The sequence below is a fragment of the Cebidichthys violaceus genome, unplaced genomic scaffold (assembly GCF_023349555.1).
Source record: "Cebidichthys violaceus isolate CVI_PGR_0920_01 unplaced genomic scaffold, fCebVio1.0.p SCAF_8, whole genome shotgun sequence".
NCBI lineage: Eukaryota > Metazoa > Chordata > Actinopteri > Perciformes > Stichaeidae > Cebidichthys > Cebidichthys violaceus.
The window spans coordinates 11,997,928-12,141,576 of NW_027176964.1; the positions used below are offsets into that span (position 1 = coordinate 11,997,928).

The 143,649-nt window shown below is 39.6% G+C and overlaps 7 protein-coding genes across 12 annotated transcripts; 3 read left to right on the forward strand and 4 right to left on the reverse strand.

Moving 5' to 3' along the window:
* Positions 1-527: 527 nt before the first annotated feature.
* Positions 528-22,562, forward strand: LOC137892453 (macrophage mannose receptor 1-like). Its single transcript, XM_068737578.1, has 32 exons — positions 528-930; positions 1,065-1,421; positions 1,650-1,820; positions 2,402-2,557; positions 2,822-2,932; positions 3,188-3,325; positions 3,440-3,619; positions 6,041-6,195; positions 6,521-6,634; positions 7,406-7,521; positions 7,648-7,796; positions 7,872-8,071; positions 8,758-8,879; positions 9,037-9,109; positions 9,517-9,670; positions 9,804-9,842; positions 10,450-10,613; positions 10,733-10,794; positions 12,160-12,260; positions 12,406-12,548; positions 12,710-12,815; positions 14,356-14,483; positions 14,612-14,656; positions 15,749-15,832; positions 18,254-18,365; positions 18,678-18,910; positions 19,247-19,412; positions 19,624-19,791; positions 19,894-20,010; positions 21,695-21,853; positions 21,998-22,024; positions 22,113-22,562. Exons 1-32 carry the CDS (start codon positions 858-860, stop codon positions 22,358-22,360), a joined length of 4,371 nt encoding a protein of 1,456 aa, XP_068593679.1. The 5' UTR covers positions 528-857; the 3' UTR covers positions 22,361-22,562.
* Positions 22,563-25,426: 2,864 nt separating this feature from the next.
* cacnb2b (calcium channel, voltage-dependent, beta 2b) lies at positions 25,427-59,461 on the reverse strand. Of its 2 annotated transcripts, none has more exons than XM_068701550.1 (13): positions 59,384-59,461; positions 38,976-39,041; positions 36,299-36,421; positions 35,977-36,116; positions 34,619-34,680; positions 34,476-34,501; positions 34,175-34,255; positions 33,942-34,000; positions 33,734-33,843; positions 31,446-31,597; positions 31,196-31,291; positions 30,179-30,352; positions 25,427-27,815 (listed from the first exon to the last, which is right to left on the reverse strand). In XM_068701550.1, the coding sequence occupies exons 1-13, from the start codon at positions 59,429-59,431 to the stop codon at positions 27,051-27,053; spliced, it is 1,902 nt and encodes a 633-aa protein (XP_068557651.1). In that variant the 5' UTR covers positions 59,432-59,461; the 3' UTR covers positions 25,427-27,050. The 2 variants fall into 2 exon arrangements, with proteins under 2 accessions (XP_068557651.1, XP_068557652.1); XM_068701551.1 differs by lacking the exon at positions 59,384-59,461 and adding an exon at positions 50,280-50,784.
* A 5,249-nt stretch (positions 59,462-64,710) lies between these two features.
* Positions 64,711-69,959, reverse strand: tmem236 (transmembrane protein 236). Its single transcript, XM_068701648.1, has 4 exons — positions 69,691-69,959; positions 68,823-68,895; positions 67,112-67,235; positions 64,711-65,461 (listed from the first exon to the last, which is right to left on the reverse strand). Exons 1-4 carry the CDS (start codon positions 69,942-69,944, stop codon positions 64,821-64,823), a joined length of 1,092 nt encoding a protein of 363 aa, XP_068557749.1. The 5' UTR covers positions 69,945-69,959; the 3' UTR covers positions 64,711-64,820.
* A 1,200-nt stretch (positions 69,960-71,159) lies between these two features.
* On the reverse strand, positions 71,160-106,674 carry LOC137892529 (dynein axonemal heavy chain 8-like). Its single transcript, XM_068737738.1, has 92 exons — positions 106,636-106,674; positions 106,360-106,494; positions 105,456-105,540; positions 105,169-105,320; positions 104,046-104,232; positions 103,637-103,800; positions 103,185-103,361; positions 102,720-102,833; positions 100,562-100,669; positions 100,380-100,481; positions 100,152-100,298; positions 99,868-100,062; positions 99,667-99,743; positions 99,456-99,555; positions 99,215-99,334; positions 98,984-99,119; positions 98,687-98,874; positions 98,529-98,609; positions 98,019-98,135; positions 97,777-97,896; positions 97,051-97,189; positions 96,810-96,916; positions 96,618-96,724; positions 96,439-96,544; positions 96,177-96,300; positions 94,960-95,132; positions 94,711-94,837; positions 93,878-94,113; positions 93,008-93,112; positions 92,804-92,917; positions 92,652-92,714; positions 91,914-92,014; positions 91,653-91,790; positions 91,143-91,383; positions 90,832-91,031; positions 90,431-90,584; positions 90,172-90,335; positions 89,638-89,740; positions 89,383-89,487; positions 88,965-89,126; positions 88,426-88,650; positions 88,145-88,317; positions 87,869-88,047; positions 87,612-87,799; positions 87,420-87,506; positions 87,229-87,336; positions 87,012-87,146; positions 86,743-86,904; positions 86,039-86,285; positions 85,469-85,710; positions 85,224-85,364; positions 84,892-85,123; positions 84,628-84,770; positions 84,387-84,521; positions 84,179-84,301; positions 83,870-84,083; positions 83,674-83,783; positions 83,427-83,590; positions 83,148-83,340; positions 82,928-83,050; positions 82,702-82,832; positions 81,767-81,920; positions 81,205-81,369; positions 80,803-81,029; positions 80,556-80,674; positions 80,350-80,453; positions 79,874-80,050; positions 79,620-79,787; positions 79,177-79,392; positions 78,902-79,039; positions 78,682-78,809; positions 78,342-78,513; positions 78,093-78,248; positions 77,854-78,009; positions 77,588-77,770; positions 77,183-77,288; positions 76,825-77,077; positions 76,391-76,581; positions 76,180-76,301; positions 75,983-76,098; positions 75,699-75,901; positions 75,497-75,570; positions 75,240-75,392; positions 74,936-75,091; positions 73,688-73,804; positions 73,504-73,605; positions 73,247-73,407; positions 72,950-73,106; positions 72,713-72,865; positions 72,284-72,473; positions 71,951-72,072; positions 71,160-71,719 (listed from the first exon to the last, which is right to left on the reverse strand). Exons 1-92 carry the CDS (start codon positions 106,672-106,674, stop codon positions 71,426-71,428), a joined length of 13,701 nt encoding a protein of 4,566 aa, XP_068593839.1. The 3' UTR covers positions 71,160-71,425.
* A 1,677-nt stretch (positions 106,675-108,351) lies between these two features.
* Positions 108,352-112,111, forward strand: LOC137865875 (calreticulin-like). The gene is made up of 9 exons (XM_068701421.1): positions 108,352-108,516; positions 108,982-109,083; positions 109,399-109,602; positions 109,697-109,791; positions 109,906-110,115; positions 110,355-110,468; positions 110,590-110,733; positions 110,839-110,931; positions 111,049-112,111. The coding sequence occupies exons 1-9, from the start codon at positions 108,420-108,422 to the stop codon at positions 111,262-111,264; spliced, it is 1,275 nt and encodes a 424-aa protein (XP_068557522.1). The 5' UTR covers positions 108,352-108,419; the 3' UTR covers positions 111,265-112,111.
* A 1,318-nt stretch (positions 112,112-113,429) lies between these two features.
* LOC137892582 (epidermal growth factor receptor substrate 15-like 1) lies at positions 113,430-129,111 on the forward strand. 5 transcript variants are annotated; one of them, XM_068737845.1, is made up of 25 exons: positions 113,454-113,492; positions 113,996-114,037; positions 114,182-114,271; positions 114,357-114,404; positions 114,500-114,595; positions 114,822-114,887; positions 114,968-115,093; positions 115,222-115,281; positions 115,410-115,676; positions 117,162-117,319; positions 117,663-117,828; positions 118,069-118,131; positions 119,303-119,388; positions 119,873-119,945; positions 120,334-120,495; positions 120,865-121,062; positions 121,567-121,731; positions 122,071-122,179; positions 122,462-122,601; positions 122,920-122,971; positions 124,317-124,402; positions 124,651-124,714; positions 126,109-126,245; positions 127,001-127,017; positions 127,367-129,111. In XM_068737845.1, exons 1-25 carry the CDS (start codon positions 113,466-113,468, stop codon positions 127,611-127,613), a joined length of 2,745 nt encoding a protein of 914 aa, XP_068593946.1. In that variant the 5' UTR covers positions 113,454-113,465; the 3' UTR covers positions 127,614-129,111. The 5 variants fall into 5 exon arrangements, with proteins under 5 accessions (XP_068593950.1, XP_068593946.1, XP_068593947.1 ...); XM_068737849.1 differs by lacking the exon at positions 126,109-126,245 and having other exon boundaries at positions 113,430-113,492; positions 127,367-127,608; XM_068737846.1 differs by lacking the exon at positions 118,069-118,131.
* A 1,188-nt stretch (positions 129,112-130,299) lies between these two features.
* On the reverse strand, positions 130,300-132,781 carry LOC137866061 (Krueppel-like factor 2). Its single transcript, XM_068701715.1, has 3 exons — positions 132,459-132,781; positions 131,264-132,173; positions 130,300-131,136 (listed from the first exon to the last, which is right to left on the reverse strand). The coding sequence occupies exons 1-3, from the start codon at positions 132,528-132,530 to the stop codon at positions 130,961-130,963; spliced, it is 1,158 nt and encodes a 385-aa protein (XP_068557816.1). The 5' UTR covers positions 132,531-132,781; the 3' UTR covers positions 130,300-130,960.
* Between the last annotated feature and the right edge of the window lie 10,868 nt (positions 132,782-143,649).

Here is a 143,649-nt window from a genome sequence, read left to right on the forward strand (position 1 = left end):
TTCTCATTTTCATCATTCTTGGAACAAGCCATTCCACGAAACATACTAAAGAGTAACGGATTAATTCTTGAGAATGTCCGGCATTTCACATAAAAAAGACAAAGTCAGCATTATGAAAACTTCTTTATCGTATATATTACACAATTCTTCCTGCAGTTAAGTTGAAACAAAACGGCAACTGCAATGTTCTCTACAATCTGTGTGAATCATGCTTATCTGCTCCAACCGCAATTTGTATCACATCTGCTTCCTCTCTTTACATATGGTGTCAAACATCATAGCAGTCACATTCATTGTATTCAGGAATGTAAAATAAATTAAGGAATACTACTGTAGATGATAAATAAGTGGAGTAACTGGTGGTTACTTTAATAGCTTGTAATGTATGTAAAGATAAATGACAACCATCGGCAGCACAAATCGAAAAGAAATGTTTTGCTCTGGTCTACGTGTTTGATATGTGCGTAGAATGGCCATCACTGAAGAGGTCAGTTACTGGAGCATGATACCCGCACTTCTTGTTTTTCACATTGTCTGTTGTTTATTAAGCAATGGCAAATGACACATCCACGCACATCCACAGAACGTCTTCTGGAAATGTGTATGACAATGAAACAGCCAAATGTGCAAGTATCAGCTTTTGGGTTCCGGTTTTAAATAACGGTTATAAGTGAGAAGTACAAAGAAAAAAAGTCTAACACTAGACCAAAAAAAAAAAAAAAAAAGTCATGACGACATGACGAGACGGGATGTGTCAGTTCTATCAAGGTTGACTTTCGACAATCATTCACACAACTCTCACATCCCTTGTGAGAAATGCATGGATAAAGTCTTCAGCTGTGAGACATCTCAGACTAATGCAGACAATGAAGATAACTTGCACAGCCTTTGTGCTCCTCATCCAAGCATTACAATGTTTGGCTTCAGATGGTACAGTATTCCAACTTTTAATTTTGAGAGATTGTGGTTTTACTTTTTGTATTAATATTTTGCAGATACGGGATGTCAAAATACTATTTTTTTTTCTGCAATAAATATACAAAGTGGGCAATTCTTTCTTTCAGATTCACCATTTCAACTAACTAACAAGGACACTGGTTTTTGTTTGGTTAAAACAAACAACGACTGCAATGACATGCGCTGGACAACTGGTGATCGACTTCTGATTGTACAAAGGAAGAAGTGCCTGGGAGCCCAGGGGAAAAGTGTGGGAAGTGAAATACACCTCTACGATTGTGACGAAAAGAGTGACCTCCAGAAGTGGGAATGCAAGAATGGAACAGTGCTCACCCTCAAAGACCAAGAGCTTTACATTGAGCTCACTGCAGATACCACAGCAGTTCTCTCCAAAACAATAGGGCCCAATAACCACCTCACAATTTCAGGGACATCCAACGGTGCTTGTGCAAGAACATACAGAGGTACAGTACAAAACAGTGTTGTTTTGAAGGACTTGCACTGTTCATACTAAATCATAAACATTATCATTGAATTTCAAGCACAAAAATAGAATAACGACGATGACAAATCTAGAGATTATGTTTTAAGGGAGATGATGAGGTTGTGTTGGGTTAAAAAAAAGGTACATCACTCACTGCAGGTACAAATGTTCTGAAACTAATCTTTGCTTTGTCCTCATCACCTCTTAGAACTCTATGCAATTGGTGGAAATGCTGCAGGACAGCCATGCATGTTTCCCTTCCAGTACAAAGACCAGTGGTACTCAGACTGCACTACGGTTGACTCTGCGGAAAAGACTCTTTGGTGTTCGGTTGAAACAAAATATCAAAGTGAACGCTGGGGTTACTGTCCAAGTACTTGTGAGTACTGCCTGTAAAAATGTATGTTCTTTTAACACTGCAGTGGGATCGGGCCATATTTACAATGCTAGTGTATACCTGTTGAAAATAAGTGAGTCATGAAAGCTTTTAGGAGCCAGTGTGGCAAACGTCACTATTTACATACACAAGATTTTCTTTTAAAATGAATGTTAAAAAAAAAAAATCAAAAGACTAGCTAAACTCAACCGACTCCAACAAGCCTTACTGGAAATTGACTTTTATTATTTTTCAAGCTGCACATTCACTGAGACATATTACTCTTCATGGGAGAGGAGTTAAGGTCTGCCCTAATAGTTGCTGTATTTGAAAGCAAAAATGATAGCTGCTAAAAAGGTCTTACAAGTTGCAAAATCTAGCGAGAAGATGACCAAGTTGGCAACACCGTCACAAGGTGTATGGCGTAATTAATTCTCACAGCACCTACAATATAGTGGGCCTACCACCGCTGTAAAGTTAAGTTGACCCCCATCATTTAATGAAGACAAAACATATACAGCCTTAGCAATAAAGTGTTGTACTTTGAAGCAAACATTACATTTCCATGTGTTGTATGTTCACAGCCAAAGAAGGCTGGACTATTCACCCAGTAACAGGAGCGTATTACCAGCTCAACACACAGTCAGCTCTGACGTGGTCCCAGGCTGAAGGAAGCTGCAAACAGCAGGGTGCCTCCCTGCTCAGCATCACCGATCCTCACCAGCAGGCTTACGTCACCGGTAAGGATAAAGACAGTGTTTGGGCACATACAATAACTATGTGCTATTTGTTTTTCCATTAATGGATTTGATTTATAATAGCACTCTTAATTAAGATTTTTTTTTTTTGACATTCTTAGCATCACTTGCACCGATATATCTGAATGTTGGCAAGAAAACTATTGTGTTGTCAAAATAATTAGGAACTTTGAGCCTTACTATCAATTAATGACATAGGGACAGACTCATTATTTTGTCATTTTTGTTTACCATTATCCCAAACAGCACTACTAGGTACAGGGGGCAACACGCTTTGGACTGGGCTGATCCTGGATCCAGAACATGGCTGGATATGGTCAAATGGGAGGCCTTACCGCTACCTGAAATGGGACTCAGGTAGTTTTTTCCTTTTTTCCAATTCTGTTATATTAAAGTGGTGATATATTAAAACATATTAGCAGAAAAAGATTTATTTTAAAAAGTAGAATCCAGTGTAGTGTTCAATCTGTACAAAAACTGGAAAAGTAAAGATGACACTTTGTGGTTTTACGGGGTGTTACGTGCAAGAATATAACGCAGACAAATCTGAGAGCTGATATGAGGCTGTTTGCAAAACCAACAATTACAAGTATAACCATTATCTTGTTTAAGGACATCCACTTCCTAATCCGGGACACAACTGTGCAATTGTTGATCCTGCTGTACAGTACTCCTGGCAAAGTTCACCTTGCAGCAAGAAATTTGGGTACATCTGCTACAGTGAAGTGGCCGGAATACTGCCTGCACAAGGTAAAGAAAAAGGTGTATTCTATTCGACTGTACACATCCCCTCAGAACAGTAAAGCTACACTGTATACTGTATCTGTCACTCAGTCCGTATTTCTTTGCTCCTTTCATGATCAGCTGGTGTGACAGGATTTTGTTCAAGACCCTGGATTCCCTACAATGGACACTGCTTCCACCTTAATCATACTCAGAAAACATGGTCTGATGCTCAGAGAGACTGTCGTAATGAAGGAGGGGACCTGGTCAGCATCAGAAATGTGGAGGACCAAAGCTTTGTCATCTCTCAACTTGGATACGGTACGTCAAAATAAAATAATAATAAAACAACACCTAAGAGAATGTACAATCAATAATCATTCATTGTCATGTGCTGAGATGAAGGTGACAGATCCTCACACATTTTTTTTGTCATGATCAGTTCAGTTATAGAATATGGTCTAAACAGCTGCCTTCCCCAGACGTCCGGACGCTGTTAAATCAGAACAAGAGGAAAACATTTTTGTAGCTGTAGGTGGGCACCCAGAGCTCTACAATACCTCATATTTGTACAGAGGACTAAACTATGTGTACAAACCATAGACGTATTTACACGTTTATGACACTAGTTTGAGTGTCGATGAAACAGCTACAATGTTTGCATAGCCTAGCACCGAATGATCCAGGCTCTATTCAGAAAAGAAGCATTTTGAAAATTGTTTGCTTGTCGTCTGGCCGATAGACTTAACGAAGCATAAATTCAGATTTTTCTGCATCATTGTGTAGTTATTTTTGGCATCCTTTCTATGCGTTTACTGCAATTAAATCACAGCAAAATTGTTTAGGACAGACAGGGCTGTACACTAATGCATCCCTTTTTTCTTATGAATTACAATTAACCACTACTGCCTAAACACCAATAACACAAACAGTAGTCTACAATTTTGCCTTCTGACAAATCTCGACTGAACTTTACATAGCCTATTTAAATGTGCGATTCAAAGTAACAGTTGAGTTTGCTAGGATTATTAACTGCCACTGACGCTTGATAATTAAGTCCCTTTACTATTAATAATGGCCAATTTAACATAGCAATATCACACCCACAATGGGCTACCGCTACAAAAAGTAACAAAAGTTAAACATTTCAACATAACAGAAAGCAGCCTATTCAGACAACTCTTGTCCATGATTGCCATTTAAACGTTTATATCAGGGGTCTTCAACGTTTTTCAGGCCAAGGGCCCCCAAACTGATAGAGAGATGGAGCAGGGACCCCCCACTATATACAGTATATTGTATAAAATTGTGTTTTATATTAAACTGGGCCTAGTGCCATGTATAAACATACCTTGCTATTGTGCATTCAATACTAAGCTATTCAAATAATACACAGGCTCATATATTCATGTTTTTATTACATGTGCAAGGTACAGTGAGTAGGGTGGCTGTGTCACTGCCATTTAGAAACATACCTTGTATGTAGGGCTGCAACTAACGATTATTTTAATAATCGATTAATCTGTCGATTATTTTTCCGATTAATCGATGAATCGACGGGGAAAAGGCGAGTGAATAAAAACGTGTCTTTAGTCTTGCAAACTATAGCACCCCTGCTTTACAACTGTTATTATCGAGCTAACGCTAACTTGTCATGCTTGTCAAGCTGGATCACGAGTAAACAGCAGCACCAGGAGAGCTACTGGAGGGACGTTACGTTCCTCACTTCAAAACGTAACAACAGTAGGATTCTGTAGTGACTAACCTGCTGTTGAACTCCCTTCCTCCTCCTCAAGGACTCCAACATGTTTACGTTTTAGGTGCTGAATCATCACCGTGGTGCTCCCGTGCCGTGCCATGTCGCTTTTGCATATCTTGCAATTAACACACCTTTTCGATTTATTTAGTGTGAAATGCTCCCACACCTTGGATGACTTAGGTCGTACTGATTTCTCTGCCTCCGCCGTGTGTTTCAGAACAACGTTACGGGTCTCTCCGATGGTCTTTCCTCTACGTCCGCTCTGCTCCGCGCTCAACTCAACTTCTTTTTTTTAATACTCAAACATCTCCGCGACTTATCGAGTGGCGTAATAATCGCGCGACACAACGAATCGATAATGAAATTTGTTGCCAACGCTTTTAATAATCGATTTTAATCGATTCGTTGTTGCAGCCCTACTTGTATGATAATCATGCATAGAAGCTATTCAAATTGACGTTTTTATTTTAAACATAAATGTGGAAACAAAAATGAGTGATGGCCTATTAGTAGCACTGCCATGCATAAACATACCTGTTATCTTGCATACAATACTGAACTATTAAAATAATGGACAGATTCATGTTTGGAAAAATTAATTTAAAAAAATTGTCTAATCAACCAAAACTTTTGCGGACCCCTGTAGTACCTCCGCGGACCCCCTAGAGGTCGCGGACCCCCTGTTGAAGACCTCTGGTTTATATGATCTGAAGATAACCTGAATCTCCCTTTCAGATAGCAATGTTTACCATTTTGGAAAACTCTGATAGATAGCCCCGTAGTTTATTCTCGCCTAAAGGAAAATAGGAGAATGTTGAAATAATTTTCCAGGACATTTAACTTTTTCTCTCATTTTCAATGTGTTTTCATTGACTGGAAAACGTGTCAGCTGTTTTACAGGATTTACAGGATTCATGGGTGCCCTGATTAAGTTAATTGCAAATAGTTTACGGAAAGATAATTTCTATTATCGATTTCTGCAGGATCCACTGATGAGCTTTGGATTGGACTTAATGACAGAAAGACAGAGGGACTGTTTGAATGGATTGACCACTCTACTGTCAGTTTCACTAGCTGGGAATTCGGGAATCCTGGTGCCTCCATTGATATAAAGGACTGTGTTCTCATTAGGGGAGAGGTAAGAAACAGCCTGTGGGTGTGGTGCGCATATCACCTTTGTGTTTATCCACATAACATACACTTGAGAAAGCGGTATCTTAATAATGCATTTTAATGCAATTTATCAGGCAGCGAAAAAGCTAATTTTGCAGCTAGATGTCACAGTTAACTTAATTGTACATGTGTTGGATTACATTGTCACTGTATGTATCTGTATCTACAGTATTATGTGAAATTTGTATAGTTTTAAGACTTTGGCGAGTTTATTGACATTTGACTTACCTGTGCACTGACAGTATCATTCAGCAGTCTCCACATAAACATTTAATGGTACTTTGTTGCAGAATGGGAACTGGGCTGACCGTGTGTGTGAGGAGAAACATGGCTCCATTTGTGTGAAGATGAGTTCCTCTAAACCCACTGGAGATGAAGTGCAGCAGGATGCAGGCTGCAAAACGGTGTGTTAAGTTTGTTATTTTTTTTAATCTATTTAAAAACTGTTTACCTTGTTTTCATGAAACGATCACTAAAGTTGAACTTTGGTGTAGTGCCTGAACTTCAACTTAACTCTGTAATCTCCCAAAGCTCAACAGATCTTTTTACACCTTTTACTTGGCCTTTTTTTTGCGTTTTCGTTGTCTCCAGCACAGCAAAGATCAGATAAATTCCCAATACTCTACCTGCATAGCTCCACAAAACGAGCAATATGACAAGATAGAAAAATAAAGTGCTTTTTCAACCAAGACCAAAACAAACAGCTAAAATGCAACTGAATATTACGCCTACATTTACAGGAGGACAGAAACCCAGCTTCAAATGAATGCTAATGTTTCTACTTACTATGTTATATATATATATATATATATATATATATATATATATATATATATATATATATATATATATATATATATATATATAATATGTAAGGGCTGTGTGTGTTTTAGCATTTTGTAGAGTTGCCCAAGTGGTCGAAAAGGTCTCTTTTAAAATCCATAACTCTATAGTACTTTATATTGATTTTGTGCCAAGTTTAAATGTATAATGTTTGTGATTGTAGTGATTATAGAATAGATTATAGGTTTGAACATGTATTGAAAAATTAGACAGCCATGGTAAAAGTTGGCGAGGTGTGTTGCTCTTTGCTTTTTCGCCCTCTAAAAACATAAATTATGAAAAATCATATGGTCAATCAATAATCTTTCTTCACTTTTTTTCCAACAATCCAGGGGTGGATAAGACATGGCTCTTACTGCTACTTCATAGGGATACAGACCAAAACTTTTGATGAAGCCAAAGATGACTGCAAGAGCTCAGATTCTTACTTAGCTGATGTTTCAAATGGGTAAGAACATATATTTTTGTGTTTTGAGCAACACTACATTCCATGAGCCCAAATACATTGACATTTACGGACAGAATTCAAACGGAAAAAGAGATCCCACGCTCCTAATTGTGTAAATATTTCCAGGGTGGACAATGCCTTCCTTATCAGCTTGGTGGGGTTGAGATCAGAGAAACACTTCTGGTTAGGCCTCTCGAATCAGAAGAACATTGATCAATTTGCGTGGACCAACAGAGATTCAGTGAGGTTTACTCACTGGAACGCTGAAATGCCAGGTATGGAGAAAAGTTAATTTGTCCAAAAGTGGCATCACAATTGACTTTTCACTATTTCTCCCTCGACAATGCAAGGTCACCGACAGGGCTGTGTTGCCATGAAAACTGGGGTTTTTGCTGGCCTCTGGGATGTGCTGCCCTGCACCAACAAGGAGAAATACATCTGCAAACACTTTGCAGAGGGGGGCGTTTTAACTCCTGCACCGCCCAGTCTTCCCCCTACCATGTGTGCAGACGGCTGGAATCAAATTGGATTGAGACACTATTGCTTTAAGGTGAGCCATGTCTGTAAAAAAAAGTTTTTAGTTTTGAGTTAGGGTTCAGTCTTGGGCAATATAACAAGATTATCATTTAAATGATTGGTTGGCCACGATAATTGTCTTCACTTATCCACAATAAGAAAAAGATATTCTTATGTTTTTTAATTTTTAAATGCAGCCCTTATTGTAATTGAAATGAGAGAAGACCACTTATTTATTATTAGAGTATTTATTATTTATTATTCATCCAGTTAAATTTGAAAACTGACGATAAATATTGTTGAGATATTATTCAATTGAGCTTTCTGTATTTTATTTGACAGTCAGTTGTTGACTACATGCAGACGTTAATACAACTGCTAGGATACTTGAATAATGATGGCACAAACTCATAGCGCAAGTTAGACATTACTGTGATGTTCCGGACCTTTGCGTGAGGATTTTTTTTCTAAATGGACCTTATTGATCGTTAATTGTTCAACAATACCCCTGGTGTAGAGGGCGTGTGTGTGTGTGTGTGTGTGTGTGTGTGTGTGTGTGTGTGTGTGTGTGTGTGTGTGTGTGTGTGTGTGTAAGAGCAGCGCTGTGTGCTGTGACTTATAAAGGCACACATTCAAAGAATGCAAAGACATTAAAATACAGTTTGCTTGTTGAAAGTCACACTACCAAATCATGTTGAACCTCTTTGTCTTCTGGTCAAGGTGTTTACACAATCATCCTTATCAAAGAGGACCTGGTTTGAGGCCAGAAATTACTGCAAGGCCATTGGAGGAGACCTGGCCAGCATCCACAGTGCTGAAGAGCTACGAATGCTACCAGTCCGGTACAGTATGACTGGTCACATAACAAAATTAAGAAAATACAAAACTGGTTGCGGCAGACGATGAAGGTTGGCCAGCAGAGCATGAGACAGGGCTTCAACAGGTTTTACATATATCATCAATACAACAATCATATATTGTAATCATTGTCCATCATAGCTCCGGAAGTGTCTGGATTGGGCTAAGTGCCCCTGACTCAGTCACCGGTTATGTATGGAGCGATGGATCCCCAGTAAGTTAACAGTTTTTTTACAAAAAAAAAACTGGAAATGAGTTAGCATTTTTGCACTTCCTGTTCCCTCGTCTCAAAGTCAATGTGTTTTTTTTAAAAATGAGATTTGGTTAGATGGCTGAAATAAGTTCTGTGTAGTAAGCTTAAGATATTTAACATTTTGTCCTACGATATAAATACGTCAAAACCTGAAGCTCTTACTTCTATTAAAAAAGGCATGTGCTAACAAAAACGTCTAAGTATCATATACCTGTGTTTGCTACAGAGCAACAATTTTTAAATCCAATGCAAAAATCCCATTGACTTTTTGTCGAGGGAATCAGTGCAATGCTAACTACGAAAATACAACATCCCTACAGCTCTTTATAGAATTACAAATAAAAATGTTTGTTTACTTTTGTTTACAGCTGCAGTTCCAACACTGGGAAGATGGAGAGCCAAACAATAAAAACAATGTGGAATCTTGCACCGAATTCAAGATGTCTGCGCGGGAGAGAAGTGGGTCTTGGAACGATGTGCACTGTGAAACATACAACAATTGGCTGTGCCAGATTCGTGCAGGTAAAATGAGGGAATGAAAATTCTTCATTCTCTGTTAAGTTTTTTAAGAGCACGTCACTCTTTTGTAACCTTTGTTGAAGGTTAATCATGCAAGCTTGACCTTCATAATTTCATATTATTTATTTCCTTACAGGAGTGACTCCAAATCCGCCTTCAGATACTGTCACTCCTGGTAAGTGGGCCATTTTTTCAATGCAACCACATAGAAAACATAACAAATACTCTTTTAGCCCAAACCTTATTTGCTATTGTATGCTTTAAATTTGCTGCTGCTGTTACTTCTCTGTGAGATAATCCTCCCTTAATATTTGTGGCTACACATTTTAACATCAAACTTCATACTCCAAGAACAAGCACACAGCCATGCTAGCGGCTGTGAGGCTGTGCTAAATACTAACATTAGAATGCAAACATGTCATGAGAACATGAAGATCTGCAGCTAATTTCATGGTAAGCCTAATAGTTGCTGAGATATTTTACTCAAAGCCACAATGGTGAGCCTCATGGTGGTACAAATGTCTGGAGGTCCCCAAAGTCAATAGGATACATCAACTGGAAGGTTTGTTACGATCCTCAAAGTAGAAACACAGATATTTCACTGGACAAGTGAAAACTTTGACCTGCCGGTGGCATTGGATGATCAAAGTCAATTCAAACTTTGGGAACCATGAAAGCCTTTTCAATCCATAGAGCCATGCTGCTTGCATGGCCGGAAAGCAACAGAAATGTGAACCTGCACATGTACTGTAATACATTAAATATTTCTGACATGTTTTCAGACTACAATAGGACCTCAGACGGGTGGCTAATATGGAATGGGGCTCAGTATTATTTTAACAGAAACTCCATGGCCATGGAAGAAGCTCGTAGCTTCTGCCGACGGAGGCATAGTGACATGGTAGTTATCAACAGTGAAGCTGAAAGTGTCTTTTTATGGAAACAGGTGAGGAGTGACATTTATTTTTCATTACTGACATTTCTCATTGGCCATGGCATTTAAACTCAGAACATACTACAATGTAGGTACTGCTCCACTGTGTGCCTCTGTCTGTTTGTGTGCAGATGTCCAGAAGTTATGGGTCTTACTGGATAGGCTTGAACGTAGATCTGGATAAAACTTATAGGTGAGTATGACTTAATTAGTGATTAATGGATTAAATAAAATTAGAAAAGAAGTTCAAGAAAAGTATAAAGCTATGGGACATGTAGATGATGTTACCCATTGAATAATGGGTTGTGCTGTATGTAATTTCATAGGAACATTTTTAAATAGGAATAGTTAAGGGGAGGGGTTAAACAGAACACAATTCACGGTTCGGTATACGTTGGTTTTTGGGTCACTGTTCGGAAAGTTTTTGGTACAATAGGGAAAACAAAGAACATAAGCAAAAAAAACTTTTTATTTAATATATTTTGAAAATTATGAACGTTCAACAGTTGCTCATTGGCCATAATAATTACTTTAACAGTTAAGGAACTCACTGGCATATTGTCAATAAAAAATAAATAAATAATAATGTCATGTAAATGTCACTCAATGTCCCCCGGTAATAAATAAAGTATTTCTGATTCTGATTCTGTAATAATCCATCATAAGATTCAGACCTGTTGATAATTCATTTACTGGGCTGTAGCTTATGCTCGTTCATCCAGAATAGACACAACAGACCGACTAAAATGCACCTATAACATATACCATATGCTTTAATTCTGTATTGTCTACAATCGAGTGTGGTAGCGTATACGCAGTGATAAACACTCTATAGCATTGGTTACATAGGCACAAGATGAATCTGCAGTAGGAGGCTGCCTGGAGAGAAGGACTCGACGTTTTGTTTTGTTTTGATAATTGACACATTCAGGTGTAAATTAAATGTTTTAAGTGTAATCCTGCAGTCCCCCAGATAGTCCTGTGGGTTTGCCATTATCTGCCAACCTCTTTCACATTACACATACTCAAAATAAGAATCAACATAAGATGATAAGAGTTAACATCAAAGTAGCTATTAATGCAGCTTCACTTATAAAGCAGCTAAATTATTTCTTTAAACAAAATCTGGTGGATTTTACTGCCTGGATTTAAAAAAACAGAGCTTGTTCTAGATTTTTCAATGTAAGAATGTATAATATAAAAACAAATACAATGCTAGATTGACAAAATGCTTAATATATTTGTTGGAATAACGATTGTTCCATGTTCCATGGTTTGCCCCACTCTTCCTTACTGCTTCAAGTGTAATTTACCTTTCTTTTAGTGTCTGCTTTAACAATCATGGAAAACGAGATGCAAATTATGAAGTGCTGACTCAAGAGCGCCTACCCGTAATCCATAACATAGAATGTCTGACACCTGGATATTGTAAATGTCATAATGCTCGACAATAATATTGCTGATCTTTAACATTGTTTTTGATGAAAAAACAATATGGAAAAAAAAGTAAGTGTGCCATGGATGTGTCTTTTAACTGATTTTATTGTGTTCCAAAAAGTTGGATGGATGGTTCTTCCGTGGTGTTTCAAAGGTGGGATGAAGATCAACCTTTATTCCAACGCAATGATGAGAATTGTGCTGTCATGACTTCAAGTATGGGTGAGTAACTTAAAACTGACTAATCTTCACTAGCATACTTTCATAGAATGAATTTAATAAAGAACTAATCTGAGATTTGATTTTAAATGAAAAAGTGTTTTTTTCCCCCTAATCTATTTTTTTAATATTTTGGATTGATTTACAGGGTTCTGGCATGTCTATAATTGTGGTCATGAGCACAGGTCCATTTGTAAACGCAGTGACTCACCACATGCCAACAGCACTGTAGCACCAACAGTTCTTCCAAAAGGAGGCTGTCCACAAAACTGGAAAAAATTTGACTCAAAGGTCAGAGGTCACTTTTATTTTTTATACTTGGCAGACTGGGGATACAACTGATGTTGCATGAAATAGGCCCTTAATCTGACAAAGCATTGATCTATTTGTGGATAAAACAATAAGCTGCTCTTTTGAGATATCACACAAAGCTGTTGATTTTTCCAATATAGTGTTACAGCATAATCAATAACCAGAACGAGACGTGGCATGGAGCAAAGGCACAATGCAAAGCAATGGGAGGAAATCTGGCTTCTATTCTGTCGAGAGAAGTGCAAGGTTGGTTTTATTTAACTTTTTTTTATATTTTCCAGAAAATGATGAATCCTGAAAGTGAATTAAAAAACAGGCATGACAGCAGGCAAATGAGTATGAACATTTTTCAATTCAGAATTGAAGCGTCATCTGATCGCTCTTCTGATCATCCTTTATAGAGACCACAGATCCTGAACAAGACAAGGTCAAAGAGGACCTAGAGGAAGTGCAATGATCACACTTCTATATTAATTCTGTTAAGAACGAATATTGATCAGAGCACCCTTAGATTTAACCTGTTTTGGTTATATCGTTGCAGCTGGGCGGCTTGTTATTCACTTCAGGCACAGCACCGCTGCATGCAAGGCACTCAGTGTAGAAAGTATTAAAACGATGAAGTGACATACGTTATGTCCATGTCAAAGAAGTGTGACCCTGACACACAAAACAAACTTCATAGTGGTCGCCATCTTGGATTACGGCCGTCGCAATCTTGGCTATTTGCAACCAGTGACCGATTGTGACCATATTTGAACTGCGGATGAGTGACTGGTAGCGGTAGCGATCTGTGAATCACAAGGTAGCCCACCCTAAAGCATACTCTGCTTTATGGTCTAAATTCAATCTAAATGGGACCATAATTTACAAAATGGCCATCATGCTGTATTAAGGAAGACTTGAAACTAGCAATTAAGAACATAACCTAATGTTTACAATGTTTACTAAGGTAATAAATATAGACTCCCATACAATCTGACTTGTATTTGCAACCAGAGGAGTCACCCCCGGAGACACTTCTGCATTTGCTTCACTCTTCAGAAATGCAAAGTCTACATCTAATATCCAACTAAACAAATACTGTACATCAACATTATGTTTTGCACCTATGTGACAAGAATTAACTAGTCAGTAAGAAACAATACAAGCTACGCTGTCATTTCTATTTAAATAGTCTTGGTAAATGCTCAAAATACAAATTGACAAAGTTGCAAATGGCACCGTTAAACTAAGTGGAAATATCATGAGTCTAATTCACTGGGTTGAACACGCTCAATGTGTGTGGACTAATGCCTCAGTGGCTGACATACCACAGAAACATCAGCGGCCCACCAGCCCTGCTACCAGACTAATGCTGCATCAAACAGTGGACAAACCAACTTTTTTGTCCATTATTAGAGCTCGGCACTGTCAAAGTCAGAGAGCAGGCAGCATAACTAACCAACATAACTGAAAAAACAACTAACTGAGGGGTTAACATCAAAATAAAATGGAGAAAATTCTCCAGAAAAGAAATATGCAACAAAGTCTGGTCTAAACAAAAAGTCAGAGGGCATGAGCAAGACTGTGATACACACTCACAACAACGGGTGCTACTAAGTATTATGTAAACCAGTGGCCATTCATGGGAGGTTTTCTGCTTTCTTTTGTTGTGGTTAAAGTAGACCAACACACTGATCAAGAGCTTTGTAGAAATATTTTGTTAATTTATAATTAGTTAGTTATTTATTTTAATGGGGAACAAAAAATGGTTAAATGATATGATCAATATGTGTTACATTTTCAGTGTTTTTGACTGCTAAATTGGCTGAGGCACCTGCCACAGCCCTTTGGATTGGTTTGTATAATCTACAAGGCCGTCAATTTCTCTGGACTGATGGCCGACCAATGCGATACAACAATTGGGGAAATAATGTAAGTGGATACTTTCATTTTATTTATTTTTTTAAATCATAATAATACAAGAGGGAAAATAAAATCGTTTTATTTATTTATTTTTTAAATCTTTTTTTTTTTCTGAAAATGTGACTCTTTCTCTATAGTTGCCGCTTCGCATTCATCCAATGAGACCTATGGGCCCTTCTGGGGTAAAGTATGCTACGTAGTAATGTCAAGCAATGAGCAAGCTAGAGTGTGAATGAAGAGAGGGAGCGGCGTTGGCAAAAACAAAGCAGTGAATCAGAAAAATGTAATGTTATTTTCTGACTGTTTCATGGTGATTATGTTCTAAAGCACAAATACATTAAAAAAAAAAAATTCACACCTCCTCACAACTGCACTCCACATTGAAAAACATTGAAAAACATAAAATCACAATGTAACAACCCGCTGCTTTGTATCCTACCATTGACTATATATAAGAAGTGGATGTTGTCGCTGTGACGTTACTCATTGGTTTATGGACTATGGTTTTGAAGCCTCGAGCGCGGCATTTTGGCCATCGACATCTTTTTTTTTTTTTTTTTGCAACCCCGAAGTACAACTGAACGCTGAATAAGACATTTTTAGATGACCAAAATGTGACAAAAAAACTTTCATGAACTGAAGACTTATTGAGAAAGGGTTACAGTTGAAATGGTATGTTCACACTGCGAGCGTCAAAGGCAACAAAGTGGCCAGTGTGGCCAGCTACATTATCATCGAGTCACCGTTGAAGTGTTGCTCAAGTGCCCGTTGATTATAGTTATGTCATTTAATAAGACTGGGAACTGGCTAACGGCATTTCTTAAATGGAACGGAACAGGGTGAAACAAAAATTATGATCGGCTGACGCTTCAGGTGGCCATTGTAACGGTGAAAAAAAATTTAGACCAGCTCAACTTAGATTTTCTAGTGCATCAGCCCCATCATGTAGCGTCGGGTGTCAGTTTGTAGCTTATCCAGTTTGTAGCTTCATGTCACAGGGTTCCATTGAAAATGACTTGTAGTCTGTTGCCGTGTCGCTCATAGTGTGGACGCAGCATTAGACGAAAACCCCGGACAACGCTGTGGTAGTGGCTTGTCAATCACAAAGTAGCCACGCCCCAAAGCATGCCCTGCTTTATCTTCTGTAAACTGAGGTTATGCCTCAAGTACACACAACCTTTATTTAGTGTTGTGATCAATGATATGCATCTGCATTGTTTGTAATTTTTGGGTGTATTGCTAACATTTTTTGAAACCTTGATTTTCCATTCCAGTGGCACTATAGGAGGTGGCAGTCTTTACATGACATAGATTTTGACATGGATTATGGTATGTATCATTCGATACGGCATGAAGAGGTAATACAACTTCAATTATCTACACTTTGATTATTGGTTATTTTATAAAAAAATATGTATGCATGTCTGTTTAAATAAAATGAATATTTAAATCAAGAATGTAAAGGGAATCCTTTTAGAAGTACAGTATACTGTATAGAAAGTATTGGGTGCCCTGCCATCTCATTGGTTTCGCTCATGGTGGTGATTAACAGTTACATTAGGGTTGCTTCACCATATTTTGCAAATGAGTAATTCTTTTTAACCATAGATTACTCTTTACCCCATCAACGCTGTGTTTTGTGATAGAAAATTCCATTGTGCTACATACTTGTCTACTGTGACTTCTCTTACAGTTGTGGTCAAAAGTTTACATACACTTGTAAAGAACATAATGTCATGGCTCTCTTGAGTTTCCAGTTATTTCTACAACTCTGATTTTTCTCTGATAGAGTGATTGGAACAGATACTTCTTTGTCACAAAAAACATTCATGAAGTTTGGTTCTTTCATGACTTTATGGGTTAACAGAAAAAGTGACAAAATCTGCTGGGTCAAAAATATACATACAGCAGTGCTAATATTTGGTTACATGTCCCTTGGCCATTTTCACTTCAATTAGGTGCTTTTGGTAGCCATCCACAAGCTTCTGGCAAGCTTCTCGTTGAATCTTTGACCACTTCTCTTGACAGAATTGGTGCAGTTCAGTTAAACTTGATGGCTTTCTGACATGGACTTGTTTCTTCAGCATTGTCCACATGTTCTCAATGGGATTTAAGTCAGGACTTTGGGAAGGCCATTCTAAAACCCTAATTCTAGCCTGATTTAGCCATTCCATTACCACTTTTGATGTGTGTTTGGGGTCATTGTCCTGTTGGAACACCCAACTGCACCCAAGACCCAACCTTCGGGCTGATGATTTTAGGTTATCTTGAAGAATTTGAAGGTAATCCTCCTTCTTCATTATCCCATTTACTCTCTGTAAAGCACCAGTTCCATTGGCAGCAAAACAGCCCCACAGCATAATACTACCACCACCGTGCTTGACGGTAGGCATGGTGTTCTTGGGGTTAAAGGCCTCACCTTTTCTCCTCCAAACATATTGCTGGACATTGTGGCCAAACAGCTCGATTTTTGTTTCGTCTGACCACAGAACTTTCCTCCAGAAGGTCTTATCTTTGTCCATGTGATCAGCAGCAAACTTCAGTCGAGCCTTAAGGTGCCGCTTTTAGAGCAAGGGCTTCCTTCTTGCACGGCAGCCTCTCAGTCCATGGAGATGCAAAACACGCTTGACTGTGGACACTGACACCTGTGTTCCAGCAGCTTCTAATTCTTGGCAGATCTGCTTTTTGGTGGTTCTCGGTTGACTCTTCACCCTCCTGACCAATTTTCTCTCAGCAGCAGGTGATAGCTTGCGTTTTCTTCCTGATCGTGGCAGTGACAAAACAGTGCCATGCACTTTATACTTACAAACAATTGTTTGCACTGTTGCTCTTGGGACCTGCAGCTGCTTTGAAATGGCTCCAAGTGACTTTCCTGACTTGTTCAAGTCAATGATTCGCTTTTTCAGATCCATGCTGAGCTCCTTTGACTTTCCCATTGTAGCGTTTGTGGGCGTTTGTATCCAATGAGCCCTATTTAAATGGCCTCAGAGAAGTCACCAGCTGTAGTCACTCATAATCACTCACAAGAAGTTAAGAGGCCATGCTATGAAGCTCATTTCATTGACACAACTTTCTTAGTCACCAAAATTGCTAATTCATGTTGCTGTATGTATATTTTTGACCCAGCAGATTTTGTCACTTTTTCTGTTAACCCATAATAAAGTCATGAAAGAACCAAACTTCATGAATGTTTTTTGTGACAAAGAAGTATCTGTTCCAATCACTCTATCAGAGAAAAATCAGAGTTGTAGAAATAACTGGAAACTCAAGAGAGCCATAACATTATGTTCTTTACAAGTGTATGTAAACTTTTGACCACAACTGTATGTGCTTTGTTCAATGTTAGACAAGACAATATGGGATCTCTGATATAGCTTTCTTCAAAGGAAGTAACCAAATGGGAGTGCAGATAGTAATCACAGAATGTTTAACTTAGAGGTAGTAAACCACAGGATGTGGAGATTAGGATCAGTCGTAAAATGTTTAGTGCAGTAACTATTGTAGATGTTTAGGTTAGAAGCAAAACAGATGTCTAAGTGAGAAACACACCTCCCCCCTCCCCTTCCCCTGTGGACTGACCCTTTAAAAGATGTACTCAGACTGCCACGCAGGGCTCTCTCCATCCCACAGACAACACAGGCACTCTGTGTGATGATTGAGCCTTCTCTGGCCAGAGAATAAATATTCCAAAAACAAACTTCTTTTCTCAATGTTTCTTATTTCAGTATTCAGTATTATAGGACTCACTCGGTACTATTAAATTGTTTTTTCCACCACAGTTTCTCCAGAACACATGTGCTTTGATGACTCCCAATCCCACCATTGGCATTGGGAAATGGATAAAAAGGTCCTGCAATGACACCAATGGATTCATCTGTCTTCAAAATGTTGGTGAGCCTATCCTCCGACGTTTCTCTTGAATGCATTTCCTATGGCCTAGAATGATTAATATCATATTATTACTTTTATCAGAATGATCAAAATTAGGATTTCATCAATAAAAACTTTAAAGCTTTAAAACTGTTCTGTACTGTAAGTAATTTCATTCTTTTTTTTTAAAAAATGGAAAATAATAACTGTACAGTACAGCATCTATGTAGAACATCTATAGAGATGTATGTAGATCTACATCTACATCTGTTGTAGAACAGAGCCACTGAGTTTAAAGAAAAATAAATTTGTCTAACTTTTCACCCTAAACAGATCCGTCTCTCCCAGAATCCCCTGAACCAACAATGACCGGCTATGTCACAATATTTAATGACTCAATCAAGCTTGTTTCTCAACAAATGAACTGGGATGCAGCCAAAAAGCACTGCGAAAGTGATGGTGCCAAACTGGCTAGCCTGCGAAACCAGTGGACACAGACCTATGTTGAGCTGCTGGCTTTGAATGTCGTCAAAGGTCCTGTGTGGATTGGAATGAACAAAATGGAGGTACAGGACAGAAAGCCCCTCAAACTGAAGATCCTCAAAATGATCTTGTGTATTTCTTTCTTTCAAATATAAATATTTCTAACAAATAGTCAACTCTATTTATTTTATTGATGGGTTTTATGGAGCTAAATGTGTTCGACGCTTTTGTCCATGATGTAGCATACAATCCTGATAAAGCAGCATTGATGTACTTGAGTTTTCAGACTAGAAAACAATTAACAGACAGGGGAAGAATTTCCCAATTTACTTTAAAAATAACAAAGATTACAGATTTTGCTGAAGAAAAAAAAAGAAGTATATTATGCTGAATGCAGTTTGATAAATCTTTGCTTTCAGACTGGCGGATATTTCAGATATATTGATGGCTGGCGCCTCACCACAACCTATTGGGGAAGACGGGAACCAAGCACAACCCTACCTTGCGTGTTCGTGAATGTAGACGGAAAATGGAAGACTGCTGACTGCAATCAGAACATGACCAGTATTTGCATGAAGTCTACAGGTAAGGAACATGTATATTTTAATAAATTGTTATTGGGACGCATTCCTGATTTTACTCTGTAATGTCGACATACATCCTGCCTTTACCTGTTTGGTACATGGTTACAATCATTATCATTGTATTTGATTTGATGTATTGATTGGTGTTTGAAAGCTTGCACTAAACAGTAGTTAGTTGGTTTAACTGGCGTGAATGTATCTCTCATTCACAGATGTGCCACCAACAGAGTCAAGCGCTTTTGCAGGATTTTGCCCCGACGACCCAGAAACATCAAGATACTCACGCAGAAACAGCTGGCAACCATTTAGGGGTTATTGTTACCTCTTTCTCACAGAAAGGGCAAGGTGGGCAGATGCATCTACTAACTGTGTAAGACATGGTAAGTATTTTCTATGGATGGACCGATACGGATTCTTAATAATTCAGCTGTGTTTAGCTTCAACTAAACACCTACTGTTTTTTTGTTTGGTTGTTTGTGAAGGTGGAAATCTTGTCAGCATTGAAGATCCTTCTGAGCAAATGTTCATTGAAAGCAGTATTGTAATATTTCAAGACAACCAAGCCTCATTCTGGATCGGCTTGTATAAAACTCACAAAGGTACAGTCACACTGTCTTATCTTTCATAAAAACAAACATTAAACTACATTTTGACATTAAGATAGCTAGATAGATAGATACTCTATTCATCCCGGGAAATTTGTTTGTTACAGCAGCAAAAAATAAACTTAAGCAATTAGAAAATACAGTAAAGTAATAGAGTAAAAAATTAAAATATTAAGTATAAAGTATAAAAATGCACAGTATATACAATAAAAATAACAGAGTAAAAATATTAAATATTACAAATGAATTTAAAATTAAGAAGGAAAATTATCTATATCTGAAACAAAGAAGTTACAAAATTACAGTAGCTTAATCATTTATGCCTGCTAAAAAGAACTGAAACTATGATTGGTCAACAATAAGTGAAGAAAGAATATATACATCAATATCTTTATTTCAAATATGGATGTGTAATGTTAAAGGCATCGCTCATAGTGCCACACTCGTGAGAACTTTTCACCAAGCTCTGCAGAGGCCCTCAGCTCAACAGAGTTTTAGCATCTTTCGGCGTCTTTTGATTTTATGGCCCCATTGCATCTTTAATTGACCTCAATTCCGTCAGTTTTCAGCAAAAAGTTGTTGATAAACCTGGTTGTGAACATAGTTGAGCATAAAAGGAATACTTCACCCTTGAAATGACAGTTGTATATCAATTACTCACTGCGTTTACCTTGAATTCTTAAAGAAAATGTTTTCTTGCATACCTCCACAGTGAGAATCTGAAAATGGAGTGAATCCTTGATGAATTAAAGTAAACGGAGGCCAGGTTTAACAACAGCAAAACTATATCAAAACATCTGTTAAAAAACTCTCCTTTACCCAGTCGTATGATCAGTCAACCCGTTCTCTTTCCCAACTTGTCACATACTGGTACTTTATCAGGACTTCCTGGCATCACTTTCTATGGTAAACATTGTGAATTTAAACAGAAAGACTTAAATAGATTCAGGAAAAGATCATGATTTGGGTTTAATAAAAACGTGAAACAACATATTGGTTTCACAGGGTGAAAGTCCTGTGTTGGCATAATGCATGTGTTTGGGAAGTACGGAGCATACAACTGGATAAATGAGACTTGTATTATACTACACGAGTTGTGTGAGAGTTTGTAAACTCTGATATAGTTTTACTGCTGTTAAACCTGACCTTCAGTTACTTAAATTCATCAAGGATTTACTCCGTTTTCGTGCGTTTTTGGATTCTTTGTTCACTGTGGAAGCATATGAGAAAAACAACTTTTTCTTCAATACTTGAAGGTAGTAACATGTGAGTGATTGATACACAAATGGAAATTTTAAGCTTGACGTATTCCTTCAAGCAGCTAAAAAGTAATGTTTCCCTGAGTCAAAACAGGGCTAAAAGGAGACTGAACGTTTTGTTTGGCATTCTTCAGGTAGCCAGAAACACATCTACAGATGCTAATGTTGCTCTGCGTCTGCTGTTAGACAACTGTCTGCTAAAGTGTTCACTCAAAACAACTTTATTGTGGCTTTGGGGTCAGTACACAATCAACATAATATGGGAAATGTTAGCTTATACAAGCACATTTGTAAAACTTAAATGTTGCAAAATCTTGTTTCCATTCACATTGAAACAACAGATATTAAGCAGTAAATTCAAGAAATGCTTTATCTGGTAAAAAAATAAATAAAAATACTGGATTTCTATTTGTCCCCAGGCCTTTGGCAGTGGTTGGATAAAACTGCCATGGACTACACTAACTGGAATGAAGATGAACCATCTGACAGCAGTTATGGATCAATTAAAACTGCAGATGGGAAATGGTCGACGGGGAATGGGCGGTATGACAGAGGATACATTTGCAAAACACCTAAAAGTGAGATCATCATGCTGTTTGAACTAAAGTAACAGGAATGTGGAACATATGGTGATAAATCAAAAATACATTCATAAATTGATTTTGATATTTAGAGTATAATGTAGTGATACATGATTTTGTTGATGTTTGTTATCTTTCTAGCATTACGAAAAGCACCACAGACAATTGGTAAGTTACATCTCTTTATTCTTTGTATTTCTCTAATAACAATTATAAAGTTGTTCTTCTGGCTCATCTACGTGTTGAATCTGTACAGTAAATCCTACGGTGGTTCCTCAAACCCGTGGCCACAACATTTTGGCAGCTGTGCTGGTCATTACAGCGATTGCCATAGGAACGGTCATCGCCTTGTTTCTCTTCAAGAAGTCTGGACGCCGCTTATCAATCCCTAAAAAGTTATCTACCTTTGACAACCCACTCTTCTTCAACAATGAGCGGTTCGACACCAATAACCTGGTAGCAAATGCAGAGGAGGAGAATCCTGGGCCTGTTATAACCATGTGATGTAAATACCAGCAGAATCTACTTGATTGAATTCAGTGAAGCTTTACTTAGCTTAAACAATTCATGTTTTGTATTAGTATTTTAGCCCACCACTTCTCTGACATAAATATTGTACTTTTATATCCTTTACATTTATCTGCTGGTTGTGGTTACTGATCCTTCTTCAAGGTTTTACATGTAAAATAAACAAACCGTGATTAAATCTGTTGAATCCGTGATATATAACTTTTAAGCTATGTTTACTGAGAGCAAATAAGATAACCAGGAGGAACAGCATGAGGACAACACTATTAGAGTCAGTGGACACATCTAAACCTACCAAGAGGCTGTTGGGTAAATGGCGATGTTATTGTGTAGTCACAGTTAAAACAGTTATTCAGTTTTGTTCACCGACATAGTATCATCACCACATAAAGTTCCCATGGAGAGTGTGTTTTAGTAATTCTTTGAAGTCGTGTTTTTGGTCATCCAGCAAGTCCAATATTCACTCTCCTTCTGGCTCTTTACTGTCCTGCTAAATACTCCGACAAAGCCAAGATAGTATAGTGTAAATCGTTAAGATAGTGCGGATGTTTATAAATTAAGACCATGAGTATACTTTTTGTGTTTCATTTGAGAAATTCTCTCAACACCCTCACCAGTCAATTTTACACATAAGGCCTTTTTTCTTTATGAGCAATCGTTGTGTTTGCTGGAAACACATCTCAGTGGCAAGTAGGGCTGCCACTAACGACATATTCTATCGATTAATGTGTAATTTAAACGATTAACTGTCCTGCGAAAAAATCAAATTGAACATTTCATATACATTTTGTTTATTTGACAAACTAAAGGCTATGTGTTTTATAATGCTGTACAAAACAAAATGCGCTGTCCCGGTAATCTTAACCAAAGGTTTTGTAATAAAGTATTAAAATATGCTCCCCATATTCTTACAGTCCACTTTCCCCTGTTTGCAATCAAAATTGATAGACTAGTGTGCTAGTTAGCCAGACTAGTGTACTAGACTAGCTCCGTGTGCTGCAGCATGGAAATTTGCCGTTTTCACTTTAAACACTTAGTCAATGGTATTTTTAAAAGGTAGCAGGCAGACAATATTTTGGCTGTACGTGTAAATTAAGCAGCTCTAAGGAGAAAAGTCAGCATCAACGCCATCGATACCCCTAAATCACGGCATCCCTAGTGACAAGTATAATATTTGCAGCAAAAAGCGCAGCAAGTTAAAAACTAAATGCCAAGGAATCATGGACCCAAACTCAACATCCATGTATCAATAAAAGGAATATTATAAAAGGAACCAATGCAACATTTTCTTGTTTAAGGCCTTTTTCACTGCAGGCCCCTTTCAGACATGCATCTCTTTGCATACAGGCTTAATCTGATGGCAATTGAACATGTCGCCTGTCTAAATAAAAACCCTGATCCATTCTAAGTAAATGTCACGACAGCTATCAAACTAGCTCAGACTTAATATTCCCATATCACTTTCAAGAAGGGCACAAGTCTAAATTAAATTCCATCAGATTAACATGAATTGCTGAATATCAGACAGAATTGTCAACTTGTGTTACTGTTTCCAGCAGCAACAGGTTAAACATGCACAGAGACAGAAATTAAATGTAAAATTATGTAAAACTATACATGGATGGTATTGAAATAATGAAGAGACCAAAAACATTCACAGAAGTTTATGTTCACATCCCATGCATGACTTGCACACTCTTACCCATGTGTTTGGCATATCAAAAGAGAGCCTGCACGCCCTAAAAGCATGCTGGTCACTGGTTAAAGCTATTTACTCTCAACACCGCTTAAAGACAAAATACAAAGTAGGCAACTATCGTCACTCCTCACAAGCAACCAACAGACCTTCTGCACATGCTCGTGCACATTTCACGCAGTCAACCGGTGGCTGGAGCAACCAATTAATGCAAAAGAGTGAGAAATTCTCAAACTATCCAAAACACTACAGACACTACAGACTCTGTCCCTGCGACAGTGTCTGCATAGAGGGGCAGGTAAAACACAACCGCAACTTGGCCAAAGCTGCACAGCACGTGACATCACATCAGCAAAAACACTGCAGTTAACGTTCGGAAGTTCATTCAGTCAGCAACGGAGACATTTAAGAAAGAAACCAGCGAGCAAGAAGCATTGAAATACCAGTGACAGTCAGACAGGCAGATGTTTTAACTGACTCACGTTAATTGACGTTAAAGTCCATCCCTGTTTAGTTTAGCATTAACTACGTTGTTCACTTTCTATCGTTTGTTATGCGGCAAACTGTATGACTGTCTTCACGATTCACCTCAGAGTTTCTTTTTCCAGAGACCTAGCGTTATCCGTTTTCGCAGTGGCGTGACTGCATATTAATGTTTGTCACAAATATTATTAATTATCAAAGGAGACATTGCGAACCTCACCTGTGATCACTTCAGTGGCAGACTTTGCTAAGAGTTCATTCCCATCTTGGTCCACACTCACTGGGTTACATTTACCAGCCGTGACATCCGGGGGGCGCTGTTTCAAACAACCCAGTGAGTGAGTGTTTAATACGCACTCAAGCTCTGTTGGGCTACTCAAGTACAATTGTAAGGTACTTGAACTTTATGTGAGTATTTCCATTTTCTGCTACTTTTATACTTCAACTCTACCACATTTAAGAGGGAACGGTTATAGCCTACTTTTTATACATTACATTTACTTGATCTTACTTTAATTTACTACTTTCCAGATTCAGATTATTAATATAAAACTCATCATCAATACAATTAATTATGTATCATTATAGATTAAGACTGTATATATCTACATGGGAAAATTCCCAAGCTAATCAGCAGTAGCTTATATCAAGTAACACAAATTAGCCACACTTTAACCAGCTGCGACATTAAAGTGGTGTATGCTACACATTAATTCATCAAGCAACTTTCATGTCAAGGACAAATTCATGGATCTGGAGAGTAATAAGTGAGGAAGTGGCTGGAGTGAATCTCCAAAATAAAATGTCAATAAACACATTCTTTGTTGTACATTTTAATGATTTTAGAATGCATATTTGTCAAAATGAACTCCTGAAAGCTGTACAAAACAAAAATAACCAAAACAATTTGGTTTTAAAGGACCAGAGTCATCTCAGTCTCGTCAACTCAAAGCAAACACGTATACAGTAGGTCAAGTTCTACCAACCAGTGCAACAGGCTCTCTGGTTCTCCTTACATTTAGCCAACCTAACAAGGCAATTATGAAGTATGTACAAATGCATAGAGATTGTATTCAAGCAATATATTTCATCACAAGAAGATGCATAGAGTATCCAGCATATAGCACAGGTCAGTGTCACCAAAAGATTTTCCATGCTTCCAGACAGAGCAAATACAAGTCAATAGATACGCTTGAACACCATTTAGAAAAGTAGGAAGCAAAGTATGACTTCCCTTTAGGTTTGTGTAGAAAAATAGTTTGACTTTCCTTACCAATGTTTAAAATAAATTGTTGGCTTTTTTAGATACACCGATTTGTGTAACTTTGTAAAAACAAAGTAATATAATAATCATAATATGCATTAATTGTACAGAAGCTGAGAACAGCTGTTTTATTTTATCCCTTTATCTCGAGATCACATGTTCATTATTTCATTGTGTCGGGAATACAGAGATACTGTTTTCAAACGAATGATTATTTTTATTATCAATAAATCTACCGATTACTTTGTTGCTTAATCAATTCACCATTTAGTGTCAAAAACAATTTCTCAGGTTACAAGGTTACATCTTCAAATGCTTGTTTTCAAATCTTACATTTCATATTACCAATAATGTTTGGTAATTTTTGCTAAGAAAAGTTCAGATTGAATGAAGAATAAGTTATTTAGATAATCAGTCAACTGATCAATATATTGACTAATTGTTTAAACTTTACACAGGATAAGTTTTTGGGAGATATCACGAGAAAAAGACCTTTTGATTTTCTCAAAATGCAAACTAATGCAATCTAATTAATACAACAGTCCAATAAATCCTACTGTTATGAAGGTTATAATGTTTTTAGAGAGGGGTTGATTCATCTGCATGACCATTCTGGAGGATGTAGTTTGTAAGGCTGTTAAACTGAATTATGTCCATCCCATTTTTATCAATGAGGGTAGAGTAAATAACAGTAAAACCTGTCAGTATGAAATACAATTCAACAGCTTCACAAACTACATCCTCCAAAATTACCATGAAGTTGAATCAACACAATAAAAGCTGAACACTGTAACCTTCACGAAGGTGGAATTTATTGCAAGACTGTTATATAAGACTGCATTAGTTTTAACTCGGTGTACCCAATAAACCAGCAACTTTGTGATCTTGAGATAATGGATGAAATGAAATCATCAGAACCTCAACTGTTCTTGGCTTCCGAACATTTTGCGCGACCAATGGAAAATATAAAAAACCTTCGAAGACATTGGGCATAAGCACAACGTTGCATTTATCTTGACTAATGTCAAGTAGGTGAAAATAAAATGGACAGTGATAATATTAATTCTGGTAAAGAACAAGAAAGAATGACAAAGTGTGTGAGTGGCATAGGGTAAAAATAAACAGATCCAGTCCACAAAGATGACACATCTTGCCCCATCCATTAATGCATTATAACTTGAGCAGCATAAAACAATGCACCAACCCACAAGAAACAACAGTCACTAGTGTATATAGGAATCTCTGTGCCATTGTCGTGCATCTCTACCTCGATCCCTGTGTCTATCTCTATCTCTGTCTCTATCTCTTTCTCGATCTCTGTCTCTTTCCCTGTCCTTGTGTCTTTCTCTGTCTCTGTCTCTGTCTCGGTCTCTGTCTCTGTCCCTGTCTCTGCCGTGGTAGTTGTGATGATTGTGTGCAGGATAGTGATCTGTGTGGTGTGTCCGTGGTGGAATATGCTGGTGATGCCTGTGCTGACGGTTGCGTTCATTGTGCTCCTGCTCATAGTTTTCCCCGACGTGTGAATGGCTGTTCCCACGGTGGTGATGTTGTTGCTGTTGCTGTTGTTGTTGGTGGTGATGGTGGTGGTTGCTGTTATGATGGTGGTGGTTATGGCCTCGGTGGTTATAGCGCGTCTCCTCTTCGTCCTCCCCCACCGCATCCTCCACCTCTTCCTCCCTCTCCTCAGGCAGGGGCTTGCGGGGAAGCCTCTGTCTGTAATCTCTGCTTGACCGCACTTCCACGCCGCCGGATGTTTGGTTGTGCTGGGCGTGGCTGTGATGCTCCATCCGGCGGTGGTGGTGGTGATGATGGTGGTGGGTGTGCTGGGGTTTCTTTGGTTCAGTCTTCAGGAGCTGCTCTTCCTCCTCTCTTTGGCCCGCCTCAGCCCTCTGCTCCTGTGCCGGGGCTGGCGGTTGCTCCTGGTCTAGATGGTTCTCCCGGGAACCCTTCCTCTTAGGGGCAGTGGACTTCTTGTTTTTCTGCCCATCCTGTGACAAGAAAATGCGATGTAATGTCACATACATGTACATGACGAAGACATGATATGAAGAACATTTGCTCTAACACAAAAACATACAGTGCCCAAGGCTATGGCTGTGTTTGAAATCACAAACCAAAGTACTGCATACTACACACAAAATCTGCACCACATACTACCATTAAGGATTAAGACTGTTCCCACTCAAGTATACTCAAGCAATACATCTTCTCTGCGTCACATGTCTGCATTGATTGCAACGTCACCACTCCGAGCTCCCGCTGAATAAATACTGTTCATCTCAACTGTAAATCAACATTACCTCATCTACTCAAGTTCATATTTTACAGTATTATTTCAAGGCAAATCATATCATTAAATCTTATAGTATTAAATCCACAGTTATTATATACAGTAATGTGAGCTCCCACGCTTTTCCTAATAGATGTACCTTAAAGCCGCTCGCCATTATTCGGAATTATTTTATTCAACCGGTTAATCCATGCAGTTGAAACGCACTACATACTTAATTTTACGTCATACTTAGTTGAAATAGTTAGACTGCGATTTTAAACTGTCTTCACCTGTACACTTGTTCTGTATTTGAAAGTCCATATGCATAAACTCAGACACACTCAGCTACTGTTAGCGAGCCAGCTGGCTCTCAAGTTCTTAAACTGGCAATCACGCCACAGGCAATTTTAATATTTTTGGATGATAATTTTCTCATGGGAGCTTGGGACACTCTTTCATGGAGACAGACACACTTGCTGCCTCAGGCTTCTCTACAGCTGCTGCTGCAACTACTGTTTGTTCACTGTTAAGTGAATTGATCCGGTTTTAACTTTTCTTGATTACTTGATGAATGATTTTATGTATAGAATGTCAAAATATTTATGATAGTTGCAAGTTAGTTACCCAACAGTTAACCCCAAGCTAAAATTTACAAAAACTTGTGATCAGGTTTTCTTATTCAATTCCATTTTTTTGTATTTGACTATAATTTCAAGGTTTCTAAGAAGCATCATTGGGAGATGTGCATGCAAGCTGGAGGCAGTAAACAAACTAGAGTGACTGAGAGCTGGTGTGGAGGTAAACACAAGTTATTTTTATGCCATAAACTAGAAATTGAGGTTGACTTGAAACTTAGGAGGGGAGGAGGCAACCCCAGTTTTAAAGTGAGACAGCTCACACCTTACTGTCTGTGTGTTCATGACTGTTGCATCAATAGTGCAACAGTCAGGCTCTGTGATCATTGCTTTACTGATTGACATGCATTTAGAGATTCTGGCGGAAAAACAATACTTGTACTTGTACCATTATATTCTAGCATTGAATTTTTCTGCCTCTTGAATTGTTTTTTTTTTAGACAATATACACTAGTGTTGTAGCACTCAAGATTGGTCTCCAGACCACTTTTTGAAGGTCTCGTCTCGGAATCAATCGTATTTTGACTTTGTTTTGTCTTGGTCTCAGACAAAGAAGACACATTTCAAGACCACAACTGCAGGTTATCACTAGATTTCCTGAACGTTTGTCTGATTTATTTGCTATCACCATTACTGTGATTGCTCATAGAAAACAAAGGAAAATCTACACACATAAAAGTCACCTCAGCAATGCCTTTTGATCATTATACCAAGACATTTATCGTGGTATACTTACATACACACATAAACAGTTTATATGGCAATAAAAGGAATCTTCATTTGTATTCTGTGATTGTTTTTATGGAAGTGTGGATCTTTCAGATCAATTTGATAAGTGGCTCTGGTTTGCATGTTCCACATTTTATCGTAAGTGTGTCATGCAGGGTGGGACCACCACTGGTCCTGGTCTTGAGTGTAGTCTCCATCCCTCATAGTCTTGGTCTTGGTCTCGATACACTCTGGATGTTGGTCATCACTTGGTTTCGGTTTGTCTGGTCTTGATTAATATACTCATAATTTCTAGCAAGTTTCTATAGAAGATGCTACTGTAACTCATCTCTATTACTGCGGTGAAAACTCAGCTACAGCATTTCATTTGAAGGTATCTCACTCACCAGAGGCAGACCTATTTCATTTCTTCAACTTCCCAGTGGAGTAGGATGAGGAAAAATGAAATGAAAATGTTAGATGAATGAATGGAAACAAGTGCAGACGAAGCACACCGTGCATTTCCTCTATCTAGAAAAATCTACATTCCTGCTGAGCTAATAATTTACTATGCAAACCGTTTTTTCCACATTCAGCAGACTGCCTGTACAGATGAGATGAATGGGATGAGATGTTTGCGAATGATATTAAATCCTGTACCTTTACTGTTTATGTAGTTGCTGTCCCATATATATATATGCATACATACATACATATATGCCTGTGTTTCATGTACCGGTATTGCTGTAGGACTGGTGGGCAGTGTATTCCCAGCCAGCTGGGCCACTAGTGAGTTGGCAGGCTCCATCTCTGGTGGATGAGTGGCTCTCCAGTAAGACTCCAGATAATCAGCAACGTGCTCACAGGCGTCCGTTAGCTGGTTCTCATCTAAGATCACGTCAAACATTTCCTACAGGAAAATGAGAATATGGACAGGAATAAATAAAAGACCAACAGCAGGAAACAAACAAAAGACTACTGTATAACTGAGACAGTTTAAAGTGTAATCTGCTGATAATGTGGCATGAGTGTGGGTGGCTTTAAAAATAACAATCTTCTGATAATCACTTAGATCTTGCAATGACATTCAAATAAATAGGTTTAGAGAATAGGGTAGTCTTAAAAAAAAAAAAGGACAACTGTGTAAACACTGACATGAGCATCCAGCGAAAATTGATTCTGATATCTGTAGAATGCATAAAAGCAAAGCCTTGGCAAGGATTTCAAAACACTGAGGTCATGGGCACCAAACCCTTTTTCATATTGTATTCACTCTGTTAGCTGTTAAGTTATTTTTTCTGTGAGTTTTATTTCCCAAAATGAATGTCTAAATGTTGTTTCAGCACTTTATTTTTTATTTTCTGTAAAATTCTAACACTGGATTCAGTCTGAAAAATACCCATCACATGTGATTTTTTAAATTGTGAATCTACAGAAAAACACACTGAGGACATGATGTCGCTGTCATCAATGGTGGTCACGGCCTTGCATAAAAGTCAAGGGGCCACCAGTGTATTTTCAGTTTGCACCAAACTCAGTACTGTTTTCTTCCAATTCCTGGATAGTTATTACCAGTGTACTAGAGTACAACTTCAACTAGCTAAGCCAAATGTATAATTCTGTGCAACAATTGAAGTATCTAATATAACAGGCATGATAACAATCCACCTTTTCATTCATCTATTCAATATAAAATGCAGTTTTACTGAACAGTAGCACCACTTTCACACGTTGGCCACTAGATGGCACTCACCGGAGGGCACTGGGCGAGCTTGTCTGCTGCCACCATCTGAACGTTAAGATGCTTGGTCTGTGACTTCCCCCTAGTCTTGATCAGTCTCGTCAACACCTACAGGGGGGAGGAGGGAGAAACAAAAGGTGATGGTGGCTGTTGGCATTTTACAGGGTCGTGTTTGTTTAGTTTACACATGCAGTATACAAAATATTGAGAGAACTGAGGAACAGTCAGTCCAAAGAAGGTGCAGGTCTCTGGCGAAGCTTACCTTCGGTGAGGAGATCTTGACGTAGACGAGGATCGGTGCCAGGGAGGTCTTGGACACCTGGATGGGGTGGTTAATTGTGTCTGCATCTAGAACCACCAGCTGCAGGCTGCGGGCGAGCTCAAAGATGCGCTCCACCTCCCCCTGGATCTGGGCTGCAAGAGCAGAGAGAAAAAGCATGACTTTGACACCTGAGATCCAGGAAACAAAATCAGCTGTGCATATTTAATTTCATTGTTAACATTTAACTCATGAACTTACAGATATACATTTTCTTATCACTGAGCCACAGCTTTGAGAGTAATTTCACACACGTACAGTATGATCATTTATTTGAATTGCCATTGTGTGGAATTTTGAATGAGTTCATATGTATTTGCATTACCAGAGTTGCTATGTGAAGTTTTGTTTTTTATTAATCTGTATATTTTATAAAATCAAGATGCAAAATAGAATCTGAAATATCTTATTTTGAAGATTAGATTTGCCTAACCCAAGGTGAATAAATTAAAAGTCAATTAAACAAAATCTACCTCAGCGGAGGATACAAGCGTGGATGAGAAGTCCTTAAAAGTGCTCAGAAAAATAGACTTTTGACTCTAACCTACAATTCCATGATACATGGGAAACTCCATCTACTGAGAAAGGTCATGTGATACAATCAACGTTTTTGGAACAACCACTAACAGGACCTTGTGGAGATCTTGTTCTGTCAACGAAGTATATTTGTATTTGTATATGGATTTGTAACTAAACAAACCTTTTTCTGCATCTCAATTCAACTCAAAAAACTAAATATTATATTTGTAAAAACATACTTGTGAGCAGCTCACATGACCCCTCGCACAACCCTTCAACAGATTCAAAACTGTAAATGCGACCAATGACGAAACACTGCCTACTCAGTGAGACTACTTTAATACAGTGAGTGATGCATTTTTATTTTTCTTGGTAACCAATCCACGAAGACAAACTGGATGTGTTGCACTCATGGGAGGGGTATTTTAAAGAATGGCCACTAGAGGGAGCAAAAGGAAGCAGAGCATGGAAGAGGCACTGGCTGTTTTCAGTCCTTTAAGAAGTTAAAGTACTGACAAATATCAAGAACATAACAGTGAATTACATCCGAACAAATGTAAGCCCACTAAAACAATGAACAGATAAAACGCCGGCTTGCTGTGAACAGTGTGAGAACAGTGGCTAATGGTGCTGATGAGGTAATGAAAGGAAGGTGATTTAAACAGACAGATACGGACTACCAGTGCTTTCAGTCATACATACCGGCAGCATCTGGGATGAGAGAGCAATGAGAAAGAAAAGAGTAGAGAAAACCAAGTAAATCTTATCCTCCAAACCTAGCCTACTGTACAATGACACTGGGGTAAAGAAAGTAAATGTCCAGTAAAGTTATTACAACACAATCTTTACTGACGGTTCGAAAACCTGCGTATGTCTCAGATGTCAACATGTTTTCTATCTTATGTTTAAAGGAACATTTTAACTTTCATTTCTTGTCAGAACTACATTAAACGGTTGATGCCACCCTCATATCTGTACAAAATTATGCCAGCACTTGTTTAACTTAGCTTAGCATAAAGACTGGGAACAGGGGAAAACAGCTAGCCTGGATTAAACAAATATATATATATATATATATATATATATATATATATATATATATATATATATATATATATATATATATATATATATATTTTTACCTTTTTACATGATCAGGCTAGTTTCACCCGTTTTCAGTCTTTGTGCTAAGCTAAGCTAACTGGCTGCAAGATTTGCACACAAACATAAAGGTGGTACGAATTTGCTCATCTCACTCTCTGCAAGAAAACAAACAAGCATATTTCCCAAAATATGATCTTGATTAGGGTGCACACAGTGATCTCTGACAGTATCATCTCTTTGAATAAAAGATCAGCAATGCAGTGTACATCACATCGCTGCACAGTGTTTTAATCAGACAAAGAGAAAGGGAAAGTCTGACACATTCATTTCAGACCTGGGTGAGATAGAATCAGTTGCTTGTTTGAACCTAATTAGGGTTGCAAGTGGGTGAGGTTTGCCACCAGGGACAACACGACGAGTGCAAGAGAGCTAAGACAATTAGAAAGAGGTTATTTTAGAAGTTAATTTAGTGTACTCTGAGGCCGATGCTATCTGAATTGTCTTGATGAGGTAAACCCCAACTGCCTGGATTTCCAACCAGATAAAAGTGGTGCCAAAGATAATTTGCTACGACTGAGGCTCCAGGTCGGGATGATGAAGCCATGTACCTAAATTGGAGCGAGTGTTCGACCGATCCATTAAGGCCTTTTTCCCAGGGTTGTTGAGGATGGAGCGTTTAGCCAGAGAGATGTCTGCTGTGACCCGTGTAATAGTAATTCTGGAGAGGAGACAGAGGAACAGGGTTTGTTACACAGTTTCATTGTGTTTTATCTCCACATGACAGGTGTGACACTGGAGAATTAAATCGGAACTTACCTGCCTTCAAATCGATGTTTTAAAAAGTCAAAGAGTGCTTTCTGCATCATATCTGTAACCTGGAAGCACACATGGAACATGGAATTTAAATAAAATTCTCCTCTATGCAAGTTCAACACAAATACCAATATTTATTTGAAATAGATTAGGTGTCTCAGGTTTACAGCATCTTAGACCTGTCACAAGTCAAAAGCAATTTACTGTAGATTACAGAGTGTGTGAGGCTGACTTACATCTAAGCCCTTCAGTGATGGTCCCATTAGAACCACAGGACGCATTGTAGGCACTACATCATACATAGACACCTGCTCCCCCTGCAGCCACAAAGAAGCACAAGTTTAATTCACAATATGAGATACTGCTGATGCAACATGTCGCTTGCGGTGCAAACAGAGTGAACATAGAAGAAATCTGATTTTTGTTTTATTAAGCTCTTTCTAATAAAAAAGGGTCTATTAAAAGTGTTTGGGATTATCTATATAAGTAACAATGAGTTGAAAGAGATGTCAACAGAACAAACATTGGGTTGCTTACCGGTTTCTTTTTCACTTGCTGATTGGCTGTTCATGCAGAAGGACAAGAGAGGTGTCTAATGTTAACTCACCAATTATCACAAATAGACAACAACAAAAAATTATTAAATTTGTTTTAATATGGCGTAGCACACACACACTGACCTTGGGATGGAGGGGTATATTTCTTTGAGTTCATATCTTGAGCTACTTGAGTGGATGCTTTGCTGAAATGAGAGAGCAATCCTGAATGAACTCATGTCTTCCCCAGCTTATCCTGTGTAATTTCTCTATCAATGCTACACACCATAGAAACAAGTACCATATCCAAAAATAATAATAACATTTGAATTTCCCCAGCAAGGGATCAATAAAGTTGTTATTTATCTATCTGTATCTTATCTATGGTGAAAATAGAGCACTAGTATGTAAGCTATGAAATAATGTGTGCTTACAGACTGTATATCTACTTATATAAGACACAGCTATATAAAGCTCGGAGGGTAAATCCCTTGAAGTGATTCCGCACACAGTTGCCACCAAAGCCAAATTTCCAAGATCCTCTAGATGATTTTCTTTCAGCCTAACTGGGTCAAGTCAAAATCCTTCAGTCTGTAGTGGATCCTCCTGCCTGCCAGACTGATTACAGTAAAACAACCTACTGACTCAACAAAAGGAAAACATTCCTACTTCTCAAAGTAGTTCCATATCTTTGAAACGTCTTTGTTAACTGTCTCATGTGGGAAGATTTTCTGTCCTTGACCTCCCTTTTAATGTTCCGCTCTTATATTTTCCTTTTCATCTTTCAAGACTGTATTACCAGCTGGGCCCTGCAGCTCCTCCCCCAAAAATCAGCAGGATCCCTGTTTAATGTGTCCTCACATAATGGTTAATATGATATCTTACCAAAAGTTATTTGTTTTCCTACAAATGTCCAGCAACACAAGTTATCAGTGAGAGTGTTTCGGGGGAAAAAAACTACTTGGTTAGGTTAGGTTCAAGGAAAGGATGTGATTTGGGTTGAAATGACTACGGAAGTGGTGTCACAGTACGGACGTTACGTGACGAATAAGTCAGCTTCAACGTGTGTAAAGCATCTTGAGGAAAGAAAAATGACTTGACTTGACCCACAACTCATCCCTAACTGTGTGCATTACATTTGTTGGATACTTTGGAGACTAATGCATAGAGAGTGGGAGAAAAAGGGGTCAGTTGAGGCCCTCAGCTCATTTTTGCCACAGTGCAGTCTTGCGGTTTGATCCTGCCAGGCTTGCTTCGCTTCTTTCAACAAAACAATTCCTGGTGTGACCCTTTCCCACTGATTACACCTCTCTGGTCAAAATGTAGTTTTCCTAATCTGTGGATGTTTTGAAAGCGCATCAGATGAATGCTGAAAATGTGGACCAATAAAGATTATTATTAGGATTACAAGATAAGTCAGCACAACGCAGCATGGGCTCGTGTGCTCGTTTGTTACCCCGTTGTGTTGAAGCTAGTGGAAAAGAGAAACGTGCTGTACATACTTGGCTAAGGCCTTGGCAGCTTTCCTCGCCTGCACTTCTCTTCTGATGAGAATAGTTTCCAGATTGACTGGACTGGGGACGAAGCCCACCACCCCATCCTCCTTCACCGGCCGGCCGATCCACCACTCATTGTTAAACTTCTGGTTATCAAGAAGAAAAAAAGTGTGAGTTTTAACCCTGGCTCACATTAATTTACACTGATGATGTTAATGACTCTAATCTACCTCTGCATTATTGCATTTATTGATGTCAATGGGACCTTCCACTTGTATTTGACTCAGTAATATGTGTGTGTGTGTGTGTGCGTGTGTGTGTTTCCAACCTCTTTGACATGGAGGAAGTCTCTGGCCTCAAAGGTGACGGCCTGGCCCGGCACGGGAACGTTGTCGTCATCTGCTGGCGTGTAGGAGAAGTTGCAACGTACTGCAAATGCCACAGGCTTGTACTGGGGACACAGGACACGTGTTTGTGACTAAATGTTATTCCTAATGGATGTCACAGCCATCTTTAATCCCTGCATTTCACCCACTTACACAGTTTTCACGCAAACAAATTTAGTTTTTCACTCAATTTCAATGATCGATTTTAGACGTTATAATTAACCTACACATATTATTAGGTTATCGCATGCATTATTGTGCACATATACAACCGTGCTGCCTAATGCAGGGTAAAATGAATATTGTGACGGTTGACAGAGCAGAGCAAATCTATGCTAAATGAGCCGGAGATATCCTTGGAAAAGAACAATATAGTGTGATCTTTGAATCCCTTCAACATATGTTAAACATACAACTTGTATTACATTATGCTCTATTTTTCTTGAATTTGTTATATGAATTTGAATATTTGTTTTAAATTTCACTTTAAAGTACTTTGATATTAGCATATTTCACTTTAGCTGCTCCAGTTTCAGAGTCCTGGTATTGTTCATGCTGTCACACTGTCACGGCTTACTGGGAGCCTTCCTTAATGTCATTAGTGACACAACTTCAATTTAAATTTAAATTCAAAACGTCTGCTGTGAAAAACACCTATTGCATCCACTTCTTTGCTTCACAATATCAGTATGCTTCCTCCTGACCTGGCCCTGTTGGTGGTGTAATCCTATCAGAGTCAAATGTCAGCGGCACGCAGATCTGGCTGCTAATTACTTCACTTTGTAACGATGAGGCTGTGTGAGAGGTCATGGGGTCAGCAGCGGAGGGGCCGCGTGTGTTTGCCGCTTTAATTACAGAGCACAAGTGGCAGCGCATTAAATCCATGGGGGGGGGGATTTAATTCAATATTCAAGTTGACGTCTATCAGCAGGCGCTGCTTAGAAGGAAAAGAGAGGGGAAGAGTTTCAGCTGTGATGTTTTTATATATTTGTGTAATGACCTTCACGGCCATTATGTCGCCGGAGAAAAGCGTACTTCACCCTCATCTCTCTAAAACGCACTCCACAGATAGTTTCTCAGACACAGTGTGTGCTTTGTATTGCACATGACATAACAGTATTACATAAGGAGGCTTAGAGAACACAACGTTTTGGTACTTAACAACACAAGCAAATACACTTTCCCGAAATCGGCGATCTAACATTCACATCCACTTCACGCAGTGTGCAGAGGTTAGAAAGGAACCAGAGTTTAAGCTCCTCTCTCTGGCTCTCTTTTTTTTATCTCCCCATATTTAAATAAAATTGCGTTTTCAGTATTTGCAGAACTTTTGGTTTCTTTGCTGCACATACATGGTCAAATTTGCAAATGTATTGCTAATTTGGCATTTTTTTAATTCATGTACAATGTGTTTTATTCCTAAATGCTGCCTACTTGTTGTCACAGTAGTGAATATCTTTTGTTTGTCGTCGTTTATTGTAACTTTGGAATCTGCACCTTTTAGCAGGCAAATTCTAGATGCACTTGGTGTTAAAGAATAAATAAATTTAATTTAAGTCACAGCCAAAGTGGTTTCATTCCAATTCAGTTTGTTGATTTACTTAAATTCATTCTTATGTTCCAAATAATAACAGCAGTTGCTGTTTGAGGCATACAAATGTATTTCTGGAATTATTATGTTTCCTGTTTGTACAACTGAAAGAGCTCAAGGAGCCATGCACTATAGGTGTATGAGGCGTGTGTATAATGGATCAGAAACGATAAAATAAATGTCTGAAGGATCACTCCCTCTCCTTTCAAACTGCACTGGTTCCTAACCTGCTGGCCCAAACCCTCCAATGGGGTTGCAATACAAATCTGATGCGTAAAGAGAAAAGAAGAGAGAGGAAACATTTCTGCTGCAAAAAATAATTCTTCATTCATGTTCATTTTAAGATATTTCTCAAATCTCAGGGCTCTTCAGGACACTAAAAAACTTTAAAATTAAGCAATCTTGTACTAATAAATAAGTAAAGAATGTATTCAAAATAATACTTTAAGAAGTCTACTAATACAACCTTGAATTGTAAGTGAACAAAAGTTGATGTTAGTAAATTTGTGCTGGAATACACAATAGTAAAATGAGATGAAGTGCTTTCCCTCACCTCACATGGATTACAGATTATTGTCCTTGTATATCATTATTGCTGTTAAAGCAAAAAGATTTATCACATTTGAACTTCATTAATTGTCCTGTTGAATTGTTGTTTTTAGACTCTGGTTTCTCTCAGTGTAAATGTATTTTATTGCTGTATTGCTACAAAGCAGTCGGCTGAAGAAAGTCTCAGAATTAAATTAAAGTGAATCAGCCGTAATCAATATCCTTCATTAACATCCTTCACCAGACATCAAGCGGGAAGACAAGGATGAAGACTGCAGACTCATTTTAATAGCAGAATATTGCTCGGCTAATCCGATGTCCTGATGTCTGTGTTCCCTGTCTGTGATGTAATCGTGTCCTTGAGAGCTGCCGCTCTGTGAGTGTCGTGTTGGGTCGCGTTGGGTCGCGTTGGGTCGCGTTGGGTCGCGTTGGGTCGCGTTGGGTCGTAATGTTACCATGATGCAACAGTGAGAAAGTACCTTGGCCTTCTCCAGCTGCACCTGGGCGTTTCTTTCCTCAACAACGTCCGAGTCCTGACGCTCTCCCTGCAGGAGAGACAGAGAGTAACGACAACTAGTTTTACAATTTCTCTGCAACGATGTGACCTTTGTGCATTGAACTGTATTCAAGACTTTTGTGGAAAATCATTTTTTGATTGGAAAAAAAAAGTGAGAATAGAACAAGAGTACACAAAGAAGCAGAAATGATATGCTTTGAAGTCAAATCAGTATAAGTCACTTAAGCACATCATTCTTATAAATGTTGGGATTGAAAATCTATTTTTCAAGTGTCCTGTCCAAGAGAGGCAATGATACACTGAGTTACATAAAACAGACCCTAACACACAATACGTCACAAGGTTAGATACAAACAATATATCTGTGGCAAAAGATCACATTTTTTAAACAACTAATGTTGGCCTCCTCAAGACAAGTGTAATTGAAAATAGCAATAAATACAAATACTAATCTTTTCTATAATATTAAAACTCTAATTTCAAGAGACATTTAATGATCCAAATTCATTATCAAAACATCCAAAGCTAGACGAGAAAATATACGAACTCCAGAAATGTATTATTGCACTTCCATAAAGTTTGGGGGTCTACAAGAGACAAAACAAATTCCCAAATCAATGCAAGAGAGACTGGACATGTTGACTTTTAGTCACCAGTATGGGTCACGCTCCAAAAACACGAGAGCTAAGCTTTTTCAACTATACAACAATCTATCCATCCCTATAAATTGCTATAAGAGATTAAGAGATTACCGCTTTGTTACTCCACTCATATTAAACAAATTTGATTCACAGATACTAAATCATTTTCTATATTTCTGTACTCTTTGAAGCATATATACAAAGTCTTTTTTAAATCACATTTTACATTTAGTTTTAGGACATTATTATTATTGTACTGCAACTGCTTGTTAATTAATAGAGCATCATGCTGCTGCAGGCATTGGTGTTCTCTCTCTCCATATTTTGTATTGCATCTAATTATCCTCAGTAGGTTTTCCACAGTTCTGTTTTGGATTGATTCCAACATTTTGGACCTGTGAAGACCTCAACCTCTTATGCAAATGACACTGCAGAAATCAAACCCTGATTGAATGCTTCACTGTTCACATGCCTCTCATTTACTTTTTATTCCCCTAGAAGCCTCCTCCCTTTAATTGTCACGACGTGTTGCAGCATGATCCCTCCTGTGACGCTTAGGTTTATGTGCCATGTGTCCCAACGATTAGATTGTCCCCTCAAAGACATGATAATTAATGCCCTCTGTGTCATAGCCAAGAGGTGGCACAGCCCTCTGCGTCAATCTGGCATTCAAGATACACACTTACATCCCAAAGTCACAAATCAGCTTTGTGGTTGCAGACAGTCTGCTCAGTCTGGTGCATTTTAACAACAAAGTGATCTTGATCTTGTCGAAGACGATAATAGAGGTATTCTGTGAATGTTAATGACATGACACTTTAGTAAAGGCCACGAAATTTTACACTATATGTCATTTATTTCATGTTTACACCGTTATATGTACCCTACTGTCATAATTAATAACCTGCCTGATGCTGAACACAATACATGTCAGATACTTTTGTCAAAAACTCTATTTTTAGAATTATTATTATTTATACAAATTGGGGTTCAGAGTTTTGGACACTTGAACATTTGTTTTTTTGGAGTCACATTGTTTAACTTTTGCAACTAGCAGAATCTTGTCAGTGAGGTTGCCTGGATTGGTACCATCGTGCCTCTAAAAGTTCCACCATATAACTACCTCTAAAAACATGCTGTAGTCTATTTACATTTCGGTTTTTCTGCAGCTTAAAAAAACAACATGTTCATTATTGAGCTGTAGAGATGTTGGTTTGTTTATTTTTGACCTTGGAAAGAGCCTGGCTTGCATCTCGTCTTTATGCAATCTGAGAACTCAAATAAAAATTGTATGGACAGAGTTTCCTCAACGTTACCAATAGGTTACTTAAGAGCTGTTGTGAAGCTCAAAGAGAGTGGCTCCGGCTGTCGCCATCTTGGCAGTGACGACAATGCCTAACTCTAAAAATGGTGAAAGAGGTGGATTGTCGGTGGAGCCGAGGCCGGCCCAGATGGTGCAGCAGAGCAGACATCTAGCAGCAGTGACCTCAGACCTGAGACGGCACCCACCTGTCACTTAAAGCTGCCATGCCCTCAATTACGCTTAACTTGAAAACTTAATATAATTTAAACGGGTGAGATGTATAAATATTTATCCCACCTTAAGTTGTCATGAACGGAAAAATGTGTTATTGCGACCAAAATTTGTTGTTTTATACCAGGTTTATTTCTGCTGTAAAGTTGGGCATTTTAAGATGAAGGTTTATGGGGATTGCCTTGTTTTTGGAGCAAGCCTCAAGTGGCCATTTGAGGAACTGCAGCTTTTGGCTTAATTTTTCAGCACCATACATTGCACTTGATTTTAATAACCTAAACCTACTGACATAATGACAAACTTCTCCCTGTGACGTCTGTGTAGACGAGATGTTACACTTCCTGGACTGCAACAAAAGTTGCCAGCAAACGTCATCCAGGCAGCAATTATTTTTCCTACAAAACTTCTCTGGCAATGCAACTTATTAGAACATAAATGATATAGAACATAGTTTATTTTACAGAGAGTCATGAGTCTGTGTTCACTCTTCAACCTCAACCAGCAAAGAGCAACTTCCCTCTGGCTCTCTATTACCCCGTCACACGGTCTCTACGTTATTCCAAGTGAGTGCACACCGCACTGCCTGACACTAGTGACTTTGACGACGACAGATTACACAGCATGTCATTACTTTCGGCCAATAGTTATGATGAACCTATCTTCAACTCAAAAATACTCTTTTTATTATGAAATTACTTTAAGTGGAAAGACAGAGGGGATAGACGCAGGAAGGGAGGTGAGAGGTGAAAAGAGACTGTACCAGTAAAGAGTCGAAGGACACATGAATTTCTTTTTAGGAATTATCATCTGGGGAACATGACTGTTTATGGCAATCCACCGTAAGGGACAGAATAGAGCTGCTACTGTGGTTTTCTTATAGATTTGAGCTCAAATAAAGAAAATCCAGTGTCAAAATTCATCTCAATTACCTAGATAAATAAGAGGTCAGATCAGTCCAAAATAGCTAAATATATCAAGTATAACACAAGCAAGGAAAAAGGTGCTATTGGGAGAGAAAAAGCACAGCAAACCAATACCTTATTTAAAAAAAAAAAAAGCAGCACATTGGACAAAACAATTTAAAAATGCATGGCTCAATTACAAATTGAACTAAAAGTATCACTAAATTATCAAAAGTGTCAAAAAAAAAAAAAGTAAACCAGAAATGGTCAATAGCTCAGAAAGCTCATCTGAAAATAAATAGTCTCTGACATGAGAGAGAACAAAAAATTAAAAGTAAAATAACCTTGGAGGCAAATAAGGCCTCAAATAATGTGACACAAGAAGGATGAAGACATGACGTACGTATTAATAAGGTGGTGGGATAGTGTTTGTAATTAGCAGAGAGAATTAGTTACAGAAGCAGGAGGATGTAGAGAGACTTCAACATGATGAGGAGGGAATAAGAGGGGAGGAGGAAGGAAATCTCCCCCCGGGGTAGAATTATGCGCAGGCATGGCTTTCTGTTTACCCATGGCTGGTGTAGACATCTGCTCGCACAGCACCTGCCTCTCCGGCGAGCCAATGTCACCCAGCCAATAGTACAAAACTCCCCCGCTGAATTATTGAACAATGTTTAGCTCTACTGCAGGTGATTTAGAAATGTGTAGTGAAGAGCTGCAAAACATTTTGTGAATTATCAACTGGCTTTTATTGTTCTGCATTAGTGTGAATTTGAATCCGTACCCAAAGAAAAAGTCACCGATTATAATGTATCCACACCATTCAGGTATAAGTAATTATTGCTTAAATCTTAGCTATTGTGATGGCTCGGCTGTCTCAAGCAGGTTTCAGTTATAGAAAATGTGACTCTAGACTGTATTTTACAACCAAACAAGTTTTAAAAGCAAAGGTAATTATAATACTTTCAAATAAATAATTTTTTACATCAATGTTTTTTATGTAGCATCTGGCTGGAGCAATGTACTGTATATCTCTAAATAGAGCTTAATCGATTAATTGATTAGTCACTCAACAAAAGAATCATCTATAACTGTCAATTGTTTCAATAATTTTTCAAGGAAAAAATGCCAAATAATTCTCGGATTCCACCTTCTCAAACGTTTTTCTTTGTGATACATTAACACTTTTTTATTTTTTTGACTGATTGTTGGCAAAAACTAGCAAATTCATCACCAGTTAGATGGGTATTTTGTGACACTGTACAGATAAACTGGCGTATTATCTGATGCTGAAAATAATAATTAATTGCAACCGTATTATTTTTGACAAAGCACCTTATGTGAGAAAAAAAATCAAGGGATTCAGTTCAGTATACCCTGTCTTTTAAAAAAATGTCCAATACGGCTCCATTCTAATTCAGTCTTTTGAACTCTTCTTCATTCATCCCTCCACCTCCATCTCTTCTCCAACCCCCCTTACTTCCTTCATTCCTCTCCCCTTCTGTCCCCCGTGTCCCTCCCAGTTGGAGAGCCACCCCAGCCCATTAGCCTGATTATGTGGCATAGGTGGGCAAAGGAAGGTGGAGGACAGGGATGATGGGAGGGTGCATGAACAACTAAAGCCACTTTCTCTCATGTGCTACCTGAAGGTGACTTCTTTCCCGCTCAAAAAACGTTTACACAGCTCTTTCTGCACTCGCCAGGGGAGTACATTATGAAAGCAGCGTCTGATTGGGGAGATGGACTCCATCCCTAAACTGAAATAATCAGAACCATCGAGACACCGGGAGCCAGCTGGCTGGCCATGAGCCCTGCGATTCCCCAGAGGACAAACTGAACAGGTCTGAAAGAAATGCTGAGATGCAGCTTATGTTGACATGAGAGATACTGCAAGCAGTTCATCCAAATGTATCATATTTAGCTTTTTATTGTTTGATTAGTTTGAGCTGCTGAAGAAATGTCAAGAAATGTGTCTAAGTTAAACTCACACAGACTGATCTTACTGAATTTACTTTGATCACTAAACAAAATCTCTAATGTTGTTACTTGGTCTAATAAAATAAGAAACAACTGTCTCAAAGCCCTGCGCCGCTTGTATCGTGCTTAATGGGCCAAAAACAAAAGAGGACATTGTTAGGTGCAAAAATAAAACAAAGTAAAATTCCCACATAAGCTTCAGACCAACAGAAACATACTGCAGCAGAAAATACTGATGCAAAGGAACAAACAAAAGCCCATGTTCAAATGAATTAGGAGCCCTTAATGTAAACATTTGAGAAACTTTCACGTTACTTCACAATACTAATTCAGTTCAGTGCTATAATGCTGATGATTGAAAAGCTCAGGGAAGCTGCTGTGCACTGCTCTTCATCCAAACTGGGAAAGTTAAACTGACATTTAGCCCAACCAAACCAGTTAGTCCTCATCCTGGAAGTTTTCTCTTCTAAAACTAGAACACACTGTTTTTGCAAACACTTACAATGACGCATGCATCTCAGCTTTGTGTGTCTTGTACACGTTTTGGTCTTAAGTCTTTCCACAGAAGTCAATACGACACACTTTATTGGAGGTGTGTTCAAACAGCATGATACCATTCTACAAAAAAAAAGGCTTTAAGGATGAGAAACAAATAGTTGGTTTGGCAAATGTATGTGAGGTTAACACAAAGTTATACTCTGCTTTACAGTCAAGGGAAAGCAACACTGCAAACATAATCCATATTTCAGCCATTTAATTCATACAGTTAATGGATGATTAAAACAAACTTTACATTTTCACAATTGCTGTGAAAAAGAGGTTCAGTAAATATGATTAAACTGTGCTTTTTGTCTGGTTAAGTGACAGCTGGTTGTGCTTCCTCCATGGTCTCCATTGTAAGGCAAAGCCCCTAAATATCTTTGATGGAACCAACCAACCAACCAGGCTTCGTTGAAATTGAGTGTCTTAATTTCAGACTCCATCACCAACAATATCCCAAGCACACGTAGCAATCATCCATTGCAGCAGATAGTATACACTTGTGTCACTGAAGATACTGTTCTTTCTGCACATTCCCTCAACAAACGGGGAGACGTTTCCATGGCAACCATTGAGAAAAACATGCCATGTAGGCATAAATGACTCTGACTGAGGAAAATACTTCTCCCGTTGCAACTTGAATGCTGTAACGCGTCCATACCGCCATTAACAGTAATTGTGCAGTACATTCAAATCAATTACAGATCGATAGAGGAGCTATTGAAGTGACATTTAGATCTCCCGTAGACAATGTCAGTATAATTAGTCAAGTTGACAATGTTTAACATCACTGCTGCTGTACTTCCCACACTGGAAGACGTCAAACATCTAACGGCAAAGTGTCATTCAAGCTGGCAGCATGAAGAGTCCACATGAACCAAGTGAAAATGTAACTTTACAGGGACCGAGAGATCATGTCTGGATGAAGGGCAGGTGGCAGACAGAAAAGTTTGTGTGTGTCTTTGAGTCTGCCTGGTGAGGTGGGCACTGTTTGTTTGTATTTAGAGATGAAGTGTGTGTGTGTGTGTGTGTGTGTGTGTGTGTGTGTGTGTGTGTGTGTGTGTGTGTGTGTGTGTGTGTGTGTGTGTGTGTGTGTGTGTGTGTGTGTGTGTGTACTCTTGCCACTCGCTATGCCACTGAGGCTTCCTGCTCCTTGCTGGCTACTCTCCAGGTGCTCCTGTTATCTATTTCTCATTTGGTAGCTACAAAAAGACAACTAGGGTTAAGAGTTTCCACCTCACCACACACAGCAGCTCCATGCATGAGCACGTCTGTGGTGCCTTCATCCCGGTGGCAGCTGAGTGTCCCTATTGTGACCTACTGTGTTAAATGAAGGACAGTGAGGTCCAGAGCTTGGTGGTTGGTGGGAGCACCATGGCTCTAACACCACCCATTGCCCGGCAGAATAGGCTCATTACGCAGGAACTTTACAGTAAACTTTGGTAAATCGCAACTAGTGGGGGAGGGCTGATATGCTTACATGAATGCTATGCAAAAAATGTACATGCAGCTGCAATCAAATGCTTATAAGAATAAAGCGAGGAGGAAATAATCACAGCAGTGTGATGGATCAAAGGATTTTAAACCTGCGACATGCTCAGCTTTTGACTTGGTCAAACTACAAAAAAATAATAATAAGTAATAAAATCCCGTCCTGTCTGTCTCATCTGTCTGTGCCGAGTTTCGAGTAAATAGTGGGTCAGTTGCTGCCCACAAGTGTAAATTCTGCATAAATGCCAACAGCAATTTACAGATAAAAGATTCAGCCTGCCCCCATCTGCCAGCTGCCTAAAATTGCCTTTGCATCGAATGTACAGAACTGTTATTTCTGAAACTGCAGATGCCAAAATGACTCCTTCCATTCACAATTCTATTGGAGATTAGCCAGTGCTTTGATCTGGTGCGAACAGGAACATTATATTTCATGAGAAAAGATCAAAACTGTAATATGTTTACTCCTATCTCAGGATATGTTAGTTGATCTGCAGAAACAGAACATTTTAAATGAATAAGCTTCATTAAAACCTTGCTAGTGAGCTTCAGTGGATTTGGAGTTGTGTGTCAAAAAAGACAAAAATGCTGCATGCCTCCCAAGCAGTGTTTACTAGCACGAGCGGGTCACTAATGTAATTGTGACTAATTTCCAATGAGCCCACTGGCATGAAGCCCAGGTGTTCACAAATTTCTAAATATTTTCTTATATTAGCTCTTTCTGCTGCAGAGGAACAGTCAAATTTCACCCAATAACACCAATCCTCTTGCAGTTTAGCTGCTCATATACTTTAATGTGTTTTTCCGGATACTGTGCTGATTTCTTTGCTACTCTATCTCTGCTTCATTAACATGCAGTGTGTGTGTCCGGTTTCCTCCAACACCCGGTCTAATCAGCTGCTCTGCATCATCTGTCTGAAGGAGACTGGCTCCATGCCCTCTGCCTGACGCTACCATAGAGCAGATATGGCCCGGCTGGCACCGCCACCTTTACTTTGGCACCAGCCTTCGTCTGTGGAGTTAAAGGCGGCATCACGGCCCTTTTAGATCTACAATTATAGATCAAGAGTGGCAGCGAATCTGTGCTGGACTAAAAGTGATTTATGTCAATACAGTATGTTAATATGGGTTGCATTGTAACTGATGTCGCCAGTTTGTGGTTACGAAAAGAAAGTTTACTGTTGCTACACCTGTTAAGCTTTCCTTTCTCTCATATAAGCACATATGCAGTTTCCCATGACCACTCCAATTATCAGTTATTTTTTAAACAATAACTCCTTGAATTCAGACGGAGGTAAAAAAGCAAACGTCCCATTTATAGTTGGATGGATGGATTTTTACAGATTTTATCAGCTGTAGCTAACTGGGGTGACCGTGGCTAAGTGGAGAGCAGGGCTGCCTTTCAATCAGAGGGTCGACGGTTCGATCTCCTGCTCTACTAGTCTCATGTCAATGTGTCCTTGAGCAAGACACTTAACCCGTAAGTAGCTGCGTCTACAGTGTGTAGATAGATACTGAATTGTAAGTCGCTTTGGATAAAAGCGTCTGCTAAATGACCGTAATGTAACTAGTTAATTAAGCTAACGTCTGCTTCATAGGTTGGTTGGAAACGATTTGGCCATTGACATCAAATGAACATCAAGCTGTATTGAAGAAGACTTGAAACTAGCGATAAACTCATGTTTACTGGGGTAATAAATCAATATGAAATGTATTCATGAAACATATTTTTGATTCAGAAACGTTGAGATTCAAAGTATCCCGTGGTTTTCAGGAATGGGTTCAAAATGAACCCATTTTTTTCTGCCGACTGCATTTGTCAGGTCTGACACCGATTGTAAATGTAATGATACAAGAGTAACATACATTTTTTTAACATCATATACGATTTTCATATAATTTCTCTGTTGACTACTCATAGAAAGCATTTACTTAAAGTATTTGCCTGGAAGAAAATTGCAGCACCAAAGACCAAATTGGAAAAAATCATTACAGGGGAGAAAAAAAAGATTGTGTATTTGGGCTCCTCTCTCCGGGTCATGATTGTCTCTGAGTAAGGAGATTAAGATAGCATGCGTCAATCCAGGATTTAGAGCGAGAGAGACAAATGCAACCTCCTCACAGACAGCCAACGCTGCTGCTTGGACCGCGTGGTCTCCAGCTCCCCGACAGTCATCAGATAGAGATACAATAGCTGCAATAATATCATCCATACAACTTCATTTCTGGATCGCTTGGCTCCTGTAACAGATACATTTCATCTATCATTCATCCTTTATAGATAGCAAGTCTCTGCTCTTTTGCATGGCACATCATTATGATGCAACACGATTACTGCTGGTATAAGGAGGGATGTGTGGGGGAGATTATTAAAAAAAATGTAACAGTTTGCCAACCATTCCTGTTATGATCCTTTCACTGAGGCACTTATTGAACTACCGCTAACTCTGTCACTCTTCTACAGTATGAGAAAACCATTGAGAACACTTTTTAGGAGGTTAAACACACACAAAAAAAGATGGATATAAAACAATGACAAAAACATTATTGTCAACTTGGAAACCGTCCTAACCTCAAAGGAAACAGGTTTACTTGTCTTATTGTTCCACTTCCTGCCCGGAAGGTGAGCAGGTATCTGGATGTAATGCCCCAAGGTACAGCTACTAAGAGGCTTTTCCTATTCTAGGTAACAAGCAGTGGGCCAGCAGCACTATGCAGCACACTGTAATGCAAGACAGTAGGCCGTCCAGAGACTGTGAGGTTTCCACAAGCTCCTCTTTGTGACCCTCATGCGTTATCCTTACATAAGAGTCACTGACCATGATCTGTTTTAGTAAAAACCCAGAGATCTTTAAAAAACCTAGAATGTTGTGTAACAATTAATGTTGTTCTGAAAATATTTCAAGAACCCTGAACCTGCATTTAGTGATTTTCTGGCCAACAAACAAGATATTAACTCAACACTGACAACTGTTAAGAGTTGCACATGTACAGTAGAGATCGGGAAGGTGCTAACGGAGATTGTAGAGCTAGCAAAATGTCAGCATTTGGGCAATATTTTACACGGTCAAACACGTTTTACAAATGGTTTAACCAGAGCAAGGCCGTATAACAATGCTATCATAGTTTTGACATTTTGCTAGCTCTGGCTAATGTTACACTCTCCGCTAGCACCTGCGCAATCGGTGCTGTACATTCATATCACAACCACAAAGGGTTATTAGTATACTGTTAAATAATACTAATAGTAACAATAATATTATTCCCATAAAGGCGAAATGCTCTTCATCTGCTAAATGCTCCACTTTCTTCACTAGCTAGTCGCTAACTTTGTCTGCCTTCTGTTTGGTGCTGAGCAGGTACAATACTGTGGCTTTTTAAAGACTTTTCACTGGAACTACTGCAGCTACAACCAAGCGGTGTTTTTTTGTTGTTTCTCAAGTAGAGTTTCTCTACAAGTAGCCCAGAAAGACACAAGCTCTTGCAAGTTTTGAACAACAAAAAAAATGCATTATTTCACATGAAAATATGGGTATAGACTGATGACATAACATTGTAATTTTGGTTCACGGTAAATTAAGTGAGAACATACAATATGTTATTTCCAGCTATTATCTTTGTTTATTTAAGAACTAAAAATTGTAACAACAACAAAAAAGAAAGATGCAGTTCATGAAACCAGTGTGTGCACTGATGACTTGTACATCATAAGGAACAGGAACTTGACTACACCTGCTGCTGCTGCTACATGTATAACATATGGAGTGAAAACATGTGTACAGTTACAGTTCCAAAATCACACCGAGTTGACAGCAAGTCCAAGAGTGAGTGGAAGAGAAGGGCATAAGACTAAATCCATCTGATCTTCACAGGCCATTGGTTATGCAACTCTCTCTGAAGCCCGTGGTTTTCAACTAGACACATGACATGATACATGCAGCATGATCTGCGTCTCTATCTGCCCTGCGCATTGTGACTGTTTTAGTGGGTGCAATGATGTGGAAAGGCCTCACACAAGGATTAACGCCAAGTGCAACAGATGGTGCATTCTCCTACTCTTCCTGTTCACACACACACACACACACACACACACACACACATACACACAGGCTCAGACACAAATACACACAAGACACACACGCACGCACGAAGAGAAAACACCAGAATACTGCATATTTTACCTTTTTCTTGGGTGGCATGGTGGTTAAAGCGGTCCTCTAGTGTTATCCCACGGTCGGAACGACCAGATTAGATTATCGTTCAACTGGCTCCAGTAAATGAGACATGGACAAGTGTGCCGTGAGACAGAGTTTACCTCTGAAACAGGTGGATGTGTCCGACGACGCCGTTAAATGCAACAAAATAACGTTCTTTAAGCGCCGTGTTGTGCGTAAAGAAGAAAGTATTTCCCAAGAAACCGCGACGCGCAGGACGCCGCCGGAGACACCGATGAGTTGCGTGAGGGGTTTCACTTAAGTCTGAATTGTGAGTTGAGTGTAGTTACCCTCTCCTGAGTCCTCAGGGTATTAAAGGCTTATTTCTCGGTGCGGCATCTGTTGCGCCGCGCACCGCTCGCTCTGACCTCGAGCGCCGAACAGACCAAGAAGGTGTCCAACCGTCCGCACTGTCCATGCGTGTTACATAACGCAAAGTGTGGAGCGTCTCATTTATGTTGTTGAACAGAGTTGGCTCCCTCCGCTGAGTGAAGCAGTGATGATTACTGTGTGTGTGTGTGTGTGTGTGTGTGTGTGTGTGTGTGTGTGTGTGTGTGTGTGTGTGTGTGTGTGTGCGTGCGTGCGTGTGTGTGTGCGTGTGTGTGTGTTTGTGTATGTGTTTGTGTGTGTATCCAAACAACGTCTTGGGGTTGGCTGCACAAACAGGAGTATTATAATGGCCTGGCTCCAAAATAGAAAGATGAAATTAAAAAGCAAGCACGACATAATTCCTTTGTGCCGCACACAACTACAGACAGATTTACTCATCATCATCATCATCATCTTGACAGCGAAACAGTGATATTCCTTCACCACATTAGTTCAGTGTCACTTTTCCACTGCTTAAAACTCAATGCTTGCCAAGTATCAGCCACACACACACACACAGACTGCCCGACGCACATCATTTTATTTTTGTATCCTTAAGTTACCTTCTGTGTGGACCTGCTCTCACAGAACGTGTAAATATCATAAATACTGTAAAGCACCCTGGTTTCCAACTTGAAGGTCGGGACACCCCCAAGAGATCCAAAAGGTAAATCTGCAACCCTGTCACAATATGATTGAAAGGATTGGATCTATTTCTCTCGAGGATACTTCAAGCCAAACCCTTCAAATAAAACAATTTGTGGAGGATAAATGATGCTTTGGGTTAACTTCTCTCAATTCATGTCCGCAATCAAACTATAATCTGTAATGGTTTCACACTGATCCCTTTCATGGGGTCACACGGCAAAACCAGCCTCCTGCTTGACCTCCAGATGACCCCCCCGGAGTCTATTTTGCCTGTCTTGTTATATTTTATTTTAGGATATTTTGTTTGAGTTGTTTAAAAATGCAGCAGCAGCAAGAACTCTTTCCTTCTTAATAATCCACAGAACAGACTGTCAGGGAAACATTTCTTCAGTAGAAGGTCATTCCAATTAAAACTGTCATCTCATCTCAAATAATGGAAACAATACCTGTGTGTCTAGACGCCATACTTTCAAGTTAAAGTCCTTGTATGTGCAAACATACTTGGCAATGAATCGCTTCTGATTCTGATTCATGCTTTTACTTTAGTGAATCTTTAGTGAATCTTTGAATAAACGTTTTTTACTTGTATGAATTTCAACATTAAGTTCTACAGTATTGCTAAGGCGTTGCTCAGCCAGGCAGGCAATATGGTGAAGTAATACAATCTCAAGGGAGAGCTTTGGGAGGCGAGGGGCATAGATGACTGTTGCGTAATTGAGAATGGAAAGAAAACCATTCAGGGCTGGCGTCCGCTGGGCCCGGCTGTGACAGTGTGGAGCAAGAAGCCGTGACACTGACCCCTGGGTCACACACACATCTGGACCGACAATACACACAACCGCACACATGCCCTTATCAATTTCTCTACTGCTGGGGAAGACATTGCCATCAGAGGTCACACCACTGTGATCACGCCATCTGTGACGGAGAAAGAGACTGTAAATTGAAGGTCCCAGCATTTAGCCCATGACCTGGGACTGAATCAGACTCTGGGCTTTACGAAATCTGCTCCATGACACCTTAAAATCTCCTCCAGTGAGAGCCAGCTCTCCTCCAGTGCCAACAAAACACTCAAACAGAGTCCCTGCTTACTTTGACTCCCTCTGCGCGCAACTGTGAAGTTGTTACATAAGGCGGTCTGACGAGCCGCCCATGGAATACATGAAGAAGCTAAAATATTCTTCACACCCACTGAAGCATTTAAACACTCTGTACATTAGCATCATGCACCCTCCAAGTATGTGAGCATTTATTTCTGAATCTGCAAGTGTGTACCCTACACTTCAAATATTGAAAAAGTTATTTTAAATACCTTGAGCACCAATCAATGGAAGCTGCCATATACAGGAATGCTATATTGCATATTGCCATGTCTCTCCTCCATTGTTGTGAATGTGGTGGGTTGCAACATTGAGCAACTTTGACTAACAACTCAAGGTTGCTTGTGCTTCAATTAAAGACGGACAGCAAATGAATAAGGAGTATTTCTATACTTTGCAATAACAAATCGAACAATCATGAGACCAAATTGAAAATGTTTTCTGTGTGAAAAGTCAGCCTTGGGAATCAACTTCAAGGTGTGTCGAAAACATACTGTTCGAGTCCACACAGTGATTTCATTGATTTCCTATTCACACAGCTTATAAGACCCTAACCTTAAGTAGTTAGATACTGACATCCTGACCAGAAGCAAAGCGGCACAAGAAGCGCTTTTTCTGCCATAATGTGCAAGCGGCCTCAGAATGAACATGCTAATGTATTATGCCTTGGTAAGAAGAAACATGAGAAACGTTATAGTCAGCTGATCACGAGACAACAAGTTCATTTTGTGGTACAAACAGAGCCGCTATCACTTGACGCCTTCTTAAAGAACCGGTCATCTCACACTTTCCTACACAGCACACGTGTTCATGTGCACATGTGCTCACACACATACATAAACAAACATCTGTCCCTAAGCTTCTTACAACCAGAATGTGTGTGTGTGTGTGTGTGTGTGTGTGTGTGTGTGTGTGTGTGTGTGTGTGTGTGTGTGTGTGTGTGTGTGTGCTGTCAAGCTGGGGACAGAAGTGCAGGGCCGCTGAGGCAGAGATGATTGGCACGCACAATTTTAGGCAAAGCTCCAGACCTCTGCCTTCCACTCCGCCCTCCACTGTGTCCACACAGCTATAAACCACACATCTGCCCTCAACTAAAAAAAGAATTCATCATTGCCTGAAATTGGACGCAACCAAAAAAGTATTTTCATTAAACTGTAAATTGCCTTCATGCACTGTCAGCGCACGATAGCCCCTCCCATTTCACACTCACTGATTTGAACCTAATCATCACCTTTTCTTTTTTGTTATTGCTCTTTTATTTTTCAGCTGGCTGGGCAGGGTGGCGTAAAGCAGGCCGGTGAGGAGCACAGACGGCTTCAGGATAGTTTTGACCGCACAGCTGTTGGACCCATCAAGGCAGATGTGCAAAAGAGCCATCAAAGACAAAGGTTTTATTCTGCTGTTTTCTATCTGGCATCCTAAATTAAGCCTATAAAACATGCTCCTTCTTTGGTCCAAAACTGTGTTTGGATGAGAATCACGCCAAACTGCTATATGTGGAAATTTCTAAATATATGTAGCATTCATTATGAGAAATTACAGCCAAAGATAACAAATTCCAAATCAGATAAGGCTGGCAGAAATAGAAGAAAAAAACCCACTCAAACTCCATCCCCCCTCTATTCCTCCCCCCTACCCCCCTACCTACCAGCCAGAGAGGCAGTACTCACCCACGAGACATTTTTGTTCTTGGGCACTCTTGACATGGTTTGCAGACGGAGAGGTCAAGGGCCCGACTCCTGAAACGCTCAGCGTCCTCACACACACACACACACACACACACACACACACACACACACACACACACACACACACACACACACACACACTCACTCACACACACACTCACACACACAGATCCAAGTCCACCTTCAGTAGCCCGCTCGGAGACGGGCTTTTCATTTGATGTCCTCCGCTGCTTTCGCCCCCTGTGCCAACAACACTCACCAGATTTACATCTGCCTGGAGCGTCGCCCTCCAATCACACCCGGCTAAACATGATCCAAAACTGACTCAAGGAGGAGGAGGAGTGGGAGTGAGAGGAAGAAACAAAGATAGGATGGCTCCAGAAGTGCCCGTCAGAGGCAGAAATAGAACATGCAGAAAAGTTCCTTCAGTTTTTCACCTGAATCCAACTCTTCCTGCTCCTTCTCAGAGGCCGTCTGCTCTCTTCAGATTCATAAACTCTGTATGAATATGCAACCAAACATCTGGCTGATGCCCCTCCTCCGTGATGCCGGAGGCTGGGGCCAGCAAACGGCCAATCCTGCCCTCCGAACATCTGGGAGAGGAGAGATTGAGAAGAGATGGATGGAAAAAGAGAAGTGGAAAGGAAGGGTGGGATGAATATGGCGATAGATGTGAGAGAGGAGAGCAGAGTCGGGGAGATGGAGGGACAGAGAGTATATCAGGATGGTGAGAGAGTGAGTGAGGATGGAAGAGGACAGACGACTGGAGAGGGCCAGTCAGTAGAGGGAACAGCGGGCCGACACAGATTGGAGGGCAGGTTACTGATCACTAACATGAGATTATAGAAGAAAAAAAACATGTTACATTGAATGGGTTGTTGTGAAATATATAATATTTCTCCACAACGTTCCCACAAAGATAGTAAAGCACATTTGTAATTTTGAATACTCTTAATGATTGTGTCTGCGTTCATGTGATCTTGCATTTTGGATTGTAATCCATGACAGTGAGCGGTCAGTGAGAGGAAGCGATGGACTGAGAGAATAAATACAGATGAATGTCTCTAAGTCTCTAAATTAAGACTTTGGAGCTCTTGAGTCACAAAGTCCTGAATATACTGCACTCTAAGCGATTGCAAATGGCAGAAAAGATGTGTTTTTAAAGGAGTAGTTAAACATTTTGGGAAATGAGTCATTGCCTCTCTTTAATAGAGTGACATGATCAATACTGTAGCAATCTTATGTCTGTAAGTACGGCAGACAAGAGGGGATTAGTTTAGTGTAACATGATTGCAAGCAGGTGGAAAGATAGCCCGTCTCTCCAAAGTTAGAACACAGTCCATTTAAGTACAAAGCAAGAAATCTCTGTTCGTCTGTGGTGATGTCCTTTGCTTATCTCAAGAACCGTTTAGTGCAGTGTCGCATTTGGTGCAATTTGGACATGCGACACATTCAATATTACTACATTTTGAATAAACAAGCGACCAACGCTATTGTCATAGTAATTTATAACTTTACCGTCTGAAAAATCTCCACTAATTAAATTAATGCCCTATTGCAGTAGTTATGCCAAGCATATGCAAAGCCAAAGTTATGCTCATGAAACTTAACAACCACAAATTTAAGACCTAGGGCATTCAGACGATGCATGGCTTTCATAGGTTGTTTGACAATACGAGTGTTTTTGAACAGTTTCCAGGAACAGAAGTATTCGCCCTCCAATAGCTGAAAAATGCAATTTTTGCAGAAATCTCCAACCGTCATAATCTTTCGATACCAAATCACAGCTTGACGTTTTCTATGGTGTTCTACAAGGTATTGGTGTCTTAATGTGATATTTTCGAGGGATTTCTAATCATTTTTATATATTCTGGAGTGGTAAAAAAAAAAGAAGTCAAATTTAGCACCAAATATGTGTAACAAATGCTATCAACCCAAAAATAACTGCAACTACTTATGAGACATAAGTGAGCACAGGCATGATAATGTTGTAAGTCCTTTTACACTCTAAACCTTCCACATTTGAATAGGTGCCAAACCAAAACACGAGGTCTATAGTAGTGAGGGGGAAGGGAAGAAGTTAATGAGCATTTTTAGAGGAAGCCTGAGACCCAAAATTGCCTTTGCAAACACTTGCTTCTCTTCAATAGTTGTCCATATGACATTAAAGAACTTGAAACTAGTCGGACACGATATGTTTAATACAAGAATTGCAACAGCTTTTAACAACCCCCTTTACTTCTCTAAACTGCATTTCTAAGAATAAATAAATAAATATTTAAATAGGTGAGACTGAGCAGCCCTGAAGAGCTTCTTTGGTCCTACACAGATACTCGTCTGTGATCTACAATCGCCTCCGGTGAAGTAGAAAATAGCAGTGTGAGTGTTGAGTGTGGAAACAAGTCAATACCGACCACAGCTTGCAGCATGTTTACCAAATCCACAGGATTTTGATTCAGCGTGATAATCAATGTCCACCTTAACGCTCTATGGATCTGCGGCCCGTATAGATTCACCTCGACAGAAGTTGGCTTCAAAAGGAGAGGAATCACAACTACCTCTGCAGGCAAAAACATTGAAGCGACGCTGCATCCAGCACATGAAATGAAATGTGGTACCTAAAACCAAAAAAACACTGTAGGTAAGAGCCAAGTTTGTTTCCTGTAAATGAAACAAAAGTCAGCAGGCTATGCTTGTCATCCTTTGAGAAAATGTTTCACTGCTCCAGTATCTCCACATGTATCTTCTCCTCTTCCTATTTAACACTTTATACATATGAGAACAATTTAATTTACATTTTAGTAATCCGATTTTATAAACTCGGCTACAGAAGAAAACAAGTCAAACTCACTGTCACTCCTGAAAATCACTTCTGTTATCTGACCGTTCACATTTTAAAGCCTCTCCCAACAGCCACATAAAGTGATTATCAACAAACTTTACAAACCTCATCAAACTGATATTCACTTACGCAGCTGAATCTATACAGCTGTGACATAAATGTAAAGCAATGGTTTCCTAACAATGCCTTGTTTCAAATTCTTCCTAAATCGATCCCACGTGATCCGATATGTTTGGATCCGACATTTGTTGCATGTCATACTTCCCGTCTCTCTCCCCATATTTCCTGTCTGCCTGACTTTGCTATCACTTTAAAGGTTAGGGTTGGTAATCTTCTACAAAAAAGTTTTTGTTATATTTGTTGAAATTTTCATTACACCCTGTGAGCAATCAACGCATCAAGTGCTCTAACCAAAAAAAGAGTATCTGTGGCTGTTTCATGACTGTAATAAGCCCGTCTAATAATCGTATTCGTCTCGATTGTCATGATTGAACAAGCTACCTACCTGCCCGTTATTTTCTGCTCGTGCACTCATTGCTCGTCAAGGTAGTGTTCCACAAGCTGCTAGCTTGAGAGCTGTGAGTACCAACATTAGCCATGTTTGTAGTTTACTTTTGTAATAATAATTTTGGGGGAGTGGCTTTGGTCTTTTGCCGACTTGGCAACTTTCTCGCTAGATTAAGCGACTTTCAAAGCCAGTGCTGCTATTTACTTTCATTGTAAAAGAGTTGGCAACACTGGGCTGCTCTTACCTGTTGGATCATTTTAAAAATCCAGCGTAAAAATAAGACGTACAGTACACCAAACAGAACAATGACAAGCTTGACACTGACATCATGAGAACAGCAAAAGTAACATGTCTTAAGCTCCTTCTTAGAACCAGGCAAGCACTTTAGGTAATCCGGCTGTTCTCTGCCAGCAAAGACTAGAGGAACATTTCTAAAACAATTATTTTTAATTAAAAATGGCAGGTCATTTATGCTAGAAAAGTTGAAAGTTGTGTTATTGTTGCTTGTTCCCAACCTTTTTGGAGTGATGTTCCCTTTTTAAAAAGCACGATGAAAGATAACTATCCAATCTTCGATAATAAAAAAGAAAAGATAAAAGAAAAGTCTGACAAAATAAACAAATTGTGAATTAAAATATGTTTATTTTCTTATTTTCCAATCTAGTAAGTCTTTTTTTGAGGAACCACTGTCATAAACCAAGTTGTGACTTGCATTGATCTTTTTTTTAACACCATTGAAGACTGAAGGTCAGCAAATGGACTAGAAATAACGGATGAGTAATGTACTTGCACCACATTAGCCAGAAGCACGTTAACCATTCATCAAAATCTTCTCAAGCCCGAATGCATCCAAAAAACACATTTTGTAGATTTTGCTTTTTTTCTTTATATTTAAATGCATTTCCTCGGTTCAGGGTTTGTACTTGTACTAAACTGACTTCTTGATGTGTCACTGCTTTTAGCCGTGAGTGGCTTTTTTTGATTCTGTAAGTTTCTTTCCTGGCTTGTTGCTGAGGTGGGCACACATTGCACGCAGCAGAACAGCATGTGGTAATCTGAGAGGCTTTGCGCTGACAGCCTATTGAGTGTTTGGGGCTGACAGTAAGCCTATTTCATGTAGGAATGTGGCTGCAATAGGGTCCTCTGCAGTCAGCGCCATCACACAATGCACAGCTCTGAGACTCCATAGTATGAGCTGCAACAGGACTTAACAGAGGTTGTGTAGACACACGATGGGAAAAGCAACAGGGACTGTACTGGTGAGGCATCAAACGGACTGGCAGAGAGACAGTAAGTGGAAAGAAAGGAAGAAATAAGAAGAAACAAGTGGAGGAGAGGAGTGGATGTCCTCTCTGTCATTGAGAGGGCAGTAAAAACTGGCCTGTAATGAGATAACTGCACCTGCCTGTCCTCCCCTCGCTCCTCCGGACCCTCCAGACAGCTCAGCCAGGACAGCTCTTCTAAGCTTCCGTCATGTATTAAAAATCACCTCATCTTTGATTCAAATCAAACTGTTGCCTCACGGTGGAACCAGGGGTGAAACAGTGACATACAGGTTATTGGCTCATCTGTAATATTTTCATGGAGTCTCGTACTGGGATCAATGCAGAGAGCTGTTTGACGATGACACCGTCTGTCCTCATAAACTGCAGCCAGGCTAAAAAAACTCACAAAGACCGTCACTGAGAAGTGAGCGAATAACAGGTTGTAGGAGTCACACTCACAGCTGCTTGTGTTTTTTGTGCTTACAGACTGCAGATGCAGAAGATGCCTGGCTTTAAATGTGAATGAATCATCAGCGTTGTTTGTGGAAGTGACCAGTGACTACACAAATGTACAGATGCATCACCCGGTCTCTCTGCCACAAGACTCCACTGTTTCTATGGGATCAAAAACATGCTGCGATGGTCACTTACATAGGTGGACTGCACTCTCCGCCAGTGTCCCAGCCCACAGCAATACATCAAGACATCCAGTTGCAGGGGAGAGGAGGATGGGGTGGGGCTGGGGGGGTGGCTGGCCGAAGGAGCCTCCGGGGCGGGTCGTCTCAGGCCAGGCTAACACACAGGATCCTCATGGCACAGGTGATCCACCTGATCGCCAACTCTTCAGGGGCTTCCTGCAGAAAAAGAGAAAGTCTCTCTTGTGTCCACAGGTTCTCTCAGGGGAGGATCACCTGGGTCTTCAGCGGCTGGTCCCTCTCATAAGTTATGTCCTCAGGTGAGTTCAGGTGATCCGGACGCCAGACGTCTCACAGCATCTTAAGTCGTGTGCTCTGTCCCGTGGACCTGTCTGATGTGCAGAGAAGTGAGCGTGCAAGGTTCGTGTGTCTTCTTGTGTCAACGTGTGTGTGTGTGTGTGTGTGTGTGTGCTCACCTCATGTCAGAAGGACTGGTGGCTCATCTGTCATCCTGTTTCTATTTACCCTCCCACTACCACACCTCACCCCTCTCTCTGTCCCGACTCACCCTGTCGATAAACCTCCCTTAAAGCCTCCCCTGGCTTAAGCCCCCCCGAATAGTCTTGCTCCAAAAACTAAATGTCATTTTCTTCTTTGTGGGTGTCTCTCAGTGCTCTGTAGTCTGTCAGATTTATCCAATCAGAGCACTCGCATCACTCCACATCCGTCTTGCCTGTATCCCTGTCTATCCCTTCCTTGTGCAGTAAGTCCACCGTGGGAGTCCAGATTTTCAATTTCTGTGCGATTCCCCTTTTCTTCCTCCTCAAAAAAAAAGAAAATCGCAGCTCTATAGCTCCTCCTCCAGTATCTCTCACTCCACCACGCTGCTTTCCTCTCTCAGGGGTCTTCTCTCATCAGGAGCGCTCCTGCTTACCTGAGTCACTCTTTGCACTCCTGTTGTGGCTGTGCATGCATGTGTGTGTGTGGTGTGTGTGTGTGTGTGTGGAGGCTGCAGCTGAAGCTCTCCCTCTCTCTCTGTTGCCATGCTAGAGCAGGTAACATTCGGCTAGCGCAGGAGACACAGCCTGAATTCAAATGCGCCCCCAGCCTCTCAGATACAGTATACAACGCCTCCACCCCTCCTCACAGCGACCCCTCCTCTTCCACAATCACTCTATCTGTCCTCTCTTTTTTCCACCTCTATGTCATTCTCCTCATCATCTGTCCACAATGTCTGCTCCCTCCACTGTTGCTTTGTTTTGTGTCATGTCTCCCTTCTGTTGATACGCTCTCTCTTTAGTTTTTAATGGTACCTTGAGAGGGGGATGAGGAGGCACTGGGGATCATTCTGCTGCTGTTAAGCACTGCAAAGAAATCCCCACTTTTCAAGACATTTCTGTCTATAATTGAGTTCAAAAACCTCTTGGCACAAGTGAAGAAAGTCTATGAGAATATTCAACTTGTTTATAAAATAAATCCACTTGTTTATAAAAGTAAAGAGGAGAGTGTCATTTTTTTTTTTAACTTAATGTAATCTTTTTAGAGTCAACAGCCACATTACTGCCTCCATACTAACTCTGAGGAATTACCTCTGTACAGTCATACATGGACCAGAATGCTAACATCAGCATGCTGACATGCTCACGCTGTCTTAGTTAACAAACAATAATCATAAAAAAAACAGCTGAGGCTGATGGGATGGCATTAGCTTTGCAGTATTATATCATAAACCAAAGTATGGGACAATTACAATTTTGGTAATGATCAAGTGATGATGATCAAAAACAAGAAAAATCCTGGGGGGACAATATCTGTAACAAATTGCAATCAGACTGCAATCCCTCCATTAGTATTTAAAACATTTCACTTGCTGGTGGCTCTGAAGGAAAAGTCAGCTGAAAAATAAAATCATGGGATTCATCTTCTTGGGACTCCAAATGTCTGTTTGTTTGTGCCAATCCATTTTGTGGATGAAGATATATTTCACAGCATGAGGGCAAACTTTGACCTGCTGGTGGGGCTTAATTCAAAGTCAAGGGATCCCCAAAGCCACATCATATCTGTACAAAATGTCATGTCAATCCAACCAACAGACCCTTTAAAAGCCGAAGTCATCACAAACATCCGTGTGTTGGCAATGGAAGTGGTGTTTTGCTCCAACCATCCAGATGAGGTAACCAGCTTTAAAAAAGTAAATCAATCAGTCAACGGCATAAAAATGACTTACTGTTTTCATGGTCCTGATTCTGTTCTCAGAATCACGACCGTTTCAGAGCAACAGGTGTTTCAGTTTAACAAGCCGAATGCGTCCGTGGTTGCTCCTAGTTACAAAATAGCTGGCACAGATAATGAACACTGACGAGTGTGTATTTCAAATTTATTTTGGGGTTTTATGTTGTTGCTGATCACGTTATCAACAGCTGCCGTCACTACAACCACGCATTTGGCTGAGTCACTAGTTAACTCATTAAACACCGCCGTGTATGACTGCAAGCTATTAAACCTGTTGACTACCACTGAAAAATCCTAGTAGCCTATATTCAAAACTCAATAAAGTCTAAAGTCTATATCTTGGTATTTGACATTCTGTACATGACCACAGACAATAGTTGTAAGCATCATGTGACATGTATGCTTGTAATTTCTCACTTGTGTAGTAACGTTACATGCTGTGGCTTCTCCACTAAATACATGTAAACATCCAGCCACTAAATATTGGGCCACTTATTAAAGTATTCTACCCACTCATTAATAACACACAGATCTGGAAAGTCAATTTTTTTGTTGTTACATTCACAATCTTTGGTGGTTGTGCAACCTTTGCATAGCTCGACAGGCCAAACTGCGTGAGCACAATTCAGCACGTCATCATTGTCTACAGATGTAAAAGGGTCTGCAGGTGTCGTGGTGACAGTAGAGGAAAAGTCGGGGATCACCAAGTTCAGTAGGATTTGTCTTATTGTGATCATGAATGTCTGCACAACAGTTCACAGCAATGCATCCAACAGCTGTTAAGACGTTTCGGTCTGGACCAGACTAAAATAAACAGAGACGTTTTTTTTGGCACTTATTTCAATCTGATTTAATAAAATTAGACTAAGGACTACATTTCAGATTGTTGCATGCTGGATATTAAAACTGAATGAATTAAATAATATTTTAACATGCATGGAAAGTTAATTTTAAGACAAAAGAGAAGAAGAAAATGAAAGCCTACGCCTCAAAGAGCTCTTTATAATTGAACATGTATCTTCGGATAAAGAGCTTTTTTCTTTGATCATTTGGAGCATTCATTCTGCGTCACGGGAATAACATAATAATAAAAGTGCTCTCTGGACTGTAAAATGACCATAATAACTCAATATGCCCTATTGCTTTCTTGCAGATTATAGTATGAATCATTAAGGATGATCATGGCTGTGGGAAATTAAGAGAAGATCATTTTAGTTTTCATAACAGTAAATGAAAGCAGGCCAGCTCTGGTCCCTCCCTGTGAATTACAGCTGATTGTCTTGTGTCCCTTCACTGGCCTTGTACCATTGAACAATTGTACCATTGTACCATAAATAATGCATCTAACAAATCTTCAAACACAGTGAGGCAACAGAAATTCAGTCGAAACAGAAGGACATTTGCTGCTTTTTTTCAAATTCCTTCATGTTTTCCCCCCTTTTTTTATTTAAGAGAGCAGCCACCGATTTGGAAATTCCCTTAAACAGTTTGTCTTGCAGCCCTGGCTCATCCATCACACATACAAAGACCGAGTACTCCATGGGATATAATTCTGTTAGATGTGTCCTGGTGGAGGACTACCAATTATCCAACAAGCATCTCTCTGTGGTGTCACTGTGGCTTTCTGCGTTGATACGGCCCACACACAGAGCCCAAGGTTACAATTCACTGAGTTATATTGCCATGCAAACACATAAACCACCATGGTGCCTGCAACACAGGCAAACGATGAGAGTGAGAGGCTCATTTGCAGCTCCCACGGATGAAGCAAGGGGGTTAGAAGCCGCAAGACACAATGAAACTACGGCTGGTTCTGTGATAGGCGAACAGATGCTGAAGACGAATATTGCAACTGAAATGACGAGAGAAAGACAGATAATGCAGTTACGTCCACACAGATTGGTGGTGGCTGAGAGGAGTAACTGATATTGATCTCATACCACATACACATGTGGACAGATTAAATAAAAAACCTCAATAAATCAGCGGAGAACCATAACGATTGCAGGTGCTCTACTAGCAGCTTTTTCATGGCATGTTTTGGGGAAGGTTCATTACAAATCAATACAATGTAATTGTGATATGAGTGATCATCTTTATCCTGTGAAGAACTATATTTAACCTGAAGGAAGGGGTTTCTTCCAAGAAAACAACGGCCCCATCCTCAGCACAGGTATCATGTGCTGAGTTGCGCTTTTTTTTTTTTTGTCTTAAAATCAAAGGAATTTGTCTGAGACGAGCAAATCTTGGCAAAATCTAGTCGTTTGCTCAAACCCTCAACAGTTAATACAGAACCCAGTTTGTTCATTCAGTGCCAGCTGATAAAATCAAGGTTTGGCAAGGTCTTTTTTTAAAGAGGCGGAAGTGCACCTCTAGCCCAGAACTAAAAGCATTCATGTTTTCTTCCAGGTGAGTATTCATTTCTACATGCACACTAAACACAAGGTATATATATTTTGTGTTCACAAGTTACAAAATAAAAACTCACCTGGAAGAAAACAGGAATGCTTTTAGCTTTATTTAGAACACGGGGTAGATTCACATTTTTTATGTATTAAAAGATGCAAAACCTGTTGTGTTCAAAGTAATAATAATAATAATAATGAATCATAAATAACTTACTTACATAGAAATGATTTATATTAATATAAATACATAATAATATAGATTGCTTGAAGCTGATCGAAGGTTAATTCAAAGATTTCCAGTTCACCCCTGACCGTAGAACCGTTCCTTCTGCAGGACATTTGACCCATTGTTGATATGAAAATGTTGCCAAAATGTTTACACCTGTGTTAAAACAAAGGATATTTATTTAACATAGTTACGGTTGTTTGAAATGGTTTAGAAGCTTTTGTTTTCAAATGTGTTGTTTTCATAACTTCAGTATGGTAACAAATGTACAGATAAAAAAAAAATTCAGCAGATAAACAAAATTATGTATCAATAAATACATTTGGATTCAAATATGTGAAAGAAAAATGACAGCTGTACACTCCAACCGACACAGTTTCTTTTTTAAAATCCAGAATAACTTTTACACTTTGATTTGGATGAACGGCCTTATGACACATTTTCAGCAGTTACAATTCAAAGCACGTTGTTCTCGATCATCAGCACCAGTTTCTCCAGTGTTGCTCCCTTCACATAAATGCACCAACTGTTCTACCATCCACAATCAAAGCGGATCGTTCGTTAACAACAGAATGTGCCACTCCTCCTCAAAACATGCTCTGCCTTCTGAAAATCCTCAGATTAGCCAGGAATGTAAAGTAGATAAAAGTCAGGCTCACCAGCACATTTTTCAAAGGGTACAACACAGGAGTTACATAACCAAACACAACAATCAGAGACACTCGAATGATAAAGAAAGGAAGTTCCTGCAGAGCAACTCCAGCAGAAGACAATAAAGGGTTGTGGGGAGTGATGACCATGCGGAGAGTAGACATGAAGGCGAGGATGTAGACGGGGAACACCCAGGCTGAGTAGAAGACCGACTGCTCTCCTGCCACTCTCACCATCTCCACAGTGTCGAGCCAGGACAGGAAGCTCTCCGCAAACACCTCTGACCTCCCGTCCCTCCTCCACAGGAAGCCCAGAGGACCGGAGTAGGATCGCCGGCGTGAAGATGAGGAGTACAGGTAGGCAGCGGTGGGCGCTCGTGAGCTGAGTGTTGAGCGGCCGGGTGAGCCAGCGAGGTCCTGCCATCTGCCTGAGGTGCCGCCATTGCTGGCCTCAGGGGAGCCTCGGGTCGAACCGTTCTGGCCTTCATCAGCATGCAGCTGGCCCGTCACAGTGGTCACCTGTTCCAGTTGGGTGAGGACGGGGCCCGGCATGTCAAAGTCAGAATCCAAGCTGTCTGCTGAAAATGACAAGAGCACACACACACACAGCATCAGCTGTTATACTACATACTGCATATAATGGGAGTTAATGTTGTGCTCCAGCCGTTGTCAAGATCATTGGTTACCGTCTTCTTTTGTTTGTTTTGTCATGCGTTTCTGTTATTTAGTCTACCCTCCTTGACATAAATAGGGTGGATAAAATAATAGAAACACCTGTCTGTATAGCACAGTGCAGTTTAACAACACCATAAACTAAATGTCCAAAATGGCCAATTGACTCAACACCTGTCTAAAACAGTTTTAATAGAAACGGAACATTATAACGCCATGAAGGTAGGATTCGTTACAGTTGTGTGGTATTAGACTGCATTAGCTTTAGTTAGGTGAACCTGATAAACTGGTAACTGAATATACAGCTGAGTACTTCATGATTGAACAGAGCTTCTGTAGTCTTGCTCCTCAACACATTCACCTTATTCTTTGGCCTGAACTCGGGTACTTCCGCATTGCGTCATTTTGTTTTCTAACTTCCGTTTTAGAAGGTATGCACAATTACTTTGCTTAGCGTAGCCAGATTTATCATCCTTCATTTGACAAAGTTATTAAGTTTTAATAATGTTTGAGGCGAGAAAGTAACCATTTCCAAATAACGCCTATTTGGAGTAGCTAGCTGCAGTGTGGACCTTTATTTACCGCGTCTGGCAGATCGGCTCAGTCGACACACAGCCAGCAGCTCCAAGAACGTTGGGGTAAATTTCCAAAGAGGTGATATTTGAATAAACTGTTCACATATTGGGAATCTAAATGGTTCCTTTCTCTCCTGAAAACCTATAAAAATGAAATAATAGCTTTTTGAAAAGCTTAAAAACTTATTTCGGGTAAGTAAAGGCTGATCAAACTTTTTACGCAAAGCAAAGAAATCCAAAAATGAAAGCACACAAAATGACACAATGTTGAACAATAGTAAAAGTAGCAGGTTTTGGACAAATTGATAATCAACAATTGAAAAGTTTAGTGTTTTAGGGGTTTTTGGGGCTGATTTTCAAAGTGGTTGTTTTGTAACGCTGCTGTAGGATTGTATTGGAGAGACACATACAGGCATATCTTGGCTATCAGGGCCAGATTGGACTAGGACCTGCTAACGGGCCACAGAGAAAATAAGTGAGCTGTGTTCCACCCCACACGATCTTATCCCCAAATTCAATTTTCCCAAGGTCCCAGAAACCAACCAGTAGAAAAATACCATGCTCCAGGTTTGCTGCATGTTAATTAATGTGTGACAATTTGATTAAACACAAATTTGTTTCAGGATATGCACCATGCACACATAATATTAACTTAAATATTCAAGGTGTTAGAGGTAAATTAGATTTTGATATCAAAACAGGGCCTCAAGATACCATACCAAAATGTATTGGACACACATCCTGGGGGGGTCTGAGGGTCTGATGCAGACTCACTGAGAAGTGAATAATAAGAAACTGACCAAATGGACAATTAGAAAAGCTGCTCAGTTCAGCTCATGTGTACTTGTACATGAAGTGTACACTTTGATCCATTTGATCTTACATATAAAACAATCTAAAACATAAAACACTGAAAATACAGGGCGTATACACTTTACATTCTTTTTATTTTTTATAATAACAAAAACTTCCAAGACTTACATTGTCCTATGAGCCTGCAGGGGCGAATTCTCTCTATGATATCCACACAGATGAGGGAGAAAAGCACCAAGGAAACGGGCAACTCGGCGAAATGGTCAAGCCTGAGTCCTCTGTCCACCTGCACCTGAGGTACAACCGATAACAGCGTAAATAAAAGGGAATTCAATAGTAGAAAGAACCAATCTGCAACTTAGAAATCATAAGGGATGAAGCAGGAAGAAACTGAACTCTTTATTACGGTATTTGGCTGGACTGAGAACAAGGAGCCAAGTTTTATGAAGCCATCCGGTTTTATCGCCTCATCATTGTGGACGTTAAGATGCTGCTGAATGAACTTAAAACATGATTAAGAAATAGTAGATGTAAGAATATGTCTGAGAAGTCTTTGTGTGGCCAGATGCTCCTATTTATGTCCTTGCTTGTCGAGTAATAAAAGACACTTTGTCATATATGTTTTTTTTGTTGAGTGGTGAATGGTATTAAAGTTTGGGTTAATGACCAACCAGTTATGTTCCTTATGGGTTACTGAATACCTCAGACACAGAGTACAGTCATGAGACAGTGGACACGGTTCTACTCTCTTTGTCTTAGAATTGCGATGGTGCTAAAGTCCCTCTCAACACACAGGGAGAAAATATACGGATGCTTCAAGAAGCAAAATCTCAAGAGACTGAAGAATTGGTGACAAGCAATCTTCATCTTTCTCTGTGGTGCGAAGTGCTGTGTCAACTATCCCTCATTGAATAATAACGGTGCTCGAAACATATTCTCTCACACACGGGGGTCATAAAAACGAGCTCGTTCCGCCTGTTCAAGGACCCCGTCGGAGCGTGAAAGAACAAAAACACCAACAGGTGCTTCTCTGTGACGAGAACGATCAGTCACATCAGCAACCTCACAAACTGAAGAAAATGAGCCATAATGTTTCAGATATGTGCTGGCATGGCTGTGTAAGTAAGATAGACGGAGTAACGCCAGAAGAATTACAGCACTTGATTGGATTTGCCTTTCTCTCAGTGAAATGAAGAATATCTATTAATTGGAAGGTGAGGAAACCAAATTGTTTCATATGGAAGCCCAGTTCACGCCACTGTGGTGACGAGAAGTCAATATAATGAGAAACGATCTAAAAAATCTCAATATTTTGAGATACTAAGTAATTTTTTTGAGATACTAAGTCCTTATTTGAGATACTAAGTCATTATTTTGAGATACTAAGTCAGAATATTGCCAAATTTCTTATTATTTTGAGATATTAAGTCAAAATATTGAGAAAGTTTCCCATTATTTTTATTACAGTGGCAGAGATGGGCTCCCATAGTTTCACTCTAAACAGGCTTAAATATTATTTGGACTTGGGGTATCTATGGAGCAAGCAGCCTTGGTTCTTCAGGATCTTGGCAGCGGTCACATCGGCTCTTCGAGTCTGATCATGTTGGCTTTGAATAAAAGGCCAAGATGGCAATTACATGGGCCCATGTTGGTGTACTGCAACAGCTCGAATATATTTGTGTTTCTAAAGAGTTTTGTGATTTCCCTATTTTGAAACCTGGGAGAAGTAATCTTTAGGACACAAGGATCTTGATGGTTTCCTTCCCACCCCCCAGGATGTGAATGTAAAATAAATAACGACAATACACAGAAACACTGATAGGACTTTCTGTGTATTGCTTTTATTTATCTTATAAATCTAGAAAATAAAATGCATTACCTTGGAGCTGGCTACTAAAATAGCAAAACACGGTAATGTACACAGGATGAGATACACCAGTGCTGTTGGTCTCCTGAAAAACAAATGAATACAATTGTTGGATACTTGAGTATTCACATTTTATCCTACTAAATAATTGCATTACACTACGTTTCAGAAGCAAACATTGCCCTTTTCACCCATGACATTTATCTGGTTACTTTGTGGATTAAAGGGAAACCTTCTAACTTTTGCTGAACAAAGTCAAAGATACAATAACGGGATAATGTAAAAAGGCTAGTGTAGCCAACTCACTCAGTGATTTCAGTTCCAATAAAAAGCAATATCTAGATAAGAGTTGGCTAAAATTAGCCACCATAAGCTACTGGTCATACCAGACCAAGTCAGCACTAAAACCCCTGAGTGTATTGAATGGTGCGAAGCGTTTATTTCTTATGAATTCAGAAGATTGTGCCTAATAAATATGAAATAAGATGAAGGATTAAAGATTAAACAACAAAACAGAAGTTAAGATTACCTTCACATCAACCACTTACGATGTTAACTCCATTGGTCGTTTTGCATTATTATGGGCACTTATTCTAATATGTTTCTGCTAATACTTCTGAAAGCAGGACTTATTTGTATCATGGTAGTTTTATGTTGTAGTATTGCTAATTTCACTTAGGAGCTTCAGTTTCTTTCCTTTATGACTGCATTGTTATTCAAGTCTTTTTCTCCTTGCCAAGCCGGTTTTATAACGACCAAAAACCCAAATCTGCCTTTTGTTCTAACTACTTTGACTTGTTTGTTTCATTTGTTTAAGGCTACATCCTTTATCTACATGTAGATACTTAATCACTGTGACATTGGTTACAGCTCTACTCACCACTGTGTGATCTCTGAGATAAACCTCCGCCGCTTCAGGATCAGGTACTTCAGAGGAACCCACACCAGCAGGGCCACAGAGGTCACATAGGCGACAGACGCCGCCACCACCAGCCAATAGGCCGTTACATCCCGTTCTCTCACGTCACGTATGAGGCCGGCGAACCTCTCCATAATCACAAAGATGGGTACAATGAGGGCCGCAAACTGCAGCACCTCATACAGGATGAGCTTGACCGTCTTCCCCGACGGCATGGTCCCTGAACACCAGCAGCTGGTCTGAAGTCGGAGCGACAGACTTTGACAATCATCTCCCACGAAACGAGCCAGAGGAGCCGTTGGACTCTGCACACTGACATTGCTTACACTGCACTGGAGGCTGTATTCTTTTATTGCTGAGGTAATGAGGTGGTCATGCTCGCCTTTTTATGGGCTCACAAAGAGCGCTCCCATCCCATAATAAATTAAGGAGAAAAATCACACTCAGTCGACCACTGAACTGTACATAAGTTCAACAATACAAACTTTCTGTAGGACTGCAACTTAATAAAAAAATGTAATGTGAAATTAAATGATTCTTAATAATTCCTCTTTGATAATCACATGATATTGATCTTTGGCTGCTTAAAAAAAATTGACCTGCCTTCCTCTGTTGGGGAAAATGTACAGATGTGTCCCATTTAACATGGTTGGGTCTCAAATATACACACATCTCTATCTAGTGGCAAGGCAGAGGACAGGTTTTATACTGAGTGTATAAGTATATGTACTGTAATACATGCTGGATCAGAATTTGGTGCAGCAAAGTTCATAGATAACTACTCACTAGTACTTTCTCTCCAAAAGGAGTTACCTGCATTTCGGTGCTGGTGTGAGTGTGCAGTGGTCGGCTTTGTCCTCTGATGTGTTTTTTCAACTTTATCTTTATCGACCTGTAAACAAAATAATTGTCAGCCTCAACATCTCATTCATTCCACAAATAGCAGAAAGATCAAATAGGTGACTATAACTTACTTCCACAACACCCAGTGGGACAGACAGGATGGGATGGCGACAGAAACATGTTGGTCAACTTAACAACACTGTTTTCAGTAGATGTGATCTGTCCATATAGTTTGAAGCCACCCAGCTGCATCAGGTCCAGTGCATAGAGAACAGGCATGGACATCAGTTGGTGCTATGTGGGTGATAGTGATGTATGGACAACGTGTCTGATTACTGTAGTATCTTAACCTGTGCAGTGGTCCAGGGTCCCTCCCCACACTGAGTCCTATGAGTGTGGGCATCAATCCCTCTTTTATTCTTGTTGGTGGATTTGTCTGTCTTAGTTTGAGACCGCTAAAGAATTCTACATTTCATTTTATAGTTTTAGTTTTTTTAATGTGCTTTTCAAGGACCATTTTTCACAATGGTGAGTAGGTGTAAAGACTTTTCACTGTTTATGGAATGCTATAAAGATTTGGACTTACGTGAACAATGTATATTTAAAATTGTATATCATATGAATAGCATGTAACCCTATGTAAACATATTGACATCCTCCCCGATTTATAAGGGAATGTGTGAATGACGTGTGCAAAATTCAACAAATGCATTCTAAATGACATAGCATTTGTTTTTGTGTAAAAGTACTTTTAAACTAGTATCTATACTTCTTGACAGGCATTTGACATTAAAAATAAATTTATTTTCCCATTAAACAATATTACACATTAATAAAGACATGCCGCTGTCTTCTATTTGATGTCGCAGAGCAGAGCAACCCCACGCAAGATCCAGTGATCTGGTGCCTGTGACTGCATGGTAGGCAACACCACTGCTGTGATGTAGTTCAGGTCTGTTCGACTTGGTTTCTTGTAGATGGGGCAGACGTATAGCTTCGGATCCACGGGGGCAGTGGAGTTGATGGCAAACATGTGGACGACAGGCAAGGGTGTGAACAGCACTTTGGGTGAGGACTCAATGAGATGGGTGTTTTTCTTGTCCCAGCCGGCGCCCTCCAGGTACAGACCATGAACATAAACTCCCTCCTGTTGAGGGGAGGCACAGTCAGTGACAGATTAATGCATGTTTCTTTAAAGAATAAACATCAACTGTTCGCTCATCTCACAATCAAAATGAGCAGATAAATACTGTCATTCTTATTGCAATGTCCCTCCAAGTTCATCATAAATGCAAGTGTAAGCTGTATTTGAGATCTAGTATTATTATTATTGTTTTTAGTTGGTGTATTGCCAGTATCTCCATGCGTTTTGACTCACTGTAGGTGAGGCTGTGATCTCCTCCTGTGCCTGCTTCAGCACCTTGTTGTGCAGAGTGACTGTGTCCAGAGCCCAGCCTTTGTTTGCCCTCGTTACTTCTTGTCTCATAGCTGTTAGGAACCCTGCAAACATCCCCCAGGGAAGACATTCGCACAAAAATGATATCAATTCAACCCCAGCTGATGGTGTTAGTTGCTGGAAGTCTTCATTTAGCAAAGGTTAACACCGTAAACGTATTAATACAACAATTCTTGATTATGATTTTAGTGTTTTATTTAACTTATTGGTGTGAGACAACTCTAATGCCTTTCTGTACAAAAACCTGTTACTCACCTTGTGGGTTGAAGAAGCCTGTCATCCAAAAGGTTTTGGGTCTTCCTTCAAACACCCAGCTATGGAACTGTTTATTTCTCTCCAGAAGCTCTGTGAACCAGAAGCCCAGTGTGGATGACTCCCAGGAGATTCTCCTCCACAGGTTTGGTACACGGGCATCGAAAATATTGTCCAGGGCGTCACGGAGGTTCTAAAGTACAAATCAGTAGTTTCACAGCATTTCCCACCCTCATATTCAAGATTATTTTATCATCAGGAATACAAATTACTTTTGCACTTTACTTCAAAATAACATGTTTCTGTACTATAACATGTTTCAGTATTACAATATGAATATATTCAGTAAATAGTTATTGAACTGAAGTTAGTATTTTAAGAGTGAAGCATTGGTGTTTTAGAGTGAGCAATGAAAAGAATTAGTGATCTGACCTCGCTCATTATGATAGTACCATCAATGGCCAGTTTCAGGTCAGTCAGACTCATGTGAACCACACTGATGATTCTTTGCATTCGATCCACCTCCTGACGCAGGAAGATGTTCATCGGGTTCAGAGCTCCCATCTTCAACAGCCTGGCTTTGACCTTAGTCCATGAAAATTGCAGAATTTAGATTTCAGTTGGTGCAAAAAAGCGGTGACTAAAACCATAACGATCAAACAAACTCACCTCATGTGGCACATAATTAGGGGGAAGTTTCTCCAACATGTCCTCCGCCATTTTATAAACAATTGTCTCCCGAGTCATTCCTGATCCCCCGCCACTTTCCTTGGGCTGGATATTCGTGATCGTGTCGAGCACCTCAGCAGAGGTGTTCGTCTGATACCTGGTCAACATTGAACACAAAGCATGAAAGCAATGTTAGCAATAACGTTACACTTTATAATTACATATAAGAATATATATATATAATATATATCTTTAAAATATATCTTTGTCCTTAATAGTTTTAGGATGTTTTCTTACGTGATATCAGCATTAGGATGCAGCCCCAGCGCCTGCGGTGAATCCCTAGTGGGCAAGCTCTGAATACATGCCATGTACTCCTCTACTGTCTTGCACACGGGAATTTTGTAGCCCGTGTAAAAGCAAAATGATGGGTCAAACATCTTTTTACTGAACCACACCTGCAATGAAAAACACCCATTGTCATGTATAGTAATAAATCAATAAAAACAAAATTGTTGATCAAGGATAATGAACACAAATAGTAGGATTATTACACGAGCAAAACACTTGAGTAGGCGTTTGTCATAGTCATCTGTGACCCTTCCTCCATACTGCACTTCAGCTAGCATGTATCGCACAGTTACCCAGGACACATCCTGTCAGAAAGCACAAAATGACAAGTGAGGGAAGATGATAAAAAATATCTTTATAGTCAGACTGCTGTTGCCTAATTCTCACCTTCCTGGGGCCGCAATCATCCAAGTGTCTCTCAACAAATTCAACACTTGCAGTGAAATCAGCAGAGTTGAATTCATACGGTATGTTCCAACCCAATGGTCCAAATTTACGTCGTTCCTCAGAAAGAAAACAGTAAAACACACGATAATGCATAATATAAAGTGAATGAGCATCAATTAATACTAAAGAAAAAATGTGATTATGAAGAACATTTTTCACTAACTATCTTTGAAAGAAAAATATGGTTACACTTTCTATGTTGCCCAATGCATCATAAACATCGTTAAAATGCGTTACAATCTGCTTATAGCATTGTATAACTACAGTTAAAGGCACTCATGAATATTCATAATGCTGTATAATCATACCACATAATTCACATTAAGTGTAAAAATAAGACTTGAATGTAAAACTATACCAAATTGTTGACCAGTAATTTCACTCAGTATACATTATATTGCAACAGCATTTTGTGAGGTCACATTATTATATTACATATGACACCATGATTTACAATGGAATAGCAATACATAAATACATCAATTTCTCTTTCCAAAATAACAACGAAAAAAATAAGAATTATCATATTACGTAGGACTATGTGAGGATTCCCTTTAGATTTGACTTCGCTCCGAGTCTTAACTGTGCCAAGAGCTACATATTTCTTCATTGCTCCTGTTTTGGAAAAACTTGTAATTATAAATTGGGAGAAGAGTTTTGTTCACAAATTCAAAGAAAATAATGAAGTCTTCAAATGATTCAAAGTTGTCCTGCTCTATTTTATTTTGCTTGCAAGGGAAAGATGCACCACAGCCACCTCAGTCAGTGTCTGTGGTGAAAAGTTCAACATCGTACAAGATACCAAAGCATTTTATGCACACATGAGTTCACGCCCTGGGATAAATCATAGACAAGGAGTAGATGTTCTCGTGCCCTGGCTATCGTTCTTATCTAAACCCATGCCAAGTGTGTTTACTGGAAATCAGTGATGGTTTTATGGTCTGTCTTCAACTTGCCAGACATTGTGTCTTCACTTCCTCTCTCTGAAGTGGGAGTGTGTGACCAGCCGTGAGAAACAAGACACTGTGTTCAATAAAACTGATTAACTACTTCTATAGGACTGCTGTGTTATGTCAGTATTTGTGTTCCTCACTTTCCCTTTCAGTTGTACATTAAAACATTTCATGATATAAGAATATCTTTTTCCCATTACACTCCTCTGTCTAATTTCTGACGAATGGACAGTACCTGCACAGCGGAGTGGAGAAAGGCCACACTGTACAGCAGAGGCTTCCATGTGGACAGGTTACTGACTTCCAATTGGTATTGTGTAATTCCTGCAAATGTTCGTTTCAAGCCGGCACGCATTCCCTGGGGTGGATCGTTGGTAAACTTGATAGAGGCCTAGAGGTAAAGGGGTGAGAACAACTTACTCTAAGTATGTACAAGTACTGTATAGTGCACACAGTATTTGTAAACGCTATCTCGGGATATAAAGTAATACATGAGGTAAGAATTTCATAACACCGTACATAGCTTTGTAAAGTGTCACCTGTAGGAGTGTGATGGAGAATTGATCGTGTGGTTCTGTGGTGATCCACACCCTGACAGTATCATGCATGGTCTCTGCAGTTGAGATAGTTTCTAGCAACTCATCCATAAACTCCAGACCCAGGTGGCAATTTTGCAGAAGGATCCAGCCTCCCTTAACATATGCAGATACAGACACCACAGATCAGGTTAAACGGTCAGCCATCACTTTAAAAGTACTCGTTCATACAACGTAATGGTTCATTAACTTTTACATACCTGCGTTATTGATGTCTGAAGAAGCTTCCTTGCATGCACCTCCTGCCCTTGCCCCATGGATATAGCTCTGCATTCTATAAGACACAACCCAATGTAGTGAGATCACTACATGCAGCACAATTCATGACATGCAGCATGATTCTTAAGAGTTAAGAGGAGAAGCTTGTAAACGTTGTAGGTTTTATAGAGCAGTAAAGCTCACCAAGATGAAGTTTCTTAGCAAGTGCTTCAATTTGGTTAGTGGGATCTGAACCCATAGAAAGGAAGCAAATGAGAGGGGTGCGAGGATCACTCTCCTCCCATGTGCTGTGGAGGCTCAAGATGACCGGCTCAGCAAACCTCTCGCCCAAGGATTCCCCTACATACTTTCTAGCCTGAGACAAGGTACGGTCAGGGCACCAAGACCTATGAAAGAATTAGCCTGTAAGAATAGTGTATTAAACATCATATTGTCTATAAGCAACATGACTAGCAGCATGATCCAACCTTATAAACAAAAGTTTAAGGAAGACATTGAGGGAGTTGTATTCATCTGGGATGACACCTTCCTCTGGTGCATCAAGATTGAGCCATGCTTTCCAGAGTTTGCCATTTTCCGATACCTACAAAATATGTAATTTGCAGCTCTGTGAGGACACTTTTAGAGGGGATTCAGATGTATGATCAATGGAACTTAAGCTCACCTTGGCTAGGATGTTAGTGAACTGTGGCAATTTGCTGAGTTCCACCAAATTTAGCCACACCATATCCAGGATCCAACTGAATGGTTTTGTGGGGCAGGTCTTTAGGTCAAGAGCAGCGCCACCTATTTGTATATTCAAAGGAGTTATCATGTTATAAGATGTCATAACACAAAGGTGCATTCAATTTTCCCAGCAGTGAGGATTATCTTACCTTTAATAAGTATTTGAAATTTCTCATGTTCTATTTTTTTACTCTGCAAGTCAATCTTGAGAGCCAGCAAGAGTGTGAAGATGAACTTGTGGTTTTCATACAAGCCTCTCACTGTGTATCTGAACACCTCATAGGTCAGAGATTGAATGATGTTTGCAATTCGCTTTTGAGTTTTAGACGACTTCTCAGACCTGCAAAATAATATTCATGAGAGTAACAATAGTAAACAGGAGAGACAGAGAGTGTGCAACAAGTTGTCTCTATATGACAAAATGTACAATTGACTCTTTTTTCTCTTAATTGTTAAAGTAAGACATGGTTGGGTTTACCGCTGAGTTATTTGCAACAGTGTGAAATATAAGGTGCATGGGGCTCAAAACAAGTGCTAAGATTGTTCAGACATACTTCTTAAAAAAGTTTTGGTGAAACCATACCTTGTCAGTGACTGGTCAAAGATTTTGAGGAACTGACCGAGGGAGGTCTGGTACATGACATTGACCATGCTCATCTCTGTGATGAGGAAGTAAAGGGTGCTGCCTCGGGAGGCAACAGGACGATACTCTGCTTGAGCTATATTGATCTTAAACTCTGCATCTGCTGCAACACTGAGCTTCACACTAACTTCAGCTGCAGTTTGCTTAGTTGTACTCAGGATGTCGATCATGGAGTCATCATCAACCAAGGAACCTTTAGTCACACAAACAAAGACACTTTATTTTTAGAAATACATAATTACATTACCACTATGGCTTTAGAGAAACTAACATTAACCTACACCAGTAACTGTTGTACCTTTTGTGCTGCTGAGTTTGTACAGCAGGTTGTCTTCCAACTCCTGCATTTTTCTCTTATTGGCAGTTACATCCTCAATTAGTTTCAATCTTTCTGCCTCTAGTTCCTGTTAAAAGATTTATAATACCCACATATTATTAATGCAAGTAAAAATAATGAGTAAACCAACACATGATCAATATTACATGCTCAAAAATGTAGAAACGATGCAATGTAAAAGCAAAAGCATTGATTCCGCTAGCCTTACCCAACTGCCCCGTGATGCCCCTAAAAAACCTTCTGCTGGATCTTTGCCTGAAGTTCTTACTACTGTTTTCACCATTTACTGTTCTATTATTTAGCACTAATAAAAAATACCCATGAAAGGAAAACCTGTTTTGTACAACATAGAAATTGGATACTGACATATTTCTCTCTGAGGATGACGCGACCAAGCAGCTGGTTCTCCAGGCCCGTCATGTTTACTGTGAAATCAATGATGGATGTCTTGGCACTGACTTCAGGGGTGTATGCTGGATTAGGCAGTTTGGTGGTTATATAAAGCTGGAAGCCCTCCATCACGTTTACCTCTTTGTCTCCCACTTTAACCTACACAAGACACATCCAAGATTTAGAAGAGGACACATTTTAGTTGTATTGCTGATTTCCAGTGGGAATGGCAGCTACATTACCTTGAAACTGGTCCCAGATTTAATAAAGTTCTTCTCAAGGACATTGTCCAGGGCAGGGTCTAGTTCCTCACATACGTCTTCAATAAGCAGTGGGCGTCCCAAAGAAAGACAGTCTTCCAAATGAGAGCGAAAGAACTTGTGGTTGAGTGATGTCACCTGAAAGAAAGATCACTGATTAGTTCCATACCATGTACGACCAAAACAACTCATTTGTGTTGTACTGCACTTGTACTATGTACTTGGAGAGCATTGGCCTTTTCTTTTTCCTTAATCCAAGCCTTTCCCTGAGTCTGGGGATCTATGAGGAGGGGATATCTTGTTGCTTTTGTGACAATGATGCCATTCTGCACAGACAAATCATCTCCTGGGAGTCCTTGAAGGTTCCACTCGCTTATCTTAAACAAAAACAGGAGTGCGTTTAATCACATGCATAACTCTTTGTGCAGCTAGTAATGACGTAAAATAAAAACAAGTTTATGATATGTTACAGTGGGAGGGTCCACGAGGTCAGAAATGAGGTTGAGATTTTCTGTAAAAGGGATTTTATGCTTCCTGAGCTCCTTCTCCCAGATGTCCTTCAACAACATGTCACGGTAATTCTGGTTGAATGGCCCACAGTAGGACAAGAAGCCAGTAAGCTGGAGCACATCCCCCACAAGTCTGGCAAGAAGAACAGAAAAAAATGACCTCATTTAAAGTCTCTTATTATCAATAAATAGCAAACCACACCTGAAAAAAACAGACCTAATTATAATAATACTACATGTCCCCCCTGTCCATTGAGAATATAATTTATCAATATTAAATTAGGTTTTCTTTGTAACCTACCTGGTGATCTGTGTTTTAAATTGTTTGCTTTGCTCTATCCAGCGAACTTTCTCTCCACTAAGTCCATCAATAAGTGCAGATGCAGCCTGCATTTTATTCCTGCACGTCTCAGCATCATCCAACAAGTCCTGAAAAAGGCAATATTTTAAGTGATTCACAATTTTAATTTTTAGCTTGAATAAATACAATATTAAAACTGTTTTATAAGGTTAAACCACACCTGTTTCTCTTTCATGGCAGCATCACATTTGGCCTTGACTTGGTCAAACTCTGCTTGCTTTTCAGATAGCTGAGCCTCAGCTGCGCCTAGCTCATTGTTAGCCACTATTAGCCGTCTTCCCTGAATGGCCAGCTTAGCCTGCACACAGAAAGAGGACATTAAAGTTCACAAAACCAAAATCAAACAAGTATCATTATTATAATAAGTCATTAGTCAATTACGTCAGACCTACATTGCATAAAATGCTTAGCTGCCATGATGAAGATCAACTTTACCTTGAGGGGCAGCACTTCTTTGTTGATGCCAAAGAATGTTTCCATAGCCCGGGTCCATGCTATCAGACCAGCAACATTACCACATACTTTCTTGGCATTTTCAAATGTGTAATCCTCCATGTCAAAGTACGGCTGCAGCAGTTCTATTGTTTCCTCATTCATTATGTCTTTTTGGAAATGCTGGAGGGACGCTAAAAAACCAGCGCCACCAATAAGCTAAAGAGTAGAAGGGAAATTTGACAGAACGTGGAAATAAGTAACTTCACAATGTTGATTATTTTTTGTATGTTGTTTTTATCAACACTACAGAAGATACTGTCATCTCTCTTTACGAGTTTACAAAAAGTGCTTACAATGTGCAGGTTACGAGAAACTAGAGCACAGTTATCACTAATAAAATTAAAATAAACAACTGAATCTGAAATAGGAATATTTTGTATTACCTTCAGAGCTTCTCCCCATGATGGCTTAAGACAATTTCGTTCTGGATCAATAGAGACAGTGTCCATCTTCTTTTGGAACAACAGCAGGCAGCAGTCCATAATCCTCATAATCAGATGTGGAGGCTTGGCTAATTTTCTCAGGGTGGCAATGTCAGCTGGCTTGATTGTCTGTAACAGTTTTTAATTATTATTATGCAGTGCACACTATATATGGTGTAAATACATTATTATGCTAAAAGTCACACAAATCTCACATTTAGTGCAGCTAAAGCTTCTTCTATAGCTGGCCTGGCAGCCTCAAGCTTTTCCTCGGCAACAGCTTTCTCTGTCTCAATTCCGTCGACAATTTTCTGGGCTCTATCCTTCACAACCTGGACCTCGTTCTTTACTATGGTAGCCGCTTCAGCACTGACTGTCACCTCTGCCACCACCTATGGGAATGCAAGAAGAAATGTCTGGCATAATAAATGGTATCGCATAAATACCAAAGGCTATTTTCAAAACCTGGGGTAGATATTCATTCTACAATGACAAATAACTGCATACCTCCCTTTGACTGATTCATTTACATAATCTATTGCGTAAATTTCCCCTCCCAGGATCAATGTGTGTCATACTTGCTCCAACTTTTTATGCTTGCTTTTATGTAATTTAGTAGATTCGAGAAAAGTTACACATTACTTTCCACTTATCCATCCATCCAAATCTTGAGACTTCATATTTACTGTACCTTGTCAGCTTTGCTCGATGCAATTGCAAGCTCTTTTTCCTTGACTACAAGATCTTTGGATAGTTGGGCCACAGACTTACTAGCCTCCATCAGTTTGTCCAACCCTAGAAATTGGTAAGATCTTTTATAATCCATATTCTGAGTCGGCCTTACAAAGTTTTCCATACATGTCATCTTTATAGCATCTTTATCTGAATCTTTCTTACCAATATTCATGCGCTCTGCTAGTGTGTTGATATAGTTGTGCTTTTCAGAGTACAGTGTTTTGTATCCGTTTACAAAAGAGAGGTAGGATTTAGGGGTGACATGAGTTCTTCTTCGAAACCTGAAAGATAAACAGCATACAACTTTCAGTTCATGTAAAGTATGTCTCTACACTAAAATCTTGAGAATATCTGGATATTAATCATTAAAATGTAACCGTGTGTACCTAGATATGATTGTGTGTTTTACCTTTCGAAGTAGCTTTCACAGGTATCAGATACTTTGTCATGATATGTACCCATGGTGGTCACCACAGAAGCCTTCACTTCTGCAGTGCAAACCATTGGAAACTCCGAAAGGAAATAGTTGGACACAGCCACCAGAGCCTCATTGGGCCAAGGGGTGAACCAATCCATGGTGCAGCCAGAAATTAACCCAGGAAACTTCAAGGATCTGGAACGAAACTTCTGCCCCGCCTGTCAAGGAGAGCAGATAATGTAATTTAAATGTGAATATTCACTCATGCAGGGACAACTTAGTAGGTTCATGTTTAATGCAACAATTGGCATGCATGAAACGGAACATATACATAACCTAAAGTATCTTTAGGTTACTGCTTTTGTGAAACGGATGTACAAAGTTTCAACCTACCGGTGAGAAGCAAAGAACTACATGCAGATTCTTTCTGGACCGGGATATGAAGTAGTCATAAAGATTGTCAAAAGTTGGTGGAACACGAGGAAACTCCTTTTTCATTACAGAGATCAGGTTCTGGGTGATCTCTTGCATTTCATCTTTAGCAAAAAGGTTGGACACCTGCACACAGATAATTGACAGTGAAGTAATTAGGACCAGTAAAAGCTTTCCTTTGAGAACTATTTTTTCTGACACAGTCTGTCTGTATGTGGGTGTATCCTTTGCATATCTCAAGAACAGTTCATCTGATCTTCTTAACATTGTCTGACATTTTACTGCTGCATTGTTGAATTTGGTCACGCAAACTTTGAACAAACTTTGAATTAAAAAGCGAGCAGCACTCTGCATGTTATCCAGCATGTTGTCCGCAGCAGGCAGACAGCAGCTCATTGACTTTACATCACTTAACAAACAAGTAGCAACACGACAGGCCAAGCAATGGTTCCATTCTGAACAGGCACGTTTTGAACGAGCACTGCACTAGTAATGTCTAAGGTTTTACTGTTGAAGTCCTCACCTCTCCGGAAGAAAGAACGTTGTTGATGTACTCAAGAAAGGCTTCTTCTTTTATTTCATTGTCTGTAAAGATGAAGGTGATGCCTTTTCCCTCAGCGCCAGCTGTTTTGTACAACAGTTTTAGGTCATCCATGAAATTACTTATGTTGTATGTTCTGAAGAAAAAAACAAGCATAGCAGTGGAAGAAACAAAGTATATCCGGTATATCCTCCTGTAGGTGTTAATGTATAAAAACTGAAAAGTGCACAATTCTGGACATCTGGATACCAACAGGGCATCATGAGATACTTATTCTTTTGCTTTTAACAAAGGTCGAGTGCCATTTTAAAATATTCCTGTTTCTAATAAAAATGGTTTTGCCATGAACAAAAATGTAAATAAAATTAGCTCTGGTCCAAAATATCACATACCAAAATAATCATGAATAATATGTGTTATGGGGTTGCTTTTATTGGACAATGTAGGCCTTAAATGATGAATGAATTTGTTCATTGCTACCAAGTGGAATTTAACAGGCCAATGTTTTTTTTTAAAAGTAATTAAAATTATAAAAGTGTCATTTGGTTAATAACATGTCGCTAAGTAACATTTTACAATATATAAATAAACATGTGAACGTAGAGGTCAATGGGAATTATGTGGTATAGTAAAAACAATGTTTTGTAGTGTAATTAAAATGGTAAGAATAATCTTTAAAAAGTGAACATCTGAATGTTTTACCTTACCAATGGAATTGTATAAATTAATTAAAACTGTTAATTATAATAGAGATATAATATTTTATTCCCGTACGAGTAGCCTTTATACAAACATAAAAATGTGAAAAACTACATAGAGACTTTTCACCTTATTTACCCCCTTATCTTGTTGCTTCATGGCTATCTTCTTCCAAATTGTTTGACAAATGTTGACAGTTTTCTTTTTCCCTTTGTTACCTTGTCAATGTGATCTGGAAGATGCTGTATCCAGCTATGTATGAGGCCAGGCGAGTCAAGCTCTGTTTCCCTGATCCTCCCACTCCCACAAGCAGGGCATTGCCATTGTCAGTTCGAATGATTCTTGAGATCTATACAAAGGCAAATCTCAAATAAATCAGAATAATGTATGGCTACAGGATATGGCTACATGATATTCATCGGTTAGATTGGCTTTTAGTCTGACCTTGACAAGATGAGTCATGGCATCCGTGAAGAAAACCAGATCTAGACTGGAGCCTCTTACCATCTCATTGTGTTGGGTCTGATACATTATCAGCTTTTCTGATAACAACTCCAAATTTGGCACCTGGAAGAACATCAGTTAGCTTAGATTTTTATGACAGTTTTTTTTTTTACATCAATAGTACAGATATCATATAATGGTCTAAATACCAAGTTCCTACCAGTTCATAAATTTTGGGAGCATCAAAACAGGTGTTATCATCTTCTTCTCCAGTGGGCTCGGGAGCATCTCGCAGGAAGTCCACAAAGTATGGCTCAGGATGAAGTTCTGGGATGAGACTGGAGTCAACATGCTCTTGAATCACACGGGATACAGCCTTCTCAAACCACTCTCTGTCCTCAGAGCAGACACACCTATAGATAAACATTGTTTCAGTATGCTTTTTTTTGTGTCATTTCGTTGTCCTTAAAAGGAGATTCACTGTATGTAAGCACTGCACCTGTCAGCAATCACCCTTGTACATTCACTTTTGAAAAGTGCCAAGAGAGTAGGAATGTCATTACACTCCTCGGCCTTAATGTTTAACATTCCTTGCCAGATCCTCGACAAGTCTCTCAAATTGAAGATGTAGTGGAACTTGGATGGTGTAGGAAGCATTTTTACCTTCAATGAGAAATCATCAAATCAGGTTTCCATTAATAAATGAATACCTATAATCAATGTTGCATAATCTTTTAAGTGATTACCTTTGTCCACTGCCATACGATCCTCCCAGCAGACACAAGACGCTTCACCATATCTGAAATCTCAAGCTTGAACTTCCTGCATGTATGGAAATATCCACAGCCGATTACACCTGCAGAGAAAGAGCATGAAAAACAATTGAAATATTTTGTACATCCTAAAGTAAGACGAAAAATTAATCATTTGAGAGACAGTTACCAAAGATCTTATCAATGGATGTGTTGGATGGCAGAGTACAGTTTAGGACCGTAAACTGTCTCTTCAGTCTTTGAGGGATGTCGTTTCTCCCACCACCAGGATGAATCATGGCAGCCAGAATCTGTACGTCCTTTATTGTGCTAAAGTCTCCTGGTTTGTCCACGTTGTACATGCCACTCATTTCCATCATCTGGCGTACTATCTCATTGGTAATCTAGTTGGATAGTCACACACACAGAAGTTACTCTGACTGAACATGAATTAGTGAATATATATATAAATATTTTTAAAAACCTGCTATATAAACACCTGATCTCCCCATTCATTGACAATGGGCATGTTGATATCATCAATGAAGACTGTCAACTTGCGTCCCCCTGGGGGTCCATAGGTGCTGCCAATCCTTTTCTCAATGTAGCTTTCCACTGTTCGCTGTAATGGAAAAAAAACTTTTGGAAACCAAAAACGATTCAGAACTGTACAAAGCCATGCAAAGAGAACATAATAAATATTCTACCTGAAACATCAGGGGTTCCGTTGCAGATGAGAAGTTTAGGGACTTCGACAGCTCCGTCTCAGGATCGTATTTTTTTGTGTAGCTTTTTATCATCACAGTCTTAGCTGTCCCTTGTTCACCAATAAGCAGTACGGCCTATACAATTACAATATTCATCTTTCAGACATACCTTAAAGCAAAAACAGCAAATACATTTTATAAGTAAAAATACTTCTGTTAGTTTTAAAAGAGACTAGATCACCTTGCGTTGTTTGGCAATAGTCTCCAGCAAGAAAGAGGTTCTTGTGTTATCCACATTTGGCACAAGAATGGAGGCGTAGTCTGGCACAAGATCAGTAGGATAGACATACTCCCCCACATGGTTATTCCAATGACTCCATTCACCTGAAACAGAAGTTTCCAAACATAAAGTCTATACCCAGGATAAAACAGTCATTCAAACACTCGCTGTAAAGCTAGATCAAGACAGCAAAGAGGTGACATTTATGGTGTAATATGACTGTACCGTTTGGGTTGACCATGTACTCAAATATAGTCTCTCCTGGCTGTGTTTGAGGCGCATCAATGCCACTGTCATGAGCTCTGATGTACTCCTCTAATTTGTCTCTATCCTCCAACTCCAAAAGGGCTCCCAGGCTCCACAACAGACAGAAGACAAAGAGGCGTTCAAGGTGTTTGCTACCAGCCAAGCCCCCTGCCTCCTTGGTTGGGATAAGGCCCTCCATCAGATTCACTGTCTGAGGGTGGATCATATTCAGATAATTCAGTGTTTCATAAAACAAGGTTAGAGCCATCATCTAATTTCAGGTTGTCTTCAGCATTTTTCTGCATACATACCTGCATTATGTAGTTGCATTCCAGAAGCTCCATTTTTGGTTTAAGATTCTGCTTCATATACAAGTAAGCATCCTCAAATATCTTTTCATACAAATTCATAATGCTTTCTGCCTCTTTTGCACTGCGCTTGTGAGCCCATCCCTACAACACAAAGTCCATGTTCTACCTAAGCACTTCATTGTAAAAGAAGCAGTTTATTTTCTGCAAAAACGTTATTCTTTGATTATTTCATAAAACAACTATACCTGAAGTATGGGTTGCCAGCTAAGAGCTGAGGAGCTCATGAAGACCATACCCACCCGAGACACAGTAGCAGGGGAGGCATTATCCATGTTGTGCACCTCAAACACCAGCTTGCAGGATGGAGACATGGTGATGCGGTCACCATTAGCCAGGGTCAGTGTTTTGTTATCATCAAGCACAGAGTTGAGGTTCTCAATCCATATGGCGTCCACAGGGCCATCAAGCACAATCCATATGAACTCCCCTGAAATGTAAAAACTCTTAAAACCATCATAATTCAATCCTTAAATTCTCAACTATCTCTTCCACATTTTCATTCACTCATTCTGTAGTTCTGTCTCAAGGACAGACCATGTTTAGGTGGTGTGACCAACATTTTTAGGTGCAAGCATACATTACTTCATGTGTGCTTCTAAAGCAAAACCACTAAATTGCATGAATCTTACTATGTGATCTTCTACAATATTGTGTTTTGTGTGATGCAATTTGTGACATAAATTGAGAAGTATCAGTTTGAATCTGTGTTACGTTCCCCTTACGTAACAATGTGCACTTAACTTTGTGTTACAAACCTTTCTTGGCTTTAAGTGTCCTCCTCCACAGAGTGGAGAAGATCCCATCAGTCCAATCATTGGTGGCTGCATCAAGACGACCGAACATCTGTGGTGCAGTGATTGCTTTGGGGTTCATGCGCATCTCCCTGTGTGGGGCTCCACATTCACTCATAGCTTGCATGAGCAGGTTGATGACTGTGGTCTTCCCAGCTCCACTCGGGCCCAAAGTCATCAGGCCATGGCGCACTCTTGAAGTCTCATAAAGCTGATAGTGACAGTAACATTATCATATTAGTGATGTATAATCCAAACAATAACTTTATAACACACAAAAGGAGCTTAAAGTTACTGTGAGGAACTTTTAACTGGTTTTAAAACAGTCTCAATTAACACTCAGTTATTTTTAATAATCGTCATCGGTGCCACCGGGTCGGATTTGGCGCTAAATCAGACGAAATCATGCAGGTTCACCAGAAACTCCTTCAGAGCCAACATCGACACCACTCTGCTGGAGGCCCAGGCAGGGAAGGGAGGCGCGGGAGAACCAGAACAAGGACTGCACGTAGCAGACTGTCAGACGCCTGCTGCAATAAAATGAGAGGCTTTCTATATCAGGTTCTCGGAAACTCTACCATTTTTGTCCACTGGGACCTCCAAAATCAAATCAAGAGGAAAGTTCCTTGTAGTGACTTTAACATCCAGACGAAAAAGTTTTGAGGTACCTGAACCAGTTTGAGGTTCCATGGTGGGTGGTTGACAATACCAGCAAGCTCAACTTGATGGGCCACAGCAGCTTGAAGTTCACCATATGTGCTCCCATCCAGCTGGATACCAGGGAATAAGTCATTGATTAGGCTGAGGAATAGGGGCTCATCCTCATCCACCTGAAAGACACAGAAAGATTCACATATACAGTCACTGCTGATACAGTACTATGCCTCCAAAATATATTATATTATGCAAGGTAGAGAACACTGAGTTCCTGTCATACTAATTTAGAAAGATTCATGTCTCGCAGCACTCTCATGACAATGCTGGACTCTGTGTCATCAGGCCGTGCTCTCTTATTGGCCCCGAGTGTTCTTAACACGGACAGAATGTTCCTCAGGCCAAAGTCATAGTGAACCTGACAAAAAGCAGAGGCTTTGTGTCAGTAGGTCAATAATTATACAAAAATAGTAATTAAGCACTGGCCAAATGCTTCTCACCTGTTTTGTAAGTTGTTCTTCACACAATTTATAGAGGACGAAGAATTTCTGGGCTAAGATGACATTCTCATTGAATCCACAACTGGCTAGTTTGACTCTCATGATGATCTGAAAAAGAAAACAGCAGAGAAGTGACCGTGTGTCAAGACTAGGAAAAATATTGCTTTCCAGCTAAAGTAGCCGTTACCCACCTGCCGGTCAGGTACCATCATTGAAACTGTCCTGAATTGCACTTTTAGGTTTTCAGGAAGTTCCTGACGACCTGCATATCCAGGGTTCTAAACATGGAAAGACGACAAGTTACTGATTGTCATATATATTTGTGCATATACAGTGTATATTTACTGTTTCTTATGAGCTTCCTGTGCATTTGTGTATCCTACCATAGTGATAAATAAGCCGAACTCTGGATTCAGATTTACACAGTCTCCATCAGTGAATAAAAATGTGCTTTTGTGTTTTTTGCGTGCCATCAGAACAATGGAGATCTGCTGAGCAGCAACAGAAAGCACTGGCAGGTCGATTCTGTTGAACTCATCGAAGCAGCCCCAGGACCCTGACTGAGCAAGGCCTGAAAAAGAATACGCCATGAGAAAACCGAAGTTATACATCACACTGCTTGATGTTTTGCCTGGGATACCTTTGTATATCCTGCCAAGTCCTCTGAAGTCCATCTGATCCGAGCAGTTGAACACCACCACATACTTGCCGAGGCAACGACCCATGTCTTTAGTGGTTTCAGTCTTCCCAGTGCCGGCTGGCCCTGCAGGGGCTCCTCCCATGCTCATACCCAGAGCCTGGGCCAGTGTGATATAACACCTGTTGATAAAACGCAGAAATGGAACTTTGAAATGGAACACGATTTGAAAAGATAATTCGATGATTAAATAACCAAATCAAATTCGTCTTCTCTTGCCTGTCAGTCAGAGGGGTGATGACCAGACGGTCGGTGCAGCCTAAGAACTCATTCTGATAAATGAAGTCCACATTAGTAATTGACACAATGACCTTATCCAAGTCATCTTTGAAGTAAAATCGGCTCTGCTTCAGCCATTCAAAGTCACTGGTAGATTTTATACGCTTTTTTACCTGAGGACAAAGAAAGATATTAACCTAAATGTGTTACATAAATTATAATAACAGCTAGTTAATAATATAATAGGATCCATGAAAAGTAAGATTTTTTAGAGAACCTACAAGGTCATTAAATATATCACTCTGGTGCACATGGATTGTGACGAGCGTCTCATATTTGACTCTGTCAAATTTACTCAGGTCATTGGTGGTTTGTTTAATGAGTGCCTTGAGTAGATTCAGGAATCTCTTTTTGGTGAGAGGCATGATCTCCCGGTCATCTTCAGCATTTTTTAGTGCCTCTTCTGCATCTCTTGTCCAAAGCATCTGGATTCCCAGCAAGCCAACCTAAAAAAAAAAATACATTAGATGCGGTAATACATAAAATGTGAAGATTTTCTAGTAACACATTAGTGAGTACAGTGTTTAAATCTTCTGTTGTGGAAGCATCTACAAGGAGCTATGGTCAGAAGGTAAAGAGTTATTGTCATGATTCTAATTTGTTACGCTTGGATCATTCTGTCAGACTCAATGGAAAAAATCTTTCAGAATTATACCCTGAATAAGCCTTGTGTTGACCTGTTATCTAATACAAAGGTATTTGTGTGTCACTAGCATGACAACTGTCAATGTATTCAACATTTTCACAGCTGCCTTCTGACCTGTGCTTGGAACTTGTCGAGGAAAAAGAGAAGATCGAAGTCTTCATCGTTGATCTCCAGATCTGAAGCTTTGATAACAGAGTGTAATGAAGCCTGCTGTTGTAGCAGCAGCTTCCCGAGCCAGAGCTCCACTGGTCCCTGTGCCATGACAGGACCGTCCAGCTGAACCCACAAACACACAACAAAGTGCATTTACTCAAGTACAATTTTAAGGTAGTTTAGTTCCTCCCCATATTTTCTCTCACACACTGCATTACAAGTTATTTTATAGATTCATATTTCACAAACAAAACACATGACACATGTACACACTATGCTATATGACACAACAAAGTGCTTTACATTAAGAATATAGAAAGAACACATGCAGTTCTAAACTATATTTCCATTCTGTTAATGCAGTTATCACATTACATACCAGTAGTTTCTCTCCCTCTTGTGAAATAACAGCCAAAATCTTGTCGTACTCAGTTGCATGAAACTTCACTTCATTAACATTGTCAAACACTCCGAGAAGATGTGACTGAAAAAAATGATTGCAGCTCAAATTAGTCTTACTACATTTTTTACCACACAAGTTTGAGAAATCATGAGAATATGAGTGGGCTCCTTGGCAGAGGTACTCTTGATTATTTTTCCACATATTTTTTAAAGTGACAATCAATGTTCTAACCTGAATTGTGTGAGAATCACTGGCTTGTCCGAGGATTTCCAAAAGGGCCGGATCAGACACAAAGAAGAGCCGTGGGAAGAGGAGCCTCTTTTTCTCAAGGTACCTGTCAGATCACATCATCTCCAGTAAACACATCGCCTCCATCAACTGTAGCAAAGCATTTGCAAGACGTTAGGCTACCCAAAAAGGTATGAAAAAAAATAATCAATAATAACTAAGTCTGATGACGATACTTGCCCAAATGCAAATTAATTAAAGGAAACAGAAAAGACACATTATTAATACAATTTGAAAAAAACAACAACTTCACAGCTACTTTGAAATTACGCTGTTGCAAAATAACCACATTTATATCAGTGTTTTGTTTTACAGAATACAGAGAGTAGCAATTTGTAGGAAAACTACTGAAATGTAAATACATGCAATTCAATACAAAGCACTAACAAGTTAGCACTACATAGAAGGGTTTCAGTAAAATGCTTTTAACCCCACTGATGTTTCTAACCAAAAATAAGGAACTCCAAAAAGTTTTACCCTGCAAGAGATTTTTGACAAAATTCCAGCTGTTTCTGAAGATCTGGTAGGAGTTGTCCCAGAGTTGAATCGCCCACACAACACTCCACCACATTTGGGATTTTTTGGGCTCGCTGCATGATCGTAATCCAGGACTTGTCAATGTTCTGAAAACGCTTTGATTCCTACATTGGGAAATATTAAGTATTTTTGTATTTTACTAAGGAAGAGCTCTGTGTTGTAATTTTCGATATACAAAGATACAAAATATGAACTATACCTGTGGCAGGTCTTTTGCTATGTCACCCCCAACAAACACAGCCTCCAAATAGATCCACAGGTTTTGCACAACAACCCACTGTTCAATGACATCAGATGATGTTGAAAGGTTTGACAACCAGTCCTGGATCTCTGCTTTGTAGTAGGCACTGTACCTATAAAAGGCAGACAAAGGACACAAGTTTCTTTAGACAGCACAAGACATTGTATGGACACTATAACTGAAAGGATACCTTGAATAAATAGAACTACATTTCTATGCATCAATACTTTATTTCCCTCTCTGAATCATCAGTTATAGTCGCCTCAGTCTAGTCAGTCTTTTTTTTGTTTTTTTCCTACTTGTTGTTAAATACTGATTTTCTGAAATCTTATTTCAAGTCAGAGTTTGCTCTGTTGTACCTGTTGCTTTGCAGTGATCCCAGCACCATCAGACTATCCTCCAGGATGGTTAGGATCTCTGCTGTGTCTGCCCCTTTCAGCATCAGTTCACCTCTGTCCTTGAATGTCATCAAGCTCAGGGTCTGGCTGGACCACACTTCTTTCACTTGTGACAACTTGGCCTCAATATCCTTCTCCTTTACAGCTGAAATACAGATGTCCTACAAATGCAAAAAGCCAAGCTTAGGAGGGTGAAGAACATAATAAAATACAAATATTGCAATTTGAGATTAGGGCAGGTTGCAACCACAGTATCCAAACTGCCAACAAACCTCAATATCGTCCTTGTACTTCAACAGAGGTGCTTCCATGACATTCTGCAGTGTAAAGGTATTGGACTCCAGCTCGAATGGCTGCCCAGTCAGGTCTGTGACCCTGTCCCAGTGTCTCCTCATCACAGACTTGTTTGCCATCATCTCAAGCAGAGGGCATGACTCACTGAAATCATCAATCGTCTTCTTCAGGTCTTGGAAGGCCTGCCAGTTCTTCAGTCCTTTGGGTAGCTTTCGGCACCTAGACATAAGGATAATCATTGATGTACAAGTCTGAAAAAATATACAAACACTAGTAGTTTTCGTTTCCACTACATATATTTAAACACTTTCATCTATTTACAGCAATTAAAGATACACTACTTGGATTATTCTGGGCAAGATGATTGTATTATGTACTATGAAGTTTCCATAACGGCACATGCCTACCTAAAAGAAAGAAAATTGCAGTGCATAGTAAATTGGTTGTATCTGTAAGGTGGGGAGGTTTAACATAAATACTTGGATTACCTGTTCTGAAATTCCAAAAGTTCTGCATTGATCTTCTCAATATCCACATCTGTCCATAGAATGCCATAGTACCCACTAATCTTACTCATCACTGCATCATAGAGGCTGTAGAGTTTCTGTAGCAGGTCAAGCTCTTTTCTAAGGTAATCATAGGAAATTGTATATCTATTAGTCTAAATACATTATAAAATACCACAAAGATTATCACCATAACCAAGAATTGCCATTGTTCTGGTAATGTAGGGTAAGCTGGTAACCCACTTTTTCTTTTGTAGACAGTCATACTTTGTGACTGGCAAGCCAAGAAGCTGCTCCCCAGCAGTATATGTGGTGAAATTTCTCCACAGTTCTTCAAATCTAACCTGAAACAAATATCAAAACAAGTTTAAGAGAATTTGAATCTGGGAAAACGAGGATGCTGATATAGTTTTGTATTTTATTTAGCAGAATAAACCCTAAAAACAAACATTAAAATACAATCAACCAAATGAATGCATTGTAAAAACCTTCTCACTTATCACCTCTGATACTTTAGCATTGAAGCATCCTTGGTTTGGGGTCTTATGAGTTGATACACTGAACTTCATGAAGTTCAAAGACAACACTTCATCCACTGTATCAGACAATCTAAGTTATAAATACTCTTTCAAAGTGGCTGCCCGTGGAGGTGGGGTACAGTACGTAGCTGGTAGGCAGAGTAAGTAAGTGGTCTTTGGTACAAAAGACTGCTATTTGTAGCCCTTATTGGGTGGTTTCTCTATCTCACTTGATAAATCTCTCTATCTCATGTTAAGTTAGACATTTTTCTCTTTACATCTAAGTGACTTGGTCATAAACACTGAAGTCTGTCTTAAAGTGGAGGATCTAGAGACATTACACAGATTTTACTATTTCAATCAATCTTAACCTCAATTGAAAAGTCTTTTCTATTTGTTTAAATGCTTTTCATGCATCATTGACTGGTATATAGAATGGTATAAAATAATTTGACAGTGTTACTTGACAGATCCGGAGTCTGTGGCTGGCTTCTTGGGGAGCTATTCCATCAGCCATGGGGCTTTCCTAAAAACAAGACCATACAAACTGAGTAATTGAATTGAATAAAAAATGTACTAATACTGATAAGACTTAAAGTTTCACAGATTACTTACTGAATCATATTGAGCCATAAAAGTGCCAACATCATTTTGGAAAATGGCAACACACTCCAGAAGGTTTTGTTTGAACTTGGGCTGCATACGAACAAGCTCATCTTGCACTGATTTCTGGGAAAGTCAGGAATAAAAAACAAAATCTTTAGTTAGAGAAGAACACATTTTAAAATATCAAAGTATGAATAAAGTGATTATACTTACAGCTTTAGACTGAAGCTTTGTGAAGAAACGTCTCTGATTGTGTATCCCCTCTGCTTCTCTTTTAGTCAGCGTTGCTTCATATCTAGTCAAAATTTCATACGCTTCCTGTAAAATATAACATCAACATATGATGGTTATTTGACAGCTATATAAATCAAAACGGCAAGGCTCACTTATAAAGGAAAAATAATGTATGACTTAAAATAGATAATGACAGTGAAAAACTTTTCTGAAATAGTATGACCACACAAATTTCAGATCGAGCACGAGAACCATGAATTTGATGGTGATGGAAATCACAATCTCCACAAATAGTCTCTGATACATTTCACTGATTATGCCTAATAGATTATGCCAAGCCAAAAATGTACTCAGTTCATTGTGTATTTCTTGTCCTACAGAGTGCTAACTCCCAATTGTCCTTGTCATTATCTTTCTTTCTTTCTTAACACAAGTTTTCACCAAGTTGTGCCCGTATTCCAAGTCTGGAAACTTGTGGATTTGTAATGTCGAGGGGTCACTTGTGAACTTGCAAATGGCCCTCTGTGGATGCTATTGGGTTAAAAGAAAAGTACGAAAGCAAAGTACCGTTTGTCAAGACGGATGCAAAAAAAATGTCAGAGTTGTATTAGAAACTGCTGTGTGGAGTTTTGGTGTCTGGTAAGTCCTAAAAATAATAGATCTTTTACTTGACTTCCTGGATCACATTTCATCCTCTCACCAGTACATGTAGCCAGACAACCTAAACAATGCAGCCCTTATGCTGATGCTTTTTTTTCAGTTCTATTTTTGTCTGTACAAGGTCATATTAACATTGCAGTAATGAGACTTTAGCTACAGTATATCCTTAAACAAAATTACTATTTATACCTCAATGGAAATCAATGTCATGTCAGTTTGTATTTCAGCATCCCGAAGTTTAGACAGGGACCCCATGGCACGACGCATATCTTCCAGATTAGCCACAGGATGAGATAGTTGTGCAAGACATTTGATATTATGTATGCTGGTGTCAATCATTTTCTTCCTGTACTTCTCCCTCAGGTATTTGCACAACAGTTGCTTCCAGGCTTTGGTCTCATCTTTCAAGGACATCTTTAATGGCTCTGTATACAGGAAACACAATTTACAGTGCATCATTTGCATTCCTCCCCTGTAACACACACAATTCTAAAACCAGGCGCAACCTACAAGTGATGACATAACCAATTCTAAGGTTTTGCTATAATATCAAATGTGTCCTATAACAAAGATGGTGCTGCTTCTTGGGTCAGAAGGTTTCTTGTTGTTTTTTTGTGGCAGAGATGGCAATGTTGGTCAGTTGGTCCACCACTTTCATTCAGATAGAAATATTTTGACAAAAAAGTGGATGGATAGCCCTGAAATTTAGAATGAACATTTCTGGTTCCCAAAGGATCCATTCTGTCAAGTTTTTCCCTCATAGTGTGACCACTAGATACAATTTTTTGGTTTTGAGAGACATGTCCAATTATTGGACTGGATGACATTTAGTGACTAGTGAATAGTAAGAAAACTCTACAGCTTTAGCTCCTTTTTCTGGCTGTGTGCTGTAAAGCTTTAACTATCTCTCTCCATTCTGCAGCACACATTTTAAAATATAGTGTAGAGGCCAGAAAAATGTGACTAAAAAAAAAAAGTAACTTCATCTGTTTGCTGTCTAGAACATATTACGGTTACCTTACCTGTTGACAATTCAATAGACTCCAAAACAATGATGGGTTTGACATCATCAATTTCTTGTTCAATTGAGTCATAGTGCTGGATTTCAGATTTGATCTGGATCAAGGATGGATCGCTGTCCATGAATTCCTTTTAAAAATAATGATACACATGATGGTATTATTAGCATTATGGTATTATTATCAGAAAACATACACTATATTTTCTGTCAAAGGTGAAAACAAGAATGTTATGTTCTAAGAAAAACAAACCTTGACTTTGCGGTTCCTCTCTTCATCCCAGATCACACTGAATTTATCGAACTGATTTAGAGCATTAGGTGCTTGTCCTCTTTGGGAGCTGACTGCTGACTTCAGAACGATCGCAATCTTTTTGATGTCCTTTTGTTCAAGAACTCTGTGATAGAAATTCTCTTTTTCCCCACCTGTGAGATCACAAACATCAAATTCAAAAGCGTTGTACACAACAATGTTATTAAGGAATACTGTGACAAAATGACTAAGAGGAGACGCTGGCGAGCCGGCAGCAAGGTAATTAAACATTGACGTGACATCATCAGACATACAATATCTTTGATGAAAAAAGATGAGAATAAATCGTAGTTTAAAAAATAAGAATAATAATAATTTTATATTTTCGTCACCCTTCACCTTCTCCCCCCTCTCTGTCTTCAACACAAACACACACACACACACACACACACACACACACACACACACACACACACACATATATATAAACACACACATTGTGCTGCTTCATCGCACTCAGTCTATCTCTGTCCTTATCTCAGCCCCCAGACAATTGTGCTACAATAATGCATAAAGTTGCAATTAGCAGGTCGGGTTTGTGTGGTTGATTGGCATATTTTTTAATTGCTGGGCAGTACTGATTGGCTCTCATAATGGGCATCACACAAGAGCACAGTCAGAAGAATTCAGAGTAACTGCAAAGCTGCATTATTAATCACAAATCATGATCTGTGTTTTTCATCAGATAATGATAAGATAAACTCTTTTGTGAAATAAGTTTGACTAAAATGACAAAATGATTCGTTTGATTGAACTGAAATATTCAGTATAATCTGATGATTTTAAAAAAAGGAAAGTTGGACAGGACACAGGGTCTAAGACTAAATCTAAAATAGCTGCCAAAAGTAACAACTTTGATTGATAATGGCCCTGTCAGAAAACTAATCTATTATTCACTGAACTGCCAGATTTAAAAAAAAAGATTCAATTATACATTTGAACTATTCATAAAACAAAAAAATCTACAAATTAGAAACGTATTTCCCTTAAACTAGTTTCGTAGACTTTGGCTTAAATTTGAGAAGATGATTTGTTATTTATTTAGGATCCACATATTTTCATTATATTTTACATTTTACATATTAAACAGTTTGTCATTTCTGCTTACTTGTCTTTCAGCCTTTTTTTCATCTATGTGCATGCTGATAACGGTTTACCTTTGTTCTTTGCACCATCGGGACTGTAGTCCTGCTGCCATGCGATGCCCTTGCTGATTTCCAACACCAAGTCAATTAGTCGATTTATGGCCTGTTGGATCTCATCTACAGTGGGAATCATTACCTGATGACAACAAATATCAGACAGAGAAACAATATTTTCTGTTTAACAATATTGGCAAGGGATTCTAGATCATCTATCTCTCTTAAAAGATAACTAGTATGAAGTGGAATCAGTAACCAATGAGTAATAGAAACTCACCACTTTGGGTATAACCAGGTGGACTTCGCATGTTACTAGCGAGACAATCTTAGTCTCAGACATTGACTTCTGGTAAGTACTAAATTTCCCCCTTCTTGATGTCGATCTGAAAAGGGATCATATAGTTTATCTTCGATATTGGCCTATTTTTACATACTGAATAACACGGACATACTTACCTAGTGCCACAAATTCTCCTTTTCAGGGTCTCCAGAGACAGCTTTGTTGTTTTCACCAGTGCGTCTAATACCCTTGCACTGAAGTATTCATAAAGCTTCTTAAACTCCTAAAATTTGAATTGAAGTATTAACATATTTGTTGGTATACTGTATATAAGAGCAATATTAAAAAATGAAATGTGAAAAAAATACCTTTTCAAATTTGATTGATTTCTCTCTGTCTGGACCATCTGAATTCATTCCCTCATCCTCATTAGGGGGCTTTTGGCTCTCTCCTGGGAATGTCACACTCCTGCATCCTAAAATGTTCAAAGGGAGTAATACAAAATATACACATACCACATATATTTTAATTTTAGCTACTGTATGACTGTTACTTAAAAATATGTGTATATTATATCTACTTGTGTGCAACACTTAAAACTGTGAGTACCTGAAAATAGTTGCTCTGCAGGCTTCTTGGTGCCTTCTGATTCATAAATGGTACTGAACATGTTATGCAGCTCCTTTACTGCTTCTTTAACATGACTACATTTGGAGTCCAATGTCTTTGCCCACTTCTTACATTGGTCCTAAAAAAGGATGTAATGAGTGGATTGGTGAACCAGACATTTAATAATTTCTATGAAAAAGCCCTTTAAAAAACAACTAATCCTTCCTTTTATACCACTTGGGGGCAGCAGAAACAACACAACATTAATATATCATCACCTTCTAAAATAATATGCCTAACTTAATAGCAAAGACATACATTTCCTATTTACACTATTTAGTTACATAGCACCATTGTCATTCATTTGGAGTTGTATTTCTAGCACACTGATGAAGGTAAGACCATTATTCACGCTCCTGTTTTGGTCCATATCAACTTCTGAGGGAAATATCTGGATTTTTTTTATTGCTTAATGCTCCACTATGTTCCCAAGCTAGTTGCTAACTGTGTCTACATTTTTAGAGCTTATTCAGCTGAAAACAGCTGCCTGCTGATGGTGAGAGTAAAGCAAAACAGAAAAGTTGAACATCAGAACATCTTTGAGTTGTGGACAGAACAAGACACTGAGCGCCATACTTCATTTCATAGACCAAACAACTCATCGATCAATCGAGAAGATGATCGAGAGAATATGAAAATAACTGTAGTTAGAGCCCTAGGACATACCTCATTGCAATCAATCAATTGCTGCACTGAAGACGCATGACTTTCAGGGAGCTCAATCAGCACAGTCTCTGAGATGTCTGTCAAGACATCGTCAATGCGTATCTTACAGATATCCTGCACCTGAAAATAAATACAGAAAAAAGTATCTTTATTTTTTCGTTGCAAATCCGAAACAGCAATATCCATATCAGAAAAGGAGAGATAGTTAGCTTTTTGCTCAATACTTCTATTGAGTAACATACCTTCTTTGCAAGATGTTTGAGCTCAAACAAAGCTGTGTCAACATTTTGGAAGAACTTGTCCAGGAGGAAGGATGACCAGGTGAGCAGCACTGCCCCGTGGCGAAGCACAGATTCCACCTTTTAATTGACCCAAAACATAAGAGCAAAAGAGAAAAAAAGAAACTCTGAAAGCATTGATAAATTAAGCAATAGTAACTCCTTAGGACACAAAAGCCATAGCAATAAAATGGTGAAAAAGCTAGTTCCACACCTAGCATTCACCCTTCACCCATTCACCCAGAAAGCATCATATTTGTGGGTTTATAGCCACAAATATGATGTTAACTTCATATTTAAGTTGATGAAGTTGTCAACTTCATCAACTTAAAAGGTTTGTTTACACATATCATGAGTTGATTAATTTGTTTATATTCATGAGAACATGATATGAGCTACATTTTATCAATGTGATAGTTTGTTATATAATTAAATGTTCTCATTTTAAATGTACTGTGTTTACAAACTGCTTACATTTTTTATCTTTGAAGCCATCAGGCTGGTGAAGTTCGCTGGAATGTTCTCACAAGTAGACTCATAATCTGCCAAAATGGTCTACAAAAACAAATAAGGCACAAAAGTCATTTTATATTAAGGTAACCATCCATCTGTGAAAAGGTCTTATAGTTTACCTGTAGTCGACAGTGGTTGGCTTTTAGTTCGCTTTCCATCTTGACGAGACGCAAAGCCTGCTTTGGAACCTCCAGACCCATCTTCAACAAACACTTAGCATCCCGAATGACCTCAGTTACTTTAGGATCAAAGTTGACCACTAATTTACCAGTACTTGGGTGACGAACCAGCAGCGTAATATGCAAGACTGTTATGAAGCAGAATGGTGGAGAAAGCAATTGAAATGAATATTACTAATGAGGGGCATTGTGTGCATTTACGGTATAAACATATTAAATCAGAGCTAGAGAACCAACCGTATTCAAGTTTTGACACTTCAGCCATCCATGCTCTGTGGTAAACAGACTCATACTCTACAAACGCAGCTGCAGCTTTGTTGTACATTTTCACCACAACCTGTCCCTCAGGGCTGCACAGGACTTCAGAGTGTTTCTGTAAATGAGAACAGATACATTCAACGTGAAAACATTTCAGTTCATAATAATAAAGTATCTTAAGTTGTTTTGGTGGGAGACATGTAGCCTTACTTTAAAGTGTGCGATGGGTTCATCTATTTTCCTGTAGAGATTCCTGACCCAACCAATCCATCCAGACACAAGAGACATGTTTCTAGCTAACGGGGGGTCGTCTTTCTGTTTGTCATAGATCTGCAAAGAAAATTTACAAAGCAGATCAGCTCATTTAATCAAAAACATCAAAGTCCATATTTGACAATACATTTTTTTATATTTTATTATCAATATCTACTTAAACATGAAAATAGGATACCTTTTTCACAAACTCTACTTCTGAGGCATAATGCTGAAGAATAAGACTCAGAAGGTTGGGAATTTCTGTGTCAAGACAGGCTATATTCAGCCTCTGAAAACTGCAAAAAAAGGAACTCATGACACTTGTGTTAGATTTTCTTTTTGTTATATTGCCAAATCATCCACAAGTTAAATAATTACAGGACAATCTTATACTATATTATACTGACCGCTGTATTAGGGACAGAGATTGCTGAGATGAGACGATGTTTGAGAAGCAAGAACTCATAAATGCCTGCATCTGTTTCTGTAGATAAGAACAGCCAAAATGTTAATATGACCATTTGAAACTATGCTGAATGTATAAGAGATAGGGACAGAATAGAAGATAGCTACACCACAGATTATAAACAGAAAAAAACGATACATACCTCAATGTTGCCGATTTGAGTCATAAACTTCGTAAAATCGGTTTCAAATTCTGTCCTTGGAGCCAACATATCATACTGCGACCTTTTTATGTTCATGCATACAGTGTGGAATTGTCTGGCCAGAATCTCAATACCCTCAATATTAGATTTTTCAAGAGATTTGAACTTCTTGAACACTGTAAGTATTTGTGTGATCTACAATAGATATTGAATATTGTTACCCGGCAAGGCCTTATGGTAAAACTGCAATTCAAATAAAAAAAAAAAATAGTGTGGGACTGCACCTTTTCAAGTTGCTTGCAGAAGCTCTCAAACTTGCAAAAAATCTGCGTCTCTGAAACCTCAAAGGACCTCTTTCCAGGTTTTTCCATTATTTGTTTCTTTGTCTTCTGGAAGCAAGACTGATATTCCTCATATAAGCAGAAACAGTCCTGCCAAAGATAAAAGATGAATGAATTTGAAAACGGTTACACGCTGATGTCATTATGTGTTCTAATAAGTGCCATCATCACCTGCATTTTCTTGACGATTTCTTCAGCATCTTGGTCCCATATTAGACATGTGCCATTGCCAGTAATATGTGATCTGCATGCTGTAACCATCTGACTTGTGACCTGGAGTTTTTTTCAGGAACACAATTAGATTTTCTGAACAACAACATATATTTTTCTGAGACTGAACACAGTACACTTACTTTTATGAGCAGTGCGGATATCTTTTCACTGGTGTTGTAGTACAGTGAAACACTGTAAATCATTCGAATAGCATTGGTGATGTTCTGCACGCTTTTCTTCATGGTGACCTGAAATCACACATCCATGTTTATTATTAACGTTCTAATGAACAATTAATTTACAAAATGCAACAAACTTGCATTAATACATGATGTTCTTAAAGTCCCATCTTTCAAAATGTTTCATATTACCGATACATTTCTTGACTCTTAGTAATGTGGAGAGGTCACTAGTAATACCTATCCTAATAGGATAAAAAGCATGCAATTTTTTGGTAACATATTAGTTTCAAGAACTTGATTGAGTGGTTACTGTCATTAACTTGTGGAGTTTAACCCCCTCTAAAAAAAAGATACACAATTTTTTTCCAAAGTGTATTCTTAAAACCTTGCTGTTACCTCAAAAGCTTTCAGCACAGCTGTCTTTAAACCAACTATAGTTGCTGTGCCTATAATTAAATCCTGATATCCACTGTATCTGAAGTTTAACCTACACCCTCTAGACCAGGGGTCACTAAGACCGCGGTCCGGATCCGGATCCGGACCCAGACGCTGTTGTATCTGGACCCTGGACCTACAACTGATAGATAATTGAGGATTATTACATTTTGCCGGCGCTGTATAGCCTTTACTGCACTCGTTCAGCGGTGCAGGAAACACACCAACCAATTACATGCATTGTAAATCATCTCAAGTAATGCTACTCAGCCAATCAAACACATGTATGTGTATTCTGATAAACTTCCTGACTCAAGTGAGATTTACACACAAAAGAGAGACGGGCGACAGGCCGAGTAGTCGGAGAATAGTACGTGAGTCAGAGAAGTTATTTCACATGGCGTTCTCCAAAAAGAGAAAGTGGTCAGTCAGACCAAAGTCTTTCTCCAAGAATGGACAGACTCATATACTGTATGTTAATTCTTCCCACGGCAGTTCAAAACCAGTATGTCTCATATGTTCAGAGGCCGTGACGAATATTAAAGGTAGCAATGTAAAGCGCCACTATGAGACAAAGCACAAATCGTTTGAGCAAACGTACCCACTCACATCCGAAATGAAGTCACAAAAAATAAACCATCTTAGAGCCCAATATGATCAGAATCCTAACACGTGACTTCACTGCCCAACAATGATGGAATGGAGAGGAATAGAGCTGAAACAAGTGGTTTCAATAACCACAGATAAATTGGAAGATGAGAAGAATATAATATCATGGTTATCTTGGTTGACATCCCTTCACCCTGAATTAACTGAATTTAAAGCTGCAGGGCAAATCAGTGAAATTCATTTTTGTAAAATTAAGTACTTTATTTTAAGAGTCACGTTTTTCAAAAGCTTTCTATTATTAAATATATTCTTAAATGCAGCCTTTATTTCACTTGAAACGAGAGAAGAACATTGATTTTTTTATTAGATTATGCATTATTTATAATTCATCCAGTTCAATTTGAAAACTGGCAATAAATATTGTTGAGATATTATTCAATTGAACTGTTTTTATTTGATTTGACAGTCAGTTGTTGACTAAATAGACGTTGATACAGCTGTTGTCTACTTCAATAATTATTGGACTAAATCATAGCGCAAATTAGACATTACTGTGATGTTCCAGACCTTTGCGTGAGGAAATTCTCTCTAAATGGACCTTGCTTAATTCTAATTGAATACCTCCTTCTGCTACAGCAAAAAAACTCGGGATGCTTTTCTTTTATATTGCACAAAAATAATGAGCAAACAATAAACAAATATGTGCCATTAATGTCATAAAAAAACAGAAACATCCAGTTTCTCATACCCCTCCTGTAAACACATGGGCTGCATCACAATACAGGGAATTGGTGACCGTGCATTAAATACATATTTTATATAGCTTTACGTAATTATTTCAGTTTGAGGTTTTTCTAATTTTTACTGTAGAAAGTAAACATGACTTTAAAATAACACACACATTTCTAAAATTTAATAGAAAATGCATTTACAAACTAGGCCCTCAACAACATTTAGGGCATTCTTTTTTTATTTTATTTATTATTATCTTTTTTTAGCACACATTTACATTAATTATTATCCAACATATTAGTGTATAAATTCATCATATCAAATTATTGACTATACATACCGGGTCACTGGTGTAAAGAGGTTGACAGACTTTCTCCAGTGTGGAAAGGAATTTGACATTTGAATTTGCCTCATTGGCTCGATCTGTTATCCTGTCATCCAGTTCCCGCCACTTCTACATGGGTACATGGTTGAAAAAGTTACATTTTGAACGTCATCCTTCAAAAACCCAAAGGTTACAAATTTGGAAAATAAAATTGCATTCTTCATCCACCTGGAACGATCATCTTTACACTGTGGACTGTTGGATTTTTGATAATTACAATAGCTCATGCAACTATAACATTTTACCACATAATTTGCACAGACATTTATCTTGTGATTTTACACAGCATCAATTCTTCATATTGCGTCGATACACACGTCAAACCATAGTCAGATCAGATCAACCAAAAACCTGGTCAAATTGCTGTATAACTTCTTTAGGGTATTACTTTGTATAAGTTTGACACTCAAGCCACCGTACCTTCATCATCTTGGACCGGCTGATATGGAGCACCATTACCACTGCCTTAAACTCTGGGCCTTTGATGTGATCGATGATGGAGTTGAATCTTAAAGACATTTTTTTCCAGTGTTCCAACTCACTCAGTGGCCCTGCAGAATCAACCTCTTTCCTCAACAGATCACTTTCTATCAGGACCTGATGATTATGGACACAGACAATGGTTACAATTTCCCTTTACAGGGCAGCAATTCAATCAACACATCTACGGTAAGATTAATTTAGGAAGTGATATGCTTTAACACTTCAAAATATAGATTGATTCACTATGGAAAATGTTCCATGTCCAACGTTATTAACAGTTTACATTTATATTTTGTACTTATCGTTGATACTGGGAGAAACCGTGTTTCTGTCGACATAAATTTGACCGTCTGTTAGTGTAATAACAATAAAATCATAATTTTACCAACCTGCTCAATTTGCTTATACCATTGCATCAGAATCTCTTCCAGTCGATGCACCATGTCCAAATTAGCAGCTGCAACTTTCATGTCGCCAAGGGAGGCCAACGTAGAGAAGTCGATATCTGTGACTGTATTCATATGAACAACACTCTCATTGCTCTTCTGAATGTCTGGGGTACAAACAAGAAAGATAAAGATCATGTCATTTACTTAAATGACACTATTTGTTTACAACAATATCATTGTTAACAGATAATGCAACAATTGACAATTTCAAAGCAATAAAGTGTGACTTGCCAAACAAAATGGTTACGACATGGTACTGCTTTAATGTCTTCTAAACATCAAAACTTGAAAGAAAAAGAAAAAATGATGTAACTGACAACTTACTGACAACAATAAAATAATGACTTACCATCTATGGAGCTAATACAACGTTTTACGGTGTACTTGAAATTCTTTTTTAAATTTTCTCCATGTCTAGACTTATTTAAGACACCCCAGTTTTGAGCTGCGTCAAGAACTGGTAGCACAAAGTTGAAGGAATTCCTTATTCCTTTCAGAAGGCCATCTCTGGCATCGACCATTGAAAAGAAGATTTCCTACAAAGCATCAACACAATAGCATCCATCACGTCACAAAATGAAAAGGCAAATAAGCAAATTCTAGCTTAGTACTAGTTACATGGTCCTCAGCAGTAATCCTCTACCGAACTAATGCAAGATGTGTTTTCATTGAAAACAGTTGCCAATGTTTCAAAATGAATACAGGAAATGCAGATTAGCTTAATCTGACTGGTTGAAGGAGAGCAAATGAGTAAAATTAGCTACATCGTTAAATAGTATTAAAAACTGTTGCCTCCTCAGACATGATAGCATCAACTTCAGCAATCTTACAAGCACTCCGGCAACATGGTGCATTTAAATGGCCTTAACTCAGTTGTCATGGGACTAATGGACTTAACATTTTTCACAATGTATCCTTCTATAATGCCCCAATATTCCCAAGATTTGAATTTACATGAGCTCGATCAATCAATGATCTATAAAAGTGTTTTTTTTAATGTAGATCCATATTTATGATAAAAACTTGAACACTTTTTCTATTATCAAGATTATTATAGAGTTGTTTAGCCTTAGCGGAGTTATGTACTCTCAGGTAGCCTTCTGTTTTAACACAAAGAAAGAATATGATCTAAAGGCTTTACAACATGCATTCATGTTTAACTGGTACATATTACTAATTTAGCACACAAAGATCAATTATGATTAGATTATCCTCTAAAAAGGGAGAGGTATATTCAACTTATGTAATAATCACAGCACTGGGGGTGCTAAACTCACTAAATAATGAATGTATATTTTACAAGCAAAAACATTTTCGCACATAAATAATAATTCAGTCATGCCCATTCAACAGTGATTTTATTTGGCTATTAAAATACAATAATTCAACGTTAAAATGTGTCCATCACACAAAACAATGAACATATTACAATTACAGAGACACACTACTATAAACATACATGACTGTCTTACCTCATGTATGTTTTCTGGATTCACAGGAACGTCCACTCTACTTCGTCTGAAAGTGCAGCAAATGCCTGTAAGGCATGTCTGAGACAGATCGGCTAAAAACAGCGTCAATATTTTGTCCCCGTTGGTGGTCCCACGATATGAGCGTCCACACTCTGAAATGATATTAAATACAAATTGTTTTTAATGAGATGAAAAACAGTAATTGATACGGATTCTGTGCACTTAAGATTGAATATTCACCATTACGGGGACAAATACAATCAATCATGTAATGCAATTATGCCTACCTATTCCTGGGATTTCAGCCTCTTGATACACAAAGGAAATTGTTTTACAACCTCCTTTGGCGAAGAAGTTATCAAAAGCATCTAGCTATTGAGCAAGAAAACAAAAAAATAAATGTTTTATTACTGTTTTTAACAGTGATGATATTTAAAGAGGCATGAAAGACATTCAACCAAAAAAGACCAGTCGTACTAGTAACTAAAAGACCCACTGGCAGACTGAAATGCACCAATATGATGCGTTGATGTGTATTGATTGAAATGTTGCTGCTTTTAGTATAATAATACCCACAGCCGTGTGTCGGCAATTTGCAACAATGTTAGAATCATAATCCATTCAACCGACCATGCTATCATATGATGTTCTGACAGAGTGAAGCCCCTTCTTCGTTACTTCTTTTTATTTATTCTGTTACTTATTCAGTCCCTCTTTCAATCTCTCACCAGAGTTGGGATTGTTGGAACAGTGAAAAGAATAACAAGACGTTTTTTTACAAGTCTTATTTTGTTTCTGTTGAGTTTGAATAAAGTGTGTTTTACGATGATCTGAGAGGGAAAATTACTGTTGTCTGACTGAAGTCTGAGGACAGAGTATTAATTTAATGTTTTATACATTAACAAATTATAATAACTGTCCAAACCTCTGTTGATTTGATCTATTAATTATTCACTTCAACGTGCGACACATAGAATCAATGGAAAAGAGGCGATAATTAATGTGTCCACCAGGGTGTCATGTTTCCATCACTGCCAATCAGAGCTGGAGCCGCCGATAAATACCTGTGGCTACTGCAGAGTAATTTGTCTCAGGAATTAATGCTGATTTCCCACTGAAGAAAAGGCCAGGTTAGTGGGTTTCTTGTGCAGTGGGAAAGGGGCTTTATAGGATACTCATGGGACAACTTACAGATGAAGAATCCAAAATAAATTCCTCTACTTCTGTTGGCGTCAAGAACAGCCTGGCAGCCAGGATGTCAATCATGTACTGGTGTGCAGGGGTGAGGAGCATCTTTCGCTCTTCTCTTGCCTGCTTGTATTTGGCCTGAGGAAGATAAGGGTTGTAAACAATATAAATTGTACTTACAAACGTAAAACTGCTGTACCATACTTAATAAGTTAAAAGGGATTTGTTTACTTGTATACTGAAAATCAATGATCCAATAAAAGTGTTAAATCAATTTACCTGACCACCATGCTTGTTTGCTTTTAGATCATCCATCATGAAGCGATCAGGCAATGTCACCGTGTTGACTGTTGAAAAACTCAGTTATTCTGCTTATTCTTTCTAGATTACATTTATAAAAATAAACTATTTAATTATTCGCTCTCTAGTGCTGGAGCCTCATGAAATTGTTTCATACAGCCTAGCTAGTTAATCTATGATGAAGCCACAAAGAGGTGTTGCATTAGTGTATTTTTTCACTAAAATTGGGTACATTGTAAGTGATGTTGGAGGGGTTTACTTACATTAAACGGATTAACAGTTACCGTTTATTAACGTTACATATTTGTGGATATGAGGCACCCCACCCACAAACCAAACACACAGTAAAGTTAACTCGAACTAACGTTTTAGTATCTTTAATTGGCTGGTTGTAATAGCTTAACTACCAGCTATTTTTTACCATTAGCAAAATAACTATCTCGGACTAGTTGTAGTAATAGCTAATATTTTAATTTAACTCTTTTTAACTTTGCTAACATTATTGTAACATATTTTCTGCCCTTACCAAAACTCAGTTGACCACATTTTCTCTAAGTGCTGTTTCTGTTAACCAAAGACTTGATGGTGTTTCTTGTTTTTTGACCGCTGACAATCAAGTTGTCATCCAAATCCAACCGTTATAAACTGAACTAATGTTAGCGTTATTACCGTTGCCATTAACCTTTAAGATGCCACGCGCTCCAGCCGTTAGCGGTGAACTAACGTTATAGCATTAGTTTTAAGGGTAACCAATAAAAGCATAGCCTGCGCTAAGCTAAATAACATTAAAGTTAACATTAGTTACTAGATGAGCGTTAACTAACGTTTGGATTAACCTGATGCTAGTTTTGACATTGTGTTAGCTTAACTACATTAGAGAGGCAAACGTGAACATTTAACGTGAACAAAATAACGGTATCTCGGAGTGAGACAGTTTGCCGTTAACTAGCAATAGTTAATATTTTAAGTTACTTTTTTTCACTTTGCTAACATTATTGTAACATATTTTCTGCCCTTACCAAAACTCAGTTGACCACATTTTCTTTAAGTGCTGTTTTCCAAAGACTCGCTGGTGTTACTTGTTTTTTTTTTACCGCCGATAAAGTTGTCATCCACATCCAACCGTTATCAACTGAACTAACGTTAGCGTTGTGACCGTTGTCGTTAACCGTGGGGATGCCACGCGCTCTAGCCGTTAATGCCGTAGACGAGGCGGTGATATAGCAATACCAGTAGTTTAACTCCCAACGTTCCTAGCCATATTTCAGTTTGCTTGTGGCCTTTCCCTCAGTTTTTGAGTGCTTGTCAAAGATTTGATTATTCTCATTGCCCATGCATGTCTCTCAGTTGTAGCCCTATTCATTTAGTTGACTCTGTTACGTTAAGTCTTCTCACTCAGTTTAACGTCACTACTTTGTGACAGACATCATCAGGTAACTGACGTTTAGGTGCAATGACTTCCGAGTCCTCTTTTCAGGTCAACTAGGGCGACTATTTTATTTTCTACATTTTGCATTTGGCACCCTCTACAGGAATGTTGATATGATGACAGAGTCGAAATAATCACTGATCCTGGATCGGGCTCTGGAGAGGACATAAGTTTCGTGGTCTACTGTGATTGGTCCAGACACACCATCTCGTTGTCCAATGGCGTGCATACATCTGTTCGCTGGAGCGACTCTAAAATATTCTCTCCTCTTCCTTCTTCGCAAGGAATTCAGTACTTAGCAAGGACGTTGTCAGTAGTGGAAAGTTGAGCTGAGATGGGGAAAATGCAAGCCTTGGGTTTAGTTGCGGTAATGTTAGCAGTGTACTCCGTTCACGCAAAAGTTTACTTTCGGGAGGAGTTTCTAGACGGTGGTAAGTTTGGAATATAAATGTATAACAATAGCTGTGCATGAGGTTAACGTTGATGCATTGCATGTTAGCTTGACTGTTAGCCGTCATTTTGTCACAATTATCATCTTGAGTTTATCTTGAAAGCCTGTTCTTTTCACGGTGTTCTTGTTCAATCGGTGATTCAGTGTAAATCGCGTCACATCTCCGTTTTCTAACTTTAACTGGGTTGGCAGCTGGTTTACGTTAACTTAACCAAGGCCCCGAAGCTAGCAAACGTAACACCCATAACTACTAACACCAAAATTGCTGTGGCCTAAGTTGCTATACAAACGTTAGCTATTCAAACTAATGTGGCCGGTTTGACCATTTCCAGTAGTATCTAACGCCAGTTAGATAATGTAATTTCCGGGAAGTAGCTTGAGGGCTATAAAATAATTGCCCCATATGTTTAAACCTCTGCAAACGTGCTGGTCTTTTTCTGTGCAGATGAATGGAGAAGTCGCTGGTTGAATTCCAAACACAAATCTGACTATGGAGAGTGGAAACTAACCGCTGGCAACTTCTATGGAGATGCTGAGAAAGACAAAGGTAACGGTTAAACGTTGTGTGTTGTAATCTATATATTCTAAAAAGTGAATCATGTCCTTTTTATTTAGATAACTTATTAATTTGCGTTGAAAATGCTAGGTTCATTATGGCTAAACAGATACCAAGGCACCTGTCATTAAAAATGTGTAAATACATTGTCCTAAACAGCTCTTTTATGCCAAAAATTATGAGATCCAATGTATGTTTATTTACCTTGTTGTCTCTGTTTTGCTCTCACACTATTAGCCAAAGTGAACCTATTTTATTTTTGTCTTGTGTTTGCAAACCTTTTTTTTTTTTTGCACTTCTTTGCAGGTCTGCAAACCAGCCAGGATGCTCGTTTCTATGCGACCTCTGCCCGTTTTGAGCCTTTTAGCAACGAGGGCAAGCCTTTGGTCATTCAGTTTACAGTAAAGCACGAGCAAAAGATTGACTGCGGTGGTGGCTATGTGAAGGTCTTCCCTGCAGACTTGGATCAGGCTGGCTTGAATGGAGAATCCTCATACTACATCATGTTTGGTAAGTGATAATGTGCATGGTCATTAACAATTATAATTACAATAACAGGATTTGGAACATAAATTGAATTACTAGTTTTTATTTATTCACCCAGGCCCTGATATCTGTGGCTACAGCACGAAGAAAGTCCACGTCATCTTCAATTACAAGGGCAAGAATCACCTCATCAAGAAAGAGATTAAGTGCAAGGTAATTCTGGCATTTCAAATTTAGGAAATAAATAGTTTTTCTTCTAGTATAAAAAACATGCACAGTCTCTGCACCAGTGGCTTGATCGAAACAATTGTTTTTTTTTTCTTCTAGGATGATGAGCTGACCCACATGTACACGCTGATCCTGAATCCAGATCAGACCTATGAGGTGAAGATTGATAACGAGAAGGTAGAATCTGGCAGTCTGGAGGATGACTGGGACTTCCTGGCTCCTAAGACCATTAAGGACCCCGAAGCCAGTAAGCCAGAGGACTGGGATGATCGTGCCAAGATTGACGATGCTGATGACACCAAGCCTGAGGTGCATGAGTTTACTGATATAAGTAATACAATTAGTCAACTTCATCCAGCATAAAATGCACCGTTGTTTTGGTTTGCACTAACTGAGGATGCTGGTATGGAGGTTAGTGTTTGTTTATAGGTAATGTCGACTGGAGGAGTGCTTTTCCATTTATTTCTCTCCAGGATTTTCACAGCAGTCTTGCACTTTAAATTTATGTTCATAATTCTATTAGTTACATTTTTTTGTTCTTCTTTTAGAACTGGGATAAGCCTGAAAACATTCCAGATCCTGACGCTAAAAAGCCTGAAGACTGGGATGAGGATATGGATGGAGAGTGGGAGCCACCCATGATCCCTAACCCAGAGTACAAGGTAGACTAAAGTTAGATAGTTGTGGCTTATGCTTTGTGTGATCTCCTCTACCTGAGAAATGGTTAATATTTCCTCAGCTTTGCCTTTGCTCCCTGATGATGAATAACTTTTTGTATTGCAGGGAGAATGGAAACCCAAACAGATCGATAACCCCAACAACAAAGGACCCTGGGTGCATCCTGAGATTGATAATCCTGAGTACAGTCCTGATTCAAACATCTACAAGTTTGACAACATCGCTGTTTTAGGTCTTGATCTTTGGCAGGTGAGAGAAAGGGGGAAAAAAAAAAAAAAATCATCTTTGATAGTAACGTTGTTGCCGTAGTGATGCTTAAACTACAGTTTAACATTTTTTACTGATTTGTCTCAGGTGAAATCTGGTACCATCTTTGACAACTTCCTTATCACAGACGATGTGAAGGAAGCAGAAGACATTACAATGGAGACATGGGGTGTGACAAAGGTGTGCTGGTCTTCTTTTAAGCCATATTTTGTCATTTGCACAACACACAGAGCAATTGCCAGTGAGATCCTGAATAGATTAGGTGACATAGTTTGATTATCTAAACTTTCCCCGCAGGAACCCGAGAGGAAAATGAAACAGGAGCAAGATGACTTGAAACGAAAGGAAGATGAGGAGAAGAACAAAGAACAAGACACCGAAGTTGATAATGATGAAGATGATGGTGACGACGACGATGATGAAGACATCGATGAGGAAGAAACAAAGGATGAAATGGAGGAGGCACTTTCAGAAATGGATGACGAGGAAGCAAAGCTTAAAGATGAGCTTTGAGGAGGTGTGGCCAGAAATGTTGTCTGTCCCTCCTTTAGAAACTCTGTCCTGTATTTCCCAGGGGTATTGTGGCTGCTGTGCATCCTTTCCCTGAGAGATTTCCGATTTGGACACAAACCAATTTGGGGGGGGCGGGGCAAGTGGATTTTAATACAATTTAGTTTGTCTTTATTTTTGGTCATGAAATTACCTTATTGCCCCTGAACTGCTAGATTGATTCTAAGGTATTCCATCTCTAAAGTCCATTCATCATTTTGTGATAACAGAATAAGGAGAAATTGACATCCACTGTTTTCTTGATTTTCTCGATCTACACATTTACTTTAGATGCAGATTCCCTTGCACAGGTTGCAGAGTTAACCAGAAGCCGTGATTGAAAAATTTGACATTTGCAGAGAATAAGAATTAACCATTAAGATTAATTGTTCCCAGGTGAAAATACATCTTGAAACAAGAAATGCACATAACAGAACATCTAAATTCATAATCTGTAAGATTTATACAAAAGATCACCAAATACAGACATAAATCAAGATTGTAGTGTAACTTATTTTGGTTGTCTGTAGCACTGACTATTTCTTTTCCACACTCTTAAGGCATAATTGAATGAAGTGTTTAGATATAAATTAATCTTTATCTAAGTGCACAATGAAATTGTTTTTCTACATGTAAATGACATGAATGTCTTCATGGTGATGTGATGGACCCTGCATTATTTCCAGAAAGTCTGGAGAAACAGATGGTGAGCCCCTGGTGTGACTCATGACATCACGAAGGGTCACACACTTATTTTTATTGGACAGAATGTTATTGATACCAAAGTTTTTATTAAAAGATTATAACCTTATTGCCTGGTCATATTTTGTACTACATATGCACATATTTGGCATGTCGTTAACATTACTATTATCTGACTTTACACTAACTTAATGTTTTGCAGTATTGGACAGAATTGAAGAAAAAAAATTTGAGACTGGTATTTTTCTTTTTTTAAAATCTAAATTTGTCCCACTTGGAAAATAAATTAATGTATAATAAACCTTCATGTGTGTTGGGGGAGAAAAAGCTGAAACGTGATTATGGGTTCACAAGTTAAGTTCTATTTCCTCTAAAGTATTTTCCAATTTAAAATTAGGAAGGGGAATTTCATAACTGTGACAAAAGTGGAGAGATCGCCGTAGAGATTTGTTACACTCCAAACTCTATTTAAAAAGGTTTTCACGTCATGTTGACCCAAACAACATAAATTGCCATGTGACAAATCTGAAATAGTAACTGATGGTAACTTGATATAGTTAATTTTGCAGACGGAATACCAAAAACCCCTGATAAAGTGCTACGTCTGTCCAATATAGTTAAGCTTATAAGTGTAAACAATTACGAAATAGTACCACTTCTGAAATATATATATTTCTTTGCTGTTTCTCTGGGCCAGACTTATCCTCTAAGGGGCCCTGGAGCAAAATGTAGACGTGACCCACATATTCCTCGCGCTCTCCTCGACCTGTATATGTGTTGTGTTGCCTCAAAGCAAACAGCAGATGGCAAGTACATCATATTTTGCCAAGAGCCACAGAAACCAACCAGTACTCCTGCTGCTGAAACACTCCCAACTCCAGGTTTAACACATTATTTGTGGAAATGTGATTAAACACAACTTTATTTAGGAATATGGACCATATCAGCAAAATATCAACAAAATAATATATTACAATATCACAATTTGAATTGGACACATGGACTCTGGACAAAGCAGAGCCTCACTATTTGGTAAAACGGCTTATGTTATGATACAGGGGTGCGTATTCCTACACAAAATTGCAATATTAGTCACCACACACAGTGGACCGTAGGGTGTACATATGTCTTTTCTGCGTTATTTATTGTATCAAAACAACAAAAATCTGTTATGAAAGGCCAAGGCATTACGGGATGGGCGATAGAAGTGTACTACCTTTAAATCTACCTTATCAACTTTGTTTGGTCACATGGTGTGAGTTTATGAAAGGGACAATCTATGTTTCCCATCTGTAATCCGTCTCAGCGTTAGTAGGTGGTGCGTTCATAGCGGTTCATAGTTCTGCCATTGTCACTAGTGTAGTGACCGAGACGGTTCACCGGAACCAGGGCCCCTACGGTCTGTCGCCGCTCGTGCCCGCTCGGTTAAGGGGCGGTTGCGCACTCCCGAGACACCAGGAAATATGGCGGCGCTCATGACTCTCAGTCAGGTAACAACTCTCAATAGCTCAAGAAAAGTGTCAAATGTACTTATTGATCATTATCAAGTGACAGTGACAGTCGCTGTGTAGCCTAACCACATTACTACTTTATAATCTGTGGTGAATATTGTCCCGTGGAACCGTATTAGCAACCTTTCGTTGTCAACTAAGTTAACACGGTTAGCTAGGTTAAGTAAGGATAGCAGAGTTCCTGTACGTTTTAATCGAATAGGGAAGCTAACGTTCACGTTGCTATCGCTAGGAAAGTAAAAACGTTTTGGTCGAGGGTGGTGCTGATCAAGATAAAACGTGGCTAACTAGTAGCTAAAACTGAACAAACCTTGAACGTTAGTTAGTCAGCTAACGTTAGCGATCAAAGCTGTGTTTATCTACATTCACCTCTTACGGACACCTGCATGATGTAGCTACAGTCTGCCAACGTTAGAACTATGTTTTGAAGCTTCTAAACAACTTAATTATGTGTTATATTTCTCTTCTGTCTGCTTCTCCAGTTGTCAAGTGGGAACCCAGCCTATGAGAGCTACTACAGACAGGTACGATCGGGGTCACTGCTTTGGTTTCTACTTCAGAGCTTCTAGTTTTCATTCAGCTGAATGTGATCTGTCATATGAAATCGATTGATGAATACAGTGATGTCTGTTGTGTCCACTTAGTATTTCTTTATTTGTTCTTTGTAGCTGGATCCAGGAAACACAGGGAGAATATCGGCTGGAGATGCGGCTCAGTTCCTTAAGAAGTCAGGGCTGTCAGACAGTACATTGGGGAAGGTGGGTCACAAAATCGCCTGCATGTACACATAATAGAAATGTAAACAATAGCATCTAAACAGTTTTTTTTGTGTCTTTATTTTAGATTTGGGATTTGGCAGATTCAGAAAGAAAAGGCTATTTGGATAGACGGGTACACCTGCATTCCTCTTTGATTTTGCTGTGATCGGTGATGCTGATGTGTGCATAAAACACCAGATTTGACTTGTATTTCTTCCTCTTTCGTAGGGTTTCTTCATTGCTGTGAGACTTGTGGCCTCAGCACAGAGTGGAAATGATATCAGCCTTAACAATCTCAACCAACACTTAGCTGCACCCAAATTTGTAAGTCTTTCGTAAGACTCTACTGACAATCACATTATCCAATGATTGGGTATGGAACACACTGAGCAGGGAAAAGCTACTTTTATTGGTCATGTGAGAAATGAATGGATTTTGAATGTCTCAGAACATGATATTGTAAGGGTAAATTGCATCACTAACTGTATTTATATGTTACTGTTTGCCTGCTCTGCTTGTTTGTATCTTATTCTCACGTCATTTCTTACAGAAAGACACTAACAGCCCATTATTAAGTGTTTCAACGACGGGACCTGATTTACAGTGGGCAATTAGGGTGAGTTGATACATTTGTCAAGAACATTCCTGAGAGAATTAAGCTTGTCACCTAAACTTGTGATTTCTTTTCTTTCCCAGCCTGATGAAAAAGGGAAGTTTGAGGCCATTTTTGAGAGCCTGTGCCCCGTAAACGGTCTCCTCTCGGGTGATAAAGTCAGGCCAGTTTTAATAAACTCCAAGCTACCTCTGGATGCGTTAGGAAAGGTGAGTTTACATTTTCTTTTTTTTTTGTCGGAGTGATGTAACGCACAACCCTATTGCAGTCTTTCAAAGTTAACAATTCAAAGAAACTAAAGCGTGCTCATTTTTGCATTTACATAATGTGTCTGTAGATTTGGGACCTAAGTGATGTGGACAAAGATGGACAGTTGGACAAAGAAGAATTCACAGTGGTGAGCTGGTTTCTTTTGTTTACTTAAAGTTTTACTGTTTCTCCAGAGTAATTCTGTGGATATTTTCAATGAAGATTTTCTTCTTTTTTTTTGTATATTAATAAATGATCTGATTTCCCATTTTGTAGGCAATGCATCTTGTGTATCGTGCCATGGAAAAGGAGCCTGTCCCAACTGCCTTACCCACTTCCCTCATCCCCCCTTCTAAAAAGAAGAAGTCAGCAGGCGCGATGCCCGGTGCTGTGGCTGTGCTGCCTGCTCTGTCAGGGTTTGCGGCTGGCCCGGCTCCTCTCAAAGAGTCCCCGCGAAGCACTCCTCCTCTGAGCAACGCTTCTCCCTTCAGCACCAGTACTGTACACCTCTCTCCAAAACACTCCTTTAAATCCAGCTCACCGGTACGTCGCCTCACTTGCGTTTCTCCCGAGGTGTAGCGACCTCATCACTGCGTTGATTGGTCTGTGTGTGTGTGTGTGTGTGTGTGTGTGTGTGTGTGTGTGTGTGTGTGTGTGTGTGTGTGTGTGGGGGGGGGGGGGGTGCTCTTTCCTAAAGCTGGGCAATATGGTTAAAATGATTATCACAATATTATTAGGAACACATATCCTACATTGCTATACATCCCAAAGGTTTGAAAGATCAACGATATACTGCATAACAATGATCGACTTTTCTTTATTGCTTTAAACAACTCTCCATTCATGTATAATACAAATATTTGGTTTTATTAACAATTTACACTTTGATAATTCATTTATACAGCAGCATTTTGTGAAATTATAACATGATATGATCACATTTTGTCATGTACTTAAATACACCTAAAGTTGATGAATGTTATTTTGCGTTGGCGCCCAGCCCTTCTTTCTCCATTAAGAAATACTGTATATTCCCTCTAGAAGAACAGTTGTCACCTCAAGTCTTGTTTCTTCCCTCTTGAAGGAAACGGGGCTCTCAGGATGCTATCTTGGTAGTTTCACACAGCTGCCTCCCTGAATGTGTTGCTTCATCTATTGCTTGAGTGCAGCGTCATGTAGTCCAGTCCAGGGTAATCTTGGGATGCATTAGGATGTCACTTTCTAAATGTGACTAGTTATTTTCAAATAGTATAAGATGAAAAACACATTCAATCCTCTTCAGTACATTTAGGTTTCCTCCACCCTCTCTAAGTAAGTGTCACAAGGGAAGAGCCTTAAACCCAGCATTTCAATTATTGATTCTTTTCTGTTGCTAATAGCTGAACTGGTTTTGCCACATTGTTTTGAGCATTGTCCACAGGCCAATGTGTTCCTCACTACCTTGTAATAGCTGCAGAGATTGTTTTGGAGTAACAGGTTTCCTTGAAAGGGAAAAGAAGCGAGACTCTGTCCACACTTATACCATGATCACCTGACTGCCATGACGCTTGTTGTCGCCCTGTTCCTGTTCTGCCACTTCTCATTCATGTTCTTTTCTCCTTGTCTGTTGAATTGCCTTTTCCTCAGATTTCTTACCCAAGGCAAAGAATTAGTGTGCATACCAGATTGCTTAGAGTGCAATCTTCTTACATATATGTACTGTGTACAATATGTATCACTTGCATTGGCTACACTAGCTTGAATTTAAACTTGTATTTTACATGATGATTGTTTCACCTTTTAGTTTGATTACATATGGTAGTTCAGTGACAAATCATCATGCCATTTGTGGTAGACGGTTGGTAAAGTACATTTTCATCCAGTATGTTTGGCAAGACTTACAGTAGAGTTCATTTTTACTTTTTTAACCAGTATAATACACAAATACCACCTGTTATTTAACATAAACAAACAATTGTTCCTGAAGTTTTAGCAGATGTTGTCTCCCTCAGTTAAAATCCCATAAATGTTGTCTTTTGTTCATTCCAGCCAGTGGTGAACTGGGTGGTACCGGTGGCTGACAGGGAGCGATATGATGACATCTTCAAGAAAACAGACGACGACAGTGACGGCCTCGTTAATGGAACTGAGGTCATAGAGATTTTCATGCAGTCCAGTCTCTCCCAGACTATGCTGGCACAGATATGGTGAGAACATGGCTCAGATTAGATCATATTTAGTTGTTATTTAGTTTAGAGGTTTTTCCTTCTTTCACAACACACTAAATCATCCATACCTATGTGAAGCTAGTCTCACAGTTTAACTCTATAGCTCCACCTGGTGGACAGTTTGAATCCTTACAACTGCCCCAGAAGATAGGTGCAATATAAGAAAGGCATTTTTTTTAAAAGTGTGCTATAACAAGGCATTGGAAACAGACCTTTGGATGAAGGTGAGCTCACAGGACATTGTTATCAGGAGATGTTTGGTATCTTTTCTCAGGAAGAATACAGTATCTTATCTTTTGAGTGAAGTCTCTCCTTTCTGCAGGGGACTCGCTGACACTAAACAGACGGGCAAGCTGAACCGTGAGCAGTTCTCTCTGGCCATGTACCTGATCCAGCAGAAGGTCACTAAAGGCGTAGACCCTCCTTCCACTCTAACCCCAGACATGATTCCCCCATCAGAAAGGACTGCAGCTTCAGCAGCGGGCCCTGTGAGTCCTGACTTCATCCCACAGCAACCACTGCTTCATCTTTTAACTGCCCTATTTATTGAAACTCTTCCAAAGCTACTTCTTTCTTGCATCTGTACCTTAAGAATCTTGTGTTTTCCTGCTACTATATTCATTTTAAATGCTGGCCTCAGCTTTCTGGCTTTTCAGCCTTGCCTTGTGAAACTGGTTTTTTTTTTATGCTTTTGCTTTTTTGAGCTCTCTTCTGTCCTGTCTTAACAGATTTATGCGGGGCTTATGTCAGCTGCGAGGCCTGAACTTGCTGCACTAGCTAATATGCGCAGAGTGAGTAGTTGAGCTTTGTTTCACAAGGTGGCGCTCTTGTTCTGTTATATTCTCTCTCTCAGTCTGAAGCACTAGGTACAGACGGGACCATGTTCCTCATATTACCGTATTAGTTTCCCCAAATTGTCTTCCCAATAAACGGAAAACACAGAATTTATTAGATCTAGTTTATTCTTATATATCTGTCATGTCTTGGATTTCCCCCGAATTTGAGCACTGCCACCTGCTGCAGTTTCATCATCATTGGTGTTCAAAGCAACCAATGTCAACGAACGTCCAGCTGGAGTATAGTTACTTAATAATGTATGTAAAATAAGTAGTGTCACTTACTTTACTAGTTGTTTACAAAAATAGAATATCCAGGACATTGAAGAGGTATTGCATCTTTAAAGAAACATCAAAGAAAGAAAAAAAGGACAAATTCTTACAGTTATTGTTAATGGACACATGAACAAACATTTGGGATAAAGTGTGTAGGGTCATATCTGACTACAAGAACAACCAATAAGTAACTGTAGTTGAACTTTTGGTATTAAAGAAGCGGCTCCTTTGTGTCCATCAGGAACATATTGATATCATAAATGGAGTAAAATCGATTAAACAAGAGCACTTACACAAGTACTATCATTACAAACAAACAGCTGTTTTACACAGATCACACAATTACATGGTTCCCTTTTTACATAAAACTGTGAAAAGGTTCTTAATAGGGGCAAAAGCTTAAAGTGTAGCGTATGTCTAAACCAAGAGGAGAGGATTCTGGGACACTGAGGGTCTTTTGTATTCTCTTGTCTGCGTGCATTTCTCCTCATTCATGTATTGTCTGGAAGTACTAACACCCCCCACCCCCCCAAAAAAGCTGTGTGAGGTTTTTGTATTTCCTTCCTGTGTCTTTTGTTTGGTTGGACGTATCGCCAGGGAACCCCCCCCCCCTCACTCTGCGTACCATTCATGTCCCCTCTGCGCTCCTTCTTTTTGTCCCATTTCCCTATTTTTTTTGCATACTCCCTCTTGTCCCCTCTTTTTTGCGTCCATTTTCCTTGTCCTATCTTCCGTCGTCACTCTTGTCGTCTTTGTTCTCACCTTCTGACACAATAATTTTCATCCGTCGTTCTTTCTTACCCAACTTTCCTCCTCTCTCTCACTGGTTCGCCTTTGCGTCTCGCCTCAGGACAGCAGCAGCTCCACGGGATCGGCCGACCTGACGGGTATCAAAGAGCTGGATGACCTCAGCCAGGAAATAGCTCAGCTGCAGAGGTGAGCCCCTCAGTAGCAGGAGGATAGCTTTGTTCCTCTTCCTCTGAGAAAAAGGAGGGTAGGTTGTAGTGAAGTGATGTTCAGGTTCAAAGCTCTTCAACTCTTAGATATATTTTTTTATCAAGTAATGTTAACTTTTATTTAACCAGGGGCTCTTATCATCGACTGTGGAGCCATGGAGCCTTTCAGTGAATATTTGACAGTCAGAGCCTTCATCATCAAGTGGACTCAGAATACTGATCAAACCGTTGCTGTTGCTCATGCAATTTACTTATGATTTACAAAAAATGGTTGGCCACTCATCACCTTGTTAAGTGGGTAACACCATCAGTCAAGGATGTTAAAAAGACACCAAAATTGTTTTCAAATGTCCCAATTCCAAATTTACACAGTTTTGTCTTTTTAAGTTTTGCCCACATAGGCTTTGTGAGGAAGTACTAACACCATTTGTTACTTCCTCTTCTCCCATGTCGTCTACCTACAGAGAGAAATTCATTCTGGAGCAAGAGATCAGAGAGAAGGAGGAAACCATCAGACAACAAAATAGTGAAGTTCAGGTAAGGCTGAGCCAAAATCATTTTCAAGTTGTTTGTTGAAGGGTAAAATATCAGTGAAATAGTAAATGACGAGTAACTAAAAGTACATCTTAGAGTCAACAATGCAAAGTTCAGGGGCTCGGATAAAAGTTGGCTGTCTGAAAATACATAGTGTAGTGTAGTATAGTGTAAGTACAAATCTGTAAACAAAGCAAACTTATGAATCCATTTGATTTCTTTTTTAAGGGTTGACCGCTCAAAAAGATGGTAAATGTAATCACTATGATGTGTGTATTAGTTACTGGTAGATACTGTAGTGTGTGTGTGTGTGTGTGTGTGTGTGTGTGTGTGTGTGTGTGTGTGTGTGTGTGTGTGTGTGTGTGTGTGTGTGTGTGTGTTGGATCCTCAGGACATGCAGAATGGATTGGACAGGGAGAGCAGCAGCCTGCAGGACCTGGATTCGCAGAAGCAGGATGCCCAGGAGCGTCTGGAGGAGATGGACCAGCAGCGCTCCAAGCTGGAGGGAATGCTCAATGACGTCAAGCAGAAGTGCCAGGAAGAGTCGCATATGGTTAGAGCCTCGACTTATTAAAGCAGGAAATGCTGTTATATTTTTGTTCTTGTGCCTCTTGTGACATGGTAATATACATGCAGTTGTCTTCTGGTTGTGATTGGAGGAAATTACATGCATATTAGGAGGTAAAGCATTGCATTTCCTGGTTCTTCTGAGGACAATTAAGTAAAAAAAACCTTTATGTTGGACTACCATCTTTCTGTTAAGCCGACCTTTTTTTTTTTTTTTTTTTTTCGATCTGTCCTCATACGAAACTTAAGTCTGATTTAAATCAGAACCTTGGATTTACAGCTATTCAACTGTCACACAACTGATGAGGCGACAAATATGATACCGATTACCCATTCTTCTGCTTTCACCCTCCAGATTTCATCCCTGCAGAGCCAGATCCGCTCTCAGGAGAACGACCTCCAGAGCCAGGAGGAAGAAATGAGCCGAACCAAGACGGACCTGAGCCGGCTGCAGGATGAGGAGGCCCTTCTTGAGCAGAGTCTGCTCTCTGGTCGGGTCCAGCTGGACAGCATCACTAAGTCTCTCAAAACCACTCAGGAAGAGATCAACCAGGTCAGTGCAGGCAGAGTAACTACAGGTTACATAAGGATGTTCTGCCACTTATGGCCAATAAGCTGTGGATGTCCAATCATAATACTGACTTTCCTGTGGGGGTAGAGAGGTTTGTGTGTTTATGCACTATCTGTGGAATTTAGACTTGTTTTGTGTTGCTGGCGATGGTTTTTATAACGCAGCAATCTCACAAAGATTACTTTTACTTTAATGACCTTCGTGCTACAGTATTTTAGTTGTGATCAACTAATGCCAAAGACTTGACATTTGAGGCATTTTTATTGTTCTTATTGTTTTTTTTAGTTAGTGAAGGTAAAGCCATGACAGATTGGACTTCTGCAAAATGAATCCCATTCAAGTAATAATGGGAAAAATAAATAAGTTAAATCATAGTGGCTTATCCATTTCTGCCAGGTGGGACATCGCCAGTGTTGACACCTTTTTAAAACAGTAAAGGAAATCCAATTATTGTGTTTTATGGATTAAACTTGTATGTGTTTATAGGCTCGCAGTAAGCTGTCGCTGATCCAGGATAGCCAAAAGGAAGTGACCAAGACCATTGAGCAGTACAACAGCGCTTTGAGCGACATCAACGGAGGAAACTTAAGCAACCTGCCGGACTTGAGCGAAGGGTTTGCAGAAAGAGAGAACGGAGGTTTCAGAAGTGCGGTGAGGAGATCGCAAATACATCCTACTTTTCACCTCAAGGATTTATCCTAGAAGTCAGGAACTTAATTTGCCTTTCGTCCTCATGAGGAGCACTTTTCATATCACCAATGTGCCTGTTTCACGACCACTCGGATGTCAGAGGAATGCAAATATACTCATGGAACCTTTTTTGTTTCCCAGTGTTGTAGTCCCAAAAGTTTTTAGTTGCTATATTTCCTTGCCCTATGCTATATATGCTGTAACATAGTGACGACTAAAAACTTATCAGTGTTTTGCTGAATTGTGTGTCAACAGTCAAGTCTTGACTCTTTTTTTTTTTTTCCTGAATTCATTCATCAGGATGGCTCTTTCAAGTCAAAGATTGCCATGTTCAACAACAGCAGTGCTAAGGAGCCTGCAGCAGACCCCTTCCAGACAGAGGACCCCTTCAAGTCCGACCCTTTCCAAGGTCTGAATACCTTCTGATATCTCTTTTATTATTTTCTCCTGTATTTATGAAAGGGTCATGGTTGTTCCCTGCTCTGACGGCTTTAATTTGATTTAATGTGTTCCTGTGATTAAGCATTTCCACAAAATACCTGAAATGTACTTGCATTATAGATGCCGAGTTGTGGAGTTTCACAAGTTTCATGCTGTGGAAAACATCAATGAATACTTCTTCTTTAGAGGCTGAAGATGATTGAAGTCCACAGCCAGCTGCTCTTTTCTCACTGTCTTTTCCTTTTTCTAGATCCGTTTGGAGGAGATCCTTTCAGAGAAAGCGACCCCTTCAAAGGCACCTCACCTGAAGATTTTTTTAAGAAAACCGACAAGTCAAACCTGTTTGGATCCTCAGAGCCCTTCAGTAGAAAGCCCACTCCCCCGCTCAAGGTATCAAACACCACCTTCTTTTTACCACTCAAATGATGTTTGTTGATCATGGTTCTTTTATATGCAATGTGAGAAAACCAATGCTCTTTTGTCAAAAAGTTCAAAATGAAATTTCCTGTTCAATGTTAAATGATATGCTTCAGCTGTTAGAAACAAGCTCTGACATGTCTTTCACTATTGTACCGGAAAAGCAAACCAGTACCACAAAGATGGATTTCTGGTGGATGTGCTGCCATTGTCATTGTGTAAGTATTTTAATGGAGATCCTTTGAATAGCTTACTTACTGTACTTGTGCTTTGCTTATTTGTTTTTTTCAGCCAAGTGCCCTCAGCAGTGGGGACCCTTTCACATCACACAGCCCAAAACCAGGTACGTTGCTGGTCTCAAGCATCGATCAGAGCATAGAGAGAGATTTTACTCTTCTCAGCTGTAAATGTAAAGATTTGCATTTGTTTGTGCCAAAACATGTAATTGATTCTGGACTTCTTGCCGTCTTAAAGTTTCTCAGTTTAGCTTTCATTGTTCTTCCAGTTTGCTATATTGTAGTCCATACTTACTAAATTAAGACAGGTTGGTAGAGATTCAATGCTTTTATTTGTTCTTGTCAGTCGTTTTGAAGATGTAGGTTTTCCTCTATCTTATTGCAGTAAGGAAGGTGATGGCCCTGTAGTTAACCGTACTGTACATTGGCTTATTGTCATTTTGTCAAATAAAAGCACAAATGCGTAGTCATCTCTGTACTATATAAGTGCAGATTTCCCAGAATGAGACACTGAACTCTATTAACTGACATCTGAACATTTAAGTTGTTAAAAACAAGTCTCAAAGACTCATTCTTTGCCATTCTGGGTGACGTGTTGGATTTAGATTTTATTTTTGGGGTGCATCGGGGGCAAACAATTTTTACTCACTGTGGCTTAAATTTTTCCTGTGGTTTAGGGCTATTTTTAGTCGAGTACCTACGCATTTAACTACCGGCCAACTAAAAATACTCCCCCCTACCCTGGAAAAACAGGAGGCTTGCAGGAGCCAAGCATAACAGAAACTCTGTGACTGCTGGTCCTTCTCTACTAGAATACACTGCCACTCCTTTAACCAGTTCTCTACTGCCTCTGTCCTGTCTTTATATCTGCTGCTATTGAACTGCTTTGCCTCATTCGGTACGGAAGTTGTTTTAAGTTAGTGGCTAACTCTGGTCGATGCTCTGCCATGCTACACACCTTCAGAAGAACACAGAGGCAACTGTAGACCTGAGCTGAGTTACTGTGCGTAAAAAAAACACACTGCCTCCTTCACATGAATGGGGTCTCTTGTGGTTGCACACTCACAACAAACATATTCTATTACAATATTTTGTTTTTTCACTGTAACCATCTGCAGTTTGCTGTTTTTATCATTAAGCGGCATACCACTGAGCTTCAAAACAACCCGGGCACAGTTCTGGTTCTGGTGCCCCAACTGACGCCTTTAATTATCTGATCAGATGCACACGTCAGGTTAAACAAAACCTCTGCTTTCCAGGTTTTTTTGCGAAATGTCATGGAAAATGAAACGGTCATGCCACATTCCCCTCTCTGAAAATAGCATGCAGGCCCTTTCAGAATAAACAAGGTGCCGGCATGATTTTTGAGTCTGAACTTCACTGTAGTTTCTGCCCTTTTTCCGTAAATGGTAACAAATGTTCCAAATACATTTCAATGTACTTTTGTCACAGATGCGTTTGGGCCAGTGGACCCCTTCGGAAGCAACTCTTTTGGTAGCAAGGGGGGTGGATTTGCTGACTTTAGTCAGATGTCAAAGGTAAGCTCTGGAGACTCTTGGAGTCATGAATCAGTTGCACCATAAAGCATCGTTTTCCATTCAGCTGTAGAAAGCTGTGTTGTTAATTTCACTCTCATCATGATTGATGTCTATTTTTTGTTCTGCTAATTTATGACATTTATAAAGTCTTTCTGGTATAAAGCCAGAGGCATTAGATTTGGGCTGACATTTCTGTTAGTCATCATTTCGATTTTTTTTTTCCGGTCTTTTCCCTTGTGTGTGAATAGAAGTCGGACAACCCTGTCCTCCCATCAAAGAAAAATGTGCCTAACCGGCCTGCGCCTCCCTATGGTAAGCTGTGTGTGTGTGTGTGTGTGTGTGTGCGTGCGCACACAATGATTCAGTGGTGTTCATATTTATTATTTAATGTTTGTTTAAATCCTTTGAAATCAATAAACCTCATCATGCCAATGTGAATCACAAGGTTGGCGGTTTGATCCCCGGCTCCTCCTTTCCGCATGTCGAAGTGTCTTTGAGCTGCACACTGAACCCCAAGTTCACAGCACTACTCCTACTGCTCCTAAATGCTTAGGATGGGTTAAATGCAGATGTCAAATCCAACTTTAATGTAAAAAAATACAGAACTTTCATTCGCTCTTTACCACTTTTTGATGGTTGCAAATTGTCACAGAAATATAGTGGCAGCAATGTTTTTGCAGCGCTCATTGTGATTGACTGCTTTCCTCTAAAATAACTACTTCCCCATTGAGCTGTGAGGGTGCAGAGAAAGCAGTTTCTTCTTTTGAAGTTGTAAACAGGAAAGCTGTTGGTAGAGGTATAGTACTATGGTTTTACATAGGGATGAGCCGTTGTTAGTGTTATAAAGGGGAAATAGCTGGTGTGAAGTTAAACTTGTGAATCGTGAGATGAGATTGAGAGCTACTTTTCAATGGCTTTTGAATGAATTTAGCCTCATGTTTTGTCTTTTTTTTTTTTTTGCTGTGTATGTTAAGTCACACACTACCCACAGGCCATGCCCAGCACATGCCCTTCCGCTGTGACCTTGCACTTATTCCTTTAGCAGAAGCCACAGCGTGAGAAAGTTGATGTTCCCTTTTGCTTTATCGCACACAGAAGGGTAGAGATGAGTAACCACAGTTAGCCAGCAACGCTAGCTCCAGAGATGTGCCCCATTGATGAACAAGTGAAGAGCCCACAATGCAGTTTGGTTATTTAAAGCTGCATTTGCTACCGTTAATCTTTATCAGATAGTGGAGCTTTTATTTCCTTGAAGTGTTTCTGCAGATGCAGCCTTTGTGGCGTTGGTGCACAAAGTTCGAGATATGGAATAATCGGGGCCACACTATATTAATGCCATTCTAGGAAATGTGATCAAAGCTTACAGTAGACATGGGTGTGTCAGTCTTTTACAAGTATGTGTTCCATAAAAGCAACACTGTTCTTGTTAGGCTTCAATGCATCAGTGAGCCTTACTCAAAAATGCGGTTAACACCTTTTTTTGAACCAATGTATCTCTCCCCAGGGTGACTACTCTGCATGGCACAAGCTTAAAGCTGTTGGCTTCCTGTGAAAAGTGAAGCAACACAGTATTGCACATTAGTCTATAAGGTGTGAGCTTATTTTCCCAAGGACGCTACCTGTTATTAGCTTCTGAAGTGAAGGCACTAGTTTAGTGGGTTGTCTAACATGGATTTTGTGTTCATTTGAATGTCTTCCTTCTCCAGGAGGTACGCTCAGTTTGACTGCACCGCAGCCCTTCCAGAGCGCTTGCTCCACAGCAGACAGTAAAGACTCTTTTGTTCCGACACACTCAAGTAAAGCATCAAAAGACTGTCCTTTGGCTTTTGCAGATTTTGGCTCTGTAAGTGTAGTCTACTTAGCAATTTTCTGATGGTTTAAGAATCGTTGTCTGCATGAGCTACTGATCTCAGGAGCTCACCCTTCAGATTAGAGAGCTGAAGGCTCAGAGGTGTCAGCGCTCTGTCGCTGGCCCTCGTTCTGTTAACTCCACCTTACACCGGGACATTAGCAAGCAATCCTCCGTGCTTATTGGCTGTTGACTAACAACTCATAGAACATCTGAGAGCATTTTAAGGGCTTGGTGTGTAAGAAAATGAAATGTCTGCATGGCTGACTTGGACAGTCCTCGTACTTCTGTCCATCGAGTCGATTGTTGCCTCCGTCGGCCGGGTAAAGGGGCTTTTGCATGCTTACTGTCGTCTCTGGCTTCAGCCTTTGGCAGGAAGTCAAGATTTATAGAGTTTTAGTCAGCGAGTCGGTGAACTTGCCTGGTCAGGTAGCACTTGAGGTGCATTTTTCAACTCTTGAAGTACAAGCTAAAGGCTTTATTGCTGTCAAAGCATGATGTGCCTCAAAGGAGAGCACAACAGAGTAAATCTGCCTCTTTGTCCTCCTCCTTCCGCTTCTTTGCCATCGTGTATAGCCTAACGGCTGTGCATGCTCTCAAGTGCAGAGAAGATGCATGGCAGGTTTTTGTGTCGGGTTTGTATCATTTGTCTTGACAATAACTCATTTTATCCCTCATGCCAGCATGACAGCTGTGAAAGGGATTTGAGTTGTTGTTTTTTATCGAGCTCTGTATTGTAATTTTTGCAGGATCTGAATGTATCAAGGTAAGACTGTCCAAACGTGTGGTGGTCAACCTTCTGCATGTGAAAAACCTGTCCGCACTGCATAATCTGAGTAATTGTCACTGTGTTGTGTAAGAAGCTTTTAGTGTTGCTTTCTTGGCCGTCCAAGTGAAATCTAAACGTCTGTAGTTTCGCAGTTGTTTTTCTCTGAATCCTTTCAGCTATGTTTGTCGTAGCTTTTGACGTTCTGCCTGATAAGAAGCATTTGATTTCAAATTTGCATCCACCGTTTTGCTCTTTGCCTAGTGACTTCTCTCTATTTATGTTGACATTCCAGCATGCTTCTCTGCATTGTTTTGGTCCACATCTAATGTTTGCTTCTCTGCTCTAGTTTGGAAGTGAAAACCAGCAGCTGGAGTGGGTCAAACGGGAGAGCGAGCGTGAGGAGCAGGAGAGGCTGCGGAGGCTGCGGCTCCAGGAGCAGCAGGACCTGGAGCTGGCGATCGCTCTCAGCAGGGCCGACATGCCCAGCGCCTGACCGGCCGTGCCCAACCACATCTTTTTTGACCTCTTCCTTTCGCCTTACGGTCCTCCGTCCGCAGCCTCATGACAACTGCACCAACACTGGCCCGTCATGACTCGCAGCCCCTGGTACCAATTTGTGTAAGAGACCAGTGTTTCCTCCAGCAGTGGCTGGACTCATGTCAAACGACTCCACATTTAGCAACCAGTTATGGTTCATTGCTCCCAAACTACATGGCAACTGTAATCAAGGACAATACGGAGCCGCTTGATTTAAACCCGGCTTCATCCTGCAAGAACATAGCGATTTAACGCAACCCACACCAGCAGGCTACTCCACTACAACCCAACATCTAGCTCCATATCTTGTTATGGCTAATCACCCTGCCTTATCCAAAAGCCTTTCTGTTGCAAGAAAAAAAATAACCTTTTAAAGAATATTTTACTGTTTTATTTATATACAAAAGAAATGCATCTGTTGTGTATGAAGTACTTGTACAATGCACTGTGTGAACAGTTTTTTAAATATCCTATAGAACCTAGAAAAATAAATTTGTATCGAAAGTCAAACCAGATGGGTTAACTTCTCTGGTGGCCTACGATCGGTTTGTCCAATTTCAGATTTTTCTTTTTTTTTTTTAAGAAACTTCATCTACTGTAAATATTGTTGGATGATGGTTTTATGTACTATCTACTACTATAAAGACCATATTTAAACATAAGCCTGTCCTAAAGGACTGGAGCTTTGTGATGTGATCACCTATGACATGCTTTAGGTTTTTTAGGTGTTTCTTGCCATTTATGGCTGCGTATGGAATATTTATGGCCTTAAAGTACAAGGATTGAAGACATTTTTTTTTAATATAATCAAACCTTTAACCAGGATCTACATGTCAAAGTAAACCTATGATGTTTAGGAATCCCTAACAAGCATTTAAGACCTAACATAGCTTTGGTTAAATATCGTTTAGCCCTATATCATCAGTCGGCTCTTGCATTAACAATTCTGACGCTAGCGATAATCATTGAGGTCTTCCTTTCTTATGAACAAATCCACCTGATGTCAGCAGCCTGTGCTTGTCAGATGGTTTGTCATTGGTTGCCTTGTTGTTACGCCCAAACGACTTTCCCTCCCATACAACTAAGAGCCTCTATAAAATGGAAGTAGTGTAAATCTACATTGTTTATACTGGTGCTGTTACATTTGGTTTGATCCTTTCTACTGCTTCACACTACCACTGATGCTCAAGGACATCTGCTTCCAATTTTGTGCTTTTCTCTCAACACTCAAATCAACCTTTGGAACTTTTTTTTTCTGTGGATTGTTTTTTTTCCCCTCATTTTATTAATGTCTTCTACTCCAGTTGATGGACATTTGTATAAATGACTTAAAATATTGCATCCTTGTAATTATATTACACTAATCAGGTTTATTCGGCACATAATGTATGCACTGTATATTCCAGACCTTACTGGACATGTATGATTGATGTATGAGTGATGGCGCCTTATTTATCAACATATCAACATTGTAATGTTAAACAGTATGTATGTGATTATTAAAAAAAATCACTGTAATGACTTTTAATTGAATAAAAGTGATTTTTAACATTCCTGGGACAAGGTAAGTGTCACCTTTTTTAAATCAGATATTGTAGCGACACCAGAAAGATGTGAGCTAGTTACACGCGACAGGAGGTCCTATATATTTTGTAAAAACAAATCATCAATAATTGGAGAGGTTGTCTACTGTACAGTAGTTGGCCTCGAGGAACAGTAGCTCAGCATTGCACAGACGTGTTATGAAGGAAGGCAATGGTCAACTCTACTCTTAGGTCTTAATCTGGTGCTTTGATAAAATGTACAGTACATAGTTATACCGACATGAGTACAAGTTAGTGTTTATATCTTGTGTTGATATTGGAGGGGAAAAAAGTGAAATGAGAGTGATGCATTTGCATCTCCCACTGCAGATATTTTTAACCTTCTGTTTACTTCCTCTTTTCAATCATGATAAATTCTAGTAAAGTGTTCATCAACACATCGAAGTCACTGGCTGTGTGTATTGTGTTCTACATGAACCGAAGCGATAAGACATCTGTGTGACACCACTTTTGGGGAAGGGTGTGTTTTATCACATTTTTTTAAGTTTTAAAATTGTCACATGGAGTATTGCGTCAATCACCGACCACATATTTAAAGAATAATGTTAAATATTGATCTACTTTTCAAAATGCCATCTGGCTTTGATGCATCTACTCAATGCAGCCTTTGATGCGGGAGAGACAAATGCTCACTGACACCATGCAGACATGATATGCACGGACTCGGATACTTTAAAACTGTGCACAGTGACTGTGTAATTGTAGTATTAAGGCCCTTTGATGTCCTGCTATAATTTCTACCCATCAGAAAGGGAGTCTAAGGGCTCCCTGATGAGGGTTTGCTGTGCCCCTCTGTCCAGACGGCTCCCGGCTCACTCTGTAATTATGGAAATGGAGTGTTTGTATTTATAGGCTAAGCCCACAAGCGGCTGTCCTTCTGTGTCTTGCAGCTGCAAAACATCACAGTGGAAATCAAGTGCCCTTGTTTTAAAATTAAAGTGGGTAGACGATGGCAACATGTATAACCTATTTAGTGTAACTGATCTGATGGTCTGCAGGCCTGCTGCACCTAGTTAGACTGGTTGTAAACACAGTATGAAACCTGTTGACTGGGTGGATGTGGTTCATTGAACTAAATGTGTGAACAAGATGTATCTGAAATGACAGCATGAAAAGTAAAGAGCTCCCCAGTCAAATGTTCAATTTCATTGTTTTTAATATTTACAATAAATATACATTTTACAGTATAAAAAACATGTACATATTTATATAAATTTAAGTGAAAAATAATGCACAGGACATCAAGCCCTGATAGCGAACAGAGGGGCTGGATCCAGGAGTTTCACACAAGAGAAGACAACAGCAACTCCAAATAGGAATGATCAATAAAATAAAGCAGTTCAGGCCATTCAGACATTGAGGCAGTTTAAATAAAACATTGTCTCTGCACATGTCAGGCAACGATGTGCATTTCACCCCTGTCAATAAGAACATGTACTGTTTCGTGGCCATGTCGTTCCATCACTAAGAGTTTTACAGTAGCACAGTCATAGAAAGGCACTTTTGTGTCAAACACAGCGTTCCAGTTCTGTCAAAGAAGAGTAGTATATATACAGGGCCAGCCCCTTCTTGGTCTGCCTGTTCTAAAGCAAACAAAGCTTTTCTAAAGCTTTTATTGAACCAAAGTAGTACCAGCTACATTATTAGAATATAAAACCACTAAAACCTTTTCATTCAATATTACATATAAAAAAGACTTTGGTCATTTGGACACCAATTTAAATAAAAAATACATCAGTTGAATCACAATAGAAAATAAAATAAACATAACACCCTCCCAAGTCCTTATGTGGGCTCCTTCACATGTGTCTCTTCATGTGAAGTGCCAGGTGGTCAGACCTGGAGAAGGCGCGTTCACACAGGTGACACTGGAAGGGCCTGTGTCCGGTGTGTTTGCGGAAGTGACGGGTCAGCTCATCGGAGCGGGCGAATTTCCATCCACAGCCTTCCCAGCTGCAGTGATACGGCTTCTCACCTGCGTACACAATACAAATGGGATATTATTAGTAAAAAGAAGATTTGGTTTTGAGCTATGCAAGTATGTGCGTAATTGCGCACACATATAGTCTTATTTATCATGATGGATATGGGCTCAGACTTACCAGTGTGAGTTCGGAGATGTGCCTTCAGGTGTGAGCTCTTGGTGTAGGTTTTCCCACAGCCAGCGTAGCTGCAGGTGTGCGTCGCCGTGCGCTTCCGCGGCCATGTGCGCCGTCCTCTCTTGGGTTTGGACTCCAGCAGCTCGAGGGGAGAGGAGGGTGGTGTGAGCATCACCCTGTGCGCGCCTGGCTGCATGCTGAGACCTTCATCGTACATGCCAAAGGCAGCATGCGGAGCGTGGTAGGGCATTTGCATCTGCGGAGCCTGAGGGTGGTGCGGGAAAGCCGCTGGTGTGTGATACTTCTGTGAATAGTTCATGGGCTGGCACAGCTGTGCCTGGCAGTCCGAAGCTCCCTGGTCGCCGGGGCTGAGAGGCGGGGTCATGTTGCTGGCTGCCCGCGGGGAGATGGCCACTCGGGGCTGCTCGAAGGACATCATGCACGAAACGTTCCCTTCTTGCTTGATTTTGCTGCAGCTCTGGGGCACCATGCCCAAAACGGGGCCGTAGCCGTCCATGGGGGGCTCCACTTTGATGTCCTGGCGGGGGAAATGAGCCGTGTTGACATAAAATCTCCCCTGAACGCAGGGGTTGCGCGTAATGCCATAGTTGTTGTTTCCGTCGGAGCGGAGCAGCTCCGTCATGAGGCTGGCGCCATACGGCGGCGGCGGAGAGCGGTGGTCGTCTGCTGCGTAGGATGGCACCGAGGTCCCCGTCGTGTACATGCTGAGGTCGGCTGTGCCCACAAACTCCGCCGCGCTGTCTGAGCCAGTGGTGTTGGCGAGAATAAAATCCAGATCCAAGTAATTACTCAGATCCTCGTCGTCCCTTTTGCTGTGATTGTCCAGGTTGTGTACCATTTCAAGCATGGAGCAGCTGGCGGAGACTAATTTGTCCGTGTCTCCTTTCCACCTCTGAAAGAATAAAGAGATATTTTTTAGATATGATGTTTCTGTGAGATAAAATACTGTATAGCCTATTGCATCTGATATCCAACTGGAGATGTAATTCAGCCAAATACTGAGTTTTCTTTACTTAAAATAAGGAAACATGTTATGTTTTCTTGTTTTACCCAAAGCATTTAAGTTATTTCGAACGGTTTGCTAAGATAATAGTACAACACGAGTCAAACAAAGTGACATTCAAATCAAACATATCCACAGATTTTGAAACACAATACAATATCATTTTCAACTTACGTTTTCCCATGTTTTTTCTCTTTGGTTTGAGAATGTCGAAAATGACGGCAGCATCACTCCGGATAAGGCCATCGTTTGGTGAAATAATAACTATATCTCTTGTCAAAGTCGCGTTTAGATTGAGCGGCACTGGTGCGCCTATTTCACTGTCGCTCTCCACAGCTGCGCTCCAAAAGACATGAACGAGTGTAAAAGTGGAAGGAGGTCCTCCAAACTTTATACGTCTCTAGCCCGAGTGCGCCTGGCCAATTGTGAGAGCTCAGGAAACAACGTAAAGTTTGGTAAAATTAGCTCTTTATAAAGCGGCTCCTGCAGGCAGTGGGGCTCAGTGCTTCATATGACAGTGGACGCAGTGCAGAGGAGCCTTTAAAGTGTAGGACCTCCCCCACACACTGACGCAGGCACTCAACAGACCCGCCCCCTGAGCTGGAGATTGGAAAAAAGTTGTAGGCAAATTACAAACACGAGCAATATAGCAACCATAGATACTTACGTAATATGCTTAAAAGAACAAGCCAGAAATTGCGGGAGGCCAAGCCGCACCAACAACTTAAAGACTGTCAGTGCTTCCGTTAATCACCACAACAACAAACGAGATATGCCTTTTTTTGATGAACAGTAATACAAAATATAATTCGACTCAGAGTAGTGAGTTAAAACTTTGAAAGGAAAAACACAGACTAATATTTTGTAATAAAACGCAAGCGTTTAATATCACTTGAAACATAACACACGAGCATATCTCAAAACATCAAAATGTACGCAGCATATTGGATCCGACAATATATTTGTACTTTTCCATGAGACCGCATCGTCTATTATCAAGTCTCAAAATACACGTGTCTGTTTTTGTTTTGTTTTCTTTCCATTATGACAAGCACTCTGAAATATATACCGTGCTACCTTCATGTTTTCAAACTGGTGTCTCTGAAAGTTTAAAAAAAATAAATAATGCAATATACTTTCTATAAAGATCCAGATATTCTGCCTCCACCTGTTTGGCGCGTCTCGCTCCCGGCTCATTGTCATTAAGGGAAGACCGTTTTGTTCTCTCACAGCAGGCTTGTCCAAACAGGCGCCAGGGTCGTCTGAAACGGTTTTCACGGCGTTTTAACGCTCTAACCACTCATGATGTAAACATGATTTAAAGGTTAACGTCCTGTTGTTTCATCCATTCAGGTGTAAATGACGGACGAGGGGGCTGCGGTGTCGATTGGAGTCAAATTTGCATCACAACTCGGGCCTGCTTGTTGCTGTTTCTGCTGAGAGATCTGGTTTCTGACACGAAGACAGTGGGGTTGTTTTCTCAGCAGGATTCCTCTGGCTCCAGAGGTCATCAGGCCAACTGTAACTCTGCTTTATATCATTTGCATCCAATTCTGAAATGTTAAAATGTATTGTTTTTTAATGTAAAATCACTTGGGTTTTGATTTTCAGATCACTTCCTCAAGTAATTTATGCATAAAATCCCAAATAAATAAGAAATGTGTTAAATAAGAAATGAAGGGACTGCAGACACATGTGATTGCGACACACATACATTTCTGTTGTATTAAATCTCACAATCATCAGCAGTGGTGGAAGTATTCAACTGTTTTACTTCAATAAACGTGTAAACATTTTCCAATACAAGTATAAGTACTGGATTCAAATTTTCACTTGACTTAAAGTATTATCAACTAAATTTGGTATGAAAATTATGAAAAATAAAAATAAAGTCATATTGCAGGCAGAATGGCACTGTTAGCGCTATACTTTCATATTCTATAATTTGATCACTGTTAGTGGTGCAGTCACCTGTAAGCAGCTATTTATCAGGTCGTGATTTTGATAGGTTAAATGGTGTTGGGATCGTTTATTTTCCTTCATAAATTGTATCTTAATGACCATTTATGTAAATTAACTGTACTTGTATAGTGCTTTTCTAGTCTTCCGAGGTCCTCGCGCCTTAACACTATACATGTCATCATTCATCCATTCACACACATTCATACACTGAAGGCAGGGGCTACCATGCAAGGTGCCACCTGCCCAGCAGGACTAACTAATCATTCACACCCATCGAGAGCAATTTGGGGTTAAGTGTCTTGCCCAAGGACACATCAACATGGACTAGTGGAACCGGGGATTGAACCGCCGATCCTCTGTATGAAAGACGACTCTACTCTACTCTGACTGAGCCACAGTCAGCCTGTGCAGTGTAGTTCAGTCAAAGTAGTGGAAAAAAAAGTGGTAAAAAATGGAAGTAGTAAAGTGTAAGTACCTCAGAATCGTACTTAGTGTCCTTAGTGACTTTCTACCACTATGTGCTGTATGTAACTACACATGACATAATTTAATCCAAAACCCCGGAGAGGGAAACACTCTCTTTCTGTAACAGGTGCAGTAACAAAAACAAAAAGACTTAAAGAAAGTCATAAAAGTGCTCAGTGTGATGATGATCTGTGCAAACACAGAACAACTGAGTCCATCCACATGACAGACACATCACCTTTCATCAAGTTGTCATATCCACCTTCACCAGTAAACTCTGTCAGTGCAGCTGTGAGGTTTCCACATCCTGATCCCTGATCTGTGCTTGTGTGTTCAGTGGAAAGTGCGTCACACGGCAGGCGTCCAGTAAAGGCCGGAGAGGAAGCGGCCGGCCTGATGTCTGAACCCCTGACCTCGGCTCTGTGCAGCAGTCCACGTTTCTGCTACCAGTGAGAGTGCTCTCATTCTCATCCCCTCTTACTCAGCTACCATTAATGCTTTGTAATGCTCCACGGTTTCAATTTTAGGACATTCACCTGCTGCTTACAGTTATGGTCATATCTCATAATTTACCTACATCAAAAGCCTTTTGAAACATTTTCTCTTTCTGGAGACCATGTGGGAGGTGGTCGCCTGGTGAATACCACTGGCTGATTGAGCTTCGATATTTAAAACCAGGCTGTCTAACAGAATATCTCATGTCTGTGCTATTTGACAAATAACATTTTATGACCTCACTGATTTGAGATTCAAATTTTTTTGTCCAAAACAACGTATACCTTTGAGTTTGTGGTTCAGCGCCATGCTTCAAGGAATAGTTTGACATGTTTGGGAAATACATTTTCTCTCTTGCTCAGAGTTAGATGAGAGCATCAATACCATTGTCATACCTTTTTGTTCAATATGAAAATACAACCCGGAGCCAGTTAGCTTAGTTGAGCATAAAGGCTGGAGACAAACAGCTTGCCTGGCTCTGTCCAAAGCAACCAAATGTAATCCGCCTAACAGCTCACTAATTAGCATGTTGTGTTTTGTATAAATGAACAAACAAACAAAAAGTGTAGCAATGACAATTTGTGGTTTTATGGGAGGGGATGGGCGCAGTAACAACAAAAACTGTTGCTGGAATGAAAGCAAATAAGTGCCTTTACCAAAATGCCCGACTACTCTTCAAAGACACTTTGACATGTGGACAGGAGGAGTCGGGGACGAAGCAACACCCTTCTCTACCCACTGAGCCTCAGCCACTGAATTCATGTTAGAGGCAATCTCTTTATTGTATCGTGGCTAAACTTTAGAAAGACAAGACATTTTGCCACATAAATCCACCTTATTTTACTTTTATTTTCATATTATATAACTTTTACTTAAAATATTGCAAACCAAACATTAGTAGTCCTAACCAAAGCAAGTCAAGCCGGTTTATCCATCATTTGCAAACACGCAGTTAAATGTCACGATGCTGCCAGGCCAGGTTAACAGGAGATTTGTAACAGAACTGTATAAAGACTCCACTAGACAACTCTGCATCTGGTGGATTCAAATGTCAGCCAGACAACTGAACTTGGGACTTGAGTAGCCTGAATTCATGTGAAACTGGACCCGGCGTGCTCTGCTCGGTGACGTGCAGCAAAGGGATGAGCAAGGCAAAAAACAGAAAGCTGCAGTTGGCGAGTCTGGTGTTTCCCTGAAAGGGGTGCGCGCTAATTTGCATGATGTTTAAGAGACATGTTTGTATTTCATGCTGATCCGTCATTTCCTGTGGAGAAGTGTACGTACCCGAAGAGGGAATTTCATTTGGGCGACTTGGGTGAGAATACAAGGCCTCACATACGATGGGTGGGACTGGAGCAGCCCATGAAAAACATTTCTCAGTCGAGGTTTCACTGAAAGAGATTTGTAAGAATTTCATAAAGAAGTGGGGCTTAATTGCTCCCCGTAGGGAAATTCTCCTTTTGCTTACCCTCTTCACAGAGAGGTCAGAGGTCAAGTTTAGGACAAACACCTTGGAGCTTGTAGGGATTCAGTGTGCTGTTCAGATTCTTGACCCTGTGTCCTTTAGTCAAAACATCGTCTCCCAACCTGCAGCCCCATTTGAGCTGCACGTCTGACTTTCCCTGCAGAAGAGGAACCACTGAAATCATTGAGTGTTTCCACAGAAGCCTCCGAAAAATCTTTTTCCCTGAATTGACATTTACACAATGGTTTTACCATTGGGCAACCCGCATTGTCATTTCACAATTGGAAAGCTTGTACTGCTGGTGCTTATCTATACAGTTAATTTACCAAGTTATCAACAAGTTGTCAAGTTGTTAAGAAGCCATGTAGACACGTTCATGCAGAGTTGACAGCTAGGCTATTTCTTAAGAATATTCAGTTTTCTTAACGCGCTTACAAAAACGTTCTCATGTACAGCTTTGACAGTTACTATGTTAAGAATTTTAGGCTTTCGTCTTCTGTTTTCTTTCTGGATAATTTTGCGATTTTCTTTTTTTGTAATTTTTCTTTTGAAATACAGCATCAGTTCTATGAATTTGGAAAAAAATGACAAACTATTTACAAACAGAACTCGATCCCGCCCCACTCAAACACAGAAAAAAGAGGGCTCAACCAAAATACAAAGTGGCTTCCTCGAAAGAAAAAAATACAAAGAAAAGTACAAACACGTGGAAATCAGCGTGCTTCCACCTTATCCTGTCACTAAAGCATTCGTACAATAAATACACATGCCCCACTTTAGGCCAATCCTTCAGGAGATCTTACAGTCTCCTAAAATATTAAGTCATGGACAGAAAACAAACTGTGACGTATATTTGCTTCCAAAAGACTGCACAAAGGGTGGGTTACACAGCTCGTCATGCAGAAGCACGTCTCATATTCTCCACGTTAAAACCTCATGTTGTCACATACAAGTTGTTATTGGGTTGTTCAATCAGTGACATGAATACTGGCATTCATCACGTCTGTTTTAAGGCCTGTAAGTGTTCCTGCGGTGAGGATTTGGACACATCAGCTCTGCCTCATGTGGCATATTCCATTAACCTCCACGGAAAAACAGTGTGTAAGTGTGAGAGTTAGTGCCGGACCTGCATGGGACGTCCTGACAGAGCGAGAGTCAGTGAGAGTTTAAGAGTGAGTGGGATCCTGCTCTGGGCTTATATAGCCCAGTTATTTTTAACCGCCCACCCCTTGCTTATTACAGAGTTTCCCCCCCGGACCACTCAGGAAGCACGTTTGGATCCTTTTCCTGCTCACACGCGGCCAGATTCAAACAGAATCAAAGAATGATAGCATTGAGGCTCTCCATCCCCCCTGTTGGAAAAAAAAACGGGGGAGGGAGGACGAGGGGGGGAGAGAAATGTTCAGCAGAAAAGGTTGGCACGCGCCAACGGCATGACATTCAAAGAGCGGGCTCTGGTCCTGCTCCAATTTCAGAAACCCTCAAACATTTTTTAAAAAAACAGCACAGGGCAGGCAGTGAACACATATTTGTACCTGCTGGGTAGAATTCAACAAGGTTTCTTCAGTACAGCTAAAGAACAGTTGAGTTAAACTGTTAAAGATAACTGTCACCAAACAGAGCTGCCAGTATACAGAAGTTAATTGCTCTGCGTTTATTTGAATACAAATGTGTTGCATGACACTGCCTGGTTGTTTACATTGTTGAGGTGAAAAAGTAAACCAGTTGATACTTGAGAATACAGGGAAACTAATTCACTCTATCAAATTTTTTACCACTCAAAAAATCATAACCACAATATTTCTGGTATTTTGTAACTGCAAATAGTTAGTGGAGACTTTTTCTATGAGAAGAATATCTTTAGTAGAATAATTACTATTATTATTATTATTATTGAAATTACCTATATGCACTTCTATCATCATGATAATGGTTGTATGGCTCTTAAATATGGCTGAATTTAATACTGAGAGGTGTTTTGAAATGTTTTCCATCTCATTTATATCAGTATAGACCGAATATAAGAAACACTTCTCATTAAAACACAATACAGTTCAACAGCACCACAAACTACAAACTTACCATCAACCTCTAAAACAGTTTAAACAAAAGTTGTAACCACCATGAAGGAAGGGATGCTGTATTCGACTGCATTAGTTTGTCTTAGGTGTACTAATAAACTAGAGACGGAGTGCATGTCACTCTCGTGTTTCTATGGAGAAAAGTTTTAACAAAAAAAAAGATCTGAATTTTGTTTGCTAGTCAAAGCAGCTAATGAACCTGTTTATTGTCTCTTCACACATGACTGAGGTGAGAACTTTTGAAAACAAAGCATACATACTGGCCACAACACCTCTGCATTAAAACAGCCAGCGTCTGGCTTCTACAGAACCCTAACATGTGTCTTGACAACCAATGTAGCTTTCAGCAAGTGTTATGGAAACCCACCTTTTAAAAATATGCAGCTCACTCCGGCTAACATGGCAGGAATTATGGCTACATGTGGATATAATTGAACCAGTAGAGCACGGGGGGGATGGGCCCCAATTTATTAGCTGTTAACACCAGGAATCATACCGGTCTCACTCGTCATACCACACACACATGGCTTCACTAGCTGTGAAAATGTTGTTTTTTTCTCTCCAAAGTGCTAAGAAAGGTGCTTTTTATTTGATAAATGAGAACGGGCAGGCTCTCAGGGGCTTGAAGTGGGCCACTCTGAAAAGACTGGAACATTTCATAGCGGCCTTTAGACACATGACAATTCAAAGTGCTGGCCAGACTCAATGCATGTTATGAAATAGAAGTTATTGTACTATTGTCATGCTTCCTCTTTACCTTAAAGGGTTACTTCACCTACAAAATGACCATTTGTATATCAATTACTCACTCTGTTTTACCTTGTATTAGTGAAGAAAACTTTTTTACAAACTCTTACGCAACTCGTGCAGTATAATCAAAGTCTAATTTACCCAGTTGTAGGCTCACTACTTTGCCGAACACATGCAATTTCAATAAAACCTTACTATTTAAAACTTGCACGGATAGCTATTGCGCCCGTGAAAATGTGAGACTGTTTATGCGGAAGTGTTTTCAATTTCTTGTTTTATCCATACAAATATCTATGCCTACATGAAAACAATCATTTTAGCAGAGCCAGGCTAGCTGTTTCCATACCTTTCCAGTCTTTAGGCTAAGCTAAGCTAACCTGCTGCTGACTGTAGCCACATATTTAGCGTACAAACAAGAGAGTGGTGTCAATCTTCCAATCTAACTCTCAGCAAGAAAGCAAATTAACGTACTTTCCAAAATGTCAAACTTCTCCTATTTAAACCTCATGTTTTGACTGTGCACAACGTGGACAGGCTTTGTGTGTCCATTTAAACAGCATTTTGCGTTTTCTGTTTTGTTCGCACTGATTTTTGACACATCTAATGTCAGCAGGTTAACTCAACTGTTCGATCAACACTTTCAGTATGATGACACTGTATAAAGTAGAGTCTATCCTGATGAAAGCTCGGGGAGGCCTGTGCTTTTTTGCTCAATGTGGTACGACAGCCTCAGACCTGTGCACATTTGAACATGCCGAACTAAACTGTGCCAGCTGTTCAAATAGCATCACCCCGGCCTCAACACAGGTTCCCCATTGAAGCCACGCTCCGCTTGATGGAGTGATCCAGCCTGCAGTGCACTTTATAGTGTACACACCTCGAAATGGCGACATTTGTAAAAAGGCTAATAAAAACATTCCAGCAGCAAGGAATGCTCCAGGTATTTCCTCCCCTACACCTGGTTACGATTCCTTGAGTGCACTCGTCTGTTTTCACAGAACCACGCTCTTTCAGAGAGTGGATATTGATCCCGTACTCCTGAATGGCGTTGTGTTTTTCTAAATGGATGACATTGAAAACAAGCTTGACGCCATTTCAGCCTGAACTGTCAGGAGCTTATTGTGAGTTGTTTGGGAAATGAGTGAGTATGACTTGTAATGCAATGGTGACATGGATTGTACTGCGTGGTGAGTAGAAGTCATCGTGTGTGAAATCAAGTGGGAGGCAGTGACGAGTCAACAGCTGAAGTACAAGGGTCAAAAGGTTGGGATATGTCTATCATTGTGAAAAACCTACAGCAGGACTATATGACTAAATGTGTATGAGGGATGTTTCTCAGTCTCAGAGTCCGGGCCTCACATGGGTCATAAGATATCATGCAACTCATGTGTTGTTCTTTCACTCCACTAATTTTACACAGAAAGTTCTTAGAGTAAGGCTACAGTAATGGCTTTCGAAAGTAAAAAAAGACAATTCGGGAAGCTAACTTAAGATTAAGGGCCGCCCCAAACTGCTTGAACAACACAGAGAAGCTGAATTTTGGGAAACAGGAACCAAAATTTGACTGTATAGAAGATCACATTTAGCGCATCTCTTCCCTTGAAGCCGCTTACAAGGCCAGAGTGTGATTGATCTTTGGAGTCAAGTGTGACCTCAAGGGTCAAACTTGAAGTGTGGGGTTTGAAAGAATAGGGCATTTAGAAGGCTGCATTATAGGAAATGTAGGATCCATTGTTTTTGGTTCTTGACTCCTAGTTGAGACTTAAATTCAGGATTTCTCCTCTCTATATCTGCCTCTTGTGAATCTTGGAATATCATATGTAGTAGGGAGTGCCCCTTTAACAGAAACTGATGTTAAATATATAATCTGTTGACAAACGTTGAAATGATTTTAAAGTTGTCAAAACTCTAATCACTGTAATCAGGAGAGAGTTTATAAAGTAAATGCCAAGAAACCCTTGATATAGAATGACATAAAGATTACAGTTAACATATTTGTACAAACTATATTTGTTGTATAATTATTTGAATCAAGTCTCTCCCAAATATCTAACATGCCACTTCTTAGTAAGAATAATTACAGAAACTCAGATCCACACAGGTGAAGTCTGTTCTCCGCCATGTCTCTAGACCAGAGGCCTCAAGAGTTTGAAAGCCATCCAGCACTCACTCAGTCAACTCATCAGGCTGTGTGACTTGGACGGGGAGGGGTCAAGACAGGTTCCTCTGCACATTACAGATGCTATCTCAAAGGAGGACGGGAACATTAACCTCAGGTCTCTGCCATAAAACACCTGTTTGTCAAGTGTGTGAGGGGTGAGAAAGATACCAACGGATGATATCTAGTGAAGCATACATAGATACACAGTGTAATATAGATTCTTATTGAACAATGGCCACAATGTGAGTTTCATATTGAGAAAAATACAGATGAACAATGAATTTCTGGGTGGAACAAGTGCTAAATCTGTGCCTTTTCTACTTTGGACAGTTAGAACAGTTAAAGGGAGGGTTCAGGTGCTAAGGGTGTATCTACAGCTGAGTAATTTAGATTTTTGGGTTTGGTTGCAAAACGGCAGAGAAGATAACAACCTGTGGTTGACAAACAAACGAGATCCGGTGTGTACCGACAATTTGGCACGCGCAGCATTCATATTTTGATGTGTCCCTCTTTCATTCTTAGCCTGCTGACAGGAATTGATGTTTGTAGTGTGGTTTTGTCAGATAACCAGGTGGGTCCACGATGCACAGAGCGAATCCACACCAATGCAAAAATATTCAGTTCATCTTGTGTGAAGTGTGCTACCTCAACAGAGAGAGTGGTTTGCTGAGCCGCATGTCGGTTTCCTCTCCAACTTTCAGCAGTTTCTTTTGTGGCTATGAGCAATATACTGATGAAACCTGATTTTAAATCGGTACAAAGTCGTTTACAGTTGGAGAATTTTCATCTGTTTTAAATATGGTAGTGTTTTACTATTGTAGCAGAACTGAAAATGCCCACACAGCACCCAAGATAAAGTCAAAGACAGCTTTGAAAACTCCCCCAAAAAGCAAAGGGAGTCATTACTTGTGAAGCCGCATACCTAATTGATTTATTTACTACACCTGGCTTCAATAAAAGGCACCAAAGAACAGGTTACTGGTCTATTTAACACTTCAACTAAGGTATAATTAACCTACTGTAATGGCTCAGGGGCCTCACCCGACTGGTTAACTTCAAACTCCCTGTCCTCCCCGCTGCTCTTTAATAACCCGTATCTCTTGTATCATCTATGCCTCTTCCCTCACTTCCTGAAAGGGGCCCTCCATTGATCAGGCTGTAATTTATGGGCTGTTTGTGACGTGAAAATAAACGGGGGCTGGTTCTTATCATAGCTGAGAAGCTAAGGATACTATAGTTGAAATCTCAAAAGATGACGGCATCTGACATCTGAATGACATTTTTCTAATACGTCAAAGCAGGGTCAGGTCTGTTTGTGAATGGACGAGGTTATTACTACAAGGACTCTCTTATTCATCAACCACACACTCACACACACACACACACACACACACACACACACACACACACACACACACACACACACAGTGCTTAGCAACTGCTTGTGCTGTGACAGAGCGGGGAAAGCTGACACAGAGCAACTCTCACTCTTCCAGAGCTGAACCTGTGACCATGTATCAAAGGGTCAAAGGTCAAAGTGGCTGCTTCTCTTGAGTCCATGACCTCTGGAGAGCTTGAGGTCCTCAACCTCTCAACCTTGACTGGCCACTTAAAACTCACCTGAGCTCTGTCTTAAGCACTTATTAGGCCCATCTTGTTTGCAGCTCAGCTCAACTGTCAGAACCAGTTCTCACAGCGGCTCTGTGCCTGTGTCGTCCCTTGAGCCGTTGACACTAACCGCTCAGATAATGACTCTTGGCTCGATTAGTTCCCTTCTTGTTTTTGTTCCCATCAAAGCCCTTGCTGTCGCCAGCGTGCCTGGGCACTTCTCTGCAGCAGGACAGGTCACGTACTTCAACCTGCTACAGGCCGAGGGGATAAACACACTTGATCCATAAATGCATGTGTGCTCATTTGGAAGGGGAGCCCCGCAGCTCTGGGTGACATTCTAAAATGCAGCTGCTCTGTTTAACCTGAGGCACAGAC

Bases quoted from the DNA above. Each gene is read 5' to 3' on its own strand.
- LOC137892453 (XM_068737578.1), top strand. From the start codon at position 858: ATGCAGACAATGAAGATAACTTGCACAGCCTTTGTGCTCCTCATCCAA. The intron at 9,843-10,449 runs GTAAGTGGGCCA...ACATGTTTTCAG, and splicing joins TTCAGATACTGTCACTCCTG to ACTACAATAGGACCTCAGAC. The intron at 10,614-10,732 runs GTGAGGAGTGAC...GTTTGTGTGCAG, and splicing joins GTGTCTTTTTATGGAAACAG to ATGTCCAGAAGTTATGGGTC.
- cacnb2b (XM_068701550.1), bottom strand. From the start codon at position 59,431: ATGTATTGCTGTGGGCTGGGACACTGGCGGAGAGTGCAGTCCACCTAT. The intron at 36,117-36,298 runs GTTGGAAACACA...CTTGATAACCAG, and splicing joins ACTTCCTCCATGTCAAAGAG to AAGTTTAACAATGAGTGGTG. The intron at 30,353-31,195 runs GTGAGTGCCATC...ATTTTCCTGTAG, and splicing joins AGCTCGCCCAGTGCCCTCCG to GAAATGTTTGACGTGATCTT.
- tmem236 (XM_068701648.1), bottom strand. From the start codon at position 69,944: ATGCCGTCGGGGAAGACGGTCAAGCTCATCCTGTATGAGGTGCTGCAG. The intron at 67,236-68,822 runs GTAATGCATTTT...GTTGTACCTCAG, and splicing joins TTTTAGTAGCCAGCTCCAAG to GTGCAGGTGGACAGAGGACT. The intron at 65,462-67,111 runs GTAAGTCTTGGA...TGTCATTTTCAG, and splicing joins CTGCAGGCTCATAGGACAAT to CAGACAGCTTGGATTCTGAC.
- LOC137892529 (XM_068737738.1), bottom strand. From the start codon at position 106,674: ATGATGGATGATCTAAAAGCAAACAAGCATGGTGGTCAG. The intron at 97,190-97,776 runs GTATGTCCTAGG...ATCCTTTTTTAG, and splicing joins AATTGATTGATTGCAATGAG to GACCAATGTAAGAAGTGGGC. The intron at 71,720-71,950 runs GTGAGTCAAAAC...TCCCCTCAACAG, and splicing joins AGATCACAGCCTCACCTACA to GAGGGAGTTTATGTTCATGG.
- LOC137865875 (XM_068701421.1), top strand. From the start codon at position 108,420: ATGGGGAAAATGCAAGCCTTGGGTTTAGTTGCGGTAATGTTAGCAGTG. The intron at 110,469-110,589 runs GTAGACTAAAGT...TTTGTATTGCAG, and splicing joins TCCCTAACCCAGAGTACAAG to GGAGAATGGAAACCCAAACA. The intron at 110,734-110,838 runs GTGAGAGAAAGG...GATTTGTCTCAG, and splicing joins TAGGTCTTGATCTTTGGCAG to GTGAAATCTGGTACCATCTT.
- LOC137892582 (XM_068737845.1), top strand. From the start codon at position 113,466: ATGGCGGCGCTCATGACTCTCAGTCAG. The intron at 124,403-124,650 runs GTAAGCTCTGGA...GTGTGTGAATAG, and splicing joins ACTTTAGTCAGATGTCAAAG to AAGTCGGACAACCCTGTCCT. The intron at 124,715-126,108 runs GTAAGCTGTGTG...TTCCTTCTCCAG, and splicing joins CCGGCCTGCGCCTCCCTATG to GAGGTACGCTCAGTTTGACT.
- LOC137866061 (XM_068701715.1), bottom strand. From the start codon at position 132,530: ATGGCCTTATCCGGAGTGATGCTGCCGTCATTTTCGACATTCTCAAAC. The intron at 132,174-132,458 runs GTAAGTTGAAAA...TTATTCTTTCAG, and splicing joins GAGAAAAAACATGGGAAAAC to AGGTGGAAAGGAGACACGGA. The intron at 131,137-131,263 runs GTAAGTCTGAGC...TTGTGTACGCAG, and splicing joins ACATCTCCGAACTCACACTG to GTGAGAAGCCGTATCACTGC.